This window comes from Jatropha curcas, chromosome 1 (assembly GCF_041381405.1).
Source record: "Jatropha curcas cultivar XTBG-Jc1 chromosome 1, XTBG_Jcur_1.0, whole genome shotgun sequence".
NCBI classification, from domain to species: domain Eukaryota; kingdom Viridiplantae; phylum Streptophyta; class Magnoliopsida; order Malpighiales; family Euphorbiaceae; genus Jatropha; species Jatropha curcas.
The window spans coordinates 29,109,395-29,241,571 of record NC_143151.1 but is presented as its reverse complement, the minus strand read 5'-3'; the positions used below and the strand labels follow the sequence as shown (position 1 = coordinate 29,241,571).

The following is a 132,177-nucleotide window of genomic DNA, read 5'->3' as shown; positions in this document are numbered from 1 at the left end:
GCCTGATTGGGTTGCTATTGCGTTCTCTACTAAGTTGCAGATTCTCAGGGTTTGACACTTGTTCAATTAATTCTTGTAGTATGAATCTACTTGCAGGAAATTCAATTTGTTAGGTGCCAAAGGTAAAACAAATGCTTGATACTTGATTTGTTCCTGCTACTGACTCTTGTTTGAACTTCTGATATTAAGATACTTATGATTAGTCTATCTTACTGTGCAAGATCATTAGCCTTCTTTGTTCTCTGATTGTGTCTCTTCTACTCTACAAAATAAGAAATTGCACTTAATTCTCAACAATAAAAAGGATCTCTTATAGCAAATTGTTCAAGCTCATTCCAATAGTTAAAATTTGATTGAAAAAAGATTCTGCACTAAAGAAAAAATATAGTTTAAGCAACAGTTATGGGCCCAATGCTAAGAGGATAAAGGGGAATAATTCTTGCTATTAAATTGCAACCCTCATAAGTAATTCCTTTCCTTGTGTGCAACACCTTGTGTTGTTACCCTTTACTTACAGAACTCACCTTAATTTTCGGGGAGCTATCTTCTTTCACTCATTTGCATTGGTTGAAGGCTTTTTTGCCATCATGGAAAACTTTTAATATGTCCATCTTCACATTCTATTGGGAATATGATATAATATCTGCAGTTTAAGTAATGCAATCATTTATTCATTAAATTACATAATTATATTTGTTTTTGTCATGCATTAATCTGGGGAAATGTTGTAGTTCCTTCCATGTCATTATTTAGAAATAGAATGCTACATATAGATTATACAATTGGGCTAAGCATTTGTGAGTTGGAAGAAAACAAATCAAAGTTGTTAGCCTTCTTCTTTTACTTGTTCTCTGATTTTGTCTCTTCTATTCTACAGAATAAGAAATTGCACTTAATTCTCAACAATAAAAAGGATCTCCTATAGCAAATTGTTCAAGCTCATTCCAATAGCAAAAATTTGATTGAAAAGATTCTGCATTAAAGAAAAAATATAGTTTAAGCAACCATTATGGCACCTAAGAAGATAAAGGGGAAGTGTTCTTGCTATTAAATTGCAACCCTCGTAAGCAATTCCTTTCATTGTGTGTAACACCTTGTGTTGTTACCCTTTACTTGCAGAACTCACTTTAATTTTTGCGGGAGCTATCTTCTTTCACTCATTTGCATTGGTTGAAGGCTGTTTTGCTGTAATAGGCACACAGACATTTAATAGAACCACCTTCAGATTCTATTGGGAATACGATGTGGTATCTGCAGTTTAAGTAATACAATTATTTATTCATTAAATTACATAATCATATTTGGTTTCATCATGCATTAATCTAGGAAAATGTTGTAGTTCCTTTCATGTCATTATTTAGAAATAGAATGCTACATGTAGATTATACAATTGGGCTAAGCATTTTTGAGTTGGAAGAAAACAAATCAAATTTTCACTTTTTGATATATGTGTGAGAGAGAGGGAGAGAGACAGATAGCCAGCATTACTGGTTGCTTCTCACCCCAAATTCTTACTGTCTGCTTGTTACTATATAAGTGTGACAAAAATATGTTGCTCCCAGTTAATTTACTGGAAGAGTAAAATTTGGTTTCAGTGCAGGGAGCCAGCTTCCTCTGTGGATTCTTGCAGTTAGAACTCCAATGCTTGGAATCTGTGAAATGCAGCTTTGGCTAAATCTTTGGTAAATAGCACTCACCTGAAGTGGAGTGCGTTGTTAGAGTCTCCCCTAGTCAGCAATTGCCTAGGTCTTATTTGGTTAGTCTCATGTTCCTGCCCTTTTTTGTGTGTTTGTGTGTAAGATATGGTAACATAAGCAGAATATTGATACGTCAATCAGAAATTTATATTTGTTTATCTGAAGGAGGGTAATTCTGGGAGTGCTCACTTTCTTATTTTGTGAGGTCAACTGGAAATATTATGTTGCTTTCCTATGGAGGGAATGGAGATTTTTCAAAGGAGACATGATTAGTTTGATGTTGGGTTCAACCATTCAAAGAAGGTGGAAGTAATTGACCAGTCCATTATTGCAGGTGAGGACTTGGTCAATGCTTCTTTTTTCCTTTTTTTTTTCTGCTTTCTGTGGGTGCGTAAATCGGTAAATATGTCTTTTTCATTGTGGTTGATATTTTTCCTCTTCTATTGTCAGTCTTATTTACATATGAGAATTGCTACCTGAAACTTTGGGATCAGAGGACTTTAGTTTGAATTCAGGTGTCATTTTGAATAAATGTTTTATTACTTAGTTGAATGGTACTAATGTGAGACACAATGTTGAGATAACAAAAGCATATAAGCAGATGATTCAAGTGTTGGTTGATTAAATTTGCAGTTGTGATTGGTGACTAATGATGGTGATGGAAGTTTGGAGTTGGTGCTATTATTAAAGCTTGATCCAATGGTTTTGGTTAGCCAGTACCATTACAAAGCATTTAGGAGCTGCTTTTTTCTTTTAAAAAAGAAAACTACAATGTGTATATTATAAGCTCATTCCTAATAGTGCTTTAGGAATAAGGCAGGTTAGATGTTGCCTAAACATTTATATTTTAGAATTTAATATTCCAAGTATTCTATTAACCTAATTTGTTTTTAAGTTTACCAAAGCAGATCATATACAATTATATTATACAGATCAAGTTTACCTAAACTTTTCTCATATAAGCACTAGGAAAGTGTGTGGACCGGATTGGGTTCGGGACTTAAACAATGAAGTTTCAGTAATTCAGTTTTGTGCCACTAGCTACATAGTTCCGTTTCATCAATAGGGACGAGAGCGAACGAAAATTTGAATATATAGTACAAAACAGGTCAAGGTGAGAATCGATTGGAATTTCATGTTTTTACCAAATTAATTTTTAACTAAAAATAAAATCAAATTCACATAAAGTTGTGCTCCCGTAAAATTCATTAATAGAAATTTATAAATAATAAATAAAATAATTTCGTTATTAATACGAAGTTCATAATAATAGAATGCGACGAATTTTAAGCACAGCAAGGCAAATTATTGTGCAAATAATTCTAAATACTCTCTACAATTTGATTTTATGTATATCTTATGAATTTTAAATTGTTAAACTTATAAATTAAATCTTAATTTATAGGTGTGTGTCTTCGATCGATAAAACTTAATAGTGCGGTTTGTTCATTCATTGATGTTATTGATACCTAGTGGTGAAACTCATCTGTATGTGTCATATGCAATAAGTTCTTGAAAAAACAATTCAAAGTATAGAAGTTTTAGTGAAGTTATTTTAGTATTCAAATGAATATAGATAATTTTTTAATTTGTTAAAAAAATTAGATACTATAAATTATAATAGTAAATTTTATGTCTCATCTATTTGTAATAATAGATATTATTATTAGTAAATTATATTTCTAAAAAAAGAAAAAAAAAAAGAATAACAAAGAGAAAATCTATGTTGAAAACTCTATTTGATTAATTAATCCATTTTATTTTTAGAAAAACATACACCATTTTGCTTCCCATTATTACTTTAATAAGTGATTAATATCATAAAAAAAAACTACAAATATAAGACTGAAATACATAATTTTAGATTCATAAAAAAAATAAATCTAAAATTTTAGATAAAAGAATGAGACAAGAATATTCAATTTTTGATATAGGAAAAGACGAGATAAAAATTGGATCAGCATAGATCGATTTTAATCAATGAACCATTCTTGTTCTAAAATTACTTTCAAGACAGCAATTCAAAGTAGGACAATTAAATTTATATCGAATTTTTCAGAATAAAAAATATGAAACAATTTTTGGTAATGGATGGAGATTCTTGTAGTTCCGTGTATTCCCTAATCATCCAAATAAATCTTTCGTGAAGAGTAATTTTTGGTACAATAGAAATTCTTAAACTAATTTGAAAAGTCAACTTTAATGAGAATTCAATTCAAGAAAAAAATATTTTGTCAAATTTTCATGTTTGAAGATAACGTAATTTATATAATTTTAAAGTAATAAAAAAGACATGTCATTTTAAGTTTATGGCTGTTAGAACTTGACTTAACTAGACTAGATGCATGGTCAAATTGCATCCATGTCATTATAATTTATATTATAGTCTCCTAAAGTTCTGTTTAAATTGTTGCAACTAAATAAATAACAATAATAAAATAAAATACTTAATAATAATTTACATGGTGTTTGGAATAATTTTTATGCTAAAATTCAATTAATTATTATTTAATACAATTTAATTGAATTTTGTAAATAGAGTTTCTAAATGGTGAGGAAAGGTGATTTGTAAGAATTTCAAAGCTTTAAACCAATATTCTCCATTCACTGGATTAAGAGAAGACGTTTAACATAAGACGTCTGTAAAATTAAGAGTTTAATCCATGAAAAAAACAATCATAGAAAAGTATAATCACGGACTTCAGATATGACCAAATCTTATTCATTTGTTTATTTCAGAATAAACAAGTTTAAGTCATTTAAGCAAAATGTATTGCAATTTGATCACATTCATTCCTCCTCCACTTGCCTAAGAGCACTTGGACTAGAAATAGAATTTGTTCCCAAGGGGATATCAATAGGAAATTACCAACTTCATTAATTAGAATTTAGCATTTGCTTCTCTAGTAAAGCAACCAATGAAGAAGTTACTTCAACATTGGAATGGTTGGGTCTAACTCTTTTAACTATAATAGTTTAATGCTCTTTATTCAACTAAATCACTTCCACTGTTTAGTAAAAAATGAGATGCTTAGAGCCATTGAAGATGTCAATTAAATCATAATAAGGAATCATTGACCGCCACTTGTAAATAAAATGCTCTAAAAGAGAGAATGGCATCAAGTTCACATTAATCCTTAACTCAAATCATTGTCCTTGTCATTAACTATTTGTTAATCAAAATTAGTCAAGTGTAGTTTCGTTTAATTATTCTTTCTAAGGACTTACGTGAAGTTAGTTTGGAGAGTGATCCAATAGTGTTTTCAAAATGGAAAAGATTAGGGTTTTCCAATAGTCAAGTGTAAAGAATTGAGAACCAAAAATCTTGAGGAGGGCAGAAGAAATCAGGGAAAGTAGAAGGACAAAGGAGAATAAAGGAAATCAAAGTACGTGATAAATAAATGAAAATTCTCAAAAAAAAAAAAAAAAAAAAAAAAAGTGATTTAGTACAGATGTGGCGATTAGTGAAAGTAAAAGGAGAGAAAACAAAAATAATCTGATATTGACAATTTTGTCCCTTTATTAAAGTGTTTTTTGGAACAAAAATTGTGTGCCATAAAAAGATATCAATCTTTTCTTTCAACTTTAAGCAATCAATTGGCAGAAGAAACTGATTTGCTAGTGTGATATGATCATCTACCGACCATTTGAATTGCTTAATGAAATTACATTTAAAATATTCTTCAAATCTTGTCGCTACAAGTAATTTAAATTTATTGTCAATCGATAGATTTTACTAATTAAAATAAGACAAATTAAAATTTTAATACGATCTTTCTCTTAATGAAAATTTCATTTATAATTTCTAATTCAGTAAAAGCTCGATTATTTTCTTACTTTTCAATTCCTTCAATCTCTCTCAAAATCAGAATTTTTGTTATTAAATTACAATCATTTGATGTCTTTACCTATTTTTCCTACCACATTATTTGTTAAAAGTAAAAGAATCTTTTCGTTTCATATTATTCAATTACAAAATATGAAAACCATTTTGAAATCCTTGCAAACCAAAATAAAAAAAGAAAAAAAAAACAAAGAAATCATATCTTTTTTTGTTCTTTCTTTTTTCATGAGTTACCCTTATTTAGTATAAGACTAATCTCGCTTCAGGATTTATGGTTGTCCTGAACTGAATTAGATTGCCAAGAATAAACTATTAGAGAAGTTCTAATAGAAATAGTCCATAATCCTAATTGTTAAGTAGACTACAAAAACACTGGTTACTCAACCCTACCCTTGAGAAAAGAATTACCTTTCCTGCAATTTTCACATAATATGACATCCCATTGTATTTTCATCGCTAAAATAATCCCCAACTTGGACGGCCGGAGTCTGAAACTGCGGTCGGAAAACCGGCCTTTCTTGATGGAAAATATATTCCTGTCCATAACAGGTTGGAGGCAGAGGAGTAACTGTATATGAAGGTAATGCATAATAAGGTATAGCAACTGCACAAGGCTCAACCTTGTAAGAATTCTGATTCCAAGTACTGGCATTACTCAAATCCTTAAACAAAGTTTGATTCTTTGTTTCACTGACTTGAGGATGTTCCGTCTTGATAATAACTTCAGGGTTTGAAGAATTAACATTGTTAATTGTCTCTTTCTGATCCTTCTTTAATTCTTTAACTTCGCCCCTATCTTTTGCTGCTTCTTTTTTATCTGTTGCCTTCTCTAATGAACCTGAGGATTTTTGTTGATTGCATTCAGATTTTGATTTTTCTTTCTCTTTTGTAACTGTAATTTCTGCTTCTTTCTTTTCTTTTCCAGCATTTTGACTCCACAATTCAGCTTGTTTTCCAGTTTTTAAGAGTCTTTTTATTAGAATTTGTGGATCCACATTTCCCAACACTGTAACTTTTGGTTGTAAAGGATCAATTTCAGTCTTTAAAACACCTGAAAAGTAAAAAGTAAAATAAAAAAATCATCAGAAAGTAACAAACCAACAAGACAATTTTAGGCAAACAGAAAATTTTCATTACCTTCAACACTCTGCAAAGTCTTTTTAACTTTCTTTTTGCAGCCATCGCAGCAGATGACAGACACCTTAAGTTCAATCTTCTGGAATTAATCAAGTGAAGATGCAACATTTAGTCGCGAAACAGAAAGAAAAGAAGGGGGAAAAAATGAAAAGAAGAACAACAAAAAAAATCCTGCAAGATTTTATGAGGAATCAGCACCTTTAAGTCTGCATCCTTAGACATATTTTCCTGACAAAAAAATTAGAAAAACTTGAACTCCAAACCTTGGAGAAAACAGAAAAGAGAGGGAAAGGAGACTTTTCTTGCAGTGATTTGTTGGAAGGTCAGGCTGTATTTATATACAGGCGGCAAATGTCTAAGTAGAGGGTCCATATAGGAATAATTTGAGTTCGTTTAATAGCCTTTTCTTATTTCTTTTGAGTATAATTATAAATAATAATTATATAAGTTTATGTCTGGTGTAGTTCCAACGCAAAAGCATCGAGTGCACAGCTTTCTCTGTAAGCAAAAAAAATTATACTCAAGTACTAAAGAAATGCTTTGCTGTCTCTTCCTGTAACATTTTTTAGCAGAGTGGTGTCTTAAAAACATAGGTTACACCTCCTTTAGGTACTTTAACTCTTCAACTATTTGGCTTGTTTGCCCATTAACAGTTTAGTTTTTGCCCACATATTACATATACTTCTTCCATGAGATTCTGTTAAGTAAAACCCTATTTGTCTTGTCTCTCAATAGTGATGACTTCAATCTCAAACTCTCGATGTTACAAGTAAAGTTTGCCAAAAAGATACAATCACTTCTATTGATCCAGTTGCCTTGTTATATTTAATTTAATCAGTTAAAAAATTTTATTGGGTTTGAAAATAAATTTGAAATAAGATTTTGTTGAAATTGCATATTTATTTTTTTTTTCTATTTCAATTATAAGATCAACATATGGATTGGAATCCTCTCAACTTCATTATATTGCAAGGCACCGTTAGGATTAATATTTAAAGAAATAGTAGATTTTTTAAGATAACTTTCCTCTCAACTTCATTATATTGCACTCTTTCCTATTTAGCACTCTTTCCTATTTTTTAAGATGTTTTTAGGCTTACCTCTTTCCTATTTAGCACTCTTGGTGTCAGCATACTAAATGAGAAATTACTTGTCTAGATCGAGTCTATAGCAAACACTGATGGATCAAACCAATTATAGAAAAGATTTTTCAAAAAGTATTCTGACTTTTTTTTTTTCCAGTGTACGGACAGAAATACACTGGTAAATAAGAAATTCAGCAAATCCGGAGAAGTTACACCAATCTAGTGAAGGCCTCGATGTATTCATACCTAGAACTAAGCGAGAGGGGACGATTACTGCATCTTTCCAGCGGTTTTTGAAAAACTGCAAGAAAGGACCTGAAGCGAATCATGAAAGATGTCCTTCTGCTGCTCCTGCCTAGGAGTCATGCTGATTTAGGCCTTTTGCTCAGCGTCGTAAGACTAGGCCACCGAATCTTACTCCCAAAACCTTATTTTCATTAGTTTGGTTCATGGGTGGAGTTGTGAACTCTGTTTAAGTGAAATTTTCTCAACTAAATGTTATATATTTTATAATCATTGAAAATTTTTATATAATAATTTTCTTACTTCTTAAGGTTACACAGAGGAGTGAAGTTATTATCAAAATTCTTCTTGATAAATTATACCAAATAATAATAATCTATATAATAATAAAAAACAAGTATGAGATCTTTGTGGAGTATCTTCTTTAGCTCTGTTAATTCATTTCCTTTAATAAGCCTAGAAATGACAACAAGGACCCCATATTCTGTCTAAATATTAATTAATTATTAAACCAATGATTAATCAATAATCACTTACTTTTAACTTTATTTTCACAAATTATAAGTCATACGTACAAATAAAGAGGAAAAAAAATTGGGGTAGTGCATGAGAGCCGTACACGTGGAAATATTGACCTAAAATATGGGGTGGAAAGATGAAGGGAACAGATGCAGTCCAAATTGAATATTTTGCTATACATGACTTATGAAAATCAATTTAAGACCCCATGATGTGAATAAATAATTAAAGATATGAGATTTGAGAGGCATTTTGTTGATTCCATATTTTATTAGGCATAGATTATGAAAATGAACATGCCTCTGCTCTAAATTCTTCTCACTGTTAAGTATAAATCAACTGCTTTGAATCATCGTATCAATGCATTAATTTATTATTTATAGGTCCCAATAACATAGTGGCTCAGTGCCTCTTTTATGTTTATTTTATTTAAGAGGTCGAAAGTGGTATAAATAAATTAAATGGTTTAATTATAATTTATAATTTGTTGTAATTATATCCCAATTTGAATTAAGTTATAGAATTTAAAATAAAAAATTATGAATTATAAATTATTTTCCTACCATTTTCATGATTAATAATTAAAGAAAAATAAAAGTGAATAGGCATTGATGTTCCACCAGCAAAAATTTATTTTTATAGAAAAGGGATAATATTGTGCGATATGTCTGGACTAACATGTATGTGTTTTCGGAACCTCTTCTTTTATGAAGATTCATTGCTTTTCAACTCTTCAAATATATATTTTTATTATTCATTATTCAATCTTGTCAAGGTTTCATATAGGTTGTCTTTGGAATATTCTGCTCATTTATTATTGTCTGTTTATTTCGAGTCTCTTTACCTCTAATCTTAAGGTTTTGAATTCTGACTTTTTTTTTTCAAAACAAAAAATTATACTTTACTATCGTAAAAAAATATTTTTACATTCAAAATTATACTTTACTAGTTAGAATTCATATTCAAGTTTATAATTTGCATTTTCAAAAAAAAAAAAAAAATCAAGTTTATAATAAACTCAAAATTGAAAATTAATTTACTTTTATTTTTAAAAATATTCTTTGCATTAATAATAATTTTAAAAGGTTAGAATGATGGATAATTTTGTCACAAAGTTTTGAATTGTTTATTTAAAAATTGCATCTTTTGGTAGAATAAGTATTTGATATGAGTATGATTTTTACTTAAATTTTCATTTTTATTTCTTTTCTACATATTTATATAATGGGGACTTAAAACTTATATATACTATCAAATACAAAAATGCATTAATTTCAGTCTAACAGTAACGAGATTTGCACACTAAGGCTATGTCTTAGTAAGTTCATATATGACTTGACAATAGATTTAGGTTCGGGTCTAACAGTCTAACAGCAATTAATAAGATTTGAATTTTCATATCATACAATAGATATATCCTTCTTAAAATTAAGATTAAATTCTCTTAATATTTTATTATATATCGACTTCGAAAAAAAAATACATTTGAAAATTAATGAATGTGATGTGAGGACATGGTTATGATTTTATTGGGAGAAATTGGAAGGTGGTATGCAATAAAGGATCATGTTAAGCCAAACAAAAATAGGCCATCCATCCTATATATTTGTTATCCAAAATTCAAAATCTTCCGTAGAAGTGAACATGTGATTGCTAGATAGCTAATACCAATACGATCCCGTTTGGGAGGCTCAAATTCAAAGCGCTTCTACAGTAGATGGTCTTTCAATTCATACCCACAAAACTTTAACGCAAAAATTGATTTCCTGACCTACTTCAAATGATCAAAAGTCTAAGGCCCAAAAACTTAAAATAAAACAAGATATAATTTCATTCTAACTTCCACTTTTTTCAATTTAAATTTTAGTTCGACCCTAATTTAAAATTAACGGTTTAGTTTCATGATTTTTTAACCGTAATTCAAATTTATAATCTCATAACTAGAGTCTGTCGTAGTAATTTTAGTTCAATTCAAATTTGCAATTAATAGATTAAATTTGTGATTTTTTAATTGGTTCACTACAATTACACATCAAGTCATAGTCTCGTGATAAGTGCATATACAATCCAGGTTCGAATCTCTCTTTCCCAGTATTAAAAAAAAAAAAAATCAGTTCAATTACAATTCTAAGGGTTAATTATAATTAAAGGTAGATAGATGAGTTTACAGATGGAGAGAGAGTATATACCCATAACAAAATTCCATGATGTAACATAAGAAGAAAGGTTGGGAGACCGAAACACAAAGCAAAACCACAGCCATTCGTTGAATGAGAGGCTATCCAAAATCTGATCCTCTCTTATTTCAAGTCATCTCTCAATAACACTTACCCACCACTTAAACTAACTTCCTCTGCTATACCTATTACTACATTACTACAGAAATTTTCTTGTTTCTGTAGAACCTGCACTATGGCTTCGGCTACTCTCTCTGTAGCCAAACCATCCCTTCAGGTTCACTTCTCTTCTTCTTCTTCTTCTTCTTTTTTATGTATCACATTCACATGTATACAAGAGAGCTAAAGCACTTGTTTTTGTTTTTATATTTCAGGGAAATGGAAAGGGATTCCAAGAATTCTCAGGTCTCCGCAACTCATCAGCTTTCCTTCCCTTTGCCAAGAAAACATCTGATGACTTTCTCTCTGTTGTTGCTTTCCAGACTTCTGCTGTGAGTTTTTCCTTCCCTATTGAATAAAATAATTAAATTTACGACAGTGTCTATATTTAAAGTACTAATCAAGCATTGGAGTCCCTCTTCTGCATATATATATATATATATATATATATATATATCTATACCAGTTGTTATACTCTATATATATATATATACCAGTTGTTATACTATAGCATAAACATTGAATTGATCATTGCTAATTTAGTTTACTTTTGAAATGGAATGGAAATGTAATCTCATTCCAAAAGTTACATTCAGTTCCTAATTCATAGAAATCCAAATGTGACATTAATTAGCTACTGTGAATTTGGGTACACTATTGGTAGAATAATGGGTGAACAGCTCAAAAATTATAGGTGTTACTAGATACTGCTCGAGAAAGTTAATTTTAGAATGAAAAATTCCATACTTTTAGGTGATGATCTTTTTTTTTTTTTTTTTTTTTTTTTTAAGAAAAGAATTTTGACTGTGAAGGTTGGAAGCAACAATGGTGGGTACAGGAAAACTGCAGCAGAGGCCAAGCTAAAAGTAGCCATAAATGGATTTGGAAGGATTGGAAGGAACTTCTTGAGATGTTGGCATGGGCGCAAGGATTCTCCTTTGGATGTGATTGCCATTAACGACACTGGAGGTGTTAAGCAAGCCTCTCATCTCCTCAAGTATGACTCTACACTTGGCATCTTTGAAGCTGATGTTAAGCCTGTTGGTGACAATGGCATTTCTGTTGATGGAAAGGTCATTAAGGTTGTTTCCGACCGTAACCCCGTCAACCTTCCATGGGGGTAAGCTAATTAATAAGCCAAAACCCATTCTATTATTTTGGTTATATAATAATGTAGTGATATAACGAGTATTGGAATGTGTTATGTAGGGAGTTGGGGATTGACTTGGTGATTGAAGGGACTGGAGTTTTTGTTGATAGAGATGGTGCAGGGAAACACATTCAGGCTGGAGCCAAGAAGGTTCTAATTACAGCTCCTGGAAAGGGTGATATCCCAACTTATGTTGTTGGGGTAAATGCTGATGCTTACAATCCTGCTGAGCCTATCATCAGCAACGCTTCTTGCACTACTAATTGTCTTGCTCCCTTCGTCAAGGTCCTTGACCAGAAATTTGGTAAGAATATATCAATATTAGGCTCTTAGAACTAGTTTTTTCAAGTTCTTTTTGCAATAGAATGACAACTATATATAATTGGGTGGATGCAGGGATCATCAAGGGAACCATGACAACCACTCACTCATACACCGGTGACCAAAGGCTACTCGACGCCAGCCACCGTGACTTGAGGCGTGCAAGAGCTGCTGCCCTTAACATAGTTCCAACTTCAACCGGAGCAGCAAAGGCAGTTGCACTTGTACTTCCAACTCTCAAGGGTAAACTAAATGGCATTGCATTGCGTGTTCCAACACCAAACGTCTCGGTGGTTGATCTTGTCGTTCAGGTATCCAAAAAAACCTTTGCTGAAGAGGTAAATGCAGCGTTCAGAGAAAGTGCAGACAAGGAGCTGAAGGGTATTCTATCAGTATGCGATGAGCCACTTGTTTCAGTTGACTTCAGGTGCACAGATGTTTCATCAACAGTTGACTCATCCTTAACAATGGTGATGGGAGATGATATGGTGAAGGTGATTGCTTGGTATGATAATGAATGGGGATATTCTCAAAGGGTTGTTGATTTGGCTGACATTGTTGCCAATAACTGGAAGTAGAGAGATGTTTCTGCAATAATATGTGATTTTCTGATTTTTGTGTACCTCGATCATAATTTCTAGTTGGGTTTTTGGATTTCTCTTTTTGTTAACATTTGTATAATTATATCATTATGGAACCATTTCGGCCTCTTCATTTCTGTTGTGCAATGAGCATGAACAATTTGTATGAATTTCAAAAAATCCTGTTCACAAATAATTTGAGATAATCTAAATCTTGCTCTTCTTTTTTATTTATTTATAATTTTTTACATTTATTTTTCTTGAATTACAAGATTTCTAAGCTTAAAATATATTGGTGAGCTTCAGAAATGGAAAAAAAATTAGTCTTTGTTCTAAGCGTTTGAAATAGCATTTAATGTTTTGATTAGATCAAAACACTATAACGTTTTATAATTTTTTCACGGTACATATACTCATCGCTTGTTTTTACCTTGTTTTCTACTTTTATACTTTTTTTATCGTTTTATATTAAACAACTAATTAAAAACAGTATTTGTACTAAATACTTTTATTTTAAATCTTTATATAAACAACTAACTATTGATAATATCTAACGACTAATAGAATAACTAAAATTGCCCATCAGACCCTTATGAAAAATGAAAATATCTTCTGCCAACATGATTGTCATTTGAAATAACTTATTTTTTATTAGTGTTTGGTTCCTTTTCTTTTTCCCAAGTAAAAAGCCATTCATACATTTTTTAAAAAAATATAAATCATTAATAATAATATCAAGAATTACAAATACCCATATAGATTTGCCTATTTATGAACTATTTATGTATATGATCTATTTTCTATTTTTTGATTGAACTAAATCATATTAGTAATTTGATTTTTTAATTTCACTTTGTAGATAATAAACATCTCTAACTTTAAAATTTTAAGAAATTATAACTAATCAAATTATTTACTCAATTAATCATGCGTTAATTTGAATTTTTTTCCTTTTAATTAATATAAAAATGAAATTAATGTTTTGTCAATTTTGATATAAAAATAAGTGAAAAATAAGATATAACTTCAGAAAATTTATAAAAATTGAGGCAAACTGATATATTAGGCCAAATTTAAGTGGGTAATGAGAAATTTTTGTATCCAAGGGTGGATGTGGTGCGCAATGCGCCGTGTGCAAAATCCGAAAGCCTAATCAGAAACACACAAAAATAGCAGCAGTGTAAGCCAACGCCAACTACAATGGCGGCCACCGCAACTGCGGCTGCTGCTGCAAGAACCGTCCTCTACTCCTCACAATCCCATTTAAAACTCTTCTCATTTCCATTTTCTATTTCTCTTTCTACTAAATTACCAATCTCCTTAAACCCAAATCTCTTGAAAAAAAATCTCATATTCTTTTCCTCTCTCCCTCCTGTTAGATGCCTGCATTCCCCAACCCATCAAGCCTCCACCACGCAAATCCAAGAAGCAATACGCCATCCCAACGTCGTCGATATTCTAGAAGAAAGGGGATTGCTTGAATCCTTAACCAGCGACAATCTCAGGTCAATTTCTTCTACTTCTAATAATGTTAGGGTTTACTGTGGTTTTGACCCAACAGCAGAGAGCTTGCATTTGGGTAACCTTCTTGGTATAATTGTTCTTTCTTGGTTTCAAAGATGTGGCCATAAAGCTGTCGCCTTGATTGGTGGCGCCACCGCTAGAATCGGTGACCCATCTGGTAAAAGCCTGGAAAGGCCGGAGCTTGATGTTGATACTTTGGAAAAGAATACAATTGGGATTAGTAATACTTTAACTAGAATATTTAATATGAATATGAATTTGAATAACCAAGTTGTAATTATGAATAATTATGATTGGTGGAAAGAGGTTAAGTTATTGGATTTTTTGAAACAAGTAGGGAAATATGCTCGAGTGGGTTCTATGATTTCTAAGGAGAGCGTAAAGAAGAGGCTTGAATCTGAACAAGGAATGAGTTATACTGAGTTCACTTATCAGCTTTTGCAAGGTTATGACTTTCTTTACCTTTTTGAAAATGAGGGTGTTAATGTTCAGATTGGAGGGAGTGACCAATGGGGTAATATAACTGCTGGGACTGAACTTATTCGAAAAATTCTGCAGCCAGATGGTGGAACTGAGGCCTATGGCTTGACATTTCCTCTTCTATTGAAGAGTGATGGCATCAAATTTGGCAAGTCAGAGGATGGTGCCATTTGGCTTTCTCCATCCTTTTTATCTCCATATAAGTTTTATCAGTACTTTTTCTCTGTCCCAGATGCTGATGTTATTAGGTTTCTCAAGATACTTACTTTCTTGGACTTGAATGAGATTGATGAGTTGGAGAGGGAAATGAAGAAACCTGGTTATGTACCCAACAAGGCTCAGCGTAGGCTTGCTGAGGAAGTAACACGTTTTGTTCATGGCGAAGATGGACTCAGCGAGGCTCTCAAGGCCACTGAGGCATTGAGACCTGGAGCTGAAACTAAGTTGGACTGGAAAACCATTGAGGGCATTGCTGAGGATGTTCCTTCCTGCTCTTTGGCTTATGACCAGGTTCTCAATCTTTCCCTTGTTGACCTGTCGGTTTCTGCTGGCTTGCTTGAGAGCAAATCAGCTGCTCGCCGCCTGTTGAAGCAAGGGGGTCTTTACTTGAATAACAGCAGAGTTGATAGTGAAAGTAAGAGAGTTGAGGCCGAAGATATTGTGGATGGGAAAGTTCTCCTTTTATCTGCTGGCAAGAAGAACAAGGTCGTTGTACGAATATCTTGATTGCTTATGTTGCACATATTTAGTGATTTACTGGAAATTATTTCTAAATCTTGTGAATTCCTTACTGCATTTAAAAGTAATGAATTTCAGAGAAAGAAGTCCACTTCAGATTTTATTTCTGATGATTACAAAGTTTTGCACTACTGTATTAGCACTTTTGTGAGATCATGTTGAACAATGTTCTTAGGCCTGTCAACATATGGGCTAAACTCAGTATTGCCCTGCAAAATAGTTCTCATCATTCACTCTTTTATTATTATTATTATTATTATTATTATTATTGTAGCTTGTAACTACAGAAAATAAGAAAGATCCATCTAAGTTACTGGATGGTTTGTCGGTTAGATTAGATTGGATATCAGAAAGCTGGAGTGTCGGTAATAGAGGGATTGGATTAGATATTGAAAAGCGCATCTTTTTGTACTCTATCAGCTTCAGATGATTACAAAGATGGTGATGAGATTTTATTGATTAAATTCTTAATCTTCAGGTTTATATCTTAATTGTCAAAAAGATTTGGTCATTACTTATATAATGTAAGAGTCTCCTTTTTCTATCTGATATAATCCAGTGATATTAATCCTTCCTTTTGATTCAATCTGGGGCAGATACTTCTTTGGTTCACCGATTCTTACTAGATCAAATGCATTCTTTGGCTTTTCATTTGCAATTTTCCCATTTTTGTGTGAAGATGGAAAGCTATTGTGTTTAGGAACACTCTAGCTTTTACAAATAGATTCGGAGTATATGATGTCTTACAAAAGATTGACATGATAGCTATGAACATGTGATTTTCTATCTCTAACTTATTTAACGATACAAATTCCTATTTAGTTTCTTGTATTTTTTTTCCCCCTTTTTATGATTATCGGTATCTATTTTTGTGACCTGAAGTATTAAACAGTTCAGTTTAACATCGATACAGAGAGAAAGAGAAGTCTTTTCAAATGAGATTGTTTTTGCAGGTTTTTCTATTAAATACCTGAAAAAAGTTCTTTTATTTTTTATTTATTCAAACCGATCAAATATTAATATTTTGAATCATTATGTAGTTAGATCAGCATCAGTTCTTTTAAAACCTGAATTCATTATTATTGAAAAGGTTTTACCTCAATACTGTACCATGGTCACCATAGCTCAAACATAGAGGCACATGTACTAACAAAAAAATAATACTAAAATTCTCAACTTCACACTCAGCTCCCACCCTTTTCATAGAATAGTTTTCTCTGTTTCTTTTTTCACTAGTCCAATCAGTTAAACAATAGCAGTTCACATCTTATTTAAAAACTCAGTTTGTCAAAGTTTTCTTTAATTAAACCCAAAAAATAATATTTGCATAACTATAAATTTTTAATGAACATTTTTTTTTTTTTTTTGGTTCTGTAACAGAAGGCATTCGCTATTTTGTTCTTTATACGTTTATAGAGACAGAGACAAATTAATATGGACATATTTAATTATTGGTTAACCGTATCTTAGTAAAAATTCACCAATCTTTCCAATTGACTGCTGGAGGATTAGAACATTCGCCTGACAAGTAGCAGCCCTTGAACTACTGTTGTGTCCATTTCTTTATCCTTTTTGCTCTTGTAAGTTGTTTGGAATTTTTTTTTTTTTTATTTCCTGCATTCGACCTCATAAAGAAATAACACTTTAACCCGACAGGAAAAGAATACGAATAATAAGAATAATTCATAAAGACGCTTGGTAAGTGATCCCATTGGTGCCAAAATTCCAACTTTATGAACTGCATTGTGTTCTTCATCAGAAGGGAACCTTTACCACCTATGAGCCACAACTAACCAAGAGCTACTCCTGCAAGTATGCCTCCTAACATGATGTTGGTGGTGGTGTGCCCACTCAAGTGGGACCCACACAGTTTGAAAAGAAAAAAAATTAATAATAAAGAGAAAAAAAAAACGTACTGTTTGAAAAAGCAAAAGGTTGGTTGCCAACCATTTAAAGGTCGGTAACCAATTACGAAATTAATGGAGAGCCGTGTGTAAAAAACACACGACTCTCTCATTCCCTCTCTTATAAATAGGAGAGGATGTTTCTCAGTTTAGATGTACCAACAATAAGTGAGAGACATTAGAGAGCCACAGATATAACAATTAATCTGTGAAGAATATTTGAGAGTTATTAGTTTTAAGAAGGGTTCTTAAAACTAAGGGTTTAGAAAATAGTAAAGATTATTAGGGTGTTTTTGGGAAACACTTTGTGAGTGCCACTATTTTGTATTACTCTCATTGTAAGCCTATTATTTTGTAATAGTAGAAGAATTATTCGGAGTTGGTCCCGTGGACGTAGCCCTAAACAGTTGAGGGTGAACCACGTAAATTTCTGTGTGTCCCATTTTTAATTTTTCCGCTGCTTAATTATTCTCGTAATTTTATTGCCGGTATCCTAACACGTGAATGCCACAAGCAAATTACCCAAAGCATTTTGCTCAGGTCCCAGCAAAACCACGAAAGAAAAGACGAAAAATATCAATAGATTTCCAAAAAAAATCTCAAAATCTAAGATTTATTAGATCATGATATAATTATGAACTGACCCTGTAACCTGTGGGTGCTGCTGTAAGGACACACATAGTAAGATAACCATAAGTTAGTCCCAAAACAGATAACCATAAAACGCTGGAATAAGTAGAAAACTCGAAAGATTTGCAATCATTATGCCCCTTCTGGACTCCAATTTCAAGGATTCTATTAGGGGAATATATCTTCCTATGAGTTCCCAAATATTGTACATTGCAATCAGAACTAGAGCATACCTGAAAGGCCACCGTTCACTAAATTATTGTTAATCCGTGTCTAATAGTTCACCTTTCTAGCATTGTAAACTTACACTTACCATTCACCTAACTTGTGTTCACCAGTATTTTCATATAAGAATCCGGGAAATATTGCCAATGTAAGTACATGTATCAGGACCAGATCAACTGCGTAATCAATGTTTTGGAAAAATAATTCTTTCTTGCTCAATCGTTCAAGCTGTCTGGGACCATTTTCACCCTGCCAAAAAAAAAGAGCAAAACAATTATATAAGATTTTAGTATTTCACCGTGAATCATTTATAAAATTATAAAAGTTATATATCCTTGTAAGCTTTAAAACATGCACAATATCAAAAGGATATTGCATTACGTGTTGGATTGCTGATGTTTGGATTCCGGCAGCTGCAAGATCAGCTGAAACAGTTGTTGATCCTTCTGCTGCTGCTTTGGCATGGTAATACTTCACTGTCGGCAGTTTCGGGAAGTATAGTGCATATAGCAGAACACACACAAATTTCAGGAAAGTGGAGAGTGCAAAAAATATAACTATAAAATTCAAATATGAAACATCAATAAATTAAAAAGTTTGTCTAAATTTTAGAGGTGGAAAAGTCACTTACTAGCACCCTTTCGAAGCCCATTATTAGCCTTGCAAAAGCTGCTTTTGTGATTAGCTTCAAAACGGAGGTTAATGCTCCTGCTGCAGCAAACCCAGCAAGATAGGACTGATATGAAGTACAATATCAGGATCCCAAGTTGTATTGAAAATCCAAGAGAATTGTAAAGAATTGCAAGAACTGACTTGGACAAACTCAGGGCACATAAGAGACAAGTCTCCAACCGCTCCAACTTGAACAAGGGCAGTTGAAATTCCAATAAAGGCAACTATAGCACATATGCCAATGTAAGGTCCCATTCCTCCTTTCCCTGATGTAGCCAAGTCCAACTGTAGAAGCAAAATGAAACCAAATTACTCGAATGGTGAGTGGCTATTCAAAGTGGATGAAATGTATTTACAGGATTAACAGTATACTTACAACCAACAGCATCAAATTACTTGCAGTGAAGAGTATATAACCAGCTAAGATTCTTTTTCTGGTGTTGATCTTTGACTCGTTATATGCTAGTAATGCCATTGTCACAATTGCAAATGATTGACAAACAAGGACAGGTACCCTTGATGGATGGCAACTCTTTGAACAAGAAAAAAATAGCATATCAAATACTAAAAAAAATAAATGTTAGCCCTTCATTTGGAAATTGACGTAGCTCTTTGTACACAGTTTCTGAGCAAGAAATATTAGCTAATTACCGGGAATACTTGGTAATAGTAATCTCCTATGGTTAGGATACTGTTCCACGAGACAAGGGTCCCAATTCCCAGAATGAAACAAATAAACATTGCTTTATATTTTCCCTGCAAAGTGAATACTATTTCACTTAGTTACTTCCTAAATTAAACAAAATTAAACAATGAAACAAAGTATGAAGACAAACCTCAAGCCTTGATGGAGAAGCCCCATTTCCATTAGACGGGAGTCATGACTACTGCCTACAAAAAACTTACAAGCCAACCATAAATCATATTAAAACTGGGATTTTTAAAAAGGAAAATATGAAAAGAGGAGATGTGATTGTATAAAATTTATGAAGCAACAAACAAAAAATATCAAATTTATAAATACTCTCGACAGTAACTGTTGATGGCCGATTGAAAAGGAAAATATTTGCTGTTTTTAAAATGTCTGAGAGAAATTATTTAGCCTGCGAACAAATTTTATAGGGAGGGATTAGTATTAGTTTATTAGGGTTAAGATACTCTCGACCAATATAATCCAATGTAAAATATAGAGTAGAACCAGGTTGTTTGTTTGGGCTGAACGACGGGTTGTCTATGAGGGGAAGAAATAAAATAATAATAATAACGTAAAAAGAAAATTCTCATGGGTTGGTCTAGATATTCAAAAGCTGTGACTCTGTAGTTTTATCGGCTTAGGACGATTACAGAGATGGCAAACGACATTTTATTGATTAAATTCTTAATCTGTTTAGGTATATGTATTAATTGTCAAGAGGATTTGGTCTTCAGTTTATCACGAAAGCATCTCCAGTTCCCTCTTATATAATCCTGAGGATTAGATCGATTCTTTGTTTAGATAACATGATTCTCTCTATCTTTGCCCGATTTTAAACATGCCAATTCCTATTCAGTTTCTTGTATCTTTTTCTCTTTTTCATTCCTTTTTTACATGTTTTTTTGTTTTACTACTAAGGTATCCTTGGACAGTTTAAGAAGAGATTAATCCCTTGCGATTATATTAAATTGTGCATTCTATAACTTCATTTTGCGATCACCAGAATGGATCTAATGCACTTAAACCATTAAACTCACAACTCCATCCTGCAATCACTAAAATGAGTTAGTGTGTCTTTAACTATTAGACCAAACTATCTTTAATATATTATAACTAAGTGGTAATCGGCAATTAACGCGGTTGTATAATATTTATGTTTTTAATTTCAAGTGTAAGATAGTGTCTTGAGTAGAATGCAAAACTTCATTTTGTTAGGAAGAAGTGACTGCAAAAATTATTACAAATTTAAGTAGACTTATAGAATAATTTAAGTACTTGATTTCTGTTTTTTTAAAGAGATTTAACACTGAGAATATGTAACTAGAGAAACATATTAAAATGTATCATTATTGCATAAAACAGATTTAGATCATCTTTTATTGCACACACTTCAATATCTGTAAAAGTAAATAAAAAAACCTAAAATTAGCAAAATATAAAATGATAATGAAATTGAAAAAAATAAAACTAAGCAAACAAAACAATAAAAAACCACAGTGTTGTTCTGACGAAGTAAACCACCAAATTAAAATTTCAAACAAATTAGAAATAAATTTTGAAATTTTGAAAAAAAAGAAAACTAGAATAGTGAAAAAGAAAAAGAATCTTAAACTTTTTTCTTTATATGTACTATATATAAATATCGAAAATTTTAATTTGCTAACATTTATATATAAGCCAAAACCATTAATTCCAGCTCATCAACCAATAGAAACTTCATGATCCTCCTTTATAATGATATAACCATGTCTTACTGTACTTGTTATCAATTTTTGTTACTTGAAATATTAAATACAATTTTCTGTTTCATAATAATAACTATTATAATTCAGTTTATTTTGTATGCAGAAGCAGAAACTAAGAAAAGTCTTTAAATGGTATGATTTTTTGCAGGTTTTTATACATTTCAAAAGCTAACTTATTTTGGCTTCTTCAAGAACATGGTAAGTGACGTTCTTGAACTTTACTTGTCTTGATATGCTGACCATATCTTTTTCGAAATAATGCCATTTCTTGAAGTTCATATTGGCCAAAACACAAAGTAACCCCCACTTGTAGGTCATATGAACCTAAATAGAATAAGGTTATTATTCACTGAACATTGTTGTTTTCTCCTTTTTGGGCTGACACAAGATGAGGGTCAGCTCAGTAATTACATCTTTTAGATCTCTCATTTTCTGGGTGCCTCATAATGATACATATCCTTGGATTCTGCTGCTATAAAGACTTTCTTGCAAATAACTCTTAGATCTACTTCTCTAATTCTAAATCTGCCCCCCATCATCCTGACAACTGTTCACTTGTCTGTATAAAGATTTAGCTTTGCTTTTCTTATATTATTACTTGCAGCATCTTTGAATCAGTTAAAATGATGGCAGATCTAGCAAGTTGATGATGTATGTTTTATGATCCCTATGTTGGAGATGTAATAGAATCAGCTGTAAATTTTATTTCTGGATGTTGAATTTTTTTTAATCAAAGAGTATATTGAAAATATTAATTAAGAATCATTAAATTTTATTTTAAAAATAAATTAGTCATAAAATTTTCAAGTTAGCACTCCAGACACAATATCTAAAAATCTGTTTTTGCAGAAAAAGTTTCAATTTTAATGTCAAACAGATTCTTGAAATTTTCATTATCAGGTTTGCGGCTTGAGTGTTGATGTGAGTTGCAGTGGGTTAGGAGGGTTTGCTAGGAAAAGGCAGCTCTAGTACCTTAGAAATATTTTTATTTCCATTATTAACTTTCAGTTTAAACATAATTGCTTGATTCCTTTTTTTTCTTATTAATTAAATGGTTGATTGAGTTATAATTAAATCTTGCTTGTATTGAATTGAGCCGCTAAACGTTTTCGGTGGATATTCTTTTGCATCCATAATGATTCAATTCTCGATCTCATTTAAAAAAAAAAAAATTGTTCAACCACTCATTCTAACGTGCAGGATTCATCTTTTATGATATTCACTAGCCTTGGCTCTGCCCACTTAACAAACCTCACATGATCTTATTTTTTAATTCATGTGGTTTGACCACTATAGACAACCCTTGAAATTTGTATTGTTGTTTTCTAGCGCAACTCTCAGAACAACAGCACATGCACAAGTGCATAGAGATTAGTGTGTCTTAAGTTGAAGCTCTTTTATCTTATCCAGAAAAGAAGCGGGTAGAGTAATTAAAATCCACAGATTTAAAAACCCTAAATCAAGTTAACAAATACCCATGAATGAGATCTAAGTGATTAAACAAATACCATTTTATATCAATTTACTACACTCCATTTCATATTAATCCATTCAAGGACAAGCATTAACATACAATCAAATAGCAGCACTATGGTATAACAATTTGAATGAAGAAGAATACTAATTTAAAGCACATGCACACTCCGCTGATACATATACCGGTATAGGTAAGTATTTTCCTTAAATGTCACGATCGCGCGCGCATTCTGGGGCGCTTGTAGGAAAACGGGTACGGTCGGTACAGTAATTGTAAATAGTATATTTTTGGCGAATCCAACTGAGTCTTCGGTACTGTGCAGCGTCAAGATCTTGGAATTCTCTCTGATCCCACCATCGTTTGCCTTGTGTATCACAGAACTTGGCATTCACCGAGGCCTCGCAACCGTCTATATGGAACCCTTTGTAGGAAGCTATAAAGGGAGCCTTGGACCAATCTGTCTTCTCCAAACCTCCCCTAGTTGCCCAATCATCTGCGTTCCACAGGCTTGAGTATAACTTCATTGGTTGATCAAATGGAAACCTCACTCCTAAATCTTTGCAGTTCTTGAAAACCCTAATTGGAACATCATCCACAAAGAACCTGGTGGAAGAAAAAAATGTAGAAAGGACAAAAATTAGTACAGTATTCTAATCCATATTGGTTAATTAGGCTCTAACTAAAGAAGAAATGTTGGGACTTACACAATCTGATACATGTTCCAGAGTACAGAGTAAGTGTGGTATTCCCTGGTAGGATCAAACCACAGATAAATTCTCTGCTCTCTATCTCCTTTTCCTCCAGTAAATACATTTGTCTGCAAAATGTAAGGTTGCCCAGTTCTGTTTCCCAAGAACTCAAAATCTATCTCATCGTGCTCATTGTTTTGAGAGGATAACTGCACCGACCAAAAAATATATAAATATACAATCTTAAATCTGACATTTGAAAGAAAATGATTTGATTAAAGTTTAAGAAAGGACTTACATAGAAAGCAGTAACAGTTCCAGCAGAATCCCCTGGAACCATTTTTATGTGCATACTGAAGTGACCAAACAAGTAAGATCCTTTGGATTGAAAGCCAGTACCTTTGAAACAATAAAATTAAAAGAAAAACTAATTTAAAAGTGGGTATAATTTAAAAATGTATCTGGAATATAAATTAATGTTTATATTCTTTTGTACCTGTGTATTTGTCTAGTATGAGCTGAATCTCAGAACCTCCATTGAAGTACTTGATGTGATCAAAAGCCCAAGTGGGCATGTAGTTACGGCCGAAAGGTACATCAATAGGCCTTCTTGGGGCGGCAGCCGTAGATACAGAAGCCAAAAGCAAGAAACTTAAACATACACTCCACAGAAAAGAAGCCATCTATTATCCTTCTCTGTTTCTTTCAGTGCCAATGTGTGTTTAAGATTTTGTTCATTTTGCTCGTATTTATAGACAAATAACCCAGGAATAGATAAAGGCAGTTTAATATTGTGTTACTTCAAAAAATTGATACAACTGGTTTCTGGTGGATATTTTTGGCCCACATTACAGGAGCAAAAGGTCCATGGCTGGCTTCTCATTAATATTAGTATGCAACATCGGATCTGAGATTAATTATTAGATAATTTGAATAATTAGTTATTTGAAATAATTAAATATTTAAAGGTTATATTACATTGATCTTTTATGAATTTATACTCTTTTTTTTTTTTTTTGGTATAACTAGAATGTTATATTCCTCCAGTTGTAAATTCTAGCAAAGTGCTTAGAGATATAATTTGTATCACATTCTTATAGAAATTGACGTCGCTTACCATTCCAACCAAATGATTATTATTCAACTATATCATTACTAAAATTACTCGCGGGTTAAGTCTTTGTATTATAGTCTAATATATTAATTAGCCTTTTGCGAAATCAAAATAAAAATAAAATTAGAAATTAGAAACCGGGTTGAAATTTAATTTTACATAATTTGATTAGGCTTTTTCTTCTTTTTGTTTTTTTAAAAAAATGGTTTGAAGTTGAAATTACTTTTCTAAGAAGTATTATTTTAAATGTTTTTAAAAATTAATAGCGTATAAATATTGTTTAATGTTTCAAATTTTTTATGATTAGAATATACATAAAATTTGTCATAACATTAAGAATCTATTTTAATAATTTCTAATTAATATTTTTAATAAATTATTTTTTTAATAAATAACTCAAATAATAATATCAATATATCCTCAATTAAGCTGTAAATAAATTCAATAGTATCAAGTTTTATTGAATTTGAATTTGGTTTGATAAAGGTATACTCAAATTCGAGCTCGACTCATTTACAATTTATAATTAAAATAAATAATATTCTTTCATTGGCTCAAATTTAATTCGCTTATTAAACAAACTAGATAAATAGCTCAGGCTCAACTCATTAAACTACTTTATACGAGTCCTACAATAGTTGTGGAGCATTGTAGCATTTCTACGGCAATATGCCTAATTAGGAGTATAAATAAGCCAAGTCGAATCGCGAGCTATTTGAATTTGACCAGAAAAAAATTTAGGTCGAGCTCAAGTTGGCTCGTTAGCAAATGAGCTGAGCTCAAGCCTAATGCTCGAGAACTCGTCGAGTCTTATTAAGCCCTATCGAGCTTTTATATATACATTTATATAATATTTATTTTAAACTTGTTAGAATATCGAATCTCGAACTTAAAATTTTTTAAGTAAATTCAAGCTTTAAGCCGAGCTCGATCCTAAAATTTTTAAATTAATCAAGTTTCGAGTAGAACTAAATTTTATTAAGTTCGGCTCGGCTCGTTTATACTGTATGGGCAGTAGTGTAATTAAGAACATCCCACCTTTAAAAATGAAATGAAATAAAATAAAGAGAAGGCATAAGTCGACATCAGTCGAAGTTGTGCCAATTTTGGATAAAAGTTAGGAATTTCATTGGGAAGATCTCATGGAAAGGCCACCCACCAAATGGGCAAATAGCATATATGGAAGATAGGCATTGACGGCACAAGCACATGTATTGTAACTGCAACCTTTTCTTTCTTTCTTTCTCTCGCTCTAATGGACAGTTGGCCACGTACGAACCAACAACCAATCAATCGGGCCCCTACCTCTATTGGCTTTAGCTTCAGGTTCTTTGAATGCTTGCCCCCTGTTGTTGTGTGGTATTATTACATGTCAAAACCCTTTTCAGGCCCATTTTTCAGATTTCTCATGCTTTAACTTACACAGTCAGACAAAGAGTGTGTGTATGTCTGTATGAGCTTTCAATTATATCCAAGTCCAAAAATACTCTTTTTAAGTGCTTCTTTTTTATCGGTTGCTCCATTTTCCCATATCAAATAGTTTCATCTAGAGAAAATTTAAAGAGCCATATATAAGAAAACCCACCATAAAAATTTGAGAAGCTTGGCCCCCCAACATGTAGTTCCACCCTCTATATCTCATATATATTCTATCATAATTACAAAATGATATGGCATCCAACTTGGAGTTGGTATTAATAATTCTAATATTATTAAGTTGGTAATATACTGTATTTGATTTTGAAATAATACCCGAATCGAATAATTGATTTTTTTTTTTTTTTTCGGTGTTAGAATTAAGAGTATCCCAATAATTGATTTTCTTTTTTGGTTAGAATTAAGGGTATCACTCCATCTTTTCTTATTGTAGACTAATCTTTTTGTTTAGATCGAAAAATGTAAATTTTTTTGCCTTTTCAAAATTTTATTTCTTCATCTATTTGATTTGGTTGATTCTAAAGCTAATAAAGAAACTACTTCTTTCAATTCGCTTGACATAATATTCAAGTATGCCTTCAGCGATCACTTTAAGAAAATGCTCATTTAAAGTTGTTTTGATTCTAAACTACATTCAAAAATGAAGTAAGGACTAGATTCTCTCTCCATTTTCGATTGCCGCATAATCCAAGCATACTTAATTTTGTTTTCGCATGCTTTCAATAACTATTCTTTCTGAAATTTAAATTTGCATTCTCACTTTTACTACGATTGAGTTTATTTACAATTTTGATCAATAAATTAGTTAAATGGCTGATTTGAAATATGCATGGGGTTGGATTATGTAAAAATTCATATCCATAAGTTTGGTTTTGGTCTGGAACCAAGTTACAGGTCTGTTTTTTTCTTTTTATCTATAAAAATTCATATCTATGAAATATGTTTCTTCTTATCTCTAGTATCATTATGATTAGCGTTATTTCCACAACTATGTGATAATGCATACTGAAATTCAATAGACAATCTTTAAAAAAGTTAAGGATTCGATCTATGAAAGAACGGTTATCAAAAAGATATTCATTAATCTCAAAATAAATATAGATAAAATTAATCTCAAGATATTCATTACTTTTATATATTTTTTTTCGAAATTTTTTTATAGTATCTTGAATTCATAGGAGATTTATTATGCTCCTAAAGTTTTTAATATTATTGGATATCTCTCAATTTCGCAACTATAATTTTTTGAATTTATAATTTTTTGTGTAAAAGATTAATTTTATGTATAGTAAGTATAATTTTTGAAATAATAATTTTTCATTATTTTTAATTATCTATTAATTATATATTCATTTAATTTTATAAATTGAAATATTTAATAATATAATTTTATAAATTGAAATATCTAATAAATAAACGTGTTCTTAAACTAGTATAAAGCTTTTTATAAAAAAAAAAAAAAAAAAAAGGTAAATTTATGTGGAGAACATAAAAAGTTGATTTAAAAAAAAAAAAAAAAAAAAAAAAAAAAAAGCTTTACAATGACATGATTGGAAAGTTAAGAAGGGTGATAGACTGAGAGGCAAAAGAGGAAAAGAACAAAAAGTGATGAGAGAGCATTGCATGTGAGATGATGGTGATGACATTAGGTTTGAGATAACCCGCGCAATGACTCTCATTTATTATATTGGTCGTTTTGCAGGAATGGCTCTGCCTCTTCTAACTTCTAATAATGCCCTATAGCTATCACTTACCTTCTATTATTAATTTTATTTAATGGAAGCAAGCATCTCCAAATTCTCAGCCAGCCCATCTAAATTGACCAATTTCTCCCAATGGTGTTAACAATTTGCAAGCAAAAGATAATTGAAATATTGATTCTGTTACTCTTGTTAAATAGGACAATTATATATTCTCTCTCTCTCTCTATATATATATATATATTAGAATAAATCTTAATCTAATTATAATTTTCTGATCAAGTCAAACTTACATAATAGTATAATTTTTTTAAACTAAATTACACCCAAGATTGTAGGCTACATTAATTAATATGCTATATAAGTAATCCCTTTGCTTGGTTAAAAAATATGAATAAGATGGGGGAGCACATGCACATGCATACACAAAGATATAACCTTTCCTTATTTCTTTCCCCGAGTTCTGAAGGTTCAGGTAAATAAGCACTAATCGTATCGGATCTTGCAACAATGCAGATTATGCAATCTGCAAGTTCAATGACTATTCTATTATTAGGTTATTAAATTAATTAATCCATGTTAGCTTTATGATATTTCTCAAATTAGTTAAAGACAAGCACATGTACAGAGCAGATATATAATCCTGGAGAATGAGAAATTATTGATTTATACCATTTGGGGCATATCAACCTGAGGGAGGGAGCATGCTTCCTAGCTTAACCTAGTAAATTTTTTTTATATCTTGCACAAAGATATCATCCATTCTTGCAATGCAGGCTTATTATGGGTTTTGAGAAACTTAATCTTAGTGCTGATCCTGCCTAAGATAATGGATCATGACAAAAATCATGTTTTAGTCTTCCTCCCTAATATTTTTTTTTTTTTTAAATGAAAATATAAATTTGGTGTACTAACTTTATCTATTGTCTATCTTTGTATATCAGTTTTATTTTTTATCAATTGAGTTCTTTCATTCAAAATTCTTACCATAATATCAAAACAAACAATGTTACCCTATTTTCTCTCTTTATTTTATTCCATTTCATTATTGCTGAGTTGTTTTGAACTAGAAAGAAAATTGTAAGAAAATTTTAAAAAATATATTTAAATAAGAATATAAAAGGTTAATAAAAATAAAATAAATGAATGAAAAAAAAGTTATTTTTGCAGATACTTAATTGATAAAAAACTTTAAAAAATCCACAAAATCCAGACACCAAGTTTATGATTATCTCTTCAATTTTTGTTTGATCGGGTGTGCCAATGAAGCAGAAAAGTGAACCTGTATTAATCATTTAAATTGCAATGTATAAAAAATTTAAGAAAAGAAAAAGAAAATACTACCCCACCAAAACTACAACTGTAAAAAAAAATGGTAATAAATGAAATAAAATATAAGAATTGTAGGTATACACATCTACTCTGTTCCTCTAGAACAACCAGTGTTTCTTCCTTGGCTTATGTGGGATTGGGGCATCTGAAAGGAAACCAAACATCTTTTAGTTGAATATCACAATGTTTATCCTTGTTCCATCTGATTCCATTAACATCCTTTGAACACACTTACAAAATTTTAAAAAAAAAAAAAAATTTGAAACAAACCTTGAATTTCATATAGCGAATTGTAGTGTACCTCAGACCAGAAACTTAACCATAACTCTGCATCAGTAAGAGGCAAAGCAACTGTAAGAATATTTCAGCCAGTTAAAATTCATAAACAGGGAGTTTTCAATAGAGATGATTGTTCCTGTCTGATATTTAGAATTTTGAGGTTTCTTCACATCAACCCCCTAATATCAAGGTCCATGGAAAACATAACCAGAAATACATGTTGGGATTGTAGGCTTGTAGCTACATACTGCAACATTTCATTTAGTAATGAAATCTTAAAACACCTAAATGATGCACAATCATGGAAACAAACTAGACTACCTGTTACCTATAAATTTATGTCCATGAGAATATATAGTCATGTTTAATTTATTCTCAAGAGTATGTAAGAATTATTTTACCAGATTTTAAGTTACCGGAGGCAAAACATTATTTTGTGAGTGCTGCAATCAGATGAAACGATAGGGCCGTACTTGAAAAATAAATCAGTTCAATTGCTGAAACCATTAATTTAAGGAGAAAAAACAAGCACCGGAATTTAAAAGAAAGCAAAATTTTTGGAAGAACCAATTTGTCATTGCCTGCAGATTTGATGGTAAAGAATCCTTATCATATACCAATGTCCTTACCACGTTGAGGTGACTGGTATTGTGGCATAATTTCAATGAAACAAGTATCTCTAAAGGATGTCAACAGGCAGATCTTTGCTGCAAACTGCATATAGAAAAGTAGAAATGTAAAAGATGTATGACACTCTACATTAGTATCACAATATAAAGTGAAGTTCAAACACAAATCAGAGCATTTCAGTCAATTGAAAAGACATTCTGCTATTCCCAAGTATTCAAGTGTCAGTATATGGATCATCTGTAACAATATCTAACAATATTTTGTCCTGTCACTCTATATGCCTTCTTCCATCTCCAAAGAAATGCAATACGATCAAGTTTTCCCCAAGCACTTCCACCCATCATGCTATCAAATATTTCTCCTTTGACCTTCAGACAATTTACTGCTGTTTCCATTACATACGCACAAACAACAACCACAACAACAAAGCCTGGGGTCGGCTATATATATATATATATATATATATACATACATGGAAGCTTGAAAGCAATCTCAAATAACAATCAAGAACTTGTAAAATCAGTGCAACACAGGAAATAAGCACAATTCTTAAACCAAACATCACAAATTGCCAGATAACGAGCTGATGGATAATATTTATAGTTGAGACTTCATTTGATTTCTTTTCTTCTGTCCTCCACGTTCTAATTTTCTGAACATAGTTCCGTAATGTGAATACAATACAAATTGGCAACGCAAGCCAATTTATAAGTTCCCAGAACACACTCAAATCATAATTGAAAACTTGCACAATGTCAGATGCCATAGAGAAACAAGCACTATTTTAAACCAAACATAACAAATTTAGAAGGAGGCAAACTAACTGAGGGAGAGATACTTGACACTAACATTCCTATTTGAGTCATGAATTGATTTCTTTTCTTCTGTTCACTATATCCAAAACATAATTTTATCATGTGAATACAAATATAAATTACATAAATCTTTGGAAGAGTCGAGCAAGCTATCATGCACACTTCTTAATCTTTTTTGTTATTAACAATTCCATTCATCTGTTCTATAATAAACATAAATAGTTGATGTTATTGTTATGAATAAAAATCTGAATAACTTTACATGCCATTTGCAAGTAACTCTTTAGTCAAAGCTAGTATATTGACTATCAGCCCAGACTATATTTATGCATAGAATAGGCATAAAAGAGAGATAATGACATTTCTAAAACAAATTGTCTATGTTTTAGTTGACATTGTAAAGAAAGACCTTGTATAATATTTTAGTACATGATGCCGCCAGAGAAGTCTTAAGGCATAGGAAATGGGTACCTTATCTGCTGCTGCTTGTAACGTGACATGATCCCCCCATTCACCAGATCTGCATCATACAGTATTTTGTAGGTTAAAAACTGAAAATGCTGATAGCATATAGATCCAACAAACAGCTAATTGCGCGAAAAGCAATTTAAGTATTAATCAGTAAGAGAGCAAAATACTTTGCCATTTTCTTGTAATAACGTTTGTACTTCATTGGGACATAGCCTTCATACAATGAGTGGTTGTCTTTCAGCTGGATACAAAAAAAAAAAAAATAACAGAGTTAATAAGATAACAATAATAACCATTCATGAGTATTGTATTTTGTACTGATTGCAGATCTTCAATCTGGAAACAGTTATTACTTGTGTAACATTTTCTTTGTTGGAAGAGTCAATACTCTTGCCCACAAAGTTAGTTAATTAAATTAAGTCCAAGGTGGAAATGATGACAGCTTCAGGATCATGAAAGTAACAAAATTATGGACATTACGGCTCAGGGGATTATATTAAACAAACAAAATAGTAATAATAAAAGTGGTGAGTTTAGGAAGTTATTGGACAGGTATAAGTTGTCATAACGGTATCCAAAAGATAGAGATGGCCAGCGGATAATCGTTGTGGCTGCAACAGTTGCTGAAGTCACTGTATATAGAGGATGTTATGTCAGTTTTTGAAGTAATGGAGGCTACAAGAACTATAGAGTTTGTGAGCTTTGTCATAAGTTGAGGAAATATGGCATGGGATTGTCTAGTGAATAGTTGTAATTGGCAATGTCAAGGTATTAGTCAAGAATCAAGATATTACACGTTGCAGTTAAGATGTCAGGTTAGTAACAAGCTGTTTAGGCCTTTAAGGCAGCCAGGTAGTGGTTGTTAATGGTAAGTGCAGGTTGCCAGAAGAGTTGTTGATTTAATTTGCAAGCTGCTGCAAATGGTAGTGATCATGTAGTGGTTACTTCCATAAACGCATCACCAATGTAACAGCAGCATTGAAACTAAAACTATGGTACTCATGTCAATGGTGAAGGTAATAGACATGTTTCTGATGTCTTTTTCTCACTTCCTTCAAAATCTTTGGAGAGAATTTATTTATACAATATACACCATCCAATAAGCTTGGTTTGAATTGTTACTCAGAGATTGTAATCTGATCTTAAGGCTCAGAATTAAGAGACCAAACTCAATCTAATTGCAAAATTTGCTAAATTAAATTAGTCTTTTAGAGAAATTCAATAGGTAATCTCAGTATCTCACCTGTTTCACAACCTCTTTACGAATATGCTTATGGTGCTCAGGTGACTTATACATCTGGTCTGAAAGTGCACGAAACTGTATTGAGAGAGATAAAAAGAAGGTTATAATTCCGTCATGCAGTAGGAGTCAGAGAGAGGTAGGTACATTTTGCAGATACCTGACAATTTCCATCACCAGAAACCCTCACCTCATATAAACCATAAACATTTAGCCTGAAAAAAAAATGTCAACAAAATTGAGATAAACCTTCACTTAATAAACCAAACACACACTTAATACTCTACTCCAGAAAAGAATTATAGGAAAATAATCCCCAAGCCCCTCCATGTTAACAATTTCCAGCATGAGTTTAATGACACCCCAACTTGAATACAGGCAAAAAGCTTTGAAATTTCCAACAGTCTGGAGTATATCCTTGAGCCTTTGAGGTGAGCATAGAGAATTTTTATTGAAGTCACCTTGTGTAACCTAAAGGTATGCTTGCATGAATTTATGTGTGTGTTCTTGCTTTTCATTTTTTCTTTTCTTGGCAATATGTTTGAACTGTCTCTTTCAGGAAATGAGACAAGAAAGGCACTTTGATACCTTTCATGAGATTCCTTCACAATTAAACCCACAAAGGGCACTTTCAAGCACATGATATAAGAAATACCTCTGAATAAGCCTTTGGTGGTCCATACTGGCATCACTTAGATTAGGTATATATGTATTTATCCGCGGAACATGCTGAATATTCAAAAAGATACAAGATATTCAGGAACAAATAGTTTATAATGCGAGGATCATACAACAAGCAAATAAGAACTTCAATAGTAATACATCTAGTAACAGAACATTTTTCAACTATATATTTCAGAAATAACCTAATCTATAAAATTCTAGACTAAGAATCAGATAAAGAAACAAAAGAAAATCATTTAGTAAAGCAATTGTTCTTACAGGAACAGGTGCTAGGTTAGCAAGGCGTCTAGCAACTGCACCATCTAAATTGGCGTACTCTTCAGATAATACAAGAGCAATCATTCGGTCATCCTCAGTATCTTGTTGACTGCTCCACGATGTTGAGCTAGAACTTTCCCCAACACTCCATGTCCCTTGTCTCGCGGTGTAAGCGTAACCCTGCATCTAGTGATAATGTATTTGCAATTACAGTAATCAAGATGATGATCCTCTGTTGCTGATGATGAACTGCCATAAGTCAAACACAAACCAAATCATTGTCATTCTCCATAAATATGATAAAAAACAAAGCTAAAGGAAACAGCCAAACAGACAACACATATATGGGTCTAGATCATGTCGTCTAATCACATTAAACAAGAATTAAATTTTTTTAAAAAAAAGTTCAATCTTGAATCCAAAGCAATAAAAAGAAAAAAGAAGATGCATTTCTAATTTCTTGGAGGGGCCAATTTATGGCGGGAAATCAAATGACATATGTTATAGCATAAATTGAATCAATTGAACTTCAAAGGCATATTCAGCTAGTAAACAACAAAGAAAAAATTGAAAAACAAAAAACAGGTGATCGGATAATCAGGAGCAATAAAAACAAATCAAACCGAAAATCAGAACTTCAATTTGATTAACTAGAGAAAATTGAAAGAAATCAATTACCTGGAAAGTGAAAAACGTAATGGAAGTGGAAGGAAGAGATCAAAAGGAAAGAAGGTTGGTGGCTGATGGTATTGGTGGGAATTGAAAAGAATGGAAAAGCAAAGAGAGAAGATATTCTCGTTTTTAAAGTTAAAGAGAGGAGAAAGATTCAATTAGTAAAGACCGCTTCGTATCAGAAAACCAAAAGAAAGGAAAAAGTGTAATTATGGAGTCAATAAACAAAAAGAAAAGGGTAAAAATGGAGGATGGTTAGAGGTGAGGAGGGGATTGGTGAAGGAGCCAGCTGCCAGCCGACACTAGACAGGATTTAATGAAGCGTGTAGCTTCTTGTTCTAACTTCTAACTGAAATCTTTGTTTCTTTTTATTTTTTAATTTTTGGTTTTTGTGGGGCCTACACGCTTTTTGCGATGGCTCTTCTTTTGTCTTTTTCGTGTGAGAAGAGATGGAGCCAGCCCATTGTTAATATTTCGGCTTTGAAAACACTTTCGTGGGCCATAATATTGATTGGCCCACTTTAACTTTCAGGTTTAAGCTACGCAACGATTCAATTAGTTAGTCCTTAAATCATCATATGCTCACCGGAATTGGTGCTCTGGTCCCACCTCCATTTAGGCATGGCCACCGGCCCTAGACCATGGCCATTTAAGGTTTATTGGGCTTGCAAAAATTAAATGGAATCGTTTTGCAATAGACGATTGAACCGGCAGTCCAAGGCGATCCGATTCAATAGATAAAAAATAAAAAAAATTAAAGCTTAATCAACTCTTTAAGATTGATACATCAATTCTTTTAAGGCAAAATTTTAAATTGTAAATCAAATATGAAAAATTAATTTTAATCAAATCAAATCAAATATGAAAAATCAATAGTTTCTAACATTAATTCTTAAATAATAATCATGTTAACAGATACTCGATATTTGTATTGTAATTTCTTTGATTATTCAATTATTTGTAAAGTTGGATTTTTTTTTTCTTTTATATGTATTCTTTAAATTTATTGAAAATATTTTTATTCTCATTTTTTTTAGGGAAAATTAAAATTCCCATCACGCCAAAACTGTGACTAGAACTGGTTTGTATTAGAACTGGATTGGAACCAGAACTGACGGTTCATGCTTTTCTAAGCATTTCAGTAAACCGGAACTACTAGTTCATCAAACCGGCCATGTCTGTGCATCATATGCTAAAACATAATATATTTTCTTTTTAAAAAAATGATAATCCTACCATTTTAGATCATTAATCTAATACAGTTTAGCTCAAAGTAACATTATAATGGAAATCCCATTTGTGGAAGAGTAACAAAGAAAATAAAAATTTCTGTAAGAGGTTTCATTCAATGAATTTAAATAGATTCACTAACTAGGTAAGGTGGTTTCAGTGATTAGTGCGTATATGACTTGGTAGATTCACTTAAAAGTTCAAGTTTCAGCTTTCCTAGTGTTTCAGTTATTAATAATATATACTCAGTTACTCACCATCATCGCTATTCTAAGAGCCTTTGCCTTAGACTATAAATCATTTGCAGAATCCAAATGCTCCGGTCAACAGGAAAGTGGCTTCCAAAGAATCTGCTTAAGACCGTACTAACATTCAACTGCAGCCAGAAAGATTTAAGGTGCACTGACAGTAGCAAGTTCTTCTCGTTAAGCTTTGGATATTCCCTCCAAATAAGCTAATAACACCAATAAAGTTAACCAGCCGACAAAATATCAGTTACAATACCAAAGGAATTGCAAATCATGTTCCCTGGCATCCTGATATCCCCAGATCAGCAAACATTTCCTTGTGCACCCAATGGCAAAGGCTTCTTGTTTCACCAAGCAATCACAAATTTGCTGTCAAGGTTGCAAATTTCCTTGCTATATGCAACCCAGCAAAGTCCTGGAAATTCAACAGTCTAGCAATAGAGTTGATGTTGTACCTTCAGAGTAATAAAATAAAGCCATGAAACAAATCAGGCCGTGGACAGTTCAGGAACCATATTTTCGCTTTCTCCGGCCCTTTCCAACAGGGTAGGATCGTACTGTATATCGTGAATTTGCAAGCTCACGAGGAATCACAGCTCCAGAAGATCTTAAAACTTCAATAAACTCTGTAAACAAATTTTTGTTCTCCTCATTCACAAAAACAATTGCTGTACCTTCCTCTCCCATTCGAGAAGCCCTTCCTATTTGATGAACATATTCCTTAATGGAATTGGGCATGTCAAACACTATTACCTGTCTCACACCCAGGAGATCAACTCCTCGACCTAAAATCCCAGTTGCCACAATAACAGAAACCTCCCCTACCAAAAATGACCTCATGATTTCTCTCCTCTCCTTCATCGGTTTCTCCCCATGTAGTGATAGAGCCTTCAATCCTGTGGTGACTGTGATTGCATTAGATAGGAGATCTGCCCCAAGTCTTGAACCTACATAGACAACTGCTGGTGGCATAAAATGCTGCTTGCTCATCAAAATATCAAATAGTTTTTGTTTCTTTTGCTTCGATTCAACCCAGATGGCCAGTTGTTTCACAGCCTTACTTGGCTTGTTAGGCTCACCAATGGAGACGATTACCATATCTTTTGCAATAGAGCTCCCCATCTTCTCTATCTCTTGTGTGATTGTTGCAGAATACATCAAGACTTGGGGTTGAGAGAGAGCCCTAAAGATCTGCATAACCTGATCACGGAAGCCCCTTTGAAGCATGCAGTCCACCTCATCTAGAACAAATATCATTAGTTCATCTAGTCCAATATCATGCTTTATTAAAAGATCAATAAGCCTTCCTGGAGTCCCCACAATCAGTTCCACTCCTTGCTGAATGCGGTAGAGTTGTCCAGCCATAGCATCACCACCAACCACTAGTGCAGTCTTGAAAGGCAAACCCTTACCAAGCAACTTAGCTTGATCCTCAACCTGAATACAAAGCTCTCTGGTTGGAGTCAAAACCATTGCAAGTGGCTTTCTATATTCAGAAGAGTGTTGAAGCCGAAAATCTGCACACCGAGAAACAATGGAGACTAGATAGGAAGCAGTTTTTCCTGAGCCTGTGTTAGCTGAAGCAAGCAGGCTTTTGCCACCCAAAGCAGTTGGGATTGCTTGCATCTGGACAGGGGTAGGCATATCATATCCTGCAGCTGCTAAGTTCTGCAAGAGCTGCAGAGGAAGATTACAAGAAGAGAATGACAAAATGGGATCCGGAACCAACTTCCCCTTCACATAGATTTCAAGTTTCCTTCTCAGTAATTCAGTCTGATCATTAGTTAAAGATAAAGGCCCTGATTTATCATCAGATTCTGATTCTCTAACATAAAAGCACTCATCGGTTGCAGCTAATCTTACAGCAGGTGCAGAAGGACCAACAGAAACCTGGGTTTTAACAACCTTGCGTAGAAGAGTTTGTTTGCATTCCAAACTACAAATATCATCATCAGTCTCATCACATATGTACTCACCATAGCGTCCACATATAACACATTTAGGCTCCCCAGAGAGAGCTTCTCTCTGCTCTCTAGCTGTCTTTTTCACATCATCTGCTGCATCAGAGCCTAAGTGAAAACAATACAATGAGTTCAAATGCAATGCAGACATTTTCTTATCAGCAAATTTCAAGCGACCAAGACCAACCACCAGCTACTTATCAAGGAACTAGATTTATAAGGCATTTCTATACCCTCCAAAAAAAGAATATAAATTATTCTTAAATTTCCAATCAAACCAACCAAAAACTAAAAGGAAGAAACAAAATGAAGTGAAATACCTGTAAATTGATCAAAACTTACTACGGCTGCTGAATTTTTACAGTGATTATCTGAATTTGCAACTTCCATAAATCAAACCTAATAAAATATTTGCAGCTATATAAGGAGAACAGAACCAACTTGAATTAGGTGAAACCCAAAAAGAAAAATTAAAAAAATTTCAAACGAAGGATATAACGAATTCGAATTCAAATTCAAATTAACTGCAATTACAAGGATGAAAAAACTACATCGGAAACAGACAATTTGAAATTTCCCCTACATGGATTTTGAGAAGCTGAGAATTTATTACCTGGAAAAGGTAGGCTTTGGGGTACGTGTGTGTTGCAGTTTTTAACTTTCGCAGAAGAGCCATGGAGAAATTGAGAATGAAAGATAGAACGCAACGTTTGAGCAGCCTTTGAACTTTGAAGCCGTTTGTCTATATGGGCCAAATCCAATGGTTAAATTTATGGGCCTTGGTTTAGATAGAAACCTAATTGAGTATTCCAGTTTGGCAAAGTCTTCCCTACATCTTCATATATGAAATCAATCAAAAATATGCTCATCCATTTGAAAATAATAATAATAATAATAATAAATTTTTTTTATAAAAATCCTTACTTAAATTGGTTTGATATATGTTGTTCTTATAAGTCAAGTGCCCCATGCATCAAGTGTATAATACGACACTAAATTTTAGAAATGTTTTTAAATATATTTTATAAAGTAGCACAAAAAAGTTTTATTTTAACTTTAATTTTTGAAAAATTTTCTTCGGCTCCCTTAAATTGAGAGTCTAGTTCATGTCCACCATATAAAATTCCTAAAAGGAATGCTTCAACTCCAAACTCAACAAAAACTCAAATAAGTATAATGTTACTACTAAAATTATTCTTAAAATGTTCCATTTTTAAGAATTTATTAAATTAAACGAGTAATTATGATTAGCATCAATGAGTATTTGATTGTATTTCCGATGACACAATTTTTAAAATCTAGAAGATAGCAATAACAACAAACAGTGGAAAACGAAGAATCACTTTGAAGTAAAATGTAAATTTATTAGGATCAATTCTCCATGCACAACCAATTTCCCCATATCCTTATATAAACAGAACCAGATTAACATTTGAAACAAATTGAAATAGAAATGGCAGCAGGCAAGAAAAAGAAAGGATCAGTCAGTCGGTCTGAAAAGGCAGGGCTGCAATTCCCGGTTTCAAGAATGGTAAGATATCTAAAGAAAGGCCGCTACGCTGGAAGAATTGGAGTAGGTGCTGGGGTTTATATGGCTGGCGTACTCGAATACCTATGTGCAGAGGTAATAATCTTCTTCTTTTTGTATTAGTATCTCGTTGTTTTTATTGTTGCATGCAGAAATGTTCATGGACTTGGCCCTATCTAGCCATTTAACTTTGTACATTTCAACTTCGTGTAGATGTTGGAATTGGCTGGGAATGCGGCTTGTCACAGCAAGAAGAGCAGAATTTCTCCAAGGCATCTAATGCTGGCTTTGAAGATGGACGACGAGCTTGATAAGTTGATTGGCAATGTAACAATTTCATCTGGAGGTGTATTACCACACATTCATAATGCTCTTATGTCCAAGAAAAATATGGAGGCTCTCTCTACTAGTAGTAATGAGCCCTGATGATGACCGAGTTGTTGCAACGCAAGAACCATATTTAGCAATTTTAATTTCTAGTTGCTTTTTGAAAAAATTGTGGGGAAGTTTTCTTTTTTATGTTGGAAGTTGAACTTGAACTCTACCAATCTATTTTGTCACTAAATATTTCCTGTGTACCAAAGAAAAGAAAAAGTAGATAGCGCTTGCTCTCTCTTCAGTCATGGTAAATATACAGAACAGTGCATGAATTTGATAGTAAAAGAAATGTGAAGAATATATAGATGTAAGCTTTTCAAATGATGACGGAAAGAGGAATATAACTTGAACAGTTGAACCTTTTATTTAAATAAACTAGAGGATAATGTACAGAAATGCCTTATAAAACAGGGCATGATCTGTTTTTCTCTTGTTGTCACCGAGTTAAATCAAGGAGCATTTGTAACAGCTTCAAGTTTATCAATACAAAAATATACAAATTTATATTTCTCAAATAGAAGAAACAAAAAAAAAATAATAAATAAAATATTAGGTATTTATCAGAATTGCCCATAATTAAGTAGCTGAACACCAATATTCATGTACTCTTCAATTTAGCGTTCTTGCAAATAGAAATTAAGCACTTCTTTCAAGCATTTCCTGATGCCTCTTAACAGAGAGTTGTTTCTGCATTCTCATTTGTCTATGAAATCTCTTTATAAACAAATCTGCTACATGGTCTATCTCATCTTCTAAACTGAACTCTTCTCCTGCTTCTTGTTTTGAGTTCTTCACGATATCTATCACTGACCCACCTGGATCTTCAAACTCTAAATCTTCAGAATCAAACAATGAATGGGTCAGATCTGGGAATTTCTCTCCTTCAACTTCTTCTTCATATCCATAGCCATAGCAATACCCATTTTCTTGTACTGCATCATTCTCTGCTATAATATTCTCCATAACCTCTGCTTCACTTGGGTTTGGAAGAGACATGGAGCTATGGTTATACAGAACTATGGCGTTGCTTTGATCTTCTATTTCTTCTTCGTCTTTCTTGTCATGTTCCTTCTGGGTAACTAAAGCATGGAGCTTTTGAGAAATTGAGCTCAAAAGAATTTTCTTGTTGTCTCTCAATAGAGAAAATATCATTAATCTTGTCCTCAAAGCATTGGTTTTGCTTTTGAGAGCTAGTGTTTTAGCTTTGGCCATTGATGCCAATACTAATGTTATTCTCTTCAAGAATTTAGCTGCTTTGTTTTTCAACATTGTGCTCTCTTACTACTGTAATACAAATCACAAAAGAAAATAGCTTTAATGGAGAAAACACAAATGGAAGAAGGAGATTGATGAATTGTTTTGCTGCATGCAAGAAAAAGAAGTGCTTTGGCATGAAAGGAGAAATAGAGAGAAAAGGGGTTTATATAGGAACCAAAGTAGGTCTCTTATGTCGGTAATTGTCCAATTGATAATGGGTAAGTGCCCTTTTTTGATTCCATTTTTTGTTCACTTCTTCCCTAAAGCGAAAAAATAATAAAATATTTAAATGCAAGAGAGAGAGAGAGAGAGAATGGGACTCAAGAAAAAGTGAAAGTGAAAGTTAAAAGTGATAAAGGGTGGGGACACATGGCTTTATTTAATTGGTTGAAAATGGTTTGGTAAGATAGAAGGGGTGATTTTGCATTTGCATGGAATGGCATTACCTGAGGATGTTGTATTGTGTTGGGAAGTAGGGCATAGTGGGGAAGAGCTGGCTTTAACTTTTTTAGGTTCTAGTTCAATATTTGCACCCACATACCCAAAAAAAGTAGGTTATGGACCCTACATTTTGAGAGCTTTCTTTGGTCCTAAGGACAGCTTTTTGATCTTTCAAAGGCTATTTTCAATTATTAAGTTAGATGTAGAGGATCATTGAGTGAAACCCCAGCTCACCACTCTATGCAAATAAGTGCTACCTCAACTTTATCCTTAACAAATCTTGTTAATTTGGTGCAAGTGGGTACATGGTCAATTTTCATCTTGATTTTTAAATTAATTTTTTTAAAATCAATTCAATTCAAATCAAATCATATATTGATTATTTTTGAAATAAAAACTATAATGTAAGATTAACTTAATTACCTTAAAAGAAAACTTAATTTGTAAGTCCTAATTGAACTTATTCTCTATTTTATTGATTAAAATTTATATTACACAATCAAACTACAATTACTATGTATTTTTTATTATGAATTTTTTAATCCTCATTTGATTATAAAAATAATAATAATGTGGTTTTTACATAAGAATGAATTCATAAGAGTTAAATTTAAAATTTAAATCTAACGGGTGATAAGTTCGTTTCTATATAACAAATATCTTACAAAGAAGTTAAATTCAAAATCTAATATAATCATATTGTGAAAATTTGTTTTAATTATGATTTGTATTTAAAAAAAAGTGAATTTTAATTAAATGATATTAAAGTAGATTATGAAAAAAAATAAAGAAAGAGATGGTGGGTCCAGTCGGTGAAGATTTTTTGGAAACTATGGTTTGCTTAATGGACTAGTGTTCAATAAACGAGGGCATAGAATAGAGACATGAAGCTTTCAATTTTTATTATTTTGAACACTCCAAAATAAAAGTGGATCACTTCTTTTTCTCTTTTACCAAACTCGTGGGTTAGAAAGAAGCATCCAATCTCTCTCTCTTACGAATCCTTAGCCAGTAAGGTTTCGTTTAATTCATCATTTGTTTTTTTCTTTTTCTTTTTCTTTTCTTTTTTTACAGAAAAATCCATCATTTTTTTCACATTGAGTTCCTAATCTCCCATTGTAAATAAAGTATGCATATCTGTTTAAAAAATATCTGAACTCTTCTCAAATCTGATTAGAATTATTCTACCTGAACCCATTTAAATATTTATTTAATTTTAAAAATAAAAAAATAAGTAAAACTATAAATTTTATCTTGAGTTGGTAAAAAATAATAATATCAAGTTTTAATTATAATTAAAAAGTAGATATATTATTTTTTTAAGAAAATATTATTTTACATTATTTAATTTGATATATAAACACACGTATAGGTTTTCTTCAATATAAGAAATTTCCTACCAATAAGAGTATCACCCAATAACTTTCTTAACGCTTTGGTTGCTTGTATATATTTTACTAAACCAATATATTTTTAATAATGAATTCTTTTCTTTAAAATCTCAATACTATAAAACTGCATGATTAAGAACATAATTAGTAAACTTAACTGCTAATATTGATTTTATCATTAACCTTAATGTAATTATTGTTATTTGAAAGTGATTAACAACCCAATTGTACTCTATTAATGTTTAATAATTTTGGGAGGTGGGTCGACCTATATATATTAATTTGGCAAATAAAGGGAAAATGAAACTTCTTTTTTTGTACTGAATTGTGAACAATCCGTACTCCGTATGCATGAATCTGCTTTGAATGAATCCAAAACAATTGCTTTAGCTCAATTAGACAATTTTAGGAAGACACAACATGGAATTCTTTAATCTTAACATCTTTTGTTTTCCTTATGAAGCAATTGTAGGATGGCTAAGCTTAGCTTTATAGTTGTCAAATTCCCTTTTCCTTTTTCTTTTGTATATTTAATTTAAACATGCACATTAGGGTTTTGTTGATTGGAATAAGGATAAAATTGATAATTTAGATATTTCGTGGATGAAAATTGGATTTGGATTTAAATTTTAATGCAACCTAATCTATACAATGATTGAAGGAAATGCTTATCTATACTGTATAATTTATTAGACAATACTAATTAGGTGTGGTATGGTTAGTCTTTCCATCTATGTGGTTGTGTGACGAACCGTGTCCTATTGGCTAAGGCCTTCTAGTGAATTAAAAAATAAATAAAATAAAGTTAATAGAAATTTTTTGCACTAAGCAAAAATTATAATAAAAAAAGTGACAATTTTTTAAATGACAACCAAATGTTGACTAAGTATATAATAAAAACTTGATGTAAGGCCTTTGCTATATCCTAAAAAGCACCAAGTGCTTTGCTAATTGCCATTCCCTAACAAAGCACTAGTGAGAAATTTTATTTTTTATTTTTTTAAGGACTCTAATATCTTTATTGGAGAGGAGAAGATTCTTTGAAACCATATAAGCCCAAACACTTTAGTGGGCTTTTAACTTTATATATATATATATATATATATATATATATATATATATATATATATATATGATAAAACTATATTATATGATTATTTGAATATTACATAATCATAATTATTAAAAAAGCATAAACAACTATGTTTATTTTAATATTAAGGTGTGCTTGTCAAAGAAAAAGGTTTATTTGGTCTAAATTATACTAAAATCATGAGAAAAGCAATAAAAATTAAGGGAAAAAAATTACTTAGATCGGATTTATAGCTCCCATTTATAAACCAAAACAATGAAATTAATGATTTTTATTAAAACGATAGCATTTCTAACCATACATTCAGGGGGAAAAAAAGGATAAAGTAGAATAATTTATAAAAAATTATTAATTTCGTTAATTTTATCTATAAATGGAGTCATGAACCCAATCTAGATAAATATTTTTTGAAAAAGAATACTTTTTGGGTTTGAACGTAAGCATTCAGAAATAAGTTGTCAAAAAAACCATTTCCTCGAAAGCTCTTCTAAGGTGAAAAAGATGAAAAATATTGTGATCATAGAAAAGAGGAAAGAAAAAGAAAACATGCTTGCAAGAATGAGCATTGCATTAATGGTGGTTGAGCATACAATTTCAATTCTTTTGTGGCATGTTTTTAACTTACACGTTTAAATCACACTACTCGTCACTATGGGCTTTTGTTGTTTTGTGTCCTTTATGAGTCTATGATTCTCTTGTCCTCTTATTACATCTTTTCCTAAATAAAGCCTTTTAAATGAATTGAAATTATTATTATATTTAACCTAAAAAAATTATTTCTTACCTTTTTGAATAAATTATGTAATTTTCTTTACAAGTTTTTTAATACTTTTGTAGCGTATAAAAATTTAGGTGATATAATCTTACCACTAAAATTTAAAAATATTATAAAAATTCAAAAATATTTCTAATGGTTTTTCTTTTGCAAAAGTAATTTTTTCTTTTTTTAAATAATTATAAGGATTGAGTCAATAAATAAAACAAGTGGGGAATTAAATATTACAAGAAGAGAGAAAGAAAAGGAGCTAGTAGAAAGTTAACTTTTCCGTTGCTTCTTGATTGACGAGTGGTAAAGGGAAAGAAAAGGGACTTAATCCCTACTTCATGTACTTTGAATAAGCTGTTTATGTCTTGCTTCTAAATCTAATTAATTTTATATTTTTATAAATAGAAAAAATTTCTTGATGGATTATACATATTCTACTAATTTCTAATTGAAATTAGTTCGTAATTAAAAAAAATATATTAAAATCAAATTGATCATTCTGATTTGATGGATCTCAAATCAAAGTAAACATGAAATTACACGTAATTAATGAAAAAAAAATAATGTAGCATGTGAAATGTAATTAAAGATACATGTGTATGATATAATATATGTATATATATATATATATAATCATGTATGATGATCCACTACAGGCTGCCCACAGTTTGTTTAGCTGTTTGGTGTTTGAACCAATCTTTTTTTTTTTTTTTATTAATGAGAAAATAGAGAAAAGGAAACTTCTTTTTGTTTGCTTAGACAGATCATCTATATTTGAACCGTTGAAAAAGCCTAAAACGTCTCTATTTTCTCTTCTCCGACCAGAGGTGCCCACATACCCCTCCACACATTCAAATTTTTTAAATCACATCAGCTTGAGTTAGCTGTATTGTACCCACCATTTTCACCTATGAACAATATGCGTAAATAAATGTTGACAATGTTATCAAATGTTAAGATAATTTGATTTTGTTACTAATTGTTGATAACAGTGTAAATTGTTAACATACAATAATAAATAATATTAAAATAATGATATTAGATTCCTAACTAAGTTCAAATTAACAGATAATACAAGATTTGTAATCCTTATCTTAGTACAATTGTTCTAAGTCCATTATATATACTCAAAATTACCCTATTAAGGATTAATTCACAATTTACTATACCTCAAATTCTGAGAGTTTAACAATTGGTGTGGTGAGTGTGGAACACACCTTCAATCCTAAAAAAAATCCCTACAATTTTTCTCAATCTCCATGGTCACCGATCCCATTGAGCGCCTCAACTTGACAGTCAAGGCAACACTTATGGCGAGGCCAACCAACAATCCACATTCGTCCTCCATGAACCACCGATCCTCAAGTTGCAGCTGCCTTAGCTCAGGCTTACTCGCAATTTACTACCGTGCTAAAACGCTTTTTAGAGAACCCTCAGCCTAGTGGCAAACCAATACCACCTACTAGGTCGGCAAACCCTCCTCACCAGGAGCATAGCCTACCCCCAACTTCACATAAACACTGAAATCACTCAATATCTAATCGATACCATGAGGCGGAATCAGAGGTAGATCCTAGTATGACTATCTCCAACAGCTAAGAGCTAAGTCACACCTAGCCAATCTTGGATGATGCTAATCTCAGGAATGTTGTCAAAGAGCTAGTTTGAGAGTGTCGAGATACAGGAGAAACAGGAGATTATAGTCTCCGACAAAACTCACCTTTATCAGCTGATATTTTGGCCGCCGCTTTTCCACCAAAGTTCAAGTTTCCCATTTTCCAATCTTATGATGGATCTACCGGTCCCCATCTAGTAACTTTTCGAACTATAATGTATCTGCAGACCAATTCGAAAGATCTGATGTATAAAGTCTTTCCAACAACCTTAAAAGGAACAGCTCAGGAGTGATACCAAACAATCAGAACATGATCCATTCTAAAATTCATACATGTGTGTCTATATATGTATATATTATGTAAAATTGTAGATGTAGACCTTATAATTAAAATTTCAATGTACATTTTAAAAATAATTGCACAATATTTTCTTTGTGCTTTCTTATTATTTTTAGTCAAAATAAATTGAAAAAGGCAGCGCAGGGGAGCGGTTGTTAGGTCCATTTGAATAAATTTTTAAAAATACTGGTAATATAAAAAACTTCACCCTTCCTATAAATAGTCAACCCACCACCTTCCTGTTTTTCCCACCACAGGGTTTTTCTTCCTTCTGCTGAGGTTTGGTCCTCAGCAGAAACAAAGAAAACCCATATCTCTCTCTCTCCCCAACTTTCTTAATCATATCCCTGCTCAGAAAACTCACCAGAATTCATGAAAATGGAGGTACATCCCCGAGTTAACTCAGTATTAGCCAAAAGGTTATGGAATGTATTAAGGGTCACTTTCTTTATGATAAGAAAGGGATTAGTATCAAAAAGAAAGTTAATCATGGACATGAATCTGATGATGAAGAGAGGTAAACTCTTAAGAAAGTCCGTCACCAATCTCCTTCACCACCACCACAACCACCGCCATATGACACGCGGTAACTATGGCATACAGGACTACGAGTTTTCTTGCAGTAATAGCCCTAATCCTGTTTTTTTCCACGTGTCAAAGCGAAAGCACCATCATTACTTCCCTTGTATCAATATACCGGACGTCGTCGAGGAAGAAGAAGAAGATGAAGAGAATAATAAAGCAGTAATGGTAATGTTGCCGAAGAATAGTCCTGATAATACTTTTAATTACTTTCATTCTGATCAGTTCGCTTCCGGTGAGAAGCGGAGCCCTTCTCCGTCGCCCTTTTCTGTTAGGGTTTCGAATTACTCATCCGAAGAGGAGATTGTTGACAGTGGAAATGGTGGACAGGTTGATCATGAAGCTGAGGAATTTATCAGAAGGTTTTATGAGCAGTTAAGGTTACAAAGTCGTATGCAGTTACTGCAATATCAGGACATGAACTAATTAATCGATTATGCTGTGGAAAAGAATTTAATAATTCTGTAACTATTGCTAGCATTTTTAGTTCTTCAATTTTACCGTTGAAAAGTTGAATTCTTTCTTTGCTTTTCAGGTAGATTTCTATTATTATTAATTTCTTTTTCCTTTATTGTATTAAACATTTTATATTTGTATTATGTGTTATGCCGTATTTGTCTAGATCGAATTTATATCTCCATTTATAAATAAAATAAAATTTATTTACGCTAATTACCACTTTCAGTACGATGATATAAATAGTTATATAAATTAAAAAGAAAAAACAACCGGTTGGTGGATGGATTTTTTTTTCTTAATTTTTGCAATTAATTATAATAATAATAACAATGTGCTTTCATGAACTGGCAATTTGAGACGTTGGGTTGTCGTTTACTTGTGTTTCCATAGGTGGTGAGCCATCATAGCTTGGCGTTTGGTGTGTATATCCATTTTATAGTAATATTATTTATATTATATGAAAATGATAATCTATTTTTGGTGTTAGCTACTAGCTAATGTGTGTGGGCCTTATGAATGATGTTTGCTTCTACTTTTGCTTTTCTACAGTGGATTAGGCTTTTAAAGGCCCACTGATGTACGTACTTTCACCAACTCTATTCACTTTATTTGTTGACAACATCATTAATTCCTTTTTCAGATGAAATTTCTGTTTATATTGGGTTAATTGCTCCACAATATTTACTGTTTTATCAAGTGAAACAAGAAAATAATGAGTTACATGTTCCAAAGAAACTGAGAGATGAAAGTAAATTCTATTTTTACTGAGAGATGAAAGCAAAATTATGGACTAATATATAATTGGGATAAAGCTCAATTTGCCCTCTGAACTTAGAAGTAATATTTAATTTGCCCAAAAATCAATTTTTCGTATAATTTATCTCTTGAACTTGCACCAAAAGAACAAAAAGTCCATTTAAAATTTTTAATTCAAATCAAAATAAAATTATTAAATAATAAATGTTTGATTTAGATCAAATACAATTAAGAAATAATCAAAAAATAATAATAAATATTTTTTAAATCAAATATTCATATGATCAAATATTTTTATAAATCTATAATTTTTTTTAAAATCAAACATTATTTAATTATATTTTAAATCAAACATAACTTTGATTACAATTAAATCAATCTATTGGTTTGAGAAATCATTGCTTTCTAGTGTTTTATAAGTCTTATAAGGTTGTTTTACTAAATTGGTTATAATTTTCATGGTAAAAAAGATTTAAATTTAAGGTCTCTCACTCTTCACGTATACAATAAGAAAACTAATCAGATCATATTTTATCGATAGTCTTATAAGTTTTTTATTTTCAAATATAATTGCAATAAACAAAAAAAATGAAAAGGAAAAAAAAAAGAAAAAATAATTGGCCAAATAAAAAATGATGAAATGCACCTGAGAAAGGGGTAATGGAATAATAGATTTCTTGAAGCAAGGGTCTCTTTTGTCTGTTCTTTATTTGGAAGCAAGGAATAATTGAATTAAGAGCAAAGGCAGAAGACCATAAATGCTTGGTTAAAGAGTTGAAATGTGTAGCTAGAAAAAACCTTAGAATTCAAATTACTCATATCTTAAAATCCGAGTAGCTCGACGGCAAAGATTATTTATAGAGTTGATCATTATGGTTTAGATTATAAGTTTGATTCTTCATAATGTAAATTTCTCTTGACTAGTATTTTGCCTCAAAAAACGAGCAGAGATTAATCAGATTTGTGGACCGTTAAAATGAATACGGACTCGTGCAAATATATAAAAAAATACTCATATTTTAAAGTATATAATATCTAATACATAAATAACTTTATGTTCCTTGACAGACATTATATGCTACTAATGTGGAGTCTCTCTTTCTTTATTTTGGACCGAACTTTTCTGTCTCTATTTTATATTCCTTAAGCAGGAAAAGTGTTAGGTGACTTTGTCCCCTAACAGGGCATCAAAAAGCAGGCAGTGGTGCCATATATAGACAAATAAGAGTTGGCCAACAAAAAATAGCATAATTAATCAGCTACCCTATTTTATTTTTTATTATATTTCTAGTTTAATATTATCCTATCCACAGTAGAAAATGTTCCTTTTCTTTGGTGCGGATTGATTCATCTAAATTCCATGTATGAGCTTCTTTATGGACTAAATCAATGAAAAATAAATTTTTGTCGAAATGGAAGTACTTTTGATTATTGACTTAGACAAAGAAAAAAAAAAGAAAGATAAAATAAAACAATATTTAAAAAATCTTTATTTAAATTGATTTGTTCCATGGATTAGTCTATAAAACGAGTTTAGTTAAATCTAATCTTTGCCGGTATATGTCATTGTATGTAAATTTGTAAAAGTCAATGAGAGAAATTACATATTACTAAAAATATAATTTCAAATAGATTATGTTGCCGCTATTAAATTTTTTTGTGGTTAAATTCATAAATTATCTTAATAATTTTAGGGTTCATCATTTGCATTTAACTAAATTAAGGTGTAAAAGATTAATAAATAAAGAAAGGAAATATAATAATAAATTCAAATAAACCGTACAATTGTATAGTTTATAGTATCACCAATGGAATAATAGAGGTAGGTGGGCTGAAATTAAATTTGAGCAATAAATCTTATTAGGGACCGCGGAAGGAACAAGCCCAAAGAAATGGGCTCCACAAATAGCACCTCTTCAATCCATTAGATTCAAAAGTCAAAATATGTTTTTAAGTACGGAAAAATTAAAGTCATGTTCCCACGCTTATAATTTTTTATTATTTATTAAAGAAATACAAAATGATAATTTATTTTTAAATTTAATTATTATATTAAATTACAGATTTTGAAAGTATAAAAGAAACTTATTATTACATTACTAATTACATATAATACAATTTTTTTATATTTTTTATATGCATGATAGATTATGTTTTAATAAACCATGAGAAAACTGGCGTAGCAGGCCTATTTGGTTTGAAAAACTTCTTGGATAATCCATGTAACCTAAACCCAAACCCGAAATATGAACCTCTAGTTTCAGTCCTTTATTTTAGTATTTCTTCTACCTTTCAATTTTCTTTCCCACTGAAAGTTAATTTGAAAAATAATAGTAGGTGGCTCTTCTCTCAGAACTAGAAATTAATTTTAGAACATGGGTTGATACTTAAAACTTGGAATTCATTGTTAGATTGGTGTTCTCGTCACATTCCTTTTAGTCACTCTAATGGGGTAAAAATTAGGTTGAACCCAATTTACTTGCATGTTAGATTCCTTTCATCTTAATGTGTCTTTTTGATTATTGCCGTAGCTTACCATATGATTTGGATGCATATAAGCGGAACAAATTGCAGTTCGAGTGGGCTTATACTTATTGGCATGGATCTAAACCCATTAATAGAGATAGAAGCGGGGCGTAAAATATTTATGAAACTCGGTTGTCACATTTAGAATTTCACGTTTCTTAAGAAAACTATTAAATTTATCTAAATTATAATAAATTATTGAGTAAATTGACTATATTACCTCTAATTTAGTACTAATTCTCCAAAAAAATCATTGAATTAAAGTAATTCTTATTGGTTGTATGTAAAAGGTAAACACGGAAAAAAATATTTATTACTCGTTGAAACCATAAATGTGACAAGTATTCGGAGGTAGTATTTCTTAATATCTATTAAACGGATAAGGTATGCATAAACATTAAACTATCTAAATCCAAACACATTTAAAATACATATTTTACTGATGAATGATTATCAAATCTGTTTAATACAGCAGATAACAGATACCAAAGATATATACATATTCCTATCACCTATTGGTTGACAGTTAGCGAAACACAAAAACATTATAATCCATAACCTTTCTCGAGTTGCATATAAAAAACATTATTAAATTGTTGCCAGCGTCCATAATTATATCTCTCCAGAACAAGATAAGAAAAATAAAAGGTTGGGATGTGTTCCAACCTCGTAACATCAATTAAAAACAACTGAATAACAAGAAGAGAAACATTAAATCAACAATAATATTTTTGGATCCATTATTTTCACTAAGCTAATAATAAAGCGACCATCCAGGTGTAGAGACACCAAGTCATTCAAAACCATTTTATTCCCAACAGAAAAGATTTTCAGTTATAATTTTAATTATACAATCCAAAGCAGAGAAAGCACTCTGCAGGTTAAACTCTTTTCCTAGTCATTTCAAGTCCAGAGGGCAACAACAACAATTAAATCATTGCATTGCAATTTTGTGACAAGTAAAAGAAATAATCCATATGTTTTCTTTTTATTGTTGCAGACCAAAAGCCAAACCATGCATGAAATCAGTGATTGGAGTCTGGAATTAAAGTCAGGGAAGCTAAAAAAAATTTCAAGAGTTGAGGGGGTGAAATTGAAAAAATTTACTATTTTAAGGGGTAAAATAAAAAATTTTAATATTTTATAGATAAAATCTTTTTTTTTAAAAAAAACTTTAGGGGGGGCAGGGGCCACCCCTAGACCCCCCCTAGCTCCGTCGCTGAATGAAACTTATTCATAATATTCTATGCAGACGCCCTGAACCATGCCAGTTTAGTGAGCAGATAGGGAAATATAAACAAGAAATAGAAATTTCCAAGCTTCAGTAATCCAAGGATATACAACCTATTAGAACCCAGTGAGATGTAACAGTATTGACAGAACTCGATCCAACAGAAAAATTGTATGTGTGTAAACAAGAAACAATAAATCGCCAACCAAACCCTGTGCTTCTTGCCCCAGCCATTCTTTAACTTGTTGGCCTTAAAGCACTAGTTCCAAGACCAATCAAATGCTCTTAACAATTAAATCAAATATAGGCATAGCTTTCACCCTTTTCCATACAATGCTTCCTTCATCAACAGAACAATTTATTAAAGCTTAGTAGAATAACTCAAATGTGTAGGAATGGAATTTGAGAATTCTCAAGATACGAACACACACAGAAATATCAACCAGTCTAGATATAACACATCACAGATAATGAAGTTAACAACAATGAAGAGGAAAAAAAATTGTAGTGAAATGTAAATAAAAGAAAATCTCAAAAAGATACGATTAAATCTCGATATTTATATGAGGAATAGGACTTATCAGTCAATACACTTCTTTTACTCATTCTAAGTTGCTAGCATAGCATGAGAAAATGAAAATGAAAAAACAAATGCCTACTATTGAAAATACCCTAACCTTTTGCACATTTTTCAATTTTATTTCTATCCTACTGTTTTTTTTTTTTTTTTTTTTTTTTTTTTTTTTAAAAAAAAAAAAAAGAGTTGGGCAATTAATCTTCCATCGCTCCATGTAAAGTAAAACAATTTCTTCTACGAAACAAAGAAATAAGAAAAGAAAGTCTAGTCATTGAAGACATCAAAAAATTTAGTACAATTATAATATTTGGTACAAGAGTAATTGGTAAAAACATTGCTAATTAAGCTAAACCTCACCTTTATATAGCAGGCATATCATTCACAAATATGGTCTATAGATCAAGCATATTCAAATCTAAAACAAAATGTCTCACCTTCTATTCCAATAACCTCGAAATCCAGTTCTCCATTTCTCTCCATTATCAAAACTGTGTGATTGTTGATCACTCATGTTCCTATTCGCATTCACACCATAGTAATAAACCTCACTGGGTGCCCAAGGACGGAATCCTGGTGGACAAGGGGGGTGATAGCATGCCCCGTATGGCAACGGTGGTGGAGGTGGGTGGTGCATTGGCGGAGATTGTGGTGGCAGTGGCAATGATGATGGGTAATGGGCATTAGGTGGAGGATAATGACTTTCTTGAGATGAATATTCTGTTCCCTGAGCTGGAGGGTAAGTCTCCAGGCAATTGTCTTCCAATTCCACAGCAGGATAGTGAACTCTTGGCGAGGAGCTCCCAACTTCTGATGTAGGATACATCTCTGTGAACTGATGATGATCATTATCATGATGAACTACTGCAGAGTAACCAGTGATCTCATTCGTTGGTAAGTGAATTCCCATATCGTTACCCTTGACAATCACCTTGCAAGAGAAATTCAGAACTCCATTGGGTTTCCCATCAGGAGATCGGACCTGATAACTCAGAAACCTGAGGATCCCACTCTTTTCTTGGATCAAATCCTTCAAGGGCACATGAACTTCACCAATAGTTTTATCACCAAAATAGAGTCCTTCATGGCGTAGATCAAAATGAATAAAAAGATGATCACAATCCACAAATGAAATATCACTCAGATCGAACTGCATCTCATGATTCCATTCAGGATTCCCATCTCCTTCTGTGTCTGCGGGTGTTCTCTGTTGCTGGTTCTGCTTTAATTTCTTTTCAGCATCATCGCTTACGATAGAAACAAGGACATATACTAGGAGTTTCTGGAAGAAATTGAATGCTTTCAGATCTTTGCAGTACATGACTTTGAGTTCCATGGACTTTGAATCCATCGACTCACAATTTGATTGACTACCCTCAAATTCCTTTTATATATATGGATGCAGAAACTGAAACAGCCAAGAAACCAAGCAAGCCAACTGTGAGTTTTCAACTGTAATATACCATATATAGAACACCCTTGTGATTTTTCAAGTTTGATTCAAATCCAACCATATTGATGAAAGCTTCTCAAATTTTTACTGTATCCAGTGGGCCTACCATTTTTGACACAGAAGGCAATTTTATAACGGATGTTTCCTGCAGATAATGGACATAATTGGAGTTTAGATTTACCCCCGCCACATGGACCACAGCTTGATAGGATAATAAGTGGTTGAGAATCACGTGCATCACATCTTTAACATAGTCAAGTAACAACCAACATTCAAAAGCAAATGTAACTTGTCCAAGATAGATCAAATATAACAGCATTATCTCGCCTCAGGAATCATCTAATATTGTGTTCAGAAATGTCCGTATACGATTTACGCAAAAAAGGACATTTCCTACCAATAATCCCCACAAGAGCAAGCTCCATGTTTGAAATGGTGGAATCTGCGTGCATCTCTCACTACAATTTCCCTTCTCGTAACTTTGGAGATAAACTTGGTAGCACTATGGCAATCCCCACAAACTCGAAGATTTTTCCTAATTCTGAGCACACTCTCTGGTTCTGAATTCAAGAGTCCAAACACAATGGCCAACTTCTCACTATGCCACATATAGCATTTTCTCCTTTGTCTCTCCTTCAACGTCATGCAGTACAAAGTTAACATCAGGGGTGTACCCTTCTCGGCGAATTCTATCCATTACTCTCTCCAATTCTGAGTAAATTAAATCCGATTGTGGGTGTGATCTATCCCCAGCCACAAATGTATAGACTTTGTTTTCAATCTCTATAATTGTATGACCAGCCATTTTTCTCACCCTTCTTTTCTTCATTAGAGTTCTGATCCTATCAGCATCTCCTTTTTTACCAGAAGATGCATAAATATTGGACAAGAGAACATATCTCCCAGGGTTATCTGCATCCAAATCAAGTAATGCTTTGGTCGGCATCTCAACCAAGTCTACATTTGAATGTATCCTACAAGCCCCAAGAAGTGCTCCCCAGACAGCTGCATCTGGCGTTATTGGCATTCTGTCAATAAAAACTCGAGCTTCGTCTAGTTTGCCAGCTCTGCCTAAAAGATCAACCATACATGCATAATGTTCGCTCCTTGGTTTGATTCCAAAATCTCTAGCCATGGAATTGAAGCACTCCCATCCCTCAGCAATTAAACCTGCATGACTACAAGCTGACAATATTGACACAAATGCTATATGATCCGGCCTTACTAAAGCTTTCATTTGATCGAAGAGGTTATAGGCCTCTCTTCCATGGCCATGTATCCCATATCCCGAAATCATGGTGCTCCATGAGATTATACTTTTGTCCTGCATCCTATCAAAAACTCTTCTAGCATAAATTAAGCTACCGCATTTCGCATATAGATCAACAACAGCAGTTTCTACTGCCAGTTGATTGTTGAAGAACCCACCAGTTAAAATAATGATTCCGTGAACTGCTCGTGCGCATTGGAAAGAAGCCAGAACAGAAGAAGCTCGAACCACACTAAGAAGGGTGACAGAATCAGGGAATATCCTTTGCAACATCATCCTTTTAAACAGGCATAGAGCTTCAAGAGGCAAATCAGCTTGTACATAAGCTTCAATCATGGATGCCCATGTCACTAAATCCTTATTCAAAATCCCATCAAATATACTTCGAGCCAAATCCATTCTTCCACATCGTGCATAAATTCTGAATGCTGCATTGGTAACATGCTGATCAAAACCAAACCCAAAATCAGCAGCAACTCTACAGATGTCATTAGCCTCATCCTCCCGACTAACACAAGCCATTACGTTCAAAATGACAGCCCTATTAGGTGTAATTCCTTGATGCAACATCTGCCGAAACAACAGAAGCCCTTCTTCAAAACGGCAATTGAGGGAACAAGCACAAATAATTGCACTCCAAGAAATGATATTTCTCTCAGGCATTTTATCAAACATATGTCGAGAAAGTTCATAGCTTCCACATTTACCATACATAGAGATTAGAGAATTGCCAACAAAAACATCTGTTTCGTACCCAAATTCTACAACGTCGTCATGAATCTGAACACCAAATTTAACATCGCGAATACACGCGCAAGCCTTGAGAACGAAAGGGAAGGTGAAATTGTTAGGTCGAACACCAAGTTGGAGCATTTGGCTATATAAAAGAATTGAACGATGGTATTGGGCATGGTCGACGAAGCCACGAATCATTACGTTCCAGAGAAAGGGGTCAAAAGAGTGGGAAGAAGAGAAGAGGGAGTAGGCCTGAGAAATGGAGCCGAAGGAAGCATATTTGACTATAAGATTGGTCAAGAAGTAGCGGTTGAGGTGAAGGTAAGATCGGAGCATAGAAGCGTGGACGATTTTCAGGGAATGGAGAGAGGTGCATTGTTTGACGAGTGAAATGCATGTGTCTGGTTCTATTGGTGATCGAGAGAGTTGATGTGCTTCTGCTTCTGCTTCTGTCCACAAGAAACGGCAAGAACATAATCTCCGGCCAGAGTAACACCAATGCTTTAGCTTCTGCATGAAATTCTTCCCCCTATAGGTTGGACCCAACCATTGATACTGTTAACTAAATCATAAATGTTAATCTCATGGAATAACTGAATTTCTTCTCTCTTTTTTTTTTTCTAATAAAAAGGAATAATATATTAATATATCCTTTGTGGATGGCTCGATAACCATTTGATCCTCGTTGGTTTAGACGGTAGCGATGTGCAAACGGGTTGGTTTATTCTGAACCAGACCGAACCATAAAAAACCGAAAACTGAATGTGGGTCTCTACCGAGCTGCACTGGAAATCATGCCAAACTTGTCAATTTGGTTCAGTTAGTATCAGTTGGGTCAAACAGTTTGATTTCACCTCAAAAATGATTGTTTTGTTATACACAATTTAAAGACCGAAACTGAAATTATATAAGATTGGGAATCAAAGCTGAAACCGAAAATGCGGTTTGGATTAGTTTTTCGATTTTTTTCAAAGTATAATTATTCACAATGGCTTTAAATAGAAATAAAAATAAATTAAAGTCATAAATCTATTTAAAATACTTATGAATATCTAACCTTGTTTAATATAACTTTTAGAAATACTAACATTACACTCATTTTTAACAATGCCCTATAAATTTTAAAAAAATAAATTTCCATTTTTTTTTCCATGACTAGTATTAAGGAAATAGGAATAAAGAGGCAATTATAATAAAACTTTCTTTTTTACTTCTAATAGAAAAAACAATAAAAAAAAAATTTCCTTTCCTTTGAATCAAGTGTGCAAAGAATATACAATATTGTGCTGTTTCAAAAACTACAAGAATTAACGCTTCAGACAAAGTATATACCACTCAATCCTAAACAAACTGTAATGCTATTAACAAATACAACTTAAAGTGGAAAAAATATAAGGAAAAAAGAAATTCCTCATGCCAAACTTGTAATATTCCTTGTTGCTACTTACTATCAAAGGCTTTGAGGCAGTACTGGGTTTGAGTCCAACACTTTTACACCATCTTCATCCATTGAGATCTTACTCCACCCGGAATTTCTGAGAGAGAAAATCTTAGGCCGGTCAAATACGCTTCCTCTGAAGCCTGTTATCTTTGATGACACCATGGGCATTACAAGGACTGCAGATGCATTGATCGAGTCCTCTCCAAAACCCAGTGATAAAGAACAAGCAGCCTGCCACAAGAATGTTAGCTGTTGTTAATTCCTAATCTTATTTATCCCTCATTTGAATGTAGCAAGAAAAAAGACCAAGAATGATCATTTCATTTGCTATTAACCTTTGCCTTGGCTAGCACCTCCATAGCCTTTGCCGTTACTCCTTGCACGAATGTTCTTGGGTCGTTATTATGTGCATCTTCAACTGGATTGACCAACCTATACCAAATGCATGCATGGAAAGAATTGGTGAAAATAATTGTCATATAAAATCATGAACAAGCATTTTCAAATGAAAAGCTAGAATTAACTGAACATGATAGATTATGTCCGTATTAACTTAAAGAGGTTCACGAACAATACCTGTCTGATTCACTTGAAGACATGACTGAAACTAAAGATGCATTATCTTTGACCTCACCACCTGAAAAATGTCAATGCAAGTTTCAATTCTTGTTCCTGTGAAATTACATTTCACATAAACCAAATGACATTTACCTCTTGGTTCATCAGGTGCAAGCAAAGAAATGCCAATGAAGACACATGTCATACCTAGTATGAACATCGTTGTCCTAAGTGCATCAAATACCTGTCATAAGGAACAATAAGCTTAACAGGTCAGATGATAAAATATCCAATTAAATAATGTAAGAATGAATGATCAAGAATATGCTTATATCAAAATAGAACCGATGCCCGCAATGCACATCTGCATGCATGTCACCACTCAAATATGCAAATTCTGGACTAACACATCAATAAAGCCATTCCCAATATCAGCTAATAGTGTCCATGAGAATTATAAGAATAATTATGACACTCATTTTCTAGGAAAAGAGCCCAAAATAAAAAAAAAAAGGATAATTAGGTCGCTACGGACTGTTGGGTTAAAAATTGTCTTAAGGAGAGAGGAAGAGTGAGCAGCATTAATAGACCATCAACAGAACAATTCATGGATCAACAGCTAGATTTTCTAGTGGGTTACTTTTTGCAGTCCACTTTCTGCAATGACTAGCTTATCAATTTTGGACCAACAATACAAACAACAATAAGGACTTCAACCAAACTGGAGAGAGAGAGAGAGAGAGAACCTGATACTCCTGAAAGTAGACAAAACCTGTACAAATAGAGAAGAAAGTCCAAACAATCTGAAACATTGGAACAATAAGGATTGCATCAAATAATGACAATCCTTCGTTCAACCTTGTCATCTGCACAGGTAGAAAGTGTGTATTCGATAAGAACTTTGACAACTCATCATCTCCATTAGGAAGGACCATTATATTGTTGAAAAGCAAGAGGATAAAAATTTGACTTCTGATGACATCTTACCCAAAACCCAGCTGTACTAAAAAATAAAAGAACCATGGAGTAAGTGAACCAGCTGTGCAACGGATAACCATTAGACATGGCCAACCTTAGCAGATTAGATCTGAAATGAAGAAACTTGCCATCAGAATAAACATGTACAGACAACTGTCCCAATCGTGTCTTTAGAAGCATAAATATCCAGGGTAGGTAACATACAGAGATTTTGCAAACAGAACTGAGCATGATCCTACTGCACCAGAAACTACAGCATATGAAAAAGGAAGAAGCATCTGCCAATAAGGTCTAAGGTCTTGTCCGGAAACAGCAATTAAAAGTGCTCCTCTCCTGCATATTCAATATCTATGATAAGATAAAGAAAGAGAGTTTGACCGGTGAATTTATTCAAAAGAATAGCAAGAGATAAAACTACCAATTACCAGAACTTACCTGTAAATGTAATGATGCATGGCAACAACAACGACTAAAATCATACAATAAAGAAGGAAAGTCATGTTACTGTATTTCTCTGCCAATTGCTCCGGTGTGTATACTGATAAGATTAAAATAAATAAATAAACTTCTTTGATCATACAACAATGAGCCTAATTTTTTATATTTTGGGGACAAATCCTAGTGTAAGGACCTGAAAAATAAAAGGGATAAAAATCCATGCTTGTGCAAAGCAACCAATTCTAAATAATTAAAAGATTACGAGGCAAAATTAAAAGATATCAGCATGGTAACTAGCTCTAATTTTTGCTCATATTCATATCCATGTTCACCCTCTGAACTTCTAATAAACTTACTAAAACAAGTACTATTAGTAAACATGGAAATAACGTGCAAGTGCAATCGAGCACAGAAAAAATCAGTAGCAAGTGCTAGTGCAATTATAATAACATCATAAGTTTTCTATTAATATTTTTTTAAAAAAAATTAGATGGAAAGCATATTTATGAGAAACAAAGTGCATTATTGCATTTACGGTTTATATTTTCCCACCATGAACCATATCATTGTTCCACAAACTGCAAACAAAAGTTTTTACCCACTTTCTGTTTTCAAGTTCACACAAAATTTAACCATATCCAAATTTAAATACTCCAGATACTAGTGTACATGCCCATTTAAAATCATGGAACTTCACAGTAAAATTTCACATTGATCTTTTGGTATTTTAGTGATTCACTACATTTTGGTCAATACAGTATTTTACCAAATACTATATGTTTGGGCATGACATGCTTCACAAGACTAGTTTTAGCATACTCCATGTTAAACAAAAAGCAATAATGGGCCAGAAAGACCATACAGAAATATGCATACAACAGAAATTACATACCATGCTTCAAGAACAAGTGACATACCAGGAGACTGGTGGTTGCCAAAGGCAACAAGAAAAGTATTCCCCAGAACAATAAAGGCTGTAGCTACAAGAACTCTGCCAAAAAAAAAGCAAATTAGTGACCCAATATCAGCTTAATGAGAACAAGGTGGCACATAAAATTTCACTCTGTTATGAAACTCATCATTTCAGGTTTTAACATACTTAACAGTCACCATTTTGTTCAACACAAAGTAAGCAAAAGCAATGTTGGATACAAACTGAACCGATCCCAAGGCTGCAAGAAGTGACTGGACAGCAAGAAGAGAGAATAAAACACAATTAGAAGCGGAAAAAAGGAAGCAAAAATTTTTTGATCATAATCATGTAAAGCATGCAATGGTCATCAAAACAGAATAAGAAGTAAAGGACCACATTTATATGAAGATAAGCCCGATAAGATCTCATCAGAATCAGGTGATAAAGCCTAGCAATATATTGTCCATACTGACCTGAGCAGCATATCCAAAGGAGATGAAATTAAGGCAATTTCCAAAAAAGAAAAATACAATACCTGCATGAAAAATGTCACATATATAAGGATGACAATTACATATTAAATTACTTTATTAACTATGAACTTCCCCAAGTAATTTAACTCCATTGAGACAAGATCTTACCAACTCTCCAAGTTTGGAAGTATATGATTGGTTTCAAATGACTCTTCCCACTTGCTCCCTCAATGTCTAGCATAGAATGCCGTTCTCTCTGCAAACAGTTTAGCCAGATGCATTGAAGCTCAATTATAATGGAAGGCCTTGTAATTAGTATTTGACATCTCTAACTTCTCTCTATTAAATTGGGGTATGAACAAGATGATGTTTGTCTCAGTGCTAAATTCAGAAGTTAATGGCTTAGAAAATGCAAACTCGTAAAGATCATAAATCGTTAACATAAATAAATGGGCTATTCACTTGCAAAATGAAACATAAAATTATACCAATTCAGAACTTGTATAAGGATTTAGCAGGCTATAACAACTTTACCCCATATAGTTTAAGTATGAAAGTGATGAAAGTGTCAAATCAACTTAAGCAGAAATCTATAACAACTACATGAATTTGCAAACATGTGAAAACTGTTCAATTCTACAGATTACATATATGGATTGAGCAAGAGAAAGAGAAGATAGCATACCTCATTATGACCCAATTTAAGAAGGTTAGTCCCAAAGTTGATGGCAATGCTACCAAAGAGATTGATGAAAGCTCCAATGATCCACTCTCCCATGGCTTACAGCGTGTGAAGCTCCAAAGGAGAGCCCACATGCAGTTCAAATCCAAAAGCTATATGGATTCAATGACTAATGATTTTCACAGTCAACAAAGACATAAAAATAACAAGTGCCCAGCAAAAGATGAGTAATTCTCTCCCGTGGTTCAAAAGAGACAGTCTCCAGCACCCACTTCTAGAAAGAATAATTTGCAGATAGAAATGAATACAAATCGCGGTCCTTTACCTGCAAATATTTATAAATTAAATAAAACTGAGTAGTGAATATAAAGAGCTGATAAAAAAAGTCTATCTTTGTTCTAGTAAATGTCAATGATAAGATCAAACGAAACAAAAAAAACAAAGTTCGGGCATTTAGAAAAAATAAAAAGAAAAGTACTTCAGATTGCAATCATCAATTAAAATTTAAACACTCACAAAAAAAAAAAAAAAAGTCAAAAAAGACGATTCTTGATCTAACAAATTAGAACGCAAGAAATGCAGATCAATCGATTTACCAAAAGGAAGATTAATGATTAAAAGAAAATACAACTAAAAATAATCAAACACGAAGAAGAAGAAATAACTTTCACCTCGCAATCCTTATCTCTCTTCTCTAAGACAATTGACAAGCAGCAGATACAAAGAGCAATAAGGTCTCTTTTTTCCTCTTTCTTCTCTGTTAAATACCTTGTAATTGCATATAATTCTTGTTTGTTAAGAAATAAAAAAAATAAAAAAAAGTAAAAAAACCAGTAGCCTGGTTTTATATTGGCATTGGTCGGAAAAAAAATGAAGGAAAGGAAAACGAAAAAACGAAACCCAGAAAGAGAATTTGACGGGTCTGAGGCGTCTAGGGACAAGAAGAAAGGTGTTGTTGTTGGGTCAATGCCATAATCGTGATGCTTTACCATATGGACCGGACCGGACCGGTATTTCGTCCGTACTCAAACTGTCGGCGGAAGAATCTGCTATGCGTTACACCATTTTATAATTCTTACAACTTGTGTTTTTCTGCTATCGTGTTTGCTACTGAGAACATTAATTACGCGTACACCTTTTATGAGCCGTTCGATTAGGCTGATTATTTAAAGATGTGCGTATACAATCATTTTTTTTTTCATAATTAGTTTGATTAGAGTCCACTTAATTATAGAATGTAAACTTACCAAACTTCTTCCTTTTTTTTTTTTCTTTTTTTTTTTTGAAAAATAAATTTCTTCTGCGATGAAAGAACCGGCGAACAATACTAAAAGAAAAGGACCACGATTTTGGACTTAGATTTAAAAAAAAAAAAACACATAACTTAATTAAAAACATTAATGACGCTTAAATAAAAATAAAAACATACTTTTAAAACAATCATATGTGACAAATTTTTTATGCTAATTAAAATTCAATAATGACCTAATTACATATTTTAGTTTCATATATTTTTCATTTTTTATTGAGGGGTAATTGCTTGCCATCAATTATAAACTTTTACATTGGATTCATTGATGATATTATATTATAGTTAAAGCTTTTTATCATTCCTTGTAACTGTGTTTAGTGTTTAGTGAAGACCGAATCTGAGAGTTCTTTCCACATACTCAGTTTGCGTTATCGACCGATCACAATCCATAGGTAACTTTGCTCCTTTATAAAATAAGAAAGTATGTTACAAATTATTGATAATATGACTTACATAATTACAAAAAAATTATGATATTTGAAATTGTGAATAGTAATAAAATATGAGAATTTAAATAATAAAAAATTTACAATAAAGATATCTTTATATTACATTTTGAATTTAAGTTTTGAATATAAAAATTGTTAAATTGAGAAAATCACTTTTTATAGTATTGAGCCAGTATAGATGAACTATCGCTGTATTTGGATAATAAAATTGGAATCTTCTATAATCCATGCATCGACCATTATAATGTAGACAATCTGATCATAGGTTATTTGCATTTGCCCTGTAGCATTTTGGTTATTCTATTTCTTGCTTCCCAGTTCCTCCCAAATTGTAGGAGACAATTTAGGAATGCCGGAATTGACTTTTATTAGTCTTTAGGCTGCTAAAGAAAAATCTATTAAAAAAAAAAAGCTGCTATGGAAATATTACAGTTTCTTTACAGCTACAACTGGGTGATATTACACGGCGCGAATGGCGGCGAGTTACTTTTCATTTTTACGAAGTTGAAATCAGATACAGTCAATCTTTGCTGAGCTCAAAATTCAAATGATCAAAATTTGGAATCTCAGGTAGACCGGGAAATAGAAACCACTGGCCCTCCAAAATATATATAATTTGAAAAACGGTGTCGGAGAAGGACATGCACGTGGCTGCTGGCGGAGACGAAGATGAACCAATCTGGTTATGGCGATAACGAATGGTTGGCGTTCGACAATGAGTTTACCGATGAGGAAAAAGAAAATTATGAGATTGAGGTGGACGAGGAGGGAGGCGGAGATGGAGAAGAAGAAGAAGACAGTTTCGCCGCCGATTTCTATAGCTGTGGAACCGATTGGTCTTGCTTGTTGCCGCCGGCTACCAGTGGCGGAGATAATCATTTGGACAGGAAGCTAAAACAGGCTAATCTATTGGAAATGTGGGGATTAAAAAAGCCAAAGCATGAGCCTCTCCTTTTATCTCCGCCTCCACTCAAGAAATTGAAGACCGGCTCTGCAATTAACCCTAGAGGATCGATTTCAAAATTTTTTGGTAAATCTACGAACATTGCCACGACAACTACAACGACTTCTAATAGGAATCGACCTCGTAATTGTCCTTTCTACAAGAAAATTCCTGGTAAGTGAAGATCAAATCAGTTTTTATTTCTATGTTATGTATGCCCATTTTCAAGTTAATGAAATGAGGCAACTGTTTACAGGAACAGCCTTTTCTGTTGATGCATTTCGTTATGGTTCAATTGAAGGATGCTCTGCTTATTTCCTTACTCATTTCCATTACGATCACTACGGCGGTCTTACCAAAGGATGGTCTCATGGTCCTATCTACTGCACTCCTCTTACAGCTCGCCTCCTCAAACTTTGCCTTTCTGTCAATTCATCGTAAGAATTATGATTTTTTTTTTTTTTTTTTTGGCATAGGCAGTTGGAGATTGAGGTTTGCTTATTTTGTTTTTATGGTTATGTGTTTTCAGATTTATTCGTTACTTGGAACTTAATACCGAGTATGTTATTGAAGGAGTTACAGTAACATTATTAGAAGCTAATCACTGCCCTGGTGCTGCTTTGATTCATTTTCGCCTTCCAACTGGAGTTTGCTACTTGCATACAGGAGATTTTAGGGCTTCTGAGTTTATGCAGTCTTATTCCCTTCTTGTAAATCATAGAGTTAATATGCTTTACCTGGATACGACTTACTGCAACCCAAAATACAAGTATGAAACTTTTCTATCTCAACTTATACATAAATTAAACGTCTTCTGTATAGACTATTAGAATATACCATTTCAGTTCTTCGATTCAATGTTGTATTGTGTCATACATATTGTGGACAATGATTTTTTTGGGTTTCAGGTTCCCTTCCAAAGAAGATGTGTTAAGTTTTGTTGTTAGAGTTACAAAGGACTTCCTCAAAAGACAACCCAAGACACTTGTTGTTGTTGGGGCATATAGCATTGGGAAAGAATGCGTTTATATTGCCATTTCCAAGGCATTAGGTGTATGTTTATTTGTTGTTCTATTGAGTATTCCTTTAGATTCTTTTTCCATTTGATGGACATGTTATACTTGTAATAAAGTTGCTTTAGTTCAATTACAACTTACAAGGCTCATTTTGCTTCTCAACATTCCATTACCACACCTTATGACATGACATGATCATTGAATCAGTACGATTCACTGAAAGGTCATGGGTTATTTTGTTTGCTTGTTATCTTTCTTGAAAACTTGGATCATTCTGAATTTTAGATTCCATGGGTTAAATAATAGAAGGTTATGATACAGGATTCATAAGCACTGGGCCATAAAGCTGTAATAGAAAAGTGATTGTAAAACATTTAATTTTGTTTTCTACACTTTAAAAAAGGAAAGTTTGAAGGAATTATTAAAGTATCAATTATTTCTATCTTCTATAGGTTAAAATATATGCTAATGCTTCAAGGAGAAGGATTCTGCATTCTTTTGGTTGGTCTGATCTTTCAAGCAGTCTGTGTACACAAGCGAAGGATACACCTCTCCACGTGGTGCCCATATCTTCTCTGCGATTTGAGGTCTGATCCCAAGTCTTCATAATCTCTCTTACTATGAATTATGTATTTATTTTGTCAATCTACCATCATATTTCCCCTTTCCTTAGACCTTAAAAGATTACTTGAAGACCTACATAAATCAGTATGCAGCAGTTTTGGCGTTTCGACCAACAGGTAAATCTTATATATTCTTGTTTCCTTTTAATTTCTATACTTTTCTTTTACTTCCTTTTTGGTAGTTGCTAGAAAGTTCCAAGTTTCTTAATATTTATGTTATTTTATCTTAATTCTTCAGGCTGGACTTACTCTGAGAGTGTAGGCAAACAACTTGATCTAATTAGACCTATTTCTAAAGGCAATATCACAATTTATGGTGAGATAATTTGGATTTTTAGTTTCTTGAACAAACATGAAATGGTATTGTCATGACTTGAGCTTACTTTCAGGCTGTTTGATATGCATGATTTATGATCTCTAGAATCTATGGTGTTCTAATAACTTGGGCAAAATAACTTGATTGGTCGTCAAGTGTTTTTGTCAGCAAGGGATGATAATTGATGTATCATTTGCTATTGTCATAGGGGTTCCATACAGTGAGCACTCCAGCTTTACAGAACTGAAGGAGTTTGTTGAGGTCCATTTCAAAACCTAATCATTATATCCATTCTAATATATGCAGGGAACATTTGTATTATCATCCATATTATGCACTTACTGTTGGCTCAAATATGATTCATTTGTTTTCCATGGGAAAATTAATCTATCATCCTATTCTCTCATTTACAGTTTTTGAAGCCAGACAAGATAGTACCCACTGTCAATGTTGGGAATCCTGCAAATCGAGAAAAGATGCAATCTTATTTCCGGGAATGGCTAAATGGTTGAGGTCCTTGCAATAATCAAATAATTTAAATTTGCACCTGCAGGACTTCCTTTCACATCACGGCACAATAATTAATCCCAATTGTTTGACACAATGCCTTGCGAGAAAGGAATATGTTGTCTTTTTCAGTTATGCTACTGACTTTTACTCAGGCACCAAATAATTGGATTATCACAATCATCACTTTCAGTACACAGAGGCTTTGACAAAGCAGGTTCATGAAGTTTCAGTGGAATGGTCCCTGCCGTGTGGGGTTCAGACTTCAGAGTAGTCTCTCATGAATATATGTTCCATTTTACTGTAACGAGAAACTTTTCAATTATCTCCTGAAGAACAAAGGTGAAGCATTCAAGCAATCATTTTATTAGAATTGTTGTAATATCTAATAATCTTTCATTTGTCTGAATATTTAATTCTTACCAGAATGGATACAGAAGGTATAAAAAATATTGTTTCTGAGTTTATCCTTTTTCCTTTATTTAACTCCAAAGTTCAATAATTTCTTTCTTAATATTGATAAGAAATGAAACTAGCTTCTTGCTTTTTCTGCAAATACACAAACCATTTATATGCAAGTGTAGCATACAAATATCGACTATGGGTAGGCACTGGTCAGTTCGGTTCAAATGAACTGAGCCAATGCAAACCAAATACCTGAGATTTGTTAAAATAAAAACGAAACCAAACAGTGTACAGAACTGAACCAAACTGGTTCAGTTCAATCGATTTGGTTTAGTTTTTAATTTTTTTTTTTTAAATGTACATGGGCTTATTTTTTGGGCCTAATGAAACGAACCAAAATAAATTTCTTTTTCTTTCTATGGAAACAGAAATTGAACCAAATCAAACTGGTTTGCAGTCCGTTCAATCAAAATATGCTCAGCCGTATCAAGGAATACCATTTTCATAAACAGACTTTTAATTATTTTCAGTTGTGAGGAATGTTTACCTTACCAACTACAGCAGTTAATCATAAGATCTTGCAGCAAGAACATACTTTGCTTTTTGCAGCAGCAGCAGCAATTATGCTGGTTGTTTTAGAATACTATGAATGCTTTGTCCTGCTAGGCTGGGAAGCTCTAGCATTGAGAAGGTTTCAATCATCTGAACATGATGTTATTGTAGCTGATTTGATTTGTCAGATGCTCAGAGCAATTCAAACAAAGGAAGAATCAACCTGCCAACTGAGAAGAAATGAAAAGATGCCAGCATCACAAGAAAAATCCAGAAAAAGGAAAGGTTAATGGACTAAATCCTGTCTTAATATAGAAATTTATGATACTTTAAGACTTTCCTGGGTTTGTTGTGTTGACTTTTGAAGTTTTCATCATAATTGACCAAGAAATAGCTAATAAAGTTGGTCCAAATCCAATTACCCACTGTGTAGTCCAAAATCCAAAGCTTAGACACCTGGCTGCTTGGGTGGGACAGTATTGATAACTGTAGGAAGAGAGAACTAAACTTTTCTTGAATTCTCTCTCCATAGGCATTTCTGAATCTTCTCCACTTGTATGTTGCTCAATGCTCAGATAGGCAAGTATTGGAAAGCCTATGAGGGAGAGAGTTCAAAAAAAGCTGAGCCTCCAAAAACCACTATCATCTAACAGTTCTGTTTCCGTGGGGGTGATGTCTGTGTCTGTTTTTAATCTCTCTGCAGTTGGATCTCATTTCTCTAATTTTCTAGTTTTATAGAGAGGGAAAGAAGAGAAGAAGAGAGGAGAAAGGGATTTACATTGAAGAGTTTATATAAGTGTATGGTTCAAATGAAGCCAAAAGAAGAAATTTCGACAGGAAAGAAGAGGGGATTCGCCTAAAGTTTATGTGCGTGAAGTTCAAATGAATCAGAAAGTATAAAAGGAATTTCCACCAAATTTCACATAATTTGTTGCTGTAGGGTAAAAAATTAGGAGAAATGTCACAGTAATTGCCTGAGGCCAGAACAATAACTAACCAACCATTCATATTAATTGAGCCAAATACAAACTCATAATTATAGTTTTGGAACTTGTGATCAGTTTTGGTTATTTTGTCTATATTTGATTTTCAACATTATGTCAGTTTACTTATTAAATCTCAACTTTTTGAAGCTTACTTTTGTCTTGTTATATGGCTCTATAACATACTGATATATAAGATTATGTTAATAATGATATGTTATTTTAAAGTTTTGAACGTTAAAAAAAAAAAGTCACTCCTTGACAAATTGATATATTGTTGTTTAAAATTTTCTCCATAAGAGTAACTGTGCAATCACACGTGGTTTGATTAGTTTTCTCACAAATTACAAAAAATATAGGGAACATGTACTCTATTTGGGTCTTTTTCACCTCATGAGTTTTCATTAATTTAATAAGTATTATTCAAAAGGAAGAGCTATTTAATATGTTATTTTGACCTATTTTGTGGTGGGCGTTATTTCATGTTCAAGTTAAGCAAATTATTTTATAAATTGATATTAAACGGCTTTGTTCAAATATTTTAAGGTTTACAGAAATTATTTAAAAACCGAGTTGATCGGTTGGGTTAAAAACCTCTCTCTAAATAACATTAATTTAAACTATGATTTTCTTGCTGGATTTGTGTATTTAGTTCAAATAGATTCAATTTGTAAATCTGTAAAGAAGTTGAATTTCACATGAGGTTAGGTTTTTCAACTATAAAACTGAATTATAGATTGAAGAAGCTGGCCTCGCTATGAAGTAAAGGTTTTTCTTTAGGGAATCAAAATAACTGGTGATTAAACCCACAAGAACTAGGAAGAGTCACTCGTCTTTGCGACGCGGGAAGCCGGTGGTAAAAATGCTACCCTTGGATTCATCTAGTATTTCTTTTTTCACATCAATAGATGTGTCAAAGACCTATTTTGTTCTAATGGAACCAATAATCTTCGTTATCTTTTATTTATAAATCTCCATCCAGGGCCCAGAATCAGAATATAAAATCAAGAAAAAAAAGGTACTATCTTGTAATTTTAAAAAAAAAAAAAAATTTGTAGCTAGAGAGAGACAACAGGATCGGGGTCCCCCACTAGCTACGCCGCTGGGTCCATGGGTTGCCCAAGGCGGGAGCCTTCATGTTAAAGACCATCGATATTGCAGGTAATGGTAATAAAAAGCCAATTGATCATTGCTCTATGTTAGGCTTGGAAACTGCCCCTCAACGGTCGCAGTTGTGCTTACGTCTCGTTCTGTCCGTTTCTGCTAACCAGCTCGAATTCCTTGGAGAATTTCATCCCCATAGTTAACGAATCTTTTTTAGCCCATCTTATTCTGAATTTGGATTATGAGAGATTTCTCAGTATTTTTCAACAATTCCAGGGTTTAATAAAACTCCCTCCTTTGTCTCAGTATTTTTCTCTTTTTTTTTTTTTTTTTTTTTTGACCATCAGTTACTATTTAAAAGGAAGGAAGGGTATTATCCATCTAGTATCCTAAATTTTAACCAAGAGAGAATATAAGAATAGCTGTTTCCAAGTGTCAAGTAATACTACTGAAATTCCTATTCGCATATTTTGCGTGCTTAGCCTTCAAGATTAACCTTCTTGTCCCTAAGGTCAATTATTAAAAAATGCTTGTAAATTAATGTAGCAAGAAATTTCCAATTTAAGAATTCACTACAATAATGAATGAGCAATGCACCATAATCATGCAATTAGTAGTAACAAATTTACAAAATGAAGCTCATTAAGGTTGGCGTAAGCACCGAAACTAGTGGGGGGAGGAATAGAGTCGCTAGATCCCTAAATCTAACTTGTAACTGTTTACTTTTCCTGGTAATTTCTGCTGATAGCCAAAGTGTAATTTTTGCTGTATCTTCTAGGAATTTCTCAAACAAGAATTTGAGCTGCAACCTTTTCGATGAGTACATATCAAAACATAACCTTGGTATTCAGTAAACGAAATCACAATCCAACTTCAACTGATTTTAGCTGTAAATTTACAACCTCTTGTGATAAATACTCTTGATTTAGCTGAAATAAACTATTAAAGTGTAATGAGAAAGGACTCAAAAGATGAAATAAACTATTCTTAATCAACACTACTAACATCAGCAAACTTCCAACAGTGATCTAGTAGGCCCTATACATAATGTTTCTCTAATGCCATTACATTCCAGTTAAAACCTGCTCTGTAACTGTACCTAGCTAACCATTTTCATAATCACAAGATATGGTTCGATGGTCAACTAAACTGCTACAATTATTTATCATTATTATTATTATGAGAGGAACTGCTCAATTATAAAGTAAAAGATAATGATTCACTTTTGACATTTACACGAATTATGTATTCACTGATAGGTCAACCACCAATAAATATAAAATGATAATGTTTAAATCACATAGCCCAAGGCCTTGACTTTAGTTCAGAAAATTGATTTGCAGTTGTAATTTAGATGACAAACATAGGACAGACTGAACAAAAAGCATTCTAGATCCCAGAGGCTATTGAAATTTCAGTTGTTGGTCTACCAAGCTTAAAGACAAAACAAACCCCCCAACAACCCACCCACCCCCCCCCCCCCCCCAACCCCCCCCCAACACCATTAAATTCATCTGCAAAATGCTGCATGTTATAGCCTATTTCCCTCATAGGTTACTCCAAAGCCAACTAACAAGATGATACCATCTTTCTATCTGTTACGCTTAAATGGCCCAGAAGCGCGGACCAATTATAGCAAATATGCACTTAAGCCTTGTGAAATGCACTTAAGCCTTGTGAAATAAACACATGCTAACAAGTTAACACCCATCATGATTTTCTTTTCTATATCTTAACATTTCACCTAAGTATTCTGCATAATGAAGCAATCTACAATTCTGCAATTTAGAGAAATCTAGTTCAGTATTCAGTCGTTGAATAAGAAGCATGGAGTGAACATTTATGGCAAAAGCAATCTTCTATTGACAAGTAGCAGCTGCTTGCAACAGGACACCAATTGTGCATTCCAACAAAAAGTTCAACGCAAGAACAAAAGATTAGTCCAATTTCAGGTCAGACCCAACATTACCCTAACTAAGTTGGACCAGAACAAAGAAAAAATAAAAAATAAAGAACACAATAACGTAGAATGCATTTAATATAAGGTACCAGGGATTCAAGAGACATGAATCATGAAAATTCTCGCTTCCTTCCTAGCATACCCACACCAAGCCTGGACTCATAGATGCTATCATCAAAACGATTCCTTCAGTTACACGAACAAATCCCACTATCATCTTCATAGTTAGTAATGTGCCAAGCGCTCAGCCTCTTAACACGCAATTAAAATCCTCTCGTTATGCAGAATTTGTTCCAAGTTAAGATGTCATATCAACAGCATAGACAAGAGGCATTCCAAGCACATTGTGATACAAAATCCATTAACTTTCAAGTAATATAGAAGGGCTCACAATATATTCATTGTCATGCTATCCCCACATCATAGACTTCAAAGAATCCCAATATACCAAACATTTCCCTCTACTTAGGGACGTCATTCTAAAAATACAAATATGTCACAGTCTGCTGATCAGTGCCACAATCATCATCATAATCAGTAATCATAGCGCACAACAGATGCAGCATAAAGTCCAAGCAATATTGTAGGAGTAGCATCTGAATGTCCAAGACCTAAGTATATTAATAACTTGAGTAAAATCGAGCATAGACAATCTCAATTCCTTCTTAGGACACCTTAATTATATTTCTCTTTCTCTAAGGTAAAACAGAAGGCAAGATGAAATCTAAAAATACCAGCAACAGCAACGTTTATGCTCACATTACTACAATAAGTATCCATTGGAATTTTGCCGCTGCTAAAGGATCAAAGCCTAAAAACAAGAAATAAAAAGGTACTCTTTTTATGCACAAAAATCCCTCTTGGTTTTAGAAGGTTACAGTGTTGAGATAAGTTAAAGCAAGGAATACAACTATCCATATGATATGACTCCCCAGTAACGTTAGAATCATAACCCATAAAAAAAAATTTATAATCAACATAAAATAAAATAGGGAAGAGGGGGAAAACACACCACCATATCATGCCTGAGTACCAGTCAAGGCCTTCATCTGAATATGATTAGAATCAGCAGCACTAGTAGGCAAGGCCTCATATGATCCCAATTTCCTGATACCACTAGTCTTAGCCACAACAGCAAAGGTAACAATTACAATGAGAACAACGAAGGTGACATGAACAACAAACATCAGATCCAAAATAGCCACCGCCCTTAACGTCGATTCATCCAGATCACACTTTGTAGAACCTTCCACTCCAGTCATCACATCAAGCAAACGGTGACATCCTTCAGGAATAAAAGCTTCTACATAAAGAGAAAGCCCAGTCTGTAACACCCAAAGCCCCTGCAAACAGATCGCACCCGCCAAACCAACATCAGCCATAAACATCCTAGGCTGGAAAGCGAGAATCAAGCAAAGAAGAGCAATAGCAACAGAAATTTGAGCCGAAATGCCGTCGCATTTGGCTTCGAGATTGGATGTCTGAACGGAGGCAGCGGAAGAAGAGACGGAGTACTGCAAGAAGAAAAGAGCAGAAGCGAGAGCGAAAAATAGATCATTAGGTAGAGGAAGAAGAGAAGTAGATTCAGAGATAAGGAGAGCAACGGAGACAATAAAGAAAAGGAAAAGAACGGCAGCGGATTGAAGAGAGGTAAACCGGTGAACCGGAGTACGGCCTTTAAGGAGAGGATCGGAATCGGTGGAAATCAGGGCTTGGTGAATAAAAGCAATGAGAAGGCAGAGAATAAGGAGGTAAAGATGAAAGTGTTTGAAGCGATTAGAGGAGGAAAGAGGAAGAGGATGGTGAGGTTTGGCGGTGTAAGAAGGCGGCGATTTAAGGTAGTTGCGGGTAGCGGAAATGAGATGGTAAAGTCCAAATGATAATAGTGAAGCAGATGAGAACATTTGGTATAATAGGGCTGCCATTTTTGTCTCTTAGGTTTGATTTTGAACAAGCATCGAGTTGAAGAAGACACACAGTCGCTGCAGCTGCCGTCGTCTTGAGTGGTTATCAATTATACGACATGTCATTTGAGCGCTTATGGTTTTTGATTTTTTAATTTTTGAGGGATATATAAAAACCAGAGCAGGAGAGACAATGCAAGAATAAGCTGCTCCGAGTCGGATATCCTTTCCATTATTTCATTTGTTGCCTGTAGTTTTTTTTTTTTTATTATTTTTACTTCATTCGTTATTTTAGAAAATAAAAAAATAATACTATTTATTTAATTTTTTTTTAATTTTATAAAGAAGATTGATTTTTTTATTTTTATTTTTACAAATGTTAGATTACAGTCCGCTATTTTTATATATTATTATATTATATTACTTTCTTTAAAACAATCAATTTTACCGTCTAAAGCCTTTAGTATGGAGATTTTGTTTAGCTGATTTATGCAGTATTTTTTTTCAAATTAATATTTTAAATGTTCTTTTATTTATAATTACTAAAAAATATCAAATAACTATCAAATTTAATTATTACTTTTTATTTACATAATAAATTAAAATAGCAAGTGATATATTTAATTATTTACCTTTAAATATTTATTTTACATTTGAATAGTAATGATATAAAAATTTTACTGAACAACTAGTATTCACCAACTATCAGATATTAGTCGATAATTATTAGCAATCAATCACCAACTATCACAAACAACTGAATCAAATCGGCCCTAAATCGATGTAGCACATAGTAAATTTTTGTTTATTTATATTTAATGATTAAATTATTTTATTTACATAATGATTGTTTTATTAATGTAGTTATACCATTTAAATAATTTTTTTACTTTGAAAAATATGTACAATTGTTAATTTGTAATTTGTCAAATCTTAAATGTTAAGTTACTTCAGTAAGTAGTAAATTCAGTAAGTAATGTTAAACTAATGAAACAACTAAAAGTAAAATTTTGGAATATGGATTGGATTGATTTATATTTTTACAATTCCATTTCATATTACATACACCAATTTTTTTTTTTACAAAAAAAAAAAAAAAAAAAAAAAAAAAAAACTATACTCCACTTTAAATTTTAGTAGTTCAAAATTACATTCCAAATTTAAATTTTGAATTGACATATTTCAAATTGAAATTTTGAATTGACATATTTTAAATTAAAGTAGACCCCTAATCTCAATTTAAAATTTTGATTAAAAAAAGTAATTAGTTAAACAAATTTTTTTTTTCAAAAATTGGAGTTCTTTAATTGTTATGCAATTACTTTAAAAAAAAGTACTCAAAATAGAACAGAGAAAATATTTATGTTTACAATTTTCCCCTTGATTTTAACAAATTATCATTAATGGGATGCCATTGTTGATAGTTGATAAAAATGTATCAATAGTTGCTGTTGAAATATAAAATAACCACGAAAAGGATAATTCTTTCATAAATTACTATGTACCATATACATTGTGTTTATTTTTCATTTCGTTTTTTTACGTCGGAGCATTTTAAAAATTTCTATTTTGGTGTCAGAGTGGAAACTGTGTTTATTAATTGAGTGCAGTAAGAAGAGTATTAAAATCCGATTCTCACTGATGACATTATCTTAAACAATAAATGGTAGTAATACTAATAATAACTATTCTCTCTCCTTAGATAAACGCACATAACAAAAAATTTAGAAACAATAGAAACAAATTTGTTTTTTTGGTCTCTAGATAAAAACAACAATAGAGATATACAGAAGCTCAGATGGCAACAAAAACCAAATATAAAAAAGGCCAAAAATGAAAGGACCAGATTTCCACTCTGATACTTGTAAATTAGATAAAATAAATTAAAACCGAACTATCAAATTACAACAAGAAAAAAGAGATCACAAAACACACAAAATTATATTGAAAAGGCACACCGCAACTGCAATTATGTACTTGACCACTATATGAGGAGGATAAGGAGAAAGATGATCACTGCCAGTATAATAATTCCCACTATCCACCAACACTGCCAAAAGTAGACAGCACTATAAGGCAACTTTCAATTCTTACCAAAGAAGGTTAATAAGATTAGAACAAAGTCACAAATTATAAGTAAACCATTAGGTTATTAAGGCGCACTCTTGTAAGTCATTCATGATGTTTAAACTGAACATGCTTCATTTCTTCCTCTGTTTTCTGCTTAATTATCAGAAAAGGGTACTTATTTCCTCAATCTATCTTTCCATTTTTACTTCCTTTTTTTTCCTTTTTAAATCTTTATATGCTTCGAATTGGATAAGGTTGTTTAAGCATAAAACAAGCCCATCTGTGTAGCTCATTCATCATTGGGATGTTCACCTTGAAGTATGCCTATTCAACATTCCTTCTATGTCAAGGTTGTTATGTTGAATGCAAATTCTGCAGCCCCAGCACAAGAAAGCCATAGGAGAAGCATGCCATTAGACTTGCTGCATAAAAGTCGTGCACTGGGGCCCCAAAACAGGAGTTCATCAAATGGAAACCCACCATGAAAATTTTAAAATATTACAAGGATCAAAAGGCTTAACTGAGGTAGAACAAATAGGACGAAGAATAGGATGAAAAGAAAGGAAGAGATTAAAAAAGAGAGCAATGGAAGGACTAAAACAAAAGGAGACATTGTATGGAAACTAAAGAAGGAAGAGAGGGAAGAAAACTTATGAAGGAAAGAATTGATATAATAATCTCTTATTCGATTTTATTGGAATATGAAAATAAGAAAATAGGATGCCCTTGTTCTAGAGATTCAGACAGCTAAAAAAGAAATAAATAAAAATGACATCCAAACATAATACATTCAACTAAGCACTAAAGCTACTCACAATCGAAATATAAATGATACCACAGGAAGAAAAGACATGATAGACCATGCTACCGTAAGTTATAATAATCCATTTTCGCATTGCTATCCTCAAAAGCATGCCATCACATTTACACTTTCTCATCAAGATTTGCCTATAAATTAATTCTCAATTGGGTCAGTGATTCAGTCCTTAGTATATTGTCTCCCAAATAACAAAGTAAGAAGAATCTTCCTCATCAGTTCTAGAGTGTGCAGAGTCAACAGTTCTCCTTCAGTTCAACCCTACCCATTTGCAAATTTTATTGAAACCAACTTCAAGCAAAGAATGAAAATTCAAAAGAATCCAATGAAGTAAGATGAATAAACTCATTACCCTTATTTCTACCATTTGGAAGCTCTTTCCCCAGAAATGAGTTATCAACTAGAAGATTGTATTGCTTGAATTTTTCTTTTAAAATGTTCAGCAATAATAAAAACATCTATCCTTGCATCTCCACAAAAGCATATTGTTTTTTTTTTTTCCACCCTTCCATAATTATATGACAGTTGATGCCTTTGCATCATTACTCATCTATACATTTGAAGGTTTTATCAAGCAGTAGAGAGAATAGCTTATACATCTAGACTTAGGTGGTAGATTACACGATTCCTTCACAATAATTTGGTTTCTTCCAATTCTTACTGTCATATAATTTGATTTTATCAAGCACTAGAGCAAATAGCCTACACATCTAGACCTAGGTGGTAGATTACATGATTCCTTTGCAATAATTTGATTTCTTCCAGTTCTTTGTTCGTGCATGAAACACAATTTAGAAGCACTACGCAATTAGTCTGGGGCTTGTGGAAATTAAGGGCGTATAAAAACTACATTTGAACTTTAAATGTTCTTGTTGGGATCATCTAGTGCTTTAATGATTCATCTTAATAAGATTGACCACTTACCCATGAAGATCTGGATTTCACACTTTTTGAAGCCCTTGCTAGCTGAACTTTTGCTTGGTTTGTTGCAGCAGCAGAAGAATCAATGTTGGATTGGATATCATCTGCAAAGCAATAATGATATATTTATTAGAATTGCGAAAAGACCACAAGTGTCGAGCAGAGGTGAATTTATAAAGTCAATTAGTCATCTTCTGTAGACGGGCAACTTACCAATAACCACACCCTGCTCATGAACTAAAACAGCTAGATCCTTGAATATGTCATTTACTTGTCCAATTTGCTCTTGTATTTCTTTAATCCCTTGTTCCCTTTCATCAATTATGGCCTCATTGAAGGCAATTTCATTATCCAGAAGCAACACCTCTTGTCTGAATGTTTTAGTTAAAGAAAATCAAAATCATCAACAAAAATAATAATAAATATGTCACAAATCCTAAAATGAAGACCAATAATAAATAATGGATTTAAAATATATATATATATATATATATATATATTTAACCACATTGCATTAATATACACTTATAGACTTACCTTTTCTGTTCCATAAGAAAAGGTTGCGTATCCTGATCCATACTAGGTGCTACATATTCACCGGAGCCAGACCTGTAACCGAAGAGACCACCGAATTAATAATGTAAAATTCAAAAAATGCCCGAAGGAAACAAAAAAGTTGGAAGAGAGCAAAACAGTGATGTACGAGGCAGGAACTGAAGATGCAGGAAGAGAAGGGGAATAAGTGGACTCCCGCTCAGAGGCAAGCTGTTGAACTTTCTGGAATTCTTGTAACGTCGTTTGAAAATCCCTTGCAAGCTTCGCATCTTCAATTTTCTTACTCGGCTAAACAAATTTCACAAACAAATCTATAGAGATACAGTTCTTAAGAAAAACGGAAGGAAAATTATAAAAAACAAAAAAGGAAAACGATAGTACGTTAACATTGGAGCCGTGATCGGATTCGCTAACAGATTTGAGCTTAGCAGAAGTGTCTTTAACTAATTGGAGAATCCTCTGCCTCGTATTGTGCCTGCCATAACCATTGAAGCATAGATCATATATCGCTCCGTTAATTTCAATGTAATTGATACACAGTAGAGGCAAAGCAATTAATAATCTGATTGATAGAGAAGAGCAAAGGAAGTACAGTTTCTGGCGGTGCTCGGGAGTGTCTTTGGCAGTTCCAATAGCATCAACGAGGCGACGGAAACCGGAAACGGCGGTGTTGATCTGGAAAATACCGGCAGCCACCGCTTGCGAGGGGCTTCTAGACATTGGAGAAGCAGAAGATGAGGCCGGCTTTTTGCCATTTTGGAGATCTCTGAAGCTCATATCGCCAGCGAATACAACACTAGACTAAACCCTAACGCCTGGAGAGAAATTACCAGTAGCTGTTAGAGAAGAAGCTCATTGTAGGGGAAGTGGAAGCCTGCAGAGTGCAAACAGTCAAACTGTGATCCACAAAATAGCCTTTTCTGTTAATTAATTAACTGTTAATTAATTATATTAATTGAATTTATCAACCAATATACGTTTTATACGTGTAATGGCTGAAGGGAAAGATAAAGTTAGTTGTGGGACCCCTGATGGAAAAGAAGAGATGGGGCCCTTTAGCGAGTAGACGCGGGAAAGAGGCTTTTGGAAACGGTACCTATTTATTCCGCTTGGAATCAAGTATCGGCTTCGTTATTTCAATTTACGAGGATTTCATACCGGGGTACCAGTTACCTACCATTCGTGAAAACTTAGTTTAACGACCAATATTGTCAGAATCGGACCGGCAAATATTTATTGGAAAAAATTTGAACCGCGTTTCACCAAACGGATGCCTCTTTTAAGTTAACAATCTAAATATGTGATATATGAAATATGGCCAAAAGGCCAAAAGCAAAAGAAAAGCTGAATTGACCGTCCAAGTCGTGCCTTCCATATCTGGACCTGCAAACAACAATTAACTATCAAAAAGTCTAGAAATGGTGGACCTCACTTACCATCCACCATCAACTACTTCTCACCATTGCAATATTTTAGAAGAAATTCAAATTATCAAACCCATCCCAGACCAGACATTCAAATCTTCCACTAAATCATGGTGGTGATTGAGAAATGAAATGAGAATCACCTGAAAATCAGAAATGCATCACGCCTCTTGCTATTAAAAATTATCAAAAAATATCCTATGGTTTTTCGTTTGCTTCATGTTGCCTTTTTTTTTCATTTTTTTTAATAAAAATAGACATATTTCATTTCATCAATAATCTAAACTATCACAAAATTTTGTAAACGAACAATTTTTCTAGCTACGATTTTGCATTTTCTAAAATCTGCAAGCTAATGTGTTATTTAGCAACATTAAACAATGCCCTCTAGCACAACCAGCTTGTACAAATAATCAATGCCCAAAAAGAAGGAATTGTCAAATTGTAAAGCTGCTCCTTTCGAAATTCGGAGAAGATCTTAGCCATACTGAAAAAATGGTATGAAACATGTCATTAATCTGTGCAAGCCTTCAATGAGTAGTAATATCCTCTTTGAAGCAGAAATACAACTGTCACTGGCAAATAATACATATGTAACCTGCAAATATATAGCTGGTAAGCAAGCGCGGATGACTAGAATCAAAACAAACAGCTTTTCTGGCTTACCTTGGAATAATAGGCATGTATAGTCCGAATCAGATACTGCCAATGCAAGAGAACTTAGTTTCTATGTATGTATTTGTTTGGAGGATAGTTTTGATTCTGGACATCCTCACATGGACTTTACAAGGACATGTTAGACCAGAGGGTGAAGCATTGGACTTGGAGAAGCATTATAGCTTCCCTTTCGATGATCACCCAATAAAACTGTGTGAACTTTGGTTTGCACGTAAAGGGAAAGCGAAAATCAGGCAGTTGGTTTTCTGTATGGTGGACTAATATTTTATAAGAGCAGGAAGGCTAGAATGAAGTTCTGCCAAGCAATGAAAGATCCAATTTAGCAGTTGTTCTCTTGGTAGCTCTAGAAGAAGTTCTGCCTGTTGGGATTATTAACAAAGAAGAATGTAAGTGAAATGTTAAAACAAGCATCCCAATAGAATTGCAGTTATAACCCCAATGATAAGGCAAGGCGAGCCAACCTTCAATCAGTAATTAACTATTTACAAAGAATGTCATGGAGACTATGATCCAAAAGCACAAACATAACTCATATAATATTGGTGATTTTGAAGATGGGGCCAAGTTTACTAGCAGTGATCATCTCCTTGCATAGGGAATAAGTGCATGGAAGAGGAAGAAAAAACCAAATAAAATTAATAGCACTTACTATTCAGGGAAGCACCAAAAGGAAGATTACATCATTACCTTTATTTCATCTCCATCAAAAACCAAAGAGTTTCGATGAACATCTGATGCCATTGATTCTGTCATCAGCTTGAAAACCTTTTTACTCATATTTGTTTTCATGCCAACCATCTTTCCTGCAGAATAAATTCTTGTTATCCCAAGATCTGCTGCCATTCTCCTCACATAAAGCTTCTTCAATAGAATTTCCATAGAGTAAGGCTCCTTTCCATATTGGCGGCGCAGACTCTCTGTAAAGTGCATCAAAGTCCAGATATCTTTTTCTGCAGCTTTCTCAGCTTGACTAATAATTTCCATAGGGTTCTCTAGATGATTTATGTACTCAGAAGGAAGATGAGGGTTTACATTTATATCAATCTGACATTCAAAAAGAAAAAACAAAACTTGATTTTAGTAAAACTCATTGCCAACGTTTTGAGTCATGATAATTGCTAGGTTGGATTTTTCATGTTCATCAATAATGAAAATTGAAGGTTAAGTGAAATTTGGATATTTCTTCAATAGTTCCCATCCTAGATCCTGATGCATTAAGATAAAATATTTTAATATCCGATTGTACATTTTCCACAGAATAACAAGGTACCTGTACAGAATGGTAAGGAACTGAAACTACACGGTGTTCTTCAACCTGAAAACCAAAAATGTACGAAAGGTTATGGGAACTCAAACTAGAAAAATAAAAGCATGGCAATTGAAAGTTTGAAACCAATGGTCTTAGAAGCACAGGAATTGTTATACATAGACCTCGCTACCAGCCTACCAGGTGCAGAGTTACACAATGGTGTAGCATATTTCCACTTAAAGCCAGTCCAGTATAGTGGACAGTGGAAATAGCTAAGGCATAAATGAGGAAAAAATCCAAATAATTAAAAAAATACAATAAAATCCAGATTCTTCTTTCTTACCATCTTGTGAGAACATTAAAAAAATTATCTAAATATACCTTGGATAAGCTCTCAAAAAGCATCTCAAAGAAGAGATCAATGCCAACATTCCCAACATCCCCAGTCTGTTGCTCACCAAAGATGGTGCCAAAGCCTCTTATACCCATGTCTCTCTCTGCAAGTTGGAAACCTTGGCCAAGTTCTTTGCATTCTTCAAGAGCTTTAAGCCTCTCCTGAAGTGTTGAAAAATAATGGAAGTTACTTCCTAGAACAGCGTAACATGAGAGGATCAACTGTGCACGCCATCATGAATGATAAAAGGTGAAGGCTCTTAATTGCATAACGTACCAATGCTTGATCAGATAGCAGTGACTTATCAGGGTAAAATAAGTGTGCATAAGCTTCCTTATCTGCTCGGCCCACTCTTCCGCGCAACTATTGTCACAACACCGAAGAGTGTAAATAAGATAAATGACTCCGTAAACAATACAGTTTCTTGTTCCATGAATGGAAGTCATTGCAACAATCACATAATTAAGATTAAATATAGCAGAAGGTGAAAAGAGCAACTCAATTCCCACATATGCTTCTTCCTAGCAGAGATGCAAAGATAAATGACAAATAAACACATACACACACACACACACAAAAAGAGAGAGAGAGAGAGAGAGAGAGAGAGAGAGAGAGAGAGAGAGAAGGGGAGGGAGGGGAGTTGAAGTGTGCTATCTAAAACACCAAATTTTAGTAGTTTTTCCTACCATGGTTAAAGCAGAGGACTTCTTCAGAGTAAACTTAAAGAAAATCTTTAAAAGGCAAAAGCAGCAAAACGCAAAAGAATACCTGATTAAGTTACATAGTTGAGATAAAGTCTCTACAAAGTTAAACAATTATGATGACTTTTCTAGATAAGGATTGCAAGATTGCTCTTCTATAATGTTTTCAGACAAAAAAAACAAATGAGGGAAAAAGTAAAGAGAGTGGAACCTGATATAGCTGTGCCAGGCCAAATTGTTGAACATCCTGAATTATGATGGTGTTTGCATTCTGGATGTCAAGCCCACTTTCCACTATGTTTGTGCATATGAGAATCTTAATTTCACCTTGTGCAAATTTCTCCATGGTTTCCTCAAGCTGCTTAGAATATTGCTACACCAAGAAAAGTACAGCAAAATGTGTGAGAACAAAGAAGCCGTCAAGATGGAAGGGATGTAACAAGTGACATGAAAAGCTGAAAATAAAATATAAATTCATTAAGAGCACTAACAAACATGTAGAACTATATAAAGGAACTGATTTATGGTAAAAGGAAGGGCTAGATCTTTTTTTTTTTTTTTTTTTTTTTTGGGACCTATAAGAAGCAGATTCCTTGAAGTCACAAAATTAATAATTTGTATAACAAACATGAGCAAGTAGAAGTGGGGAAAATTTTTTATTAATGGCTGAAATCAATTAAAAGAAATCCACTGAATATAAAAAAGAAAAATATATGAAGATATTCCTGTTCACAAAATGCAGAATAGCACCATTCTCTTCAAACTAAAAGATGAACAGATAATACATATTTTTAAAACTCATCAAATAATGTCATGGAACTTTTACGACCTAAGCCTGCTTTATACAGGGGCAGAAATATGTTATGGCCTCTTTTTTTTTTGTTGTTTGGGGGGCTGGGGGAGCTTTTCAATTTATCCCTAATTTTTATATATATATATATATTATAAATATACATATTGGCCCTCTATTGTTTCTTAAATATATATCCTGTACATTTTTCTTTAGAAATAAGTATTTGACCATTAAATCCTTTTATTTTTGTATATATATATATATATATAAGGTACCAAAATTTAAATTTTATTCATAGTATCCCACAATTTAAGCTTTTTCTTTCAGCCAATCCAATTCTTAAGTCTAGTTCTGTCCTGGCTTTACATGTCTACATGCAAACAAAAGCCCAAAAAAACATAATTTGGGTAAAAACATACCTTCCCATGTGCAATAGCTATTTCAACATTTGGAAATGATTGTTCAAGAAAATCCATCACTTCTTCAAGCCCTGTCAGGAAGAATGATAGGAAAACCAATATTAAAAAAAAAAAAGATCCAAACCAACTTAGATGGGTACTGGGGGAAAGTACACATAACAATTAACAAATTGTTTCTAGTTTGAAGACCAAAAAGAGTTTCATATGAAACTTTCATTTTCTCTTTTTCTCGATACTAGGTAATAACAGCTTTTTTCTCAATTTTACTGAAAGATTCTGCTGCCTGTAATTTGTGAAATTTCAGAAAGGCTCGTCAATTCTTCAGCGTAAACAACATAATTGATAAGTAATTTATACCAAAAAGAAGATGAATAACTAATTCTTTGTAGTGACACCAGATATAATATGCATGTAAAGCTGTCAACTGCCAGTCTAAAAATAAAATAAAATAAAATAAAATAAAAGCAATGACATCTATATTGATAATTATCATGCTTAATTATTATAAATTAAAAAAAAAGATATATGGTACCTTTAATACGAGGTAAGACATAAAATACTTGGCCACCGCGATCCAGCTCATATTTAATTGCTGATATTACCTTTTCCTTACTGTATACTGAAAGATGGGTCTTTATAGGAACCCTTTCTGGAGGTGGAGTTGAAATTAAACTGAAAAGGGTAAGTACACTTTTTATGTCACCATACTATAGGAACTGTAAATTATTAGTTTGAATGAACTTTATTCAATTACAAGACACTAATATTCTAACACAAGGACAAGTTATTCAATAGGTATGTGATTCAGTTAATATATTTTTTCAAAAAGAAATATAATAGTAATGTGATAGTTGGCATTTCACAACATATATAACTCAATCTTATGTCATCTATAGGAATCATCTCTCGACATTTCTAAGTCAAGACATCAATTTATTAGTGATTAAGCATTTCAATTTAATATATGTTCTATTTTTCTAGTCTAAATTATCAGTATGCATGATTATATTTCACAATGTCCACAGCTCCTTGTTACCAAATGCAGTATTCCGCTCTCATTTGTAATGATCCAACAATGTTGCACATTTGTGATTTTGCAAAAGAAACTCAGACTGCACACCAAGAGAAACTGTCTTTCTTCTGGAATTGGGTTTTAGTCATATAGTTCAGCAACTGGGAATATGCAAAATTGACAATGCCAGATGATAAGGGACTGGACCCCTAACTTCCCTCCAAAAGCTAGCTCGTAGAGGAAGGACTGAACCCAGCCTTATACACTAGCCCAGGATGTATTCCGCGGGTGATGTGGGACGCATCATCCCCACCCCCATAAGACCCGACTGCCTCAGTCGGCATTCTGACGAACCCCATGAGACACCAACCCTACGGAGCCAAAGCTCTGATACCAAATGATAAGGGACTGGACCCCTAACTTCGCTCCAAAAGCTAGCTCATAGAGGAAGGACTGAACCTAGCCTTATATACTAGCCCAGGATGTACTCCGCGGGTGATGTGGGACGCATCACCAGACTGAACTATGCATACGTATCTAAGAACCAAAATATAGTAGCAAAGGTAACTTCCTTTCGCAATACATATGTTCTCTTGTATTGTACCTTGCATCACGAAATCCAGTTAATGCTAAATAAAGTGTTCGAGGTATAGGTGTTGCCGAAAGAGTGAGGACATCAACTGAAGTCTTGAAAGAAGCAATCTTCTCCTTCTGCTTTACACCAAACCTCTGTAAAGCAAATAAACACAGCACACGGAAGTTAAAGCACAGTAGCAGGAGTGAAATTCAAAAGGCTATTTGCATATGGCTTAACAATAATGCGAGAGGAAAGGAGACTGGAGACCTTTAAACTAATTTTTTTTTTTGGGCTTATCACATAATTGGAAATGCACAAATTCTCATTCTTATAATATTATAGATAATCAAATATGTTGACCTTATGCTTAGCAGGTGCCAATATGTAACATACAAGCCTTTATAGACTTCTTTGATTTCCAATGTAATTATTTTTCCATTGCATACAGGATAGCTCTGTGGAGCTCTGTTATATTACTTCTCTTTACTTAAAAGGAAAGAAAGAAAGAAAGAAGGACATTCTTTGATTCCAAGAAATATTAGTTTTATAGTTTCCTTCATACAAATAAAATAAAGCAATCTAGATCAATGAGATGAATGTTCATTGCAAATAGCAGTAGAACTATGCACTTTGGAAACTAACCTGTTCTTCGTCAACCACAAGCAGGCCTAGATTATTATACATTACACGACTCCCAAGAAGTGAGTGAGTCCCCACAATAATGTCCAAATCACCATGTCTAATCATGTCCAAAGACTTTTCTTTTTCTGATCTGGTCTGCATGCAGAAACAGGTCTCAAAACCTTAGAATCCCAGCAGCAAAATATTTGTAAACTATTCTATCATAGTTAAGCATAACACACGTAATTGACAAATAGGCTGCAAATCTGATATATACCTAAATGATAAATAGATACTGAGATGTATTATGTCTGAAATCTGAGTTAAGCTTCCAGTTAACTGTTTATTTTCAATTTATGAGCAGAACTATGCATATAAAGAACTTTTAACAAGCAGGGCATCTCACAAAAAGAAGAACAAAGTCCTATACCTGAAACCGACTCAGAAGTCCAACATTGATGTTAGCATACTTGGAAAACCTTTCTGAAATAACATCAAAGTGTTGTTTAGCTAAAACAATAGTTGGTGCTAAGACCATAGCTTGCTTTCCAACGGAGACCACACAAAAGATTGCACGTAGAGCAACTTCTGTTTTACCAAATCCAACATCTCCACAGATCAATCGATCCATTGGAGTTCCTCTCTCAGTCAAGTCCCTCTCAACATCAAAGAAAGCCTGGAATGAAGGTCCACTTTATGAGAGGAAATAAAGAGAAACAGAATGAATAATAATAATAATAATAATAATAATAAAACTCATTTAAGTCTAACTGATTTTAAATGTAATTTTAAAGAAAAAATTTTCTGAGTGACATTAAAGCTACAGCTAAGCCTTCCTATGCCCCACAACAAGTACAAAATAAACCTACAAATAAACATTGCAACAGTCAAATGTCTATTACCTATTACATGTTGGTTGCAGCCAAACAAAATGCAAAGAATATAATCATCTTGCCAACATAAGCAAGACAATCCAGCACAATATTTACATATTTCAACAATGAAATTGTATAAAGACTTCCAAAATTTTGTTGCTACCTGCTTTTGATCCGGTGTGGGTTCATAAGGAAATTGAGCAGCAAATTCAGCCATGGCAGGACACTTTGGGTACGGAGGTCTTCTTTGTTTCAGCCTATGTAAATACAGCTCCATTAAGTCAACAACCATTTTCTGGATAGCAATCTTTCCTTTTATCTTCCTTTTCTCCCATGTACTAGTATCATTCAATTTACTTAAGGTACGAGGTCTTTTCTTTTCATTTGGGCTGAAATGAGAGTTATAAATTAGATAATGAATCACCAATCCGAAAATCAAAAGAAATTTTATGTAACTAGAGCAATGTAAGAAGTTCATGATGAGTCCATATTTCCATGGCAGTTCTTGTGGTTATACATATATAGCAGCAGCTAAAACAAACGACAATAACATAAACAAGTGAAAGCAGAAGAAGAAAACCTACAGATTATATCGATAAAGCATGCGAGAAGCCTGCTGAACAGGAAGCTTAGCCATACCGTCGGCATACTCAATAAACAGATATTCAATAGGCACATTAGAACTATTTGAAACATCAAATTTGATCCCAACAAACCTCCCGATTCCCACTTTTTTATGCACAACATAATCTCCAGGCTGCAACGTATAAGGATCCACTTTATAACTTAAACCTCCCTTTCCTTTCCTTTGTCTCTCTCCTTTCAACTTCTGTAACCCCCTCTGTTGCTGCTCTTTCACTAACTGAATATACTTATCAGCCTCTTTCGAGTCCATTACACCCCTAGATCCCTCTCTCTTGCTATAATCGCGGCGAATTCTCTCATTTAGAATGGAAATTGAGTCTTGTTCAGTGTCAACATTCTCTCTCCGGCGACCGAGCTCGGTGGCGGCGGCGGCGGCGGAAGTGGGGGTGGAGACGGCATTAATGATGGAAATTGATGGGTATTGCTTGTGCTTGTGGTTATAGTGAGAAGGCAATTTGACACTGAAGAGTTTCCACAGCTTCGGAGAGGAGTTTAATTTGAAGATGAGAGGTGTGGAAATGTCGAGAGAAGCCATTTGAAGGAGGTTATGGAGGTGGCTTTTTCTAGTTTGGTTGACGTGTGGACATGTTGTGGTGGTGATAATGGCGGAGGCGACGGTGGAGATGGTAGATAAGAGAGGATAATTACGGGAAGAGGTTTTAGAGGGGTTTAAGACAAAAAGGATATTTTGGCTTTGTGGAAATGAGAAGACATACGTTGCAGAATCCAAAGGTTTTAGATATTTTTATTTTTACTTGATTGAAGAAAATGGCACCAACGGCAAGCTGAATTCAAAACCATTATATGTCATTATTTATGTTTTAGAGTTTATTTTTAATAAAATATTTAATTTTGAAATTATCTTCTTTAAAATTATTGAAATGAAAATTAAATAAAATCATGAGGTAAAACATTAGAGAAATTTCATTTATTGTTTCTTATTAATTTACCTTACATATGTCCAAGTTTAATTTTTAAAGAAAATTAATTTTTATCTTATCTGGAAAAAAGAACTTCGATTTTTTTTTTTTCCGTATCTTTATATTTACTTTCTCAATTATGCCATATGCCAATCTGCACAATACAACTATGTTATTTTACCCATCAAATATTTCAATTTATAAAATTACTTTTATTTTTACCTATCAAATATTTCAATTTATAAAATTATATTTATTGAATACTTTGTAAAATTGTATTATTAATTAAACATCTGTTAAATAGTTAAAAGATGTGAAAATTATTTCTAAAATTATACTAACTACACGTCAAATTAATATTTCACATATAAATTAAAGTCAAAGGTCTTATAATCTATTATTGTTAATATGGAAACGTAGACAATATTACCAAAATTTACAAATTCAGGTGTATGATAAGTCTTTCAAAGTGCCACATGAGCCATTCATCTATATTTTGGAAATATTGTATTAAATCTATATTTTTTTAATTTCTGAATCTATTTTTTATTTAATTAAAAGGAAACAATTTATTTTGACTAATGGAAATTTATAAAGAAAACTTTGCATTCATTTATAATCAAGTTCATAAAAATATTTCATATTATTTATATATTGGTTAGGAGTAATCAAGTATAATTTGAATTACTACATTAATTAATATCAAATCATCATAAAGTAATACCAACCAATTTTTTATTTATGATCAAAACAACTAGATATACACCATCTTTGTTGAAGGAAAAAATAAAAATAAAAATAATAGGAGATTATTAAAAAACACTAAGAAAGTGAGAGAACTCCATCTCAAAATCAAAACTCTCTGGATCCAATTGGTTATATTTGGCAGCAAAAGCAATATATCATGCAGCTTTACACCACAAAATGTGAAGAGCCATGGGCAAAGCTGTGGCCACCATAAAGCTCCAGGAAGGTATCAACAAGACTGCTGAAGAATTATCAACTGAATTTTTGGTATTAGGAGAACCTGCCACAAATCAACATTAATTAAGTATAACAAGTGAGTTAATTAATTAATTACCATGAAATTTGTTAAAAAATAAATAAATAAATAAGCTTCACGCAATTCGCAGGTTCAGTAAGCAATTGACATTTATAATCAAAGGTATAATACTATAAGAAATAAGAAATTGATAGCTGGCTAGGACTGTGTTCGACAACAACTTTTTAAGTAGTTGTTCAGTAATATAGCGTTTGAACTAGTTTTTAAAAGTTAAACTTTTAACGTTTTAGAAGAAGTTACTCAAACAACTAGTAGCTACTAAAACACCTAACAACTACCAAAACAGTTAATTTTGCCGAAGTTTACCAGTAATACAAGAGAGGGGATTAACATGAAGACCACATCTTCCAGGCAATTGTTGAGCCTCAGTAACATTAATGCCAGCCTGCTCAGCTTGATCACTGCCTTGGTTGCTAATCAAGCTACACAAGCATTGTGAATCTGATTTTACCACATTTTCTAGAGGATCACAGCAACTTCTAGGCACATCTTTTGTTCCATTAAGGTAGTTGAGGCAAGGGACAAGCTGGTTCATGCATGAGGTGTCTTGGCCACATCCCTCTGGTACCAAATTGGCAAATACTAAAAATAAAACTGCAAGAATTGAAATTTCATAGCTGCTGCTAATGCTTGCCCAAAACTTCCCCATTTTCTTGTTTTGATTTGTGGGTTTTCTTGTAGATACACTTATTTGTGTATGCATATATATAATGTAGTCTTTTAGGAGGTTGGTAATCCAACCTGTGGTTTGTTAGTTGACCAATTAGAATGCTTTTGTCAGGGGCCACCTGAAGACAGGTGAAGGCCGGTAATTACCGTTGGATAGGTGAAGCTACTTTCAAAGAAAAATGATGCTTATGTAATGACAAATATTTAAGAAATCAGAATGTGATAATATCAATCCGAGCTCCTAGCTCCTAAGCTAATATATTCCCTCAAATTTTGATTTTGATATATAAACTCTAAACTTGCATTTTAGCAATGACAAACTAGAAAATGTCTCTTATGTTATCGTATAAACTTATATTTATGACAACTAATCAAATTAGCTAAAGATTTAAATATAAAATGTGCAAAGAAAATAATATAATACGTTCTATTTTAAGTAATACATGCAGACAATAAAAAATGACAAAAGAGGAGCGTGCTCACTTTAAAGCTTCGTCTTGGCATTGCTCTGCAACAGCACTGAAAACTGGAACTAAAGTTGTAGCAGCTTGCATAAGAATGCAACTCTTAGATCACTTCCATATTTGCTCAGAGATGGCTATAGATGATCACTAACTTCATCAATCCACAAATGAAACCCGTCTTTCAACTTCTTAGCAAGATATAGATGTATATAGCACTTTAGATGCTATAATTTTCTCCCTCAGCTCAATCTTTTCATCTCTAAGAAAGCAAAATGTTTCTTTCAAGGGAATGTTTCATGAACTCTTAATATGATATGCAACGCTGAACAGTGATACAACATACTTGATCACAATCTTCTCAGAAAAATAAAGTATAACTAGCAACTTCATATTAGAAGTTTGTGTCGATTGGACCTCCATGGGTAAGCAAGCAGTGCATATATTCATGTTATAGATCTAACAGCTAGTATGCAAGCTTTTATATATGCAAGTCTTTGCTTGTCAAATTTGCAAGTAAATCTACACATTCAGTAATAATTCATAATACAGTGTCAACTGTAGTACAAGACGAACTAAAACTAAATAAATATAATATCAACAAGACAGGCTTTCCAATTGGCAGCAGACACAAAAATTTTAATTGCAAACCATCAACAACGATCTAAACCAATTGCAGCACTTAAAATTTATAGATGTACAAATATCAACCGTCCATATGTACATTTCTTCATCATTCTGAAGCCCTAATTTTTGTACAGAGAAATTGGAAGTCCACAAAGCAACAGTATGTACAATACTATTGTACCCACATCAGGAAAAACAATTGAAGTGGGAAAAAGAATTGAGACAACTAACTACCAAGAAATTGCAATTGCCAAAGTCCTTATCCAAGTTGTAAAATTATTGAGATTCAAAACTTGCCAGAAGCAAAACCTTCAATCCGAATGGTTGATTTCTGTTCACTGGTGCCATGACAAGGAACCTTCAATCCTGAATACTGATTCATACTTCCAAGAGGATTTCCAAATGCAGAATCTTTTACAAGGTTTTCGTGAACAAACTTTACATCATATACTAATGGATTATTTGCCCGGGTTGGAGGAGTACAATTAAGCACACCCATGAGTCTGTTGTTATCATCCAACTCGTATTCCAGATCATCCTGAAAAATTGAGAAAAGATGACAAAGGTCAAAACATTTATAGAACATATAAGCAATCAGTATGTCATAACTACAATTTTAGATCAAGAAAAAGGTGTACCTTTCCCAGAAATGAACTTAAAATTTCATGGAGATCACCATGAGGGGGAGGCAACTTCCTACAAGTAAAGAGGAATTTGGGTAAGCTATTCAAGCCTAGATATGAAGCAACAAAAATATTCTCTATCTATACTCTTGACATTAGTGAAGACCTAGTTATGAGCAGAGCCGAATGGAAATAAAGGATTCATATAACTGACTCCAACTAGTTTGAGATTAATGCTTACTAGTAGTTGTTGTTGCTGTATAGGTTCATGACAATATCAATCACAAGATGAAAATTTACAGCAAAAAGACAGATGATTAATTGACATAAAGATATCCAAAAAGAGACTGAACAAAGAAAATCAACCTTATAGGTATGCAGCAAGATCTGCCGAGGACATCAGCTATATAAGGAGCCCCTTTAGCATAATGAGGTTCCAGGCAAGCTGCTTCCTTTAGGCCAAGTACTGGTAGGCGAGCAGTCTCCCGTTCATTACATTTAAAATATGAGGACATTTGTCAAAGGAATTTTCTATAGATAAAGGATTCTCGAGTAAGCCTTAGTTGCAACTGACTGCTGAAATGAAAAGAGGCAACTGTCTATAAATGGGCAATATGTAACAACTAGATGATACTGTAAATGCAAAAGAGATATTTGCAGCACTAGATCGACATAAGACAAAGGAAGAAAGAACTATTGTCATTAAAATGAATGGATTGCAAATTGATGGGCGTCGATGCAACATATTCTCAAACCAAAAATTTCATGTACGAACTCAAGTCATTGCACTATAAAACAAGTTGGCAGGTTATGCCAAGTACAAGAAACAATTATGCAGAAGTGACAAGAACATAGTTATATGAGAAAGCAATGGGTAACTTTCATCTAAATTTAAACTAATAGAGAGATCACTTTTAAACGTTATCATCCTGGAATCACAAATCTTGCTCTTATCCAGACATGGAAATGGAATGATCTATTAACAGCATCAAGAGAATTTTTTAAACAACAACACATTCAATAGAAATAAGCAAGACTTCGTAACCTCATGACAGAAAAACACCACAATCAAAATTCTTCCGATACTGCCTTCTTATAGTGATATCGAGCCTTCTTTAAACCAAATAGCTTGTACAGATGACTATCAAATTCACCTCCACTTTTCCAAATCACTTGAGTTGAGACCTACGGACCTTTCTTCATTGAACAGACAAAACACTAAAATTCTCCATTATTGTGGGATTTGCAATAGCTTAACATCAGATTCAAATATGCAGTTTACACTGATTCTGAAACGAGAACAGCTTATTTCAGCTTGCTAATGACCCAAACAACAGCCAATTTTTGTTATTAATTCGAAAATGTAATGAAATAACAAGAGATTAGGGATTACGTGCAGAGTGCTGAGCGTCGACGGCAGAGAAGGAGAGTGAATGCCTTGCTCCTTTTATCAGCTCTCTTCAGCTCTTGCGCCAAACCACGTTTTGCGTAATTGCGCGGCCTCGGAAACCCTTGCCGTTTTTATTTTTTAATGCGTTTAGCATTCCGGTTCGGCGTCATAAGCTAAGCCCAAGCTTCGAAAAGTTAGCTTGCGAGTATCATTTACACGTAAAAAATATTTTTAATAACATACTGAAATATATTTGAAGAAAAAAATTATTATTTTTTAATACTATTTCAACTTTCACCTTTTCATTTCCTAATACAATTTTTTGTTCCAGGAAAACAAATTGATAATTGTACATATTTTATTAGAATATTCTACATATTTTTGAAAATAAAGCATAAGATTGAATTATTATTAGAGTGGATTTCCAAGAGCACGATCTCTCTCTCTTCTCTCTAGTTTTTTAGTTTTCTAAACTTTAATTTTAGTTTCGGACTGCCGTTATTTATCAGCGGTAGCCCCAACCTGCTACTTTTTAATATCTTTTCCATTTCACATTTTTTTGCTTTAAAAAATCAGATTTATTTTTTCTATAACAGATCTGTTTTTTTTTTTTTTTTTTTGTTATTGTTGGTTGTCTTCATATTTAGAGTTTTTTTTGTTCCTTCTTTGTGAGAGTTTAGTACTGAACAAAACTATGATATTTGATTTTATTTGGTTGGAGACTTTAGATTTTGATTTACAGGTGTGGATCTTCGATCAATTAAACCCTGGTAGTGCAACCTGTCCCTCCATTAATGCTATTGACGCATAGCGGCGGAAACTCATTTGTATTCGTTATGTTGCAAATTATTGGAAAAACAATCCACTTATAAAAGATTCAGAAGAGTTATTATTTTGACATTCAAATCAATTAAAAGACCAATTGCTTACTTTTTATCAAGATCTACTCCAAGTGAAAAGATCTAATATTATATTTTTTAGTTTTAATTTCATTCAAAATGATATGAATTCATTTATTCATTAAAAGATCGTGAATATAAGTTTATTTGTAATTCTGGATATTATTAACGAATTATATTTTCAAAAAAAAAACTGTAAATGTCAAAATAACCCTAAGTGCCGTTACAGAAGTTGATTAATTCTAACAATGCATCCTTTTACTTTGCTTTGTTTCAGCAGGTGACAAGTCTTGTGCATCTTCCGCAAACCATACAATACTACTATTTTCCCGACAAAGTAGGAAAAGCAATTGGGCTATTTGTTAATATTCATGAGATAATAAATAGTTTTTTTTTTAATAAAAAAATTTTATGCAATTTCAAAGTAGTCACAAAATCGAAGCAAGATCGATGACAGGACGGAGCAGGGTGACCTAAATCCATATTTCCGGAGAATCCCCACCGATGAGGGGGTGGATTTGTCATCTCTGCAAGAAAACAATCATCTAAAAACCAAGCTAAATAGACACTTAACCCAAGCAACAGTTGATTAGAGATCCAAGATGGCTAAATATAATATATACATTAGAGAAAAACTTAGTTTCAAGTTTTTCTTTTCAACAACTAATAATGTGAAAAATGCCTCTAGACAATTCATCAAATGAAGGTAATGACTGCAGAACGTTATCTACAGGTGAGAAAATAGAGCTACAAAAAGAGGGAAGCTGTTTCATAATCAATATGGCATCAAAACAACTTACAAGCCCTTGACCCTTTGTAAGGCTAACACTGTGTAAAGCATATGCATTAGCTGCTTCTGTATTCTACTAGCTCAAATGTGATGCAGCTTAGGTCAACGAATGAAGAATCCCTCCATATGGCTAGACATAGTATATCATACCAACTTCAATAAGGCTGATGTGGGGAATGTTAAGTGCAACAGCAGGGCCCCTGCAGTTCTTCCGAAGAAATGAATACCCCATATCGATAGCGAGCTTCTTCAAAAATGAGGAATTTCTCCTAGCCTTCACATAAGAGTGCCCCATTATATAAGCAACGCCAGCTTCTTTTGCCTGGATTAGATCAATCAGCTCGTCTCTAACTAAAGGATCCATTGCAGGATTTGGTGGTAACTGAAACCTCACTTGACGCCTCCTGTTCTGTGGAGTTTCATCATTATAAACAGATCGGAGACTCTGGAGAGTTAAAGATCTGCTGCTTGGAACAGATTCATCGACACTCATATATTCTTGCTCAGTTACTACTAAACTCAAGCTTGATTGGACTGATCTGGTGCTCATAACAGCCATCCTGCCATCAAGGGATGGACTCTCAGAACTAGAGAATTGTGGTTCTACCGCTTCCAACTGGATGAACTCGGCTATGCTCTGTATAAGCTTGTCCTCAAAATTTCCATCATCCCACTGGATATCCTTGTACCCATACCTCACAATGCACCTATACATGCGATATGGTCTCGGGCATACTCGGCCAATGAGAAAGCGTTCTTCAGGGGAAACATATGGAACAGGGACTGATTTTACACAAACAAAAACTAGAACCTTGTGAAATGCAGGGAGGTTTGTTACAAAATGGGAGAAGATTGCAGGTAATCCGGTTGCCAATTCTGAGTATATCAGGCCTATCCCAGGAACACGGACAATGCCAAGGCTGGGGCCAAGGCCCAGTAACCATTTTATTGATACTTTGTTGTGAAGATCATAGTTGTACTTCTTGCGAGTTCCATAATGCCAGATGTACATGATAAGCATAAAGATGACTGATAATACAAGAGGAGCCCATCCCCCTTGAGAAACTTTTGTGAGGGCTGCTGAAAGGTAGACACCCTCAATGAACCAGAAAACTAGCAGGAAGGATGCAGCCACTATGACACTTTTCTGCCAAATGAAGGTTATTACAAGTGACATGAGAAATGTTGTGATGAACATAACTGTGATACATGCAACTCCTGAGATAACAAAAACCAGAGTCAAATTCAAGTTCCATACTCATAAAAATTATTTCTATATGGAAAGTAAAATAAAAATCTACTCCACCTTCTTTGCTTGATAACATAGTCAGTAGTCATGTAACAGAATATAAGCACGGAAAAGGAAAATAAGAAAAATGCCCCAGGGCCTGGGAAATGCCTCTTTAGAGGTGTGCAAAACTACCAACTGAACCGACTCGATTTGGTTCAGTTAGGCTGCTGAACAGGAAGTTCGGTCGTCTGTTTAAATGTTTCAGACTGAAAATTCTATTGGTTCAGCTCGGTTTTGTTAAAATTAGTCAGTTAGACTTAAAAAACCGGACCGACATGGCAAAAACCGACCAAATGAGCTGGTTCAGTTCAAATCGATTCAGTTCTGACATCAATTTTGGTGCAGTTTCACTTTTAAAAATTTCATTCGTCTTTTTCCTCCTCGGTTCGGTTTGGTTCAACCGTTAGCTCACCCCTAGCTTAGTAGCTCAGTAAGCAGCTACAATGAACTTGGGCTGATTGCCCTGCTATGGAAATAGATACCTTAAGAATTCACATAACAATCATAAAAATTCTGTATCCAAATCACTACATACAGAGTTGAGAGGCAACAATCAAGATATGAGCAAAATCAGGCTCACTCAAGTTCTGGATCAAAAACCTAGAAATAAAAAATCTTGTACTTCTATATGCTAGAGCATGCTATAATTGCAAAAACAGATGCACTCACACGTACAGAGGATAATTACCGTAAGCATTTCCAATGAGAGTAGTGTCTTGAAATCCGATAGTTATCGCAAGAGTAAGAACCATGAGGATCCAATTTATTTCAGGGACGTAGATTTGGCCATATATGTGTTTTGAGGTGTGGACGACTTTAACTCGCGGAAAACAGCCAAGGGCATGGCATTGTTTAACAATAGAGAAAGTGGCAGTAATAACAGCCTGACTCCCAACAATAGCTGCAAGAGTTGCAATAATGAAAACAGGCCAAAATACAGGTTCTGCAATACACAGGGAGACGTCAAAAACTAAATCAATATGGTAGCAGATTGCTGGGAGTAACACTAGTTAAGGTTACAATGCATACGAGGTATTGAGTCATAGAAACTGTTGTTGAAGGATTCAGGGTTTTTAGATAGAAATGCAGCTTGACCCATATATTGTACCACCAAACAAGGGTATATAACAAATGCGAATGCAATCTGCATAGGCAAGAATTAGTCAAATTCATCACTCGAGAAAGAAAAAATATTAAAAATAGTATTCCACTGAAAATAAGATAGACGAGCCTTATAACCGAGTCTCACTTTATACTCACCCTAATAGATGAGGCAGTGAAATGACCAAGGTCAGCAAACATAGCTTCAGTGCCTGGTGGCATCCAAAAAATTCTCATTAGTCAGTTCTAAGATTGGCAACATAACTGGTATTCATGTTTGGAGAACTCAGTAAGTTGTATAACAAAACACCACTTTTAATAACAACAGAAATATTTTGCAGATCTCACCATGCAATGATATGCAAGAAATCAGTTCATTGGGTAAAATTCCATCAATGCATATCTAAGAAATGTGGCCATACAATCCTATGAAATAAATGGGTGCAGAATCATAATGTGTGGATTGCACATACCAGTCATTGAAAGAAGGACCCCACCAAGGGAAATCCAACCATCTTTACCAGTCTGACCAAAGAATTTGATAATATAGTGGGGGGAAAGTGCACGAAGAATCTTTGGGTTCCAGTGTATGATGTTATACAACCCAACGGAAAATATGGACAGCAACCAGATGATTACAATTGGTGCAAATAAAACAGCTACCCGATGAGTACCACAATGCTGAAGAGCAAACAGGCCCACCAAAATGACACAGGCCAGCAAGACAAGTTCGCCTGACAATAATAACAAGTATTATGATGCTCTAAAGCAATATTTAACCAGTAATAAAAATTTTAATCAGAAAATTTAAAAGGAGAAATTGGTTTAAAGAGAAAGTTACCCTTTGTTAATTTATGTTCAGTAACTGCCAGACCTGATACTGACGATAAAACTGCAAGGAAAAAAGTGTAAGTTACACATTACTCCCTAAACAAAAGTCAGAACTAAGTAAAAGAACCATTAGTATTGCCATTTCTAGATGAAAGAAATTCTACAAGGTCAAGCAATGAACCAAGCAGAAGAGTATGCTGAAGAATAATTTATCAGCAGGTGGAGGGAAAGGAATCCATGAAATTAAAAATGGAAAGCAGAAACTGAAAAATATGCCATCAACAGCTGCTAGTATGATGACTAAGGTTCTTGTAATGAAATCAATGGAAATCAGCTATGTCCCATTTTGACACTTTACAGCTTAACTAACTGTACTAACTAATAGATACGTAAACTGGGTTGCCTACATTAATACCATGACTCTTGCAGAATAAATGAAAAAGTGAAAAATTTTCTTACTGTCCTCCAATTGTTCAAAAGGTTATTTGACAAAAAAAAAATGGAGGAAGAGATCCAATTTCAAAGAATAGAAATGGTGAAGATGCATCCACGAAGATTCTGTACTAAAAATTTATTTGTGATCCCATAGCAATTTGTTACCTGATATTGCTGGAGTCAGTACACCGTCTCCTATAACCATGCAAGCACCAAATAATACAACAACAAGCAAGGCAGTCCGCAGCCTTTTATGCTTCTCCAAAAATCTCTTCAGCGCAGAGGAGCCTGCACTCTGTCTTGAGGGACCATATTTGTAGGTTGATAGCTCCTCATCGGCTGCTTGTTGATTAGGAAGTAAGCTAAACTTTGCATGCCTGCAAAGTAGTGAATAAAGAGCAAACGTACCACCTGACGGGAATAAAAATACATCAGCTATAGTATGAAACTGGCTTTTAGAGGAGGGAATATCTATCCAACTGAGTGAAGTTCTTACCTTCACCGTTATCATCTGCACTCAATAAGATAAAGACATATTTAATCAAAGGTACCAATGTAAGGGTCCAGAAAATCAAAGAAAATACGCCGCATACTACTTCTTCATTCAGATGATTCTGCAACTTCCCTTTAAATGTGCTTGTAAAAACATAAAGAGGTGAAGTACTCAAGTCTCCATATACTACACCAAAGCTTTGGTATGCTAATAGTAAATTCCTCGAGAGATTAATCCATGCAAGCTGCAAAGCCACACAAATTAAGTTAGAAACTTATATTCAGGAACTAATTGAAAGATATTGTTCCTGCTAAACACTAAATTCATTGCATTATAGGATGGTATATTTGCTTTTCAAAAAGTAGATGGGAAAATTTAACAAGGAAAATCAATAAACATAAAGAAAAAAAATATGATATACCACATTCATCATTATGGCTTGCTGTAAAGCTTGAGTGGCCTGCTATTGTTCAGGCAAAAATTAACCAAATTCAAGGAGAACTTGTCATCGACCATGGAGGTACTTTTTTTTTTTTTTTTGGTGCTTGATCAAATGTAATATGATTAGAATTAGCGATCTGTTTATAACAACGATGTGGCTAAGAGCTAGACGCCTAGGCCTTCATCTTTTCCAACTAAGTCTAAAGCCAAGAAATATCAGAGCCCGGTTATGATACTCTAATTCATACAATATCAAAATTCCTGTAAAACCATTGAATTTTTAACCCAGAAAAAAAAAAAAAAAAATCCAGAATTCCAAAAACAACTTCAGTCTTCCATATTCCAGAAATATAGAAAGCATTACTTTACCGGCACAAAAACTTTCAAATCCTATAATATGTAAGCATAATAACCAAAAAGTCAATCTCTCAGCAAGGATTAAAAATAACTCAATAGACAAAACCCAGTCACAATAACTGAAATACTTCACACTCTCCCACCACCAAATAAAGTATAGAAGCGATTGAAACCCATAACAAGATGGATTCACAGAATAAAGAGTCACGAATTTCAACACTTAAGATCTCCAAATCTTCAATCAGCAACTCACTCAACTAACCAAAAATGATAATAATATCAGTATCCAAAAAACAATCACTTCAAAGCAGAAATTGAAAGAAAAAATAAAAAAGCAATCACGCTGGATTAAACAGTAAAATCAAAGCGAAACAGACGAGGGAAAAAATGAGAAATTAAATCATGCGAAAAAGAAGATCAAAGAGTGAAGAGAACTTACAAATAAAATCTCTTCTTCTTATTTAGAATTCAAAGAAAGTGAAGGAAGAAAAGAAGCAAAAAAAAGCCTAACCTGGGAAGGATTACGAGGACTATGAAGTCCAGATTCGGGCTCCATTTTTTGGCAAGGGCCAAGCTGGTGGAGAGCTCTTTCTTCTGTGCCTCTCTTCTCTCAATGTTTATATGAGCGGAAAAACAACCAAATAATCATAATTTTATTTTAATCATAATTTTTCATCAAATAATTACATTTTTTTAATTTTATTTTGCCATTAGTCCTCTTATTTTAAAAAGTTGCAGTTGTTAACCAGTCATTCATCCGCGTTTGACAGTACTTAAATTAATATAAAAATATTAATTAAATATTTAAAATTTTCAATCTTATAATAATTTATATAATTAAAACAATTGTAAAAAAAATTTAAATATATATTCAAAATCCAATCAAATTATAGAAAAATAAAATAAAATATTAAAACTTTTTTCAAAAAAAATAGAAAGGTAAAGGAGTGAACATCTAGAATTTTATTTTTATTTATATTTTAGTTGATTAATTATTATTATCAAATATTTTATAATTAAATGTATTTAAAATCTCAATAAATATAATAAATTTTAAAATTTTTAAAAAATATATAAAATAAAAGAGAATTCTTGAAATATTTTTATTCAATGTTTTATATAAATTTTAGTTATAAAATCTATATTCTTATTTATAGGCATGGCCACGGTTCCGGAACCGGCGGTTCCGGTTCCAGAAAAGCTGGAACCGGAACCGAACCGAAATGGTCCGGTTCCGGTTCTGATTCCGAACCGTTCGGTTCCGGTTCCGATTGGTTTTCCGGCGAATCGTATAATTTTAAATTTTAAATTTTGGATACCGGTTTAAAAAAAAAATTTATGTGAACATAAAAAATTAAAAAATACAGTTAAAAAATTTTAAAATATGAAGACCGGTTAAAAAAAAAATTATTTGAACATGAAAAATTTAAAAATACACCTAAAAAATTTTAAATTTTGAAGATCGGTTTAAAAAAAAATTATTTGAACATAAAAAATTAAAAAATACACCTAAAAAATTAAAAAATACTTCAATTAAATTTATTTTTTTAAAGACTTGAATTGTTGAGTGTTGAACATAATGATTTTTTTAAAAAAAAATTTGAACTGAATTTTTTTTTTTTAAGTTTGAACAAAATTTAAAAAAAAATGGGCTTGAACTTAATTTTTTTTTTTGTTTAAAAAAAAATTAAGTTGCCTACGTATCCTCTTGGGGTTTAGAGAAATCAAAGCCCACGTAGTTCTTACTTACCTTATATCAATTTCACCCTTTTTTACCTTAATCGCTATTTGCACCACCGGTTGATGTTCCCGTTGAGGACCCATCGTATAAATCAAATAAATCTTCATTTTCTTTTGGATTTTCTTGGGCTCTTAGTTTGGCTTTGGTCCAATCATCCACGCACGCTTGTGCTTCTAATGAATCGGGTGTCATACGAGATCGTGTTTCATCAAGTATGTTACCTCCTTGACTAAAAGCTTGTTCAACCGCAACAGTGGAGACCGGAGCTGCTAAAATTTGTTTTGCAAGTAAAGAAAGAATTGGAAAAGTATATGCGTGACGACTCCACCAATCTAAAATTGGAAAATTTGCATCTGCATAATTATCACCAAACTCAAAAGAAGTTGTTAGATAATTGTCAAATTCAGAAAAAGAACTGGATTCCCTTGTTCTTTTTTATCTTTGCAATAAAACTTGTTGAGCAACATCAACACCACTTACCCTTTGTGTTGAAAATTGTGGAATATTAGATTGAGAAGAAGTAGAAATAGAAGTAGATGAACTAGAAACTTGAACAAATTCATTATATAATTGCATAATATTTTGTTTAACTTCATGCACTAGTACATTTATATTAACATTATCTTCTACATCAAGATTTAATACGTCATAATAAATAGTCAAATAATCACATAAAATATCCATTCTACATCTAGGATCAAATACAATAGCAACAAGATAAAGAGGTGGTATATTTTTAAAATAAGATAACCATTTTTTTTTCATTGAAAAAATACAATCTTTTAATAAATCATCATTTTGAAATTCTTGTAGTGCAGTAACAATATTAATACACATAGGTAAAAATAAATTAGATGTGGGATAATAAACTCCACTAAATTTATAGGTAACATCATTAAAAATTTTTAAAATATCTAAAATTTTTGCACAAATCTCCCAATTTTGTGGATATAAATTAATATCCTCAATATTATTAGTAACAAAAAAACATAATTCTTTATAAGAAAAAGACTCGTTTAGTAATTCATATGTTGAATTCCAACGAGTTGGGACATCCCTTGGAAAACATTTTGGTCTTTTATTATTTTCTTTACAAAATTTAGCCCAACTTTTCATCACTTGGGGATGTGTCCATAAATATGAAATAGCTTTTTTAATTGGAGAAATAAAAGAATTAAGAATTTTCAAACCATCTTGTACACATAAATTTAAAACATGGCATGCACATCTTATATGAAAAAATTTACCACCAATATTTGGTTCACAAATTTTTTTAAGTTCAATAATTGATCTAGTATTTGCAGAAGCATTATCAAATGAAATAGAAAAAATTTTTTTTGTCAACCTATATTCATCTAAAATTGAAACAATTACTCTATAAATATTAATTGCAGTATGTTTATCATCAAAAACACGAAAACCAATAATTCTTTTTTGAATTTTCCAATCATCATCAATCCAATGACATGTAATACCCATATAAGAATGCATTTGCCAATGATCACTCCAAACATCACAACAAATTGAAACACGAATTTTCAATTGAGAAAATAAAAGTTCTAACTCTTTTTTTCCTTTGTTATATAAAGAAATAATAGTTCGTTTTACAGTATTTCTTGGTACTCTTTTAGCACAAGGATTTAAAGCTTTTTGACAATAATTATTAAAACCTAATTTTTCACCAAAACTAAAAGATAAATGTTCCATAGAAATCATTTTTGCTAATTCTTCTTTTTGTATTTTATCAGAATATTTAAATAAAGAAAGGTTAGAAGCGTACCCGGAAATTTGTTGTTGAGACCGATCAACTCCTATTTTTGTTGGATGTTTTGCCTCCAAATGCTTCCAAAATGATCCATAGCCGCCCGCTTGTTTAAATTTATAAGATTTTCCACAATAATTGCAAATTACATCGTACATTTTCTCACCTTTGAATTTTTTTGTGAAATGAATGGAGAATGTGTCGGAACTTTGTCTTGCTCTTCTAACAATTTTTGCTCGTTGCTCTTGCTCTTGCTCTTCATCTTCTTGAAATTGCTCATTAAATTCGGATTCTTGAGTTGGAATATCCAAATTTTCATTTGGAAAACCTTCAAAATTGAATTGGTCGGGAATCATATCATAGATGTCGTTTGTAGGGATAGATGATTCTCCAATTTTTCCCTTGCCCTTACCCGAATTTGAGTTTCCTCCACTTGCCATTATATGATAATAAAATATAATTTGGAAAATTGAATAAAAAAAATTAGAGAGAATAATTACTTAATAAGAGATATTGTAGAGTAGAGAAGAATAAATGAATAATATAGAGTAGAGTGTAGTATATTGTAGAGAGAGTAAGTAGAGAGTGTAGTATATTGTAGAGAGAGTAAGTAGAGAGAGTTGAGATTTTTTTGTAATGAATTTGTAAATAAAATGAGGTATTTATAATAAATCCAAAAATTCATTTTTCCAAAAATACCCTTAAAACTAGCCGTTATATAGCCGTTTATGGCTGTTGGGAGGGGTAATTAAGACATTTCACAACAAAAAAAAAAAAAAAAATCAAAAATCTGACAGTTACAACGGCTAGAACCGCCGGTTCGAACCGGAGGTTCTAACCGGCCGGAGAACCGGCGGTTCCAGTCCGGTTCCGACCGGTTCTCTGGAACTGTCGGTTCTGGTTCCTCATTTGCAGGAACCGGAACCGAACCGGATTTTTCCGGTTCCGGTTCCGGTTCGTCCCGGTTCCGGTTCTCACCGGTTCCGGTTACGGTTCCGGGCCGGTTCGAACCGACGGTTCCGGTTCCCGGAACCGTAATTTGGCCATGCCTACTTATTTATGTATTGTCTCATTACTTTAATTAATGATTTTTTACTATTTATATGATGTTTAAGATTTAATATCATTAATATAATTAATATACAATACATAATAAAAACATCGATTAAACTATTAAACATTTTAATAATATTTTTTTGTTAACATTTTAATAAAAGTCCAAATTAAATTGATTTATTTTCACAATATTTTAAATTAAATTTGATGTGAGAGTATTGATTAGGATTTAATAAATAGAATGTATTAGAGCCATATTTAAAAACTAGAAATTGATTAAGATTTAATTAATAAAATGTGTTAGACATATTTAAACACTATAACTATATTAGAGTTTGAGTTAGAGATAAATTCATAAAAAAATGCAAATAATTTTATTATTTAATTATCAAATATTAGTAATTAATAATAGACATGCAACAATAACAAAGTCAAAAAGCAAGTAGGAAATATACAAATCGTATATAATTAGTTCTACAACCATATAAGCACATGAAAAAAAATATAAATCCATAATAAAAGCGGTATCTTTGTATCTGATATGCTCGTGCAACAATTTACTCATTTGGCCTCCTTTAAAAGAACTCTAATTTCGTTAATATAACTTGTTAGTTTCCTTTGTCTTGAAAATACAATCCAATTATATATATATATATATATATATATATATATATATATATATATATATATATATATATATATAGAATAATCAGATGAACTAGTTGTTGTACCTAATTCATCAATTTGATTTTCACTTTCTATAACCTCAGATTCTGAAAAATCAGAATCAAGATATAATTCATGGATTTTATTTAACACTTCTTCATCTAAATGTAATTCATTTAACTTTTTATTAAATTTACAAAATTTTGAAGTATGTCCCTTTTTACCACAATTATAACAAGTTAAATCTTTATAAGAGGTTTTATTTGAATTTTTAACTTGTTGCTTTCTTTTAGACTTCCTATGGGGTTTATATTTTTCTTTAGAATAAAATTTATCTTGACTAGGTGTAGACCTGTATTGTCTTTTATATATATATATATATATATATAAAATATTTTAGTTGAATTAGATAAAATTTTAATTGGATTAATTTAGGTTTTAAAAATTATCAATTATCGTTATTATATTAAAATATTAAATTAAAAAAATTATGTTAGCCAATCAAAACACAAAAAATAAAAAAAAATTCAAAATTTTCTGAAAAAAAAAAAAATACTGAACAAAAATAACAGTCTTAAACTGAAACACCCTTAATTTTTATTTTCGAAACTTTTGAATTTTTATTAAAACAAAAATCTGAATTTTCGACTGTCTGGACTACAAATACTGTTTAATTCTAATTCGAGCCCAAGTTTACGGAGTTGGGCTCAAGCCCAAATCATATTATTAAATATTTGTCGAGTGGAGAATCTTTAGAAATTTTTAAGAGTAACTAAGGAGCATTAATTATTAATTTATTAAAAATATATATGTATATGTGTGTGATTACTATATAAATTAATTAATATAAAAATCTATTAGTATTCTTATTATTATTCAGTAAATTGAGGCAATGTTCTAGAACCTAACTAAAAGAATCAAAATAAATCAAATCGGATTAGAAAACCAAGCAAATCGAGCCGAATCATTGAATTAGACCAAACCGGTTCGAATCGAACCGGAATGGTCTAGAAGCTCCAAGATTTCTTTTTTTTTCTTTTTTTCTTTTCTTTTCTTTTTTCTTTTTTTTCTTTTTCTCCTTTTCTTCCTCTCCTTCCTGGCGCCAGTACCAGCGCGCGACCCCTCCTCCTCCTCCCCTCCCCATTCCAGCCACCGGAGCCGATCTAGTTAGCCTCCTCGACGCAGCAGATTCCGGCAACCCTTCTCTCCTTGCTTTCGTTTCTGGCGTACGCAGAAGGCACAGGAGAGCCGCGACATCCTTCGATCGGAAAGTCGCGTTGAGCCTCCTGCTCCTCGATTTTCCGACGACACCAGCCTCTCTCTTTCGACGACGAAGCTTGGGTCTCCCTTTTTGCTCCATCCTTTCCCGTTCCGGCAGACACAGCAAGCTAGCGGAGCTGCGATCATGGTTTGCGATCTGGACAAGCGCTATCTGCTTTCCTTTTGAATTTCCGGCAAGTAGAGTAAGTTATTTTCAACCCTTTCAATACATTTAATGAATTTTGATCCTGAATAGGAGAAGTGATATAGAAATAGAATTTCTTAGCTACTGTTATGAAGATTAACTAAGAAATTTTGATAAATAAAAATATAAATGGAAGCTATAAATTGAATTCACATATAGAATAGTTAGATTATTGAATCTATTATGAGTTTTTGTAAGGAAATGATGATTCGTTATTGGTAAGTATGTTTGGTTATTACAATTTTTCATTGAGGTATTAGAACAAATTTGATATGGCAGTAACTACCCTAACCATTTGTTTAAGTTATTGCCTTGATATCAGATATAGAATATTATTAATTAATTTCCTGTTGAGAAAGGAGTTCATTGGCCTGTAATGTACCGGCTATATTCAGAAATCTGATTTCTTTATTTTGGCAATGGCTAGTTGATAAAATTTTATGAGTTTTGCTAAAATGAGTTCATATTATTGCTATATATATTTATTTATGATTCGTATTTAACATTGTTGTTGCTAAGGATTAAGGATGTGATTGACAAAGAAATGTGAACTATAGTTTGGGATGACAATAAATTTAATTGAATGTTATTTCTTGCAGCAATAAAGTTGGATATTGGTTAATACGCAAGTTTCTTGACGAATATATAAATGAAAGACTTAGTTTATAGAACTTGAAGGGTTGAGTAAGAACCTAATTTTTTTTTTTTTATGATAGTCCAATATTAAATGTTCCTATAAATTTTTGTAATGATTTGATGAAAATAAAGTTGCATATTAATTCTATAGTAAGGAATGAAGTTAAGTAGTGTATAAATCATGAGTGTAAGTGGAAAACTCGAAGAGTTCTCATGGTGGCAGCAGCTGTGAACTAATAGTTAGCTAACTTTTCTGTAATAAATAGTAGAATTCTAGAATCGTCTAAATGGTTACCGAATTATTCAGCTCTCTAAATTGTAATATGCTTAGAGACTATTTAAGATTATAAGTTGATGTTTAATTTGATGGGAACAAAGATATGATGTCTAGCTAAAGATTTTGATAATATATTAAATTATGAGCTTAAACTTTTCTTAGGTATAGATTTGGCAAATAATGAGTTTAAGTTTTTGAAAGTGAGTTGTTGAGCAAAGAGTAACAAATAATAATCGTTAATTATTGGTATAGCTATGTAAAAGAGGATGGACATTTGATTTGATTGATTGCCCGATGGATGGGCTTGTGGATTGAATGAATACAGGGAGAGTATTGACATTATCTTAACAGGTAGATAGTCCAATTTTTAGGGGAGGTGCTGCCGAAATTTTGATAGAACTTAGACTAATTTTTATTTAACAACATAATTAATAAGTTTATTTAGATTAATTCTATAACTTAACAAATAAGAAATAGAGTGCTCTAACTATTTAATTATTTTCATTATTATTCATCTAATTATTCAATTATTTATTTACTTCCATTATTATAATTTAATTAATTGTTTGTATTCTTAATATTATTTATTTATTTATTTAATTGCACTTGAGAATGGTTGTCTAGTTGTGCATTGCATTACGATGTTTAATTGATTAATATGCTTGCATTTAATTGCAATACTTGATTAATTGTGTTGTGATACTGCTGTGCTTTGTTTGTGTGGAATTGGGATGAAGTGGGTCACCATGGGTTTGTGAGACTGTTTCTGTTATACGGATCCTGATTCTGATTTCTGTTATATTCTGATTCTGTTATATGGATCCCGATTCTGTTTCTGTTAGCCGGGTAAATGGGAGATCGGCGCCCCCGTGTGCACCTACTGTTACCGTTACTGTTAACCACGGGTTGGCTTCTTTATTGGGCGCACCTGATAATCTAGATTTGATCGCAGCCCGCAGGGTGGCCTCCTGTTGTGAGCGCCTGATGATCTAGATTTGATGGAGACGACCGGGTTGCCTCCTGTTGGTATGAAAAAGAAAAGAGAGGATAGAAAAACAATGAGAGGGCTGGTCAAGTGAGGATTAGACCGGTCGGCCAGTATGGGGGATCGGCTCCCTGGTGCACATGTGAGAGGATGAGCCATGTGGGAGGACGGCTCATCGGGGGTTCGGTGACTCCACTGACTAATTTCCACGTGATGTGATTATTTGAAGGTGATATTGTTTGTGAGTGCTGGTGACATGCCATTTGTGTGACTCGCTGCGTGAGCATATAACTAGTCGGATGACTAGATTGATATATATTTACACATTTGTGTGAATGTGTGTGTTGTGCAATAATAGTTACTCCTTAGAAAGCTCACATATCTTGTTTAATTTTTCAGGAAGTAAGTTTTTCTTTAAATTCGATTACGCTATGTTCTTTCGTCGCAGAGCTAGAAAGAAAATTTTTCTAGACCAATAAATATTTTGCTATGTATCTAGATGTATAAAAATCTATGTATATCTATTAGTTAGTGACTCCGCAGTTGTATAATTTGTATACAATTAGTCATGTATTAACATAGACAATATAACTATGTGAGCCCATATTAAAAATGTGGTGTATTGTTAATTGGGCCCAAACTGTGGAATGTTGTAGCTGATAAATTTGGGCCGAGATTTAATAAAATCTTGAGATTTATTTTCCTATAAACATGGGCTGAATGTTTAATATTATATTGAGATAGTAAAATTTTAGTGTTTCAGGCTTACTATGGGCCTCGGGGGCCTTAAGCTTACCTGGGCCCTAGTGCCAGTCCGGCCCATGGAATCGGGTCGTGACAAAGTTGGTATCAGAGTTTAGGTTAGGGTTCTAGGACACAACTGCGGAGTATAGGAAATTTCTTTATGTTGGGATCGGCCGTAACCAACATAAGGAAGGAAACTTTGTGATTTCCCCCTTTAGGGATGGTGGACGCACTAGACCCTATGAGGTGGGAAAACCCACACCTATTGTGTAAAAATCTATAAACTATAGAAGAACTAATTGAGGATTTGAGTGAAAGTAGTGGATAATAGGATGAACCCATCACAATATAGGGGCTAGAGTTGGTGTGAGCCCTTAAGCTAGGGAATAGAGTAATACCTGATGGTAGTGGATTGGCCTGATCACCCAGTACACTACTTTTCATGTGAGCTCTATTCCTACAGTAAATAGGATAGTGTAGAGAATAAATAGGTTTTCCAATTGTATAGTGGATTGATGAATTTTGGATAATTAGGAATCGGCATTTTAGTATTCAGCTCGGCTACTGAATTTCTTTAGAATTTATTCAAAAGATAATCTTTTTAATTGTTTTATTTACTTGATATTTGATATTTAAAATTTAAAACTTCATTTTTATTTTGAATTCAAATTGTGTTATGATAAATAATTTGAAATTGATTATTTATATAGAAAATTATTTTTGAAAGTTGTCTATTTATATCACGGGGCCAATTGAATAAAACAACAAAGTGAGGTGATCATGGGTGTAATTAGAATCTAAAGGAAAGTTTTGAAAAGAAGAATAAGACAAATGGTGGTGATAATAATAAATAAGTAGGTAGTTAGTAGACAAGTTGAGAACATGAACGCTGGAAATATCGGGTAGCCGATTTGGTATAGAAGTTAAGTGGCACTTAGATTTGGAGTATAGGATTGTTTGATGTAATAAATGGAAGAAATAACAATAGGAATGGACTTGAATGATTTAAGGGTATAGAAATGATATATATAACGAGTTGTAATATATCTATGAGGAGCAAGTGGTAGATAAAAATTGGAAGAATTCATGAATACCTACTAGACTTAGATGAGGAAAAGATTGGTTGAAAATCCTAAAGTCAATATGAAGTTAAAGATAGATGAAATAAGTAAGTTGACATATGGAGTGGATTCTTATTGCAAATATTATTGATAAAGGTTTAGAAACAGGTAGATTATTGCGTCTATTGAAAATTTGGTATGGTAGTAACTGTCTAGTCATTAGCTTGAGTTTTGATATAAGGTGAATGGATGGATGGTATATCTTAAACTTGGAGATATATAGGTTATAGGATGGAAAATAAAACAATTAATTTATGTATGATAGGTGCTAATTAGGGACTTGTTATTGTTTCATGATTGAAGTATGAATTGGAAATTTCATATAGAAACGAATAAATTATCTAGCTAAAGAATTTGGTAAAGGAAGTTGGGTTATTGTGGTCTATCTAATTGATGATCTACCTTAGTATTGATGAGTATTAGGTATAAGGTAAATGCATTGGGCATGTAATAAATGGTAGTTTAAAATGTCGGTGATTAGGTAAGTTATTAGTGATGATGATTAGTAGTATGAAAGAAACCAAGTGGACAAATAATTAATTAGAGTATTTAATCTCCTTAGGACGAACTAATAGCAACATTTGTGGAATGAAAAGTTATTAAAAATATAAGAGCTAGGAGAGATAAAAGGTGTTATTATGAAAGTCCATTAGGTGATAAGTTTTAGGGTAATTTAAGAGATTAAGTTAAAGAGAAGTTGATGGTTGAGTCAAAAGCATGAGAATCTTTGTAAAGGTAAGATATTTATGGAGTGCAATGAGGTCCTTTAGACCAGGAGTCATCGAATAGTGGAATTGGTATAGTATAAGAATATCATAGGAAGAATAGGACTTGCATAGATAAGAACTGAGAGAGAGTGACCTCGAGTCGCCCCGTGATACTAAAAGACAACGAAGGTTATAAGACGATTTTTCTTGAAAGTTTTGGATTAAAGTAGCAGTTTCTGAACTTTTGATTAAGAAAAGTTTTAGTAATAATATATGTAAATTACACGAGTTACTTCTTATTATTATAAACGAATTAAATTTCAATTGTTTTGTGTTTGAAAACTATGTGTTAAGTTTTCATGAAGAAATTTCTCGTGAAAGGTTAAATATTTGTTTTCTTATTAAATCCAGTTTTATTGTAAGATTTTATTCAATAAAGATTTCTAAAGATTTCAGTAGCTGTCTGAAGATAGTAATTGGAGATTTAGGTAATAAACTCGAGTTTCTTGTAAGTTTCAGCTGGGTGGCACTAAGTAGGATGATTGACGGTAGAAGTACAATCAGAACGCCCTACCTATTCCCTTTACTCGGTCTATCTTATTTGCTCTTGAGCCGACTTTTTAGTATTTGGAGTATCTCTTATGACCTTAGAATCACCTATTCCTCTATTCTTGTTACCTCCTGTTAGATTTCAATTCGAGGACGAATTGTCTTAAGGGGGGGGAGATTGAAACACCCTTAATTTTTATTTTCGAAACTTTTGAATTTTTATTAAAACAAAAATCTGAATTTTCGACTGTCTGGACTACAAATACTGTTTAATTCTAATTCGAGCCCAAGTTTACGGAGTTGGGCTCAAGCCCAAATCATATTATTAAATATTTGTCGAGTGGAGAATCTTTAGAAATTTTTAAGAGTAACTAAGGAGCATTAATTATTAATTTATTAAAAATATATATGTATATGTGTGTGATTACTATATAAATTAATTAATATAAAAATCTATTAGTATTCTTATTATTATTCAGTAAATTGAGGCAATGTTCTAGAACCTAACTAAAAGAATCAAAATAAATCAAATCGGATTAGAAAACCAAGCAAATCGAGCCGAATCATTGAATTAGACCAAACCGGTTCGAATCGAACCGGAATGGTCTAGAAGCTCCAAGATTTCTTTTTTTTTCTTTTTTTTTCTTTTCTTTTCTTTTTTCTTTTTTTTCTTTTTCTCCTTTTCTTCCTCTCCTTCCTGGCGCCAGTACCAGCGCGCGACCCCTCCTCCTCCTCCCCTCCCCATTCCAGCCACCGGAGCCGATCTAGTTAGCCTCCTCGACGCAGCGGATTCCGGCAACCCTTCTCTCCTTGCTTTCGTTTCTGGCGTACGCAGAAGGCACAGGAGAGCCGCGACATCCTTCGATCGGAAAGTCGCGTTGAGCCTCCTGCTCCTCGATTTTCCGACGACACCAGCCTCTCTCTTTCGACGACGAAGCTTGGGTCTCCCTTTTTGCTCCATCCTTTCCCGTTCCGGCAGACACAGCAAGCTAGCGGAGCTGCGATCATGGTTTGCGATCTGGACAAGCGCTATCTGCTTTCCTTTTGAATTTCCGGCAAGTAGAGTAAGTTATTTTCAACCCTTTCAATACATTTAATGAATTTTGATCCTGAATAGGAGAAGTGATATAGAAATAGAATTTCTTAGCTACTGTTATGAAGATTAACTAAGAAATTTTGATAAATAAAAATATAAATGGAAGCTATAAATTGAATTCACATATAGAATAGTTAGATTATTGAATCTATTATGAGTTTTTGTAAGGAAATGATGATTCGTTATTGGTAAGTATGTTTGGTTATTACAATTTTTCATTGAGGTATTAGAACAAATTTGATATGGCAGTAACTACCCTAACCATTTGTTTAAGTTATTGCCTTGATATCAGATATAGAATATTATTAATTAATTTCCTGTTGAGAAAGGAGTTCATTGGCCTGTAATGTACCGGCTATATTCAGAAATCTGATTTCTTTATTTTGGCAATGGCTAGTTGATAAAATTTTATGAGTTTTGCTAAAATGAGTTCATATTATTGCTATATATATTTATTTATGATTCGTATTTAACATTGTTGTTGCTAAGGATTAAGGATGTGATTGACAAAGAAATGTGAACTATAGTTTGGGATGACAATAAATTTAATTGAATGTTATTTCTTGCAGCAATAAAGTTGGATATTGGTTAATACGCAAGTTTCTTGACGAATATATAAATGAAAGACTTAGTTTATAGAACTTGAAGGGTTGAGTAAGAACCTAATTTTTTTTTTTTTATGATAGTCCAATATTAAATGTTCCTATAAATTTTTGTAATGATTTGATGAAAATAAAGTTGCATATTAATTCTATAGTAAGGAATGAAGTTAAGTAGTGTATAATCATGAGTGTAAGTGGAAAACTCGAAGAGTTCTCATGGTGGCAGCAGCTGTGAACTAATAGTTAGCTAACTTTTCTGTAATAAATAGTAGAATTCTAGAATCGTCTAAATGGTTACCGAATTATTCAGCTCTCTAAATTGTAATATGCTTAGAGACTATTTAAGATTATAAGTTGATGTTTAATTTGATGGGAACAAAGATATGATGTCTAGCTAAAGATTTTGATAATATATTAAATTATGAGCTTAAACTTTTCTTAGGTATAGATTTGGCAAATAATGAGTTTAAGTTTTTGAAAGTGAGTTGTTGAGCAAAGAGTAACAAATAATAATCGTTAATTATTGGTATAGCTATGTAAAAGAGGATGGACATTTGATTTGATTGATTGCCCGATGGATGGGCTTGTGGATTGAATGAATACAGGGAGAGTATTGACATTATCTTAACAGGTAGATAGTCCAATTTTTAGGGGAGGTGCTGCCGAAATTTTGATAGAACTTAGACTAATTTTTATTTAACAACATAATTAATAAGTTTATTTAGATTAATTCTATAACTTAACAAATAAGAAATAGAGTGCTCTAACTATTTAATTATTTTCATTATTATTCATCTAATTATTCAATTATTTATTTACTTCCATTATTATAATTTAATTAATTGTTTGTATTCTTAATATTATTTATTTATTTATTTAATTGCACTTGAGAATGGTTGTCTAGTTGTGCATTGCATTACGATGTTTAATTGATTAATATGCTTGCATTTAATTGCAATACTTGATTAATTGTGTTGTGATACTGCTGTGCTTTGTTTGTGTGGAATTGGGATGAAGTGGGTCACCATGGGTTTGTGAGACTGTTTCTGTTATACGGATCCTGATTCTGATTTCTGTTATATTCTGATTCTGTTATATGGATCCCGATTCTGTTTCTGTTAGCCGGGTAAATGGGAGATCGGCGCCCCCGTGTGCACCTACTGTTACCGTTACTGTTAACCACGGGTTGGCTTCTTTATTGGGCGCACCTGATAATCTAGATTTGATCGCAGCCCGCAGGGTGGCCTCCTGTTGTGAGCGCCTGATGATCTAGATTTGATGGAGACGACCGGGTTGCCTCCTGTTGGTATGAAAAAGAAAAGAGAGGATAGAAAAACAATGAGAGGGCTGGTCAAGTGAGGATTAGACCGGTCGGCCAGTATGGGGGATCGGCTCCCTGGTGCACATGTGAGAGGATGAGCCATGTGGGAGGACGGCTCATCGGGGGTTCGGTGACTCCACTGACTAATTTCCACGTGATGTGATTATTGAAGGTGATATTGTTGTGAGTGCTGGTGACATGCCATTTGTGTGACTCGCTGCGTGAGCATATAACTAGTCGGATGACTAGATTGATATATATTTACACATTTGTGTGAATGTGTGTGTTGTGCAATAATAGTTACTCCTTAGAAAGCTCACATATCTTGTTTAATTTTTCAGGAAGTAAGTTTTTCTTTAAATTCGATTACGCTATGTTCTTTCGTCGCAGAGCTAGAAGAAAATTTTTCTAGACCAATAAATATTTTGCTATGTATCTAGATGTATAAAAATCTATGTATATCTATTAGTTAGTGACTCCGCAGTTGTATAATTTGTATACAATTAGTCATGTATTAACATAGACAATATAACTATGTGAGCCCATATTAAAAATGTGGTGTATTGTTAATTGGGCCCAAACTGTGGAATGTGTAGCTGATAAATTTGGGCCGAGATTTAATAAAAATCTTGAGATTTATTTTCCTATAAACATGGGCTGAATGTTTAATATTATATTGAGATAGTAAAATTTTAGTGTTTCAGGCTTACTATGGGCCTCGGGGGGCCTTAACGCTTACCCTGGGCCCTAGTGCCGGTCCGGCCCATGGAATCGGGTCGTGACAAAATCAAACCAAAAATATTAATTCAAAAATAAATTTAAACCACACCAAACCAAGCCAATATATCAATATATTAAATAGTTAAATCAAATCATGCTAAGTGGAAGTGTAATTGAAAGAAAACGACACATTGGCGTCAAATTAAAATGTCAAATAAATACGCCGCGTATCACATTTCCAGGGAACAAAAACTTACTTTTTATATATATATTTCGCAAATTTGAGTATTAGGTGACCTACACTTCTGTAGTAACTAACTGTCCTTTGTTCTCAAGTACCGCTATCTTTTTGTAAGAGAGAAATATCAACGAATTTATTATAAAAAAGAAAAAAATATTATTTATTAAAAACATATAAATTCTATTTAAAATAGTTTGATCTAGTGATTAAGATGTCCAAAATTCCATTATAGGAATTGCAAGATCAAGTGAAGCTTTTAAATATAATTGCTCGACAGAGAGCATTTTAATTAATTGTTTTGTTATTTCTTATTGTCTTAAAATAAGGATAAGCGAATATTATGTTCTAAAAAAGAAAGTTTTCTTCTGGCTTTTCATTTCAATTTTATAAGAAATAATTTTTTATTATAGAAAAAATAAAAAAAGATAATAATTTAGAAAAGAAATAAAATTGTCATATATATATAAAAGGATTAATAGATATCAATTATTATATTTGATAAATTATGTGAGGTAGGAAATCATAAACATCTTTTCATTACCAAACAAAACTCAAAGGGAAGGAGCAAATGAAAAATCATATTATTTCAAATCAGGAAAAAAGCCAGAGGATACATTACAGGCTGTCAACAATAGCCAAATAAGAAGTGAATATAAAAAAGTAAATATTCCAAACATGAAATTTGGAATACCCCCAAATGGACCGACCATTGGCAATATGATATATAATAGCCAAAGTAAATCTATTTGCAAATAAAATGAATATGGAATACAGAGAATCAATTTAATTCATAACTCTAACTAGTTGGTACGTCGGAATAATCAAAACATATGGAATAATCGAAAAAAATGCCAGTTAAGGATGATAAACACAAGTTAAACATGATAAGCTACTATGCTTTTCATGCAATGTGCTAAATAAGCAAATCCTTATATAACTCAAAAACATAAAAGAGGATGAAAAAAGAAAATATATATTCCAAACAATATGTTTTTGAAAGATTCATGAGGAATTGAGGACATTACAACCTACAGAAAACAAGCCACGCGAAAAATATGAAGGGCAAAAACAGATACTTACCAATTGCTAAGGCTTTAGACTTGACATTCTTTCTCAAGATGAAGCAAACATAGAACTTTAAATGGTGAAAAGAAGTTCACAAGTACTAGAACTTCTTCTTGCATTTTCTTTTGCATTCTTGGCCTTGTACCATAATCATAACCGTGAATTATCATTTTCTCCAATACTTCACCGCACTCCAGCAAATCCTCCACAAGATAAAGCTCTCCCGGAAGTCCCACAAATTTGAAAATTTCAATTGTTTTAAGATGCAGAAGCAAACATTCAGGCACAGTTTCTAGCGGATGCCTATAGAAGCGATAAAAATCTCTTCCACTCTCTTTAGGCACCACAAGTCCCTGAGCAGGAAAATACTTAAAAAGTCAGGCATTTTGAAGTTATAAAAGATTAAGACTTCAAAAGAGAAGATACCATCTCAAAACTTGCCTCAGGAAAGACAAGAACTTCTAATGATCATGTACTTATAATGAGCATAGTGAAGATTGGAATTAATAAAAATCATGTACTTATAATGATCATGGTGAAGATTGGAATCAATGCAAAGCCTTCTCAGTGAAGGTATAGAAAGATTCATAATCTGTATACCATCCCATTCCCTTCTTGTAATTGTTAAATCTTCAAGAACAGGACAGCTGGAAAAAAGCCTCAATGCTGAGGCATCATCAACATACACAACACCACCAAGAGACGGGATTTTGAGGCATGGTAAACAAACATAGGTAGGAACTTCTAGGACAAACCTGCCTGTAATTTTCAAAACCACTAAAGATTTACGAGTAAAAAGCTGACAAGGCAGTTCTTGAACTCTTTCATAACTAATTTCAAGAATCAATTCTTGAACATTACACATTATCAAAGAATAAACCCACGCATATATATAAGGGAAATTTGTGTGGTATAGTAATTCAGATAACATTGTTGTACAACCGACCCTTCATGATAAAAGAGCAGTCTATCCACATATTTCTTGAAGGATATGAGCTTAACTACGAAATCATTTGCATTTCCCCAAGGAAAAGGAAGTTGATCGGAGAAATCAAGATTTGAGGTTGATGTCCAAACGTATTCCCATCTTTTTGACAAAGTGCTTGTTTGAACAGCTGATTTTGTACTAAGGTATGAGAGTATATGACTCAGAATTTCATTAGGCAATTCGCTGATCCTGTCCACATTATCCCCAACACTGTGACCTCCAAAACGGTGCTGATATTTGGTCACTGGAAAGTTTATATCCATTTACTCTGAGATTGACAAAACAAAAGAAAACACCACAATTAAAGAGAACATCTAAAAATTCCCCGAAACTTGCAAAGACTGACAAACGATTTCTTTCTTTTAGCATTGAACACAAATTGAAAGTTGAAACCCACTAGAAAAAAACATTTCTTTAAAGGGTCAACATCTCCCTGAAAAAAAAGATAACAGACACATCCAACATCAGACAAAAAGAAAAACAGAAAAAAAGAAAAGAAAAAGAAACAAAAGCAAAATCAAATTTTCCACACATAATAAACAGTTACACATGCCATATGATGCGAAAGAACATTTCTTCAAGTCCCCATTGTGAAGGGTCAGCATCTCCCTTAAGAAAAAAAGGATAAACATACATCCAACATCAGAAAAAAAAAAAATGCAAAATCAAAATTTCCACACACAGAGTTTCACATGCGCATATATAATGCAAAAGAGCGAGGATCGTGAGAAGGACCTACTAGGATGTAATACTAATGATCATGTGAGCAAAGTAAATTGGTTGGGTTTGGGGTTGTGGTAATGCAAATTACCCTCCTCCTGCAGGGTAAGCCGTTGACATATTTCTAAGCCAGAGATAATAATATTTGTTCGTAAACCCAGGAAGATTTCACTGGTTACAGTAACAAAATCCTGCTCTTAAAATATTTTCATTTTTATTGGTATATACTTCTTTTTCTTATCCTGTATTGTGTCCGAGGTGGGTTTTTGGGCCGATTGGGCCTAATGTTGTAATCAATGTTTTGGGTTGGGCTTAAAGCAAGTTCCTTGGTCCAAATTGTTGCATAGCAAATCAACGACATTCAATTTTGAAGAAGATGATTAAGTCAGACAGATCACGATCATGTCAGATTCATACATCAACCTTTACACGTCATAGAAGCAAGAATTACAATTTTCCAGAAACTCAAGCATAGCAGTTCTCCAGTGTAAACAGCAAACAAAAACATAGTCAATTTACAAATATTGAGACGAACTAATTGAGATTTGAAATCAACCATCAATAAACTCAATCAAGCAGCTTGCTAAGCCTCCACGACTTAATTGTAACAGATGACTGATGTCCCTTTGCTTCTCCAAATCTTCCAAGAAGTCTCCAGAACATAAAAAGTTATCCTCTCCAAAACAGCTGCATTCTTGACAAAATATTCAAGAAATTTCACTCGTCCTACATCCCCTTTAAAATATGAGATTCTAAGGAATTTGAGGCACGATGTTAGGCAATGTGGCACAATATTAAAATGAGTTCTTGGCTTGTGTCCCTGCACAGTAAACAAAACTATTCACAAAAAAGAATGAAAGTAACTCAGAACTTCCTAAATTCTTTACAATCCAAGTATTGAAAGAAAACCACAAAGCAAGTGAATATTCACTCTTCAAAACCTACCTCAGGAATTTCCAAAGATCTGAGATTAGGTGATTTCTGAAGAAAGTATATCAACCTCGTATCAATATAATCGCACCATCCCAGTTCTACTTTCAAATGAGTCAAATTGGAAAACATCGGCAAAGGAGCTCGGAAATTTTCTAAATATCGAAGCACCTTGACACAAAAAATAAGGACAGAATATTAGTTCTCAATTGTTATTGTGTTTCAGATTAAGGCTTTGGTTGAGTTGAGTAGGTCTATGCAATGTCCTCATATGCATTGTGTATGTGTGTGCACCTGCACAGGCATATGTGAACCTACATAAATCTCTACTAGGTGAATGATTCAAAGAACGAGATTAGGAAACTTAACTACCTCAGTTGCATGCTCTGTTAGTACAAGAGACTTAACCCTCAAGATTCCATGGAGTAGTTTTGCAGCACAAAGAGCAACTTTTTGCCCCTCGGATGGCCACAAGGAAGGAACATCAATATATGCATCGACCAGGGAAAATAGGTCACAGAAAGAAAAATTTATTGTCAAACAACTCGTGCAATGAAGAGATATAAGATTTCTTGCAGAAATATTGACCGCACAACCAAGTAAATGTTTTGGACAAAAAGGGTCATAATAAATAGTCAATGTTCTAAGCGTTGGAAGTGAAACTGTGACATTCTCTACAGTCTCCCAATACCAGCAGTAAATAACCAGTTCTTGCAGGACAGGACAACCAGAAAACAGAAGATTTAAAGATTTTTCATCCTCAAATACAGCATGAGAAAGATACAAACTCTTAAGCTTAGGGAAGCAAATGGAACGAGGAATATGTAAAGCACAACGCATTTCTAATTTCAATGTTATCAATGATTCAGAGGTAAAAAGAATATGTGGTAAAGGAAATCGTTTTCCTAGACGTAGTGAAATATCAAGTTCTTGAACTTTACGTTTCACTGCATTAGATATCCAGCGACAAACATCAGATTCAATAACAGAACCCCGCAGTCTCAGGCGGAATTTCTCAATACAATCACTATTATCACAGCTAAGTACTTGATGAACAGAACGCTGCAAACTCATTTCCATCCCCTGACTCCGATTATTCTTAAAATCATCTGACATTGCATCAAAATCGTATCTTGGATTTGATTTCCATTTATATTTCCATCGCTTTGATAATAAGGATGTTCTTACAATGTCTTTCATGGGAAGGAAAGAAAGGATGTAATGAAGAACCTCTTCTGGTAATACGCTAATTATATCCATCCCATCAGTTACATGTTGTCGCATGGCAAGTTTCTGTTTATTGAGAGGCAGTGAAATAGCAACGTCCATTGTCTTTGCCTAAAAGGAAAATTCAAATGCAGTAATCATAAGATTTGAAAAAGATAAAGTACTCAACCATAGAAAAGAATTCAAATAGGAAAGTTCTTAATTTCTTTTGTCATAGAGTTACATGGAAAAAAAACATAAATTTCCATTTAAATCTGATCAAATCATATAAGTTCAATAATCAAAACTACCCTGAGCTTTTCGAATTGTTGCAATTGCACCCTAATTTTCTTTTGGAAATCTGGGAGCAAATGCAAGCTGCTGTAGAAATTGAGGGAAAATGTATACCATTTTTCAGAAAAAATAATTAATTTATAATTCCAAATTCCACTCTCTCGATCAAGCTCCTAAAATCAATCAATGAGAAGAGAATTGAAAAAAATATATAAAATAAGGTAATTCGCTATAGAATAAAAAGATTTAAAACGAACTAGAAGGCTTTCTAGACTCTGTCTCTGAGTCAGTGGGTTGAGTCGATTTGGTGTGTGGATGTTGTTAGGGTTTGCTTTTTTTTCATAACTTACACAAACCAAAAATCTCAATTCGACAAGGGGAAAAAGAAAGGAGAACCTTAAGAGTATTTGAACTTCTTTGCCGTCTATGATTTTCGGCCGATTTGCTCAACCCCTTCAGTTAATGATATCCGTTCTTCAGAAACTAGGGTTCCGTTCGGCCATGAGTGAAATTAAGTCGTTAAGGGAGAGAGAGTTAGAGCGACTACAACAAGAGCGCCGTGATGGAGAGAGACTCAAAGCGAAAAAAGAGGCATCACAGAACTATTCGAAAATGAAAGGGAAATTTGTCATCATATATAATCGTGAATCAAAAATTCAAAAAAAAATTCAAAAATTTTACTTGACACTCTCATTTCTGAGTATTCCTTTTTTCTTTTTTTATAAATTTTTAAACATTTCTTTCCTATAATCAATAATATATACACATGTCTAAAATTTTAAATATTTAATTCTTTAAGATTTTTGAATTTTGAAACTGAAATTTTTATTACATTTGAATTTTTTTGAATTTTGAAATTGAAACTTTTCCTTGAATTTTTTTCTTTTATATATATATATATATGATATATTCATATTAATCAATTCCAATTATTTTATTTTCTTTTACAGTGATTTCCTTCTTTTTTTTTTTTTTATTCTTTGAGTTTTGGTTGTGCTTTATTTATTTATTTATATTATTGTATTTTCTTCTTGTTAACTCTTTTTTTTTTTTAATCTTTTCTATAGTTTTTTTTATTATTTAATAATATTTTCTTTATTATCTGTCATATGCTACAGGTATGAGAAATATAATGTTGATGGAGATGAATGAAGGAAAAACTAAATATAAATTTATTTATGTATTTTTTAAATGTATTCTATTTTTAGCAAATGGTATAAAACTGTAAATTTTTTTTATTGCTTCATATACATATATATATGGAAATTTTGATTATTTATAATATTTAATTCATGTAATTATTAATATAATAATATATGCTTTTATTGTTATATTGTATACATTCAAGTATTTGATATGATTTGAATTTTTGAGTTTTGAGAGAGTTTCACTAAACCTGGATAACAATTAATAAATTGAGGAGAGAAATAAATATAATTTTTATTTATTAATTTATTATCATTTATTATTATTATTAATTTGCCATTTAGATCAAAGAGAAATCCCTTTACTATTGCATTTATATATATATAATATAGATATATATAATATATATATATATATATATATATATATTCAATAAATATATTTTAAAATAATAAAAGAATTTTATAAATAAATATTTAAGAAATAAAAAGGAATTGAAATACCTTATCATTTGTAGTTAAAACAATATTCTTGTAATTTAAATTTATCTAAATATTCAAAAATTATATTTAAGGAATCAAATTTTCAAAATTAATATTTATTAACAATAATTATTATATCTATTTTCAAGTTTGAATTATTAGATGACTTAAAAATTTAAAATAATTAACATATTCATATTTAAATATTTGATTTTTTTTTTTTAGTTTAGAATGAATTGTTTAATTTTTTGTATCCATTTATTTATAATAATTATATATTTATTATTATCATCTTTATGGATAGGATTTTTTTAGTATGTTTTTCAAATTTATAATTCTACAAAAATAATTTAACTAATACTTCTTGTCTAGAACTTTTGTATTTTATATATTTACCCCATTTTAGTTTATATATATATATATTATATATTTTTTTTTTATTATTATTTATTATTTACTTCTTCGTTTTTTGAAGTTGTAGGATTTTTTTTTAGAAATATTTATTTTCGTATGTACAATAAAAAAAGTAACATCTAATATAATTTATAATTTACAATAATTAAGTAAAAAAGAAATCCGCGTGCTTGATCTAATTTTAATCTAAAAGGGAAAAATGTTTTTTTTAAAAAAAAAGGGGGTGGAGGTTGGGAGTGTAATCCTACCCGTTGAAATTAATATGAGTCTAGCATGAAGTTGTTCCCTCAGTTGTATAACTATAACTATAACTCTCTCTCTCTCTCTCTCTCTCTATATATATATATATATATATATAATAATAAAAGCCAATTTGGTTATGAACTTGCTTAGCAGGATAAAAAATGTCAGATTCAATCTTTTAGATTAATGTAGTCCTTAATTTTATATAAAATGATTAAAAATTTTGGTTTCACTTTTTAAGTCAATTTAATTCCTGAACTTATTTAAAATGATTTTTAAAAAATCATATTTGATATTTTGAGTCAATTAAATATCTAGTTATTTATTATGCTTACAATGTAAAGATCATTATATAGACATTTATTAAAACTATAATTGGGATCGATCTAACTAATTTATTAGAAAATTAATTAATTATAAAATATAGGAAAATGATATACGATATGTACTGTATCTCTCTTTACTTTAATTGATGGTTTTGAGTTTATAAATATATATTAATTTGAACATTTTAAAATTAACCTCTATTACTAGGTTATCACTTATGAAATCTATGCATTTTTCATATTGAATAAATTAAAATTATAATGCATGTTTATAAATTTATTATATTACAAGACATGATGTTTTTATGGATTTTAAATTTATATTATAAGTGTTAGAAAATTTTGATATGAGTATTCTTAATATATGAAAAAAAATCAATCGTGTTAAATTAAATCAATTATTAATTTATAAAAATCAAAACAAGTTTAAAAGTTAAATTTATTTAAAAAATAAAATGAATCTTTTTAATAATTTTATATAAATTTAATAGCTAAATTGACTCAAAAAGTCAAATTTAATCCTTTTAATCCTGTTAAATAAATTCATCGATCAAATTAAACTTTATTCTATTTTTTTCTCTTTTGACCCGTATTTGATTTCTCTCTCTCTCTTTTTTTTTTTTGACCGTCATGATCTATGCGGACATGTTTGTTGAAAGTGCAAAAAAGCATCAACTTGTTTGTTGGAAGTGCAAAAAGGTATGAACCTGTTCTCTACCAAAAAAAAAAAAAAAAAAAAAAAAGAAACTTGTTCTCTCCAAGTTGTATAACTATATAATATTTCTTTTCGTATTTTGACATATATTTAATTCCTCTTTCTTCGTACTGTGATAATTTATATTGATTTATTTGCTGAAAATGCAAAAATTGGACGGGAAAGGATATTAGGCTAAAATACAAGATATAGTAGTGTATTTAAAGTAAATATAAAAATAGAGTATTTAATTTCGACAAAATATAAAAGTACGACTATATAGTTTGCTCTTTAAAAATTACTATTCATTTCATATAAAAATAATATTATTTTATTTGCCCCTAAACTTATTATTTTGAGATATATAATTTGCACAAAAATTAACTTTTCAATCATTTATCACCTCAACTTTGTATGAATGAATGAATAAAAACAAAAAAATCCAACTTCTTAGGGGGAAAAAAGGTAAAACAAGAATTTACATCGAAATTAAGATTTTAAAAGAGAAAGAGAGAAAGTTTACAAATACACATCTAATTACTATCTCTATTACGTAAATTTGTCACATTTAAAAATATAGTTTGTGGTTTCAACTAGTAATAAATTTTTTTTTTCATATTTACCCTTGTATTTGACCAATAATTATTTGATGTTTAGATATATTAAATTAAGGATAACACAGTTAATTTACTCAATAATTTATTGTAACTTAAACAAATTTAATGGTTTTTTTTTAAAAAATATAAAATTTTAAATGTGACAAGTATTAATGTATTATAGAACAGAGAGAGTAATTGCTAAAAAGATGTTGAAGGTCGATAATCCTCTTACAATACGAATGTCGTATATATACTTTTGTTCTATAATAATTGTTACATTTAGAATTTCACGTTTCTTAAGAAAATCATTAAATTTGTCTAAATTACAATAAATTATTGAGTAAATTTACTACATTACACTTAATTTAATACTAATTATCTAAGAAAATCATTAAATTAAAGTAATAATTATTAGACATATACAAAAAATCAACATAGAAAAAAAAACATTTATTATTTTTGAAAACCACAAACATATCAAGTATTTTAGAACAAGTTATTTTTTTAAATACGATAAATATTATGGAACATAAATAATATTACAAACCGGTTCAACGACAATTATTAAATATGATAAGGAGGCGTCAGATACCTCTAAAATAAGCCGTAAAAAATAAAGCCATGCATACACGCTGTTAAAAATACATTCATTATCAAACATCAAAGCAAATTGTTCAACAACAATAAAAATACAATTTATTCTTTTCATAAACAATTAAATTAAAAAAAAATTAAATAATTATTTACTACCTCAATTATAGTCCAATAAAATACTCAAGAATTTTATTTTTGTGATTTAATCATATAGCTATTTAAAACAGAGCATGTGCATTCCTCAAAATTGAATCTCTATTTCTATCAGTGAAGAGCAGTCCATTTCTTGCTGCATCGAAACCTTCACTAATTTCCCCAAAAATTTCTCAGAGAAATAAACGCATCAGTATGTAAAAATACATGATAGAATCATCAGATCCATAACAAGAGGTGCAGTCAACTACTCAATCGAGTGAGCTGCCAAGAATGTTCAATTATGAACTTCACAACCAGCACAAGATTTCAAGATTTTGAAGTAGATAAACCAGAATAGAATTTCATAAAACCAGCTTCACAATACTTCAATTTCACAACTTGCTGAGACCCTAGAGAAATTCTGCAATTGATTTTTGATCTCTTCTATTTTCTTCGGGTCTTCTGATACATCTGTACACAAACGATTCTTGTACGCTCTAGAACAGTTGCATTCTCAAGCAGGTACCTCATCAAATGTATTTCTGCGGCATTCCCACTAAAGTTTGATATGAAAAAGTTTTAAGCCTGTGCTTAAAACAATGAGGTACATTACTCGATATCCCTCCTTCCCCAATGAAGCAGATGTTTGGGTCAAACTCCTATACAACAAATATATGTTCGTATCACTGATAATATACATAACAATATGTAAAAAACAATTAGAACTTTGGCATCGGGTTCCCACCTAAAAAAAGTTCAGTGATTCTAGATTGGGTGATTTTTGCAGAAGATCCATCAGGGCTTTGATACAAGAATCAGAACACCAGAGTTGAACTTCTAAACGGGTTAAATTATCAAATGTTGGCAAATGATCCTCAATATTTGCCACATATAAGAGACACTAAAGGAAAAAAAAAAAAAAAATATCAGTGCAATCAAGGAACCACAAAGGTTCTGCGTGCGGAATTTGCTGTAAGAAAGATATAGGATAAAAAGATGTTTATAGTAAAATGGAAGCTAATGTACCTCAAGGGTATAATCCGAAAGTGTAAGGGATTTTACACTCTGAAGTCCACCAAGCAATTTTAGAGCACGTAAAGCAGCTTGAGGTTGTGTAGAGCTCCGAAAAGTTGAACATCAACATATGCATAGACCAAAGATGATAGATTACAAAGAGAGAGTTCAAAAATTAAGTAATTTGTGCAGTTAAGAGATGTGAGATTAACTGCACTAATTTCAACCAACAATCAAGAAAATCATCAGGGTATGAACAGTCGTAATCAATAATCAATGTCCTCAGAGAAGGAATAGCAATGCTGATCCTTCTAATATTCTTCCAACCACAATTGTATAAAATCAACTTTTCTAAGACAGGGCAACCCAAAACAAAAACAGTTGGGTGGACCATTCGCCCTCAAATGTTATGTATTTAAGATGTAGGGTCTTAAGGCATGAGAAGCAAATTGAACCAGGAACCCTCAAAACACAATACATTGTCAATTTCAGTTTACACAACGACTTGGATGCAAAAAGGCAATCAGGCAGTATAAAGATGACTTCATGTAACGAAAGATTAAGCTTTTCAATTTTGTTCTTCAATGCAGCACATACCCACATAGTAACACGAAACATCCAAGACTTAACACTAAATCCACTGAGAGGCATCCTTGGCTCCAAACGCAATTTTCTTATACAATAAGGCTCGCGAAAGAGAAGTGCACTGTCCACCAATTTCAAGAAGCTGTAGCGCACCTCCACGGTCTGCTTACTTGTGCAGTTACACCCCAGCTTATTCTTAAAATCAAGGTCAGAAACGGTAATCCAGAGATGTTTCCATCTTTTTGATAATGTTGAAGTTCTTATGACATCTTTGGTTGGAAGGAAAGAAAGGATACAACCAAGAATGTCATCAGGTAAATTGCTGATTATATCTTTTCCACGACCAGCGTCTTGTCCTATGAAAAGCTTCTGCCTTTTGGATCTTGGCTGTGAAAAAGAATCATCCATAATTCCTTAATCTTTACCACTCCCTAAAATAAGGCATTGAAACGCATAATCATGAGATTTGTGAACAAAAACCATGTATAGAACGCAAAATTAAGATTTTCATGTGATTACAAAGATCAGATTTTATTTCACAAACGCACAACCTGTTTGAGTAAAAAAGTTATGCATATAATATTAAGAAGGATTGACAGTGTCATAGTTAAATATGAAACAAAATTTCCTTTGTTTGTTCATAATAAGTCAAATTAAATATAAGAGTAAAGCTTGTTTGGATATAGTGACAAAATCAATTCTCAGCAGTATTGACATGGTTTGAAAGTAGTGAAATGAGAGTAGAATCTCCCTAATAAAATAAGATTAAACATCAGATAATACAAAAATTCCCGGTATTTTATAAAATTCAGACCAAACTGAAATATACCCATTTTCCTCAAAATTTGCAGGCAAACTCTCTGTAATATTGTTCACAGCCAAAGATTGATAAACTTGCTTATTCCCTCTATTAAAACAATCATGGGTAACTATCCCTAATATTGCTTAATCTATTTGGCATCCTTTCTAGTTTCTACAATTGCTAGGCTTTTGTCAATTTCTTTTATTTATTAATTGCAAAATATAGTCAAAGCAACCCCAACCATATCCCCTCAAAATCAAAATGCAAAAAATCAATAAAACTAGAGAATTCAAATTAACGAAATGGGTTTTCTGTCAAAAAAAAAAAAGAAAAAAGAAATAGGTTAAAAATATAGGTACCTGATGGTGAGAAGCGTTTGCTATCTGATAAATCAATGAGAAAAGAAAGAAAGAAAGAAAAATTTGGGATTTCGTCAATAGAAAAAGAAAATGGGGTTCTTAGAAAATGGAGGGAAATTTTAATCATATGAGCGTATTTGCTTCTCCGAGTAGCTTCTTGATGTTAGCCTTGGTCTGGTTTGGGAAAGTTCTAATCCTCAACGACGATTAAGTTAAACGAAGCAAGAAAGGTTAGCCACGGCGTTTGACGAACTTATGTCGTTCGCTTGGAAACGAATCCTTAAACGACAATTTTACATGCTATCCTATTGCTGCAGGAAGACAACGTTGTATTGTATGTGCCTTTCTGTTTGAGAAATTTGAATTGTAACTGTTAACGGATCTCCTCGACCCACCCGTTGAGCTGGGGTAACCTTTTTTGAGCCCGATCTGGTTTGGACCGGCCTGCAATCAACAGTCAACCGGCTCGACCGGCACCGTTGTGTCTCGACCAACGATGATGAAACGGTGCGTTTAATTACTGTAGGTGTAATTGTCTGATTGAGAGAGACATAGACCAGCGGAGTGCGTGTACTCTCTTTTGCTTTATTTCTGCAAATATCCAAAGCATTTTTATCTGTGATAAAAATAAGATCAGAATTGAATTCTCATATAGTCATCATCAATCTAAATTGAACAGTCAAATCCAAATCAAACATACAATTGAATTAATGGCCGATCGAGACAGAGGAGACTGGGAATTCTATCTCCGAACTCTGTCCAGTAGCGCCAGGGATTCCAATTTGGCCAGTGACCCTGCCTCTGATCCTTCTCTTCTCCAATCTGTAAGCTTATCTCTCTTTACTCATTTATATTACTTGTTGGCTTTGAGATTAGTTTAATCATTTGTTTGTTTAATTGTTTTTGAAATAGATTAAAAGATTATACGAGTTGTGTAAGCAAGAGAATTCTGAGGATTTGGTGGCTAGGGTTTATCCTCAAATTAATAGGCTATTTCAACGCTCTGTTAATTCGCTTGCTCAATCTAAGTCCTCTTATGGACTTCTCTTACTGGTTAGTGTTTTTTTTTGAGTTCTGAATTTTGATTTTGAAATGGTGTTGATGAAGTTATGGAACAGACAAGTAATTTATTTAAGTTGCATTTTAGATATAATAGTTTTGAGCTTTAAATGAGTCTGTGACTACTCTGGACTTTTGTATTGTAAATTCTTGGGCAGGCATTCATGCGTTGAGACACATGTGTTTGATCATATACAACAACAATTAAGCCTTAGTCCCAAACTAGTTGGGGCCTGCTATGTGTTTGATTATATGAATCGATAGATTCTCATTTTAGAAATTCTATAGTGGTTAGAAATATATATATCAATCTCGAGTCGACATTGTTTATTGGGATTTCTTTGGCTCTAGCATGGTATACAAGTGGAGGTAAATGGAAGCAACTAACTTATCTTATTCCGCAAGAGATTTTTCTTCTTTTTAATTTATTTTTCGAACTAATTTATAGATAGGGATTTCGGTGGATTAACTTTCCTTTCATTAATTTGTAAGAAAGGGTTTTTTATTTTCCTATGGAGAACAATCTGCTAGGTGATGGAGGACAAGTCTAGTAGTTGCTGTTATTCCTAATTCCACTATCAAGAGCCTAATATAATCACTTTTATGATCTGTTAGGATTTGTTATTCCAAATAGGAAAAGTTCTAAACAAGACTTCATAGAGAAGCAAAGAAATTCCTAAGTAAGTTCAAAACTCCACTGAGTATGAGTTTTATATAACAGTCTCGAGCAGAAAAATTAGAATGATAATAAGAATTGAAAGAAATAATACCTAAGTACTTGTTATTTGGATGTATCTGTTCTGTTGTTACACACTGATTGGGTGCAATTCTCTGCAACATCTTTTCTTTTTCCTGTTTTTGTTAATGACAACCTGGCCTTTTCTTGTCAAAGTTCAATCTTGCACGGTAACACAAAAAGAGAGGAGAGATTACGTTAATCTCTATTATCATATTTTATATCAATTACCAACGTGGGTACCTCTAACTGTTTGGTCATATGGCTTTTATTTCTTGTTGTTAATCAGGCCATTCTTCAATTTTTTCTTGATTTTGGTGAGGTGGTTCTTCATGATGCTGATCCCAGTCTAAAGACGTTTTTTCGTTCATGTTTGAGCCGGTAATGATGCAGATATTTTTACGGTTATTGTTTAAATGTGTAGAGTTAAAGTCATGTTTTGTTTGATAGATATTTGAAATCTTCTCTGTGGCTCTTTTACTAAGAATCAAGTGTAGGCTTTTAATTTTCGTTTGGATCAATAATTTATATCCATTTACTTGTTCGGTTGCCTTTAGAAAACGAGGGACCTACAGCTGGAATTGAATGATAGTGATAAAAAATTGTTCTTCTGCTGGATGACTAAATATCTAGACCACGAGAATTCCTTTAAAGTGTTTTGAACAATGATTAGCATGTAACGTTTTTGCTGTTACATTGTGTGCCTCCACTACCATCCCAGATGGTGTGGTGGTTTTGCAATCACCTTTGAAATAGATATCACTGATATGGTGTATATTGGTTATATGTAATAACAATGGCAGTACAACAAAAACTTTTTCCACCCCACTTTCTTCCTGGTTATCTCTGCAGCTTCTTTATCTCACACTCCAGCTAACTTCTTTGTTCCAAGAAACATTTCCTCACCTTTATTTCAAGCCTCCAGAGCTTGTTTGAAAACAAAATTTAATTTTTGAGTAGTTCATGAAGTCTTGCTTGTGAAGCTACTTTTTGTTAATTTCTTCAGCTATTATTTGTTAGTAGAATTGTTATTTGTTGGATTGATGAAATTATTATGTATTTTTTCCTGAATGTGCAAATTTTGGTGTGGATTTTTGGATTTTTAGATACAAGTTATGCAAATTTCTCTATTAGTTGCTATATTTGTTTAAGGTTGGTTATGATTAGTTTCGGGTATTGGGAGTTATGACAAATGCATTTGGTTTTATTATTTGTTAACCTATTGGTTCAAGTTCTTCTTGTTCTTTATTTACTTATTAATTTTGATGCAAATTGTTTACTTATTTATTTTAATCAAACCCATGGTAGCATTGGCTGTGACTGTTGTTGTTGGCCATAACTACAACTACATGCCTTTCTGTAATTTGTTAAAGTTATTTTGAAAAACATTATTTTAATTCCATGCAATTGAAATAATCTTTGATGATAGGTATTTGTAATAAATATCTCTCTTTATTTTAAGTGCTTTTAATTTATATATAATAATTTGATTATCAGCATACATGCATCTCATTCTAATGTTGATTGCAGTGAATTTGCAGATCCAGTTGTTGCAGAAGCAACTCTTGATTTTCTGAATGCAAACAAGAAAAAGCTCTTAACTTCCTTCTCCACTTTACTGCCTCAGGTATGAAATGTGATCTACAAAATCTTTTGTCAACAAATAAATTGTAGTATCAGATTTAGTATGTTAGTTTTGGGAAAGAAGTTTCAAAATCATTTTGACTGCATTTTGTTTTATTTCTGTCAGCTCTTTTTTCCTGCATCAAATTGTGATAGGTTATCTTTTAATACTTAGATTTTTTGAAAATAATTGGTCATATTTCACGTGTTATTGTCCCATTAAAGCCATGTGATTCCCAATTTCCATGTACATCTTTAGGGCAGAGAAGGAGTTGCTTGTTGTTGTTGTTATTCTATTGATGAGTTTTATTATGTTCTAAATAAATACAAATACTAAATATTTAACTACGGGAGAAAGCTGACTTGAGACAGCCAATACCTTCAGAAAATAAATAAATAAATAAATGGGTGGAAAGCTCTATGAAGATTAAAGTGCCATCTAATATATCTTTATATAACTTTGACAATGTGTTCTGCAGTTTTTTCCTTTGTTGCTGAAGTTGATTGCATGGATGGAGAAAAGTAAGTTTTCTACTCACTCTACAATTTTATTTAGTATTGGAAAAATGTAGTTAGGAAAAAAAAAAAAAGTCTATAAATTCATTTTCATAACCATAA

General features: G+C 32.6%; 22 protein-coding genes, 1 long non-coding RNA gene and 2 pseudogenes across 37 annotated transcripts in view; 7 read left to right on the top strand and 18 right to left on the bottom strand.

Moving 5' to 3' along the window:
* ATAN11 (Transducin/WD40 repeat-like superfamily protein) overlaps positions 1 to 2,323 on the top strand; it is a 3,530-nt gene extending 1,207 nt beyond the window's left edge. Inside the window, exons 1-3 of one of the 4 annotated variants that reach the window (XM_020677854.3) lie at positions 1 to 122; positions 1,596 to 1,756; positions 1,863 to 2,323. The exon at positions 1 to 122 is cut by the window's left edge and continues 1,207 nt beyond it. In XM_020677854.3, the coding sequence (XP_020533513.1) occupies positions 1 to 55 (55 nt within the window). In that variant the 3' untranslated portion in view covers positions 56 to 122; positions 1,596 to 1,756; positions 1,863 to 2,323. Of the gene's footprint in view, positions 123 to 1,119; positions 1,248 to 1,595 lie in introns of all 4 variants that reach the window. The other 3 variants (XM_037635199.2, XM_020677853.3, XM_012212025.4) reach the window with 3 other exon arrangements.
* Positions 2,324 to 5,860: 3,537 nt separating this feature from the next.
* On the bottom strand, positions 5,861 to 7,003 carry LOC105630250 (uncharacterized). Its single transcript, XM_012212024.4, has 3 exons — positions 6,877 to 7,003; positions 6,679 to 6,757; positions 5,861 to 6,592 (listed from the first exon to the last, which is right to left on the bottom strand). Exons 1-3 carry the CDS (start codon positions 6,898 to 6,900, stop codon positions 5,964 to 5,966), a joined length of 732 nt encoding a protein of 243 aa, XP_012067414.1. The 5' UTR covers positions 6,901 to 7,003; the 3' UTR covers positions 5,861 to 5,963.
* A 3,785-nt stretch (positions 7,004 to 10,788) lies between these two features.
* Positions 10,789 to 13,147, top strand: GAPA-2 (glyceraldehyde 3-phosphate dehydrogenase A subunit 2). Of its 2 annotated transcripts, none has more exons than XM_012212022.4 (5): positions 10,789 to 10,979; positions 11,077 to 11,193; positions 11,653 to 11,981; positions 12,071 to 12,315; positions 12,408 to 13,147. In XM_012212022.4, exons 1-5 carry the CDS (start codon positions 10,938 to 10,940, stop codon positions 12,908 to 12,910), a joined length of 1,236 nt encoding a protein of 411 aa, XP_012067412.1. In that variant the 5' UTR covers positions 10,789 to 10,937; the 3' UTR covers positions 12,911 to 13,147. The 2 variants fall into 2 exon arrangements, with proteins under 2 accessions (XP_012067412.1, XP_012067413.1); XM_012212023.4 differs by having other exon boundaries at positions 10,791 to 10,979; positions 11,674 to 11,981.
* An 850-nt stretch (positions 13,148 to 13,997) lies between these two features.
* On the top strand, positions 13,998 to 15,888 carry EMB2768 (Tyrosyl-tRNA synthetase, class Ib, bacterial/mitochondrial). Its single transcript, XM_012212021.4, has one exon. The coding sequence runs from the start codon at positions 14,114 to 14,116 to the stop codon at positions 15,641 to 15,643; it is 1,530 nt and encodes a 509-aa protein (XP_012067411.1). The 5' UTR covers positions 13,998 to 14,113; the 3' UTR covers positions 15,644 to 15,888.
* A 2,164-nt stretch (positions 15,889 to 18,052) lies between these two features.
* LOC105630382 (equilibrative nucleotide transporter 3-like) lies at positions 18,053 to 19,964 on the bottom strand (annotated as a pseudogene). Its single transcript, XR_016321218.1, has 9 exons — positions 19,923 to 19,964; positions 19,738 to 19,842; positions 19,463 to 19,618; positions 19,228 to 19,371; positions 19,046 to 19,150; positions 18,796 to 18,971; positions 18,503 to 18,663; positions 18,205 to 18,422; positions 18,053 to 18,104 (listed from the first exon to the last, which is right to left on the bottom strand). The product of XR_016321218.1 is annotated as an equilibrative nucleotide transporter 3-like (transcript).
* A 3,054-nt stretch (positions 19,965 to 23,018) lies between these two features.
* LOC105630247 (xyloglucan endotransglucosylase protein 2) lies at positions 23,019 to 24,436 on the bottom strand. Its single transcript, XM_012212020.4, has 4 exons — positions 24,188 to 24,436; positions 23,990 to 24,090; positions 23,707 to 23,900; positions 23,019 to 23,605 (listed from the first exon to the last, which is right to left on the bottom strand). Exons 1-4 carry the CDS (start codon positions 24,372 to 24,374, stop codon positions 23,206 to 23,208), a joined length of 882 nt encoding a protein of 293 aa, XP_012067410.1. The 5' UTR covers positions 24,375 to 24,436; the 3' UTR covers positions 23,019 to 23,205.
* Positions 24,437 to 29,206: 4,770 nt separating this feature from the next.
* LOC105630246 (Cysteine proteinases superfamily protein) lies at positions 29,207 to 34,663 on the bottom strand. Its single transcript, XM_012212017.3, has 10 exons — positions 34,330 to 34,663; positions 33,652 to 33,900; positions 33,365 to 33,438; positions 32,870 to 32,924; positions 32,713 to 32,787; positions 31,637 to 31,710; positions 31,470 to 31,518; positions 30,183 to 30,267; positions 29,545 to 29,601; positions 29,207 to 29,419 (listed from the first exon to the last, which is right to left on the bottom strand). The coding sequence occupies exons 2-10, from the start codon at positions 33,835 to 33,837 to the stop codon at positions 29,373 to 29,375; spliced, it is 702 nt and encodes a 233-aa protein (XP_012067407.1). The 5' UTR covers positions 33,838 to 33,900; positions 34,330 to 34,663; the 3' UTR covers positions 29,207 to 29,372.
* Positions 34,664 to 35,638: 975 nt separating this feature from the next.
* LOC105630245 (P-loop containing nucleoside triphosphate hydrolases superfamily protein) lies at positions 35,639 to 38,489 on the bottom strand. Of its 2 annotated transcripts, none has more exons than XM_012212014.4 (3): positions 38,376 to 38,489; positions 38,083 to 38,179; positions 35,639 to 37,870 (listed from the first exon to the last, which is right to left on the bottom strand). In XM_012212014.4, the coding sequence occupies exons 2-3, from the start codon at positions 38,150 to 38,152 to the stop codon at positions 36,306 to 36,308; spliced, it is 1,635 nt and encodes a 544-aa protein (XP_012067404.1). In that variant the 5' UTR covers positions 38,153 to 38,179; positions 38,376 to 38,489; the 3' UTR covers positions 35,639 to 36,305. The 2 variants fall into 2 exon arrangements, with proteins under 2 accessions (XP_012067404.1, XP_012067405.1); XM_012212015.4 differs by having other exon boundaries at positions 38,083 to 38,161; positions 38,376 to 38,473.
* A 705-nt stretch (positions 38,490 to 39,194) lies between these two features.
* LOC105630381 (histone H2A-IV) lies at positions 39,195 to 40,251 on the top strand. The gene is made up of 2 exons (XM_012212183.4): positions 39,195 to 39,386; positions 39,504 to 40,251. Exons 1-2 carry the CDS (start codon positions 39,216 to 39,218, stop codon positions 39,714 to 39,716), a joined length of 384 nt encoding a protein of 127 aa, XP_012067573.1. The 5' UTR covers positions 39,195 to 39,215; the 3' UTR covers positions 39,717 to 40,251.
* LOC105630244 (hypothetical protein) lies at positions 40,010 to 41,121 on the bottom strand. Its single transcript, XM_012212013.4, has one exon. It carries the CDS (start codon positions 40,935 to 40,937, stop codon positions 40,305 to 40,307), a length of 633 nt encoding a protein of 210 aa, XP_012067403.1. The 5' UTR covers positions 40,938 to 41,121; the 3' UTR covers positions 40,010 to 40,304.
* Positions 41,122 to 46,705: 5,584 nt separating this feature from the next.
* On the top strand, positions 46,706 to 47,672 carry LOC149499325 (uncharacterized). Its single transcript, XM_089717790.1, has one exon. The coding sequence runs from the start codon at positions 46,944 to 46,946 to the stop codon at positions 47,577 to 47,579; it is 636 nt and encodes a 211-aa protein (XP_089573916.1). The 5' UTR covers positions 46,706 to 46,943; the 3' UTR covers positions 47,580 to 47,672.
* A 4,514-nt stretch (positions 47,673 to 52,186) lies between these two features.
* On the bottom strand, positions 52,187 to 54,475 carry LOC149499324 (protein SRC2 homolog). Its single transcript, XM_089720246.1, has 2 exons — positions 53,137 to 54,475; positions 52,187 to 52,465 (listed from the first exon to the last, which is right to left on the bottom strand). The coding sequence occupies exons 1-2, from the start codon at positions 54,048 to 54,050 to the stop codon at positions 52,423 to 52,425; spliced, it is 957 nt and encodes a 318-aa protein (XP_089576372.1). The 5' UTR covers positions 54,051 to 54,475; the 3' UTR covers positions 52,187 to 52,422.
* Positions 54,476 to 54,545: 70 nt separating this feature from the next.
* On the bottom strand, positions 54,546 to 56,855 carry LOC149499323 (pentatricopeptide repeat-containing protein At3g26782, mitochondrial pseudogene; annotated as a pseudogene).
* A 531-nt stretch (positions 56,856 to 57,386) lies between these two features.
* Positions 57,387 to 62,666, bottom strand: LOC149499322 (magnesium transporter, putative (DUF803)). 2 transcript variants are annotated; one of them, XM_089720240.1, is made up of 14 exons: positions 62,312 to 62,662; positions 61,644 to 61,965; positions 61,127 to 61,214; positions 60,959 to 61,020; positions 60,672 to 60,757; positions 60,490 to 60,563; positions 59,570 to 59,672; positions 59,339 to 59,467; positions 59,144 to 59,243; positions 58,903 to 59,022; positions 58,310 to 58,400; positions 58,175 to 58,235; positions 57,934 to 58,030; positions 57,387 to 57,829 (listed from the first exon to the last, which is right to left on the bottom strand). In XM_089720240.1, exons 2-14 carry the CDS (start codon positions 61,734 to 61,736, stop codon positions 57,608 to 57,610), a joined length of 1,326 nt encoding a protein of 441 aa, XP_089576366.1. In that variant the 5' UTR covers positions 61,737 to 61,965; positions 62,312 to 62,662; the 3' UTR covers positions 57,387 to 57,607. The 2 variants fall into 2 exon arrangements, with proteins under 2 accessions (XP_089576366.1, XP_089576368.1); XM_089720242.1 differs by lacking the exon at positions 59,570 to 59,672 and having other exon boundaries at positions 60,677 to 60,757; positions 62,312 to 62,666.
* Positions 62,667 to 63,765: 1,099 nt separating this feature from the next.
* SNM1 (DNA repair metallo-beta-lactamase family protein) lies at positions 63,766 to 67,273 on the top strand. Of its 2 annotated transcripts, none has more exons than XM_037637245.2 (9): positions 63,766 to 64,518; positions 64,607 to 64,781; positions 64,874 to 65,113; positions 65,253 to 65,397; positions 65,813 to 65,947; positions 66,034 to 66,100; positions 66,222 to 66,299; positions 66,508 to 66,560; positions 66,713 to 67,273. In XM_037637245.2, exons 1-9 carry the CDS (start codon positions 64,071 to 64,073, stop codon positions 66,809 to 66,811), a joined length of 1,440 nt encoding a protein of 479 aa, XP_037493173.1. In that variant the 5' UTR covers positions 63,766 to 64,070; the 3' UTR covers positions 66,812 to 67,273. The 2 variants fall into 2 exon arrangements, with proteins under 2 accessions (XP_037493173.1, XP_012067400.1); XM_012212010.4 differs by having other exon boundaries at positions 63,805 to 64,518; positions 64,601 to 64,781.
* Positions 67,274 to 72,528: 5,255 nt separating this feature from the next.
* LOC149499321 (plant viral-response family protein (DUF716)) lies at positions 72,529 to 73,914 on the bottom strand. The gene has a single exon (XM_089715945.1). The coding sequence runs from the start codon at positions 73,733 to 73,735 to the stop codon at positions 72,830 to 72,832; it is 906 nt and encodes a 301-aa protein (XP_089572071.1). The 5' UTR covers positions 73,736 to 73,914; the 3' UTR covers positions 72,529 to 72,829.
* A 1,536-nt stretch (positions 73,915 to 75,450) lies between these two features.
* On the bottom strand, positions 75,451 to 78,997 carry LOC149499320 (syntaxin-22-like). 2 transcript variants are annotated; one of them, XM_089720893.1, is made up of 7 exons: positions 78,670 to 78,995; positions 78,459 to 78,552; positions 78,226 to 78,365; positions 78,060 to 78,131; positions 77,736 to 77,893; positions 77,526 to 77,626; positions 75,451 to 75,764 (listed from the first exon to the last, which is right to left on the bottom strand). In XM_089720893.1, the coding sequence occupies exons 1-7, from the start codon at positions 78,852 to 78,854 to the stop codon at positions 75,699 to 75,701; spliced, it is 816 nt and encodes a 271-aa protein (XP_089577019.1). In that variant the 5' UTR covers positions 78,855 to 78,995; the 3' UTR covers positions 75,451 to 75,698. The 2 variants fall into 2 exon arrangements, with proteins under 2 accessions (XP_089577019.1, XP_089577020.1); XM_089720894.1 differs by lacking the exon at positions 75,451 to 75,764 and adding an exon at positions 75,790 to 76,224 and having other exon boundaries at positions 78,670 to 78,997.
* A 648-nt stretch (positions 78,998 to 79,645) lies between these two features.
* On the bottom strand, positions 79,646 to 88,229 carry LOC105630239 (DEAD/DEAH box helicase). 2 transcript variants are annotated; one of them, XM_089720891.1, is made up of 14 exons: positions 87,405 to 88,229; positions 86,984 to 87,209; positions 86,376 to 86,621; positions 85,967 to 86,101; positions 85,352 to 85,476; positions 84,268 to 84,407; positions 83,736 to 83,806; positions 82,735 to 82,896; positions 82,099 to 82,185; positions 81,810 to 81,983; positions 81,450 to 81,494; positions 80,867 to 81,223; positions 80,168 to 80,538; positions 79,646 to 80,099 (listed from the first exon to the last, which is right to left on the bottom strand). In XM_089720891.1, the coding sequence occupies exons 1-13, from the start codon at positions 87,998 to 88,000 to the stop codon at positions 80,437 to 80,439; spliced, it is 2,466 nt and encodes an 821-aa protein (XP_089577017.1). In that variant the 5' UTR covers positions 88,001 to 88,229; the 3' UTR covers positions 79,646 to 80,099; positions 80,168 to 80,436. The 2 variants fall into 2 exon arrangements, with proteins under 2 accessions (XP_089577017.1, XP_089577018.1); XM_089720892.1 differs by lacking the exon at positions 86,376 to 86,621.
* An 869-nt stretch (positions 88,230 to 89,098) lies between these two features.
* Positions 89,099 to 90,140, bottom strand: LOC149499319 (Bifunctional inhibitor/lipid-transfer protein/seed storage 2S albumin superfamily protein). Its single transcript, XM_089725804.1, has 2 exons — positions 89,755 to 90,140; positions 89,099 to 89,412 (listed from the first exon to the last, which is right to left on the bottom strand). The coding sequence occupies exons 1-2, from the start codon at positions 90,095 to 90,097 to the stop codon at positions 89,288 to 89,290; spliced, it is 468 nt and encodes a 155-aa protein (XP_089581930.1). The 5' UTR covers positions 90,098 to 90,140; the 3' UTR covers positions 89,099 to 89,287.
* Positions 90,141 to 91,243: 1,103 nt separating this feature from the next.
* On the bottom strand, positions 91,244 to 93,402 carry LOC149499318 (uncharacterized). Of its 5 annotated transcripts, none has more exons than XM_089717320.1 (5): positions 93,222 to 93,402; positions 92,874 to 93,117; positions 92,195 to 92,404; positions 91,844 to 91,901; positions 91,244 to 91,743 (listed from the first exon to the last, which is right to left on the bottom strand). In XM_089717320.1, the coding sequence occupies exons 3-5, from the start codon at positions 92,341 to 92,343 to the stop codon at positions 91,492 to 91,494; spliced, it is 459 nt and encodes a 152-aa protein (XP_089573446.1). In that variant the 5' UTR covers positions 92,344 to 92,404; positions 92,874 to 93,117; positions 93,222 to 93,402; the 3' UTR covers positions 91,244 to 91,491. The 5 variants fall into 5 exon arrangements, with proteins under 5 accessions (XP_089573446.1, XP_089573443.1, XP_089573450.1 ...); XM_089717317.1 differs by having other exon boundaries at positions 92,195 to 92,401; XM_089717324.1 differs by lacking the exon at positions 92,874 to 93,117.
* A 1,318-nt stretch (positions 93,403 to 94,720) lies between these two features.
* KUP3 (K+ uptake transporter 3) lies at positions 94,721 to 100,516 on the bottom strand. The gene is made up of 9 exons (XM_089718488.1): positions 100,368 to 100,516; positions 99,062 to 99,302; positions 98,731 to 98,976; positions 98,141 to 98,191; positions 97,773 to 98,033; positions 97,459 to 97,511; positions 97,228 to 97,342; positions 96,887 to 97,141; positions 94,721 to 96,125 (listed from the first exon to the last, which is right to left on the bottom strand). The coding sequence occupies exons 1-9, from the start codon at positions 100,410 to 100,412 to the stop codon at positions 95,038 to 95,040; spliced, it is 2,355 nt and encodes a 784-aa protein (XP_089574614.1). The 5' UTR covers positions 100,413 to 100,516; the 3' UTR covers positions 94,721 to 95,037.
* Positions 100,517 to 116,639: 16,123 nt separating this feature from the next.
* Positions 116,640 to 117,861, bottom strand: LOC149499316 (F-box protein At4g09920-like). Its single transcript, XM_089722523.1, is given in 4 exon segments — positions 116,640 to 116,963; positions 117,037 to 117,046; positions 117,132 to 117,510; positions 117,513 to 117,861. Coding segments are annotated over 4 exon segments (1,062 nt in total).
* An 837-nt stretch (positions 117,862 to 118,698) lies between these two features.
* On the bottom strand, positions 118,699 to 121,370 carry LOC149499315 (F-box/LRR-repeat protein At4g14103-like). The gene is made up of 4 exons (XM_089725705.1): positions 121,145 to 121,370; positions 119,621 to 120,586; positions 119,264 to 119,419; positions 118,699 to 119,138 (listed from the first exon to the last, which is right to left on the bottom strand). Exons 2-4 carry the CDS (start codon positions 120,575 to 120,577, stop codon positions 118,917 to 118,919), a joined length of 1,335 nt encoding a protein of 444 aa, XP_089581831.1. The 5' UTR covers positions 120,578 to 120,586; positions 121,145 to 121,370; the 3' UTR covers positions 118,699 to 118,916.
* A 4,037-nt stretch (positions 121,371 to 125,407) lies between these two features.
* LOC149499314 (uncharacterized) lies at positions 125,408 to 126,616 on the bottom strand. The gene is made up of 3 exons (XR_016319666.1): positions 126,408 to 126,616; positions 126,127 to 126,282; positions 125,408 to 126,040 (listed from the first exon to the last, which is right to left on the bottom strand). It is a non-coding gene; the product is annotated as an uncharacterized LOC149499314 (long non-coding RNA).
* A 2,091-nt stretch (positions 126,617 to 128,707) lies between these two features.
* LOC149499313 (uncharacterized) lies at positions 128,708 to 132,131 on the top strand. The gene is made up of 5 exons (XM_089722519.1): positions 128,708 to 128,965; positions 129,054 to 129,194; positions 130,226 to 130,317; positions 131,467 to 131,563; positions 132,039 to 132,131. The coding sequence occupies exons 1-5, from the start codon at positions 128,852 to 128,854 to the stop codon at positions 132,129 to 132,131; spliced, it is 537 nt and encodes a 178-aa protein (XP_089578645.1). The 5' UTR covers positions 128,708 to 128,851.
* Positions 132,132 to 132,177: the final 46 nt, after the last annotated feature.

Coding starts and splice junctions, on each gene's coding strand:
- GAPA-2 (XM_012212022.4), top strand. CDS start 10,938: ATGGCTTCGGCTACTCTCTCTGTAGCCAAACCATCCCTTCAG. Junction 11,194..11,652: donor TTGCTTTCCAGACTTCTGCT/GTGAGTTTTTCC, acceptor TTTTTTTTTAAG/AAAAGAATTTTGACTGTGAA. Junction 11,982..12,070: donor CCCGTCAACCTTCCATGGGG/GTAAGCTAATTA, acceptor TGTGTTATGTAG/GGAGTTGGGGATTGACTTGG.
- LOC105630239 (XM_089720891.1), bottom strand. CDS start 88,000: ATGGCTTCTCTCGACATTTCCACACCTCTCATCTTCAAATTAAACTCC. Junction 82,186..82,734: donor GCCTGGCACAGCTATATCAG/GTTCCACTCTCT, acceptor TTGTGACAATAG/TTGCGCGGAAGAGTGGGCCG. Junction 80,539..80,866: donor TTGATGGAGATGAAATAAAG/GTAATGATGTAA, acceptor TAATCCCAACAG/GCAGAACTTCTTCTAGAGCT.
- LOC149499315 (XM_089725705.1), bottom strand. CDS start 120,577: ATGGACGTTGCTATTTCACTGCCTCTCAATAAACAGAAACTTGCCATG. Junction 119,420..119,620: donor TAACAGAGCATGCAACTGAG/GTAGTTAAGTTT, acceptor TTTTGTGTCAAG/GTGCTTCGATATTTAGAAAA. Junction 119,139..119,263: donor GATCTTTGGAAATTCCTGAG/GTAGGTTTTGAA, acceptor TTTACTGTGCAG/GGACACAAGCCAAGAACTCA.
- LOC149499324 (XM_089720246.1), bottom strand. CDS start 54,050: ATGGATTCAAAGTCCATGGAACTCAAAGTCATGTACTGCAAAGATCTG. Junction 52,466..53,136: donor CGAGGTTATTGGAATAGAAG/GTGAGACATTTT, acceptor CTGTTGATGAAG/GAAGCATTGTATGGAAAAGG.
- LOC105630246 (XM_012212017.3), bottom strand. CDS start 33,837: ATGCAGGGTTACGCTTACACCGCGAGACAAGGGACATGGAGTGTTGGG. Junction 33,439..33,651: donor CTAACCTAGCACCTGTTCCT/GTAAGAACAATT, acceptor TTGAATATTCAG/CATGTTCCGCGGATAAATAC. Junction 32,788..32,869: donor CTGGTGATGGAAATTGTCAG/GTATCTGCAAAA, acceptor CTCTCAATACAG/TTTCGTGCACTTTCAGACCA.
- LOC105630244 (XM_012212013.4), bottom strand. CDS start 40,937: ATGTTGAAAAACAAAGCAGCTAAATTCTTGAAGAGAATAACATTAGTA.
- LOC149499313 (XM_089722519.1), top strand. CDS start 128,852: ATGGCCGATCGAGACAGAGGAGACTGGGAATTCTATCTCCGAACTCTG. Junction 129,195..130,225: donor CTTATGGACTTCTCTTACTG/GTTAGTGTTTTT, acceptor GTTGTTAATCAG/GCCATTCTTCAATTTTTTCT. Junction 131,564..132,038: donor TCTCCACTTTACTGCCTCAG/GTATGAAATGTG, acceptor TGTGTTCTGCAG/TTTTTTCCTTTGTTGCTGAA.
- LOC105630245 (XM_012212014.4), bottom strand. CDS start 38,152: ATGGAAGTTGCAAATTCAGATAATCACTGTAAAAATTCAGCAGCCGTA. Junction 37,871..38,082: donor AAGTTTTGATCAATTTACAG/GTATTTCACTTC, acceptor GTTTTCACTTAG/GCTCTGATGCAGCAGATGAT.
- LOC149499320 (XM_089720893.1), bottom strand. CDS start 78,854: ATGAGCTTCAGAGATCTCCAAAATGGCAAAAAGCCGGCCTCATCTTCT. Junction 78,132..78,225: donor GCATCTTCAGTTCCTGCCTC/GTACATCACTGT, acceptor CTTCGGTTACAG/GTCTGGCTCCGGTGAATATG. Junction 77,894..78,059: donor TTTCTTATGGAACAGAAAAG/GTAAGTCTATAA, acceptor TAAAACATTCAG/ACAAGAGGTGTTGCTTCTGG.
- KUP3 (XM_089718488.1), bottom strand. CDS start 100,412: ATGGAGCCCGAATCTGGACTTCATAGTCCTCGTAATCCTTCCCAG. Junction 97,512..97,772: donor GGTCCTTCTTTCAATGACTG/GTATGTGCAATC, acceptor GGATGCCACCAG/GCACTGAAGCTATGTTTGCT. Junction 96,126..96,886: donor TCTCATTGGAAATGCTTACG/GTAATTATCCTC, acceptor TTGTTATCTCAG/GAGTTGCATGTATCACAGTT.
- EMB2768 (XM_012212021.4), top strand. CDS start 14,114: ATGGCGGCCACCGCAACTGCGGCTGCTGCTGCAAGAACCGTCCTCTAC.
- LOC149499321 (XM_089715945.1), bottom strand. CDS start 73,735: ATGGCAGCCCTATTATACCAAATGTTCTCATCTGCTTCACTATTATCA.
- LOC105630247 (XM_012212020.4), bottom strand. CDS start 24,374: ATGGCTTCTTTTCTGTGGAGTGTATGTTTAAGTTTCTTGCTTTTGGCT. Junction 24,091..24,187: donor CATACTAGACAAATACACAG/GTACAAAAGAAT, acceptor ATTGTTTCAAAG/GTACTGGCTTTCAATCCAAA. Junction 23,606..23,706: donor TGGAACATGTATCAGATTGT/GTAAGTCCCAAC, acceptor TTCTTCCACCAG/GTTCTTTGTGGATGATGTTC.
- LOC105630250 (XM_012212024.4), bottom strand. CDS start 6,900: ATGTCTAAGGATGCAGACTTAAAG. Junction 6,758..6,876: donor CTAAGGATGCAGACTTAAAG/GTGCTGATTCCT, acceptor GATTAATTCCAG/AAGATTGAACTTAAGGTGTC. Junction 6,593..6,678: donor GACTTTGCAGAGTGTTGAAG/GTAATGAAAATT, acceptor TTTACTTTTCAG/GTGTTTTAAAGACTGAAATT.
- LOC149499325 (XM_089717790.1), top strand. CDS start 46,944: ATGAAAATGGAGGTACATCCCCGAGTTAACTCAGTATTAGCCAAAAGG.
- LOC149499318 (XM_089717320.1), bottom strand. CDS start 92,343: ATGTCCTCATATTTTAAATGTAATGAACGGGAGACTGCTCGCCTACCA. Junction 91,902..92,194: donor TCTTGCTGCATACCTATAAG/GTTGATTTTCTT, acceptor CTTTACTTGTAG/GAAGTTGCCTCCCCCTCATG. Junction 91,744..91,843: donor TAAGTTCATTTCTGGGAAAG/GTACACCTTTTT, acceptor TCAATTTTTCAG/GATGATCTGGAATACGAGTT.
- LOC149499322 (XM_089720240.1), bottom strand. CDS start 61,736: ATGGGAGAGTGGATCATTGGAGCTTTCATCAATCTCTTTGGTAGCATT. Junction 60,564..60,671: donor AACAAAATGGTGACTGTTAA/GTATGTTAAAAC, acceptor TTTTTTTGGCAG/AGTTCTTGTAGCTACAGCCT. Junction 58,401..58,902: donor TCTACTTTCAGGAGTATCAG/GTTCTCTCTCTC, acceptor TCCTTATGACAG/GTATTTGATGCACTTAGGAC.
- LOC105630381 (XM_012212183.4), top strand. CDS start 39,216: ATGGCAGCAGGCAAGAAAAAGAAAGGATCAGTCAGTCGGTCTGAAAAG. Junction 39,387..39,503: donor TCGAATACCTATGTGCAGAG/GTAATAATCTTC, acceptor AACTTCGTGTAG/ATGTTGGAATTGGCTGGGAA.
- SNM1 (XM_012212010.4), top strand. CDS start 64,071: ATGAACCAATCTGGTTATGGCGATAACGAATGGTTGGCGTTCGACAAT. Junction 65,948..66,033: donor TATCTTCTCTGCGATTTGAG/GTCTGATCCCAA, acceptor CCCTTTCCTTAG/ACCTTAAAAGATTACTTGAA. Junction 66,561..66,712: donor AACTGAAGGAGTTTGTTGAG/GTCCATTTCAAA, acceptor TCTCATTTACAG/TTTTTGAAGCCAGACAAGAT.
- LOC149499319 (XM_089725804.1), bottom strand. CDS start 90,097: ATGGGGAAGTTTTGGGCAAGCATTAGCAGCAGCTATGAAATTTCAATT. Junction 89,413..89,754: donor TCCCCTCTCTTGTATTACTG/GTAAACTTCGGC, acceptor GATTTGTGGCAG/GTTCTCCTAATACCAAAAAT.